Source organism: Hibiscus syriacus, unplaced genomic scaffold, assembly GCF_006381635.1.
Source record: "Hibiscus syriacus cultivar Baekdansim isolate YM2019G1 unplaced genomic scaffold, ASM638163v2 tig00112411_pilon, whole genome shotgun sequence".
NCBI lineage: Eukaryota > Viridiplantae > Streptophyta > Magnoliopsida > Malvales > Malvaceae > Hibiscus > Hibiscus syriacus.
In genome coordinates, this window is record NW_024063326.1 from 108,988 (window position 1) to 238,125 (window position 129,138).

The 129,138-nt window shown below is 34.5% G+C and overlaps 9 protein-coding genes and 7 pseudogenes across 10 annotated transcripts; 4 read left to right on the forward strand and 12 right to left on the reverse strand.

The window, feature by feature from the left end:
- Positions 1-909: 909 nt before the first annotated feature.
- On the forward strand, positions 910-2,942 carry LOC120179309 (pre-mRNA-splicing factor syf2-like). Its single transcript, XM_039184937.1, has 6 exons — positions 910-996; positions 1,380-1,521; positions 1,714-1,829; positions 1,946-2,186; positions 2,468-2,604; positions 2,700-2,942. The coding sequence occupies exons 2-6, from the start codon at positions 1,401-1,403 to the stop codon at positions 2,925-2,927; spliced, it is 843 nt and encodes a 280-aa protein (XP_039040868.1). The 5' UTR covers positions 910-996; positions 1,380-1,400; the 3' UTR covers positions 2,928-2,942.
- A 4,670-nt stretch (positions 2,943-7,612) lies between these two features.
- On the reverse strand, positions 7,613-8,710 carry LOC120179310 (SKP1-like protein 1B). Its single transcript, XM_039184938.1, has 2 exons — positions 8,306-8,710; positions 7,613-7,787 (listed from the first exon to the last, which is right to left on the reverse strand). Exons 1-2 carry the CDS (start codon positions 8,597-8,599, stop codon positions 7,614-7,616), a joined length of 468 nt encoding a protein of 155 aa, XP_039040869.1. The 5' UTR covers positions 8,600-8,710; the 3' UTR covers position 7,613.
- A 1,427-nt stretch (positions 8,711-10,137) lies between these two features.
- On the reverse strand, positions 10,138-12,827 carry LOC120179269 (glycerate dehydrogenase). The gene is made up of 12 exons (XM_039184909.1): positions 12,670-12,827; positions 12,360-12,584; positions 11,941-12,062; positions 11,744-11,825; positions 11,383-11,455; positions 11,212-11,303; positions 11,039-11,113; positions 10,851-10,958; positions 10,679-10,756; positions 10,555-10,599; positions 10,303-10,417; positions 10,138-10,204 (listed from the first exon to the last, which is right to left on the reverse strand). Exons 1-12 carry the CDS (start codon positions 12,790-12,792, stop codon positions 10,182-10,184), a joined length of 1,161 nt encoding a protein of 386 aa, XP_039040840.1. The 5' UTR covers positions 12,793-12,827; the 3' UTR covers positions 10,138-10,181.
- A 14,876-nt stretch (positions 12,828-27,703) lies between these two features.
- Positions 27,704-30,276, forward strand: LOC120179343. Its single transcript, XM_039184966.1, has 2 exons — positions 27,704-28,116; positions 29,188-30,276. The coding sequence occupies exons 1-2, from the start codon at positions 27,799-27,801 to the stop codon at positions 30,025-30,027; spliced, it is 1,158 nt and encodes a 385-aa protein (XP_039040897.1). The 5' UTR covers positions 27,704-27,798; the 3' UTR covers positions 30,028-30,276.
- Positions 30,277-30,394: 118 nt separating this feature from the next.
- Positions 30,395-45,800, reverse strand: LOC120179262 (probable CDP-diacylglycerol--inositol 3-phosphatidyltransferase 2). Its single transcript, XM_039184899.1, has 12 exons — positions 45,522-45,800; positions 45,301-45,385; positions 45,160-45,209; positions 44,890-44,929; positions 44,694-44,738; positions 44,541-44,606; positions 44,336-44,450; positions 44,192-44,248; positions 43,998-44,096; positions 43,765-43,901; positions 39,794-39,795; positions 30,395-30,685 (listed from the first exon to the last, which is right to left on the reverse strand). Exons 1-10 carry the CDS (start codon positions 45,592-45,594, stop codon positions 43,842-43,844), a joined length of 690 nt encoding a protein of 229 aa, XP_039040830.1. The 5' UTR covers positions 45,595-45,800; the 3' UTR covers positions 30,395-30,685; positions 39,794-39,795; positions 43,765-43,841.
- A 716-nt stretch (positions 45,801-46,516) lies between these two features.
- On the reverse strand, positions 46,517-47,603 carry LOC120179258. The gene is made up of 3 exons (XM_039184894.1): positions 47,218-47,603; positions 46,823-47,135; positions 46,517-46,779 (listed from the first exon to the last, which is right to left on the reverse strand). The coding sequence occupies exons 1-3, from the start codon at positions 47,464-47,466 to the stop codon at positions 46,634-46,636; spliced, it is 708 nt and encodes a 235-aa protein (XP_039040825.1). The 5' UTR covers positions 47,467-47,603; the 3' UTR covers positions 46,517-46,633.
- A 9,782-nt stretch (positions 47,604-57,385) lies between these two features.
- LOC120179260 (heavy metal-associated isoprenylated plant protein 26-like) lies at positions 57,386-58,263 on the forward strand. Its single transcript, XM_039184896.1, has 2 exons — positions 57,386-57,528; positions 57,823-58,263. The coding sequence occupies exons 1-2, from the start codon at positions 57,445-57,447 to the stop codon at positions 58,204-58,206; spliced, it is 468 nt and encodes a 155-aa protein (XP_039040827.1). The 5' UTR covers positions 57,386-57,444; the 3' UTR covers positions 58,207-58,263.
- A 3,787-nt stretch (positions 58,264-62,050) lies between these two features.
- Positions 62,051-64,201, reverse strand: LOC120179257 (basic leucine zipper 19-like). 2 transcript variants are annotated; one of them, XM_039184892.1, is made up of 3 exons: positions 64,100-64,201; positions 63,022-63,859; positions 62,051-62,305 (listed from the first exon to the last, which is right to left on the reverse strand). In XM_039184892.1, the coding sequence occupies exons 2-3, from the start codon at positions 63,800-63,802 to the stop codon at positions 62,280-62,282; spliced, it is 807 nt and encodes a 268-aa protein (XP_039040823.1). In that variant the 5' UTR covers positions 63,803-63,859; positions 64,100-64,201; the 3' UTR covers positions 62,051-62,279. The 2 variants fall into 2 exon arrangements, with proteins under 2 accessions (XP_039040823.1, XP_039040824.1); XM_039184893.1 differs by having other exon boundaries at positions 62,054-62,293.
- A 1,209-nt stretch (positions 64,202-65,410) lies between these two features.
- Positions 65,411-68,100, reverse strand: LOC120179357 (annotated as a pseudogene).
- Positions 68,101-70,026: 1,926 nt separating this feature from the next.
- LOC120179261 (ubiquitin-conjugating enzyme E2 28-like) lies at positions 70,027-70,975 on the reverse strand. The gene is made up of 3 exons (XM_039184897.1): positions 70,670-70,975; positions 70,455-70,582; positions 70,027-70,363 (listed from the first exon to the last, which is right to left on the reverse strand). Exons 1-3 carry the CDS (start codon positions 70,737-70,739, stop codon positions 70,115-70,117), a joined length of 447 nt encoding a protein of 148 aa, XP_039040828.1. The 5' UTR covers positions 70,740-70,975; the 3' UTR covers positions 70,027-70,114.
- A 754-nt stretch (positions 70,976-71,729) lies between these two features.
- Positions 71,730-74,744, reverse strand: LOC120179259 (annotated as a pseudogene).
- A 6,289-nt stretch (positions 74,745-81,033) lies between these two features.
- On the reverse strand, positions 81,034-86,376 carry LOC120179358 (annotated as a pseudogene).
- A 1,241-nt stretch (positions 86,377-87,617) lies between these two features.
- On the forward strand, positions 87,618-90,758 carry LOC120179359 (annotated as a pseudogene).
- Positions 90,759-94,352: 3,594 nt separating this feature from the next.
- LOC120179332 lies at positions 94,353-95,895 on the reverse strand (annotated as a pseudogene).
- Positions 95,896-96,282: 387 nt separating this feature from the next.
- On the reverse strand, positions 96,283-103,469 carry LOC120179331 (annotated as a pseudogene).
- Positions 103,470-106,224: 2,755 nt separating this feature from the next.
- On the reverse strand, positions 106,225-117,628 carry LOC120179333 (annotated as a pseudogene).
- Between the last annotated feature and the right edge of the window lie 11,510 nt (positions 117,629-129,138).

Here is a 129,138-nt window from a genome sequence, read left to right on the forward strand (position 1 = left end):
AATAGCGTAAGAGTTTATTAGCAGTGATGAAATATTTGAAGATATCAAATATTTCGATCGATCTTTTAAAGATATTAAATGATTTACACAACTTTAATTTAACGCTATAACATTTATCTTAGTGATCCATGATTACATATGAATAATCATTTTCCGCTATTACACTCTTTTTCAGAAATTGCATAGAAACATTTGTTTTGTTTTCTGACAAATTCTATATATTTTTCTCTTTATTGATGCTCATATACTTCCGATTGTTACCTTTATCTTCCCATCTATTTCTAGAAAGACGTATGACGTTTTTTGAGTTTTAGATGTGAAGATACCTGCAATAACTTTTCATATCAACTATTAAGCCAAATAAAACTGAGAAAGAGATGAAAACAGACATGTAAAACTTCATATTGCACTATAATATAACTTGTTTTGAAGCTTTCAACGATCGTCTCCACTCTCTAGTGAACACTAGGGTTTGGGAAAAAAAAGGGGGAAATGAATATAGGTGCGAGGTGTCTCACAGGTTAACATATTGGATTTAATCTCCAAATAAAATTGGATTAATTAATGAGTTGGTCATCAGAATATCAGATTAATTAATATTTTTAAGATACTTACAAATTGGTCACCAAAATTGATTTAAGAATATTGGGTTAAACATAAATGAATGAACATAAACGAACATAATCGAACGAACATAAACGAACATAATCGAACGAACATAACCGAACGTTCACGAACGTAAATGAACGAACGAGACCTATGTTCATGTTCGTTCATTTAATTAAACGAACAAAAAATCTTGTTCATGTTCGTTCATTTAATAAATAAACGCACATAAACGAACTTCCTGCCGCACGATTCATGAACGGTTCGCTGAACGTTCAGTTCATTTACAGGCCTAACAATAAATTTACAAAATTTCAAAAGCATTGATCCAAACAAAACCCTAGCCGAAGAGGAAAAAGTTAAAAGCGATTTCAGGAATTTCTTAATCAGGTTCGTCTCTCGCTCTTCAAAATATTTTTTTTGTGTTTTCGAAATTTCCCTGCTTCGCGTTCTCTAGGGTTTATTGGGGTTTAGTTAAGTTAAATTCTAAGAAATCACGATGGATGAAAGTTCCATGTTATTCGAATTAGTACAATTATATAATCGAATGAAGGGACAAAGTTGACGCTTTTGGACGTTAATTTTTTTTAATCAATTTCAATTGCTTCTTAATTTTTGTAATCAACAATTGCAAGCTTTTCATCAATGGAAACCATGTGTATATTCTTGTTGTAAGAATGAATTTAGTAGTATATTAGGTTTTGTTTTTTTTTTATTGAATCTAATTTAATTGGAATCGGGATTTTTCTTAATTTCCTAAGTTTATTTTTCAGATAAAATCTAGAGAAAATAAAATGGATGAGCGAGGAGTGCACCCAGATTGTATCAATGCATCGAATCCATTTCATGAATGTGTTGAATATTGCTTTCGGAAGATTGCTGAAGCCAAGGCGAGAAAGGATAAATCAGAGACAGGTTTAAATGTCGTGCTTGTAACCCCTAACTTAATGGTTTAGCGTACCCTGCCTTTTCCTTGACAACTCGTTAGACTGTTTAGCTTTAATAGTTCAATTGCACTGTATGTTTTGATAGAAACTCTGTAACATGAGCGTGGCCAGCCTGATTCACCTGCTGCTTATCAAGAAGATGTGCAACGTAGTGTTACAGAACCAGAAGAGAACCCTGATGATGATGGTGATGACGCTGTCGAGGAGAACTTTGATGTAGACATTACAAATCTTATAGGCAGACAGAAAAAACTATTCGAGTTGAGGCTAAAGACGGTTAGTTTGATTGATCTTTCAAAACAAAAACTGATATGTTTTGTCATCTATTTATCTTGACATCAAGTTTCGTTAAAAGTAATCACTGATAATTAGTTATGACTATCTGCTTCCAGAATGAGGCAAGAAAAGCTAATCAAACTGCAATGGTGGCTGAAAAGAAAAGAATGGAAGCTCCTCCGGAATCTAGAGGAATTTCTAAACAAAAATGGCTGGACGAAAGGAAGAAAAAGATAGGAAAACTTCTAGATGCTAATGGTTTGGATTTGCAAAAGGCATATATGCTAGATACCCAAGAAGCAGCTGAGGCAAAATATAAGAAATGGGAAAAGGATCCTGCCCCATTTGGTTGGGATGGTATGATTCAAACTACTACTTGTCATGTTTACTTTTTTCTTCCATTAATCTGGTTCTTTCCTCCTGCTTATGCATGCATATCCCAACTTGTAATATTGTAGGCCAATAAAACTTGTCCACTGCATTCTCATCCATCTTTTGACTCTAACCTTGTTTGAATTTCAAAGTTGCATATATTTGGCAAAAGAAAAGATCATATACGGTTATACCTTCCATAGAATAGAGAATCTTACCATGTCAAAGAGCTGAATCTATGTTTTTTTCATGGAGGGACTTAACAGTCTTCAATCAGAAGACGTTGTATAACGCATACAAAAAGCGGACAAAGAACATTGATATTGACCTGGAAGAATATAACAAAATGAAAGAAACAGATCCAGAGTTCTATCGTGAAGCTTCAAGCCTCCAATATGGAAAGGTATGATCTTAAGAAGTAGAGGAAAATGTTGCTTGTTTATTTGGTACTTCCTGGCCCATGTTTTTTATGTACTATGCATTGCTTTTGGTGAGCAGGCACCTAAGCTTTCAGAAGATAAGATTGACAAGGTGGTGAAGGAACTGAAGGACGGGGACGATAAGCGCAAGTCATTTAGCCGGAGGAGGAAGCTTCATGAAGAGAAGGATATTGATTCAATCAATGATCGCAATGAGCATTTCAACAAGAAGATTGAACGAGCGTTTGGAAAATACACACTGGAAATAAAAAATAATCTCGAACGAGGAACTGCATTGCCTGATTAAGGTATATTGTTCGTTGCTATGCTTTTCTTCCAGTTGAGCAAGCGTTAAGCCTGACTTTTGCTTGCGCTCACAAATCCATAAATATATTTGGAATGTATTTTTCAAGGATATCCAACCTATCTTTATGGTTTGACTGGATTATACCTTCTCCAGTGCTGTTTTAGGTATACCTGCCTGCAAATGTATCTGATATTCATCTTTCGATTGTCGATTATTAACCTTTATTTCTCACTGGCTTGATTATTAACCTTTATTTCTCACTGGCTTGCTTGCCTTCATAGATCTGTATGACTGTATGTATGGGCTGTATTTCATAGATCTTCAACTCGGCCTTATGGTTAGACTTCACATTGTGAGGGGCTATAGGTATCTGATTAATATTAGGGGTGAGTATTTGATCGAGTCGAGTCAGAAAACTTTGAGTTATTCAAATTGACGAGTTCTATTTTATAACTCAAACTTTATTTGAAAATTTTCAAAGTTGAGTTGTTTGAGTTTCTGTTTAAATTTAATTATAAATATTTATAATGTTATGCTACTATTTGATTTCAATTTAAACAATTTTTATAATCGTATATGATATACATATATATTTCTTCATATTTTTTATGTGATACATATATCATGCAGAGTTGGAGTACTCAATTCGAACTTTAAAATTAATCCATTAATTACTAAATTTTTTAAGTTATTCAAGTTTTATTTTATAATTCAATTTGAATTTGAATTTTTTTAGTTGAGTGAAGTTGAGTTGAATTTTTTCGAATTAAGTAAAAAAATGATTTTTTTTAATCAAGTTTTGTTCACGTCTAACTAGGACTTGATGATTATGTTTGTCATCATCCCCAATTCCCTATTCATGTTGAAACTGTGGCTCATAGTTGGAGGGTAACTTGACTTTGTCTGGAGTTTTATGAAACAAGAGAAAATAATTTAAATTATAATGAAAATATAATTCAGGAAAAATGCAAATGTCATTCAATATTTATCAGAATTTGATTTATTCAAATTTTTAGTGTTAATATAATAACAAAACTGTTTTAATATTACTAAGAAATAGATTAAAAGAATATTGTTTACTTTTATAGACTTAAATCATTGTCATTATATATTTTTATATTAGTGTTGAAAATTTTTATTTTTTTCTTATAAATAATAATATTTTATTTGTCTTTTATTCGAATTGTTTAATGGACTTTTTGACTATTTCTTTATATGATTATTTTTAATTTTAAGCGACTAGTTTGTATACTTTTATGAAGAAAAATTTCTCCTCAGCTTCATATCAATAGTGCTGACAGATATACTTTTACGAAGAAAAAATCTATCATGATTCGAAATGATGATTGTGTGTGTTTAAGATATATATATATATATATTCTCCAATAAAGTGAAGTAATGATTCGTTGGATGATAAATAAAGATTTAGAATATAACTATGATTTGAAAACACCTTTAATGTACAATAAAGATAATACAATTTTAATATAGAAATTTAAGGGGGTGTGAAGAAAAATAAAATTAAAATATATTTTAATTTTTTAAATAATAATTTTTGGTAATATTCGTATCTCTATTTGAATCTAGACGGAATATTAATGAGACGTAGATTGAGAGAATCAGTCTAACATATTACTTTGATAATAGTTCAGAATACTTCGACAAACTGTCGTAAAAGTGATCTAACCATATAAAACTGTCGACCTTTCATGATCAAAAGGTACAGCATGATGAATATAATATAAAACGTCAAACTATCGTAACAATAAATGAAATTGAATCCTAAAAGCAAATGAATAATCGTGGCAGAGATGCGGACAAAAATAAACACATCAATAATATACAAAAAGAAAAACCAAAATGAAGAAGAATTTTATTTACATCTATAGCAAAAGAAAATTAAGCAAACAAGAAATAACATACGACGATATTAAATCGTCGCTTAAAATGATACTTTAAAAAAATCACTCTAGAAAGAAAACTATTTTTTATAGAAGTCGTTAATTTTATTACAAATATAAAATATACAAGTTACAATGAATTGACCACAACCGTAAACTAAACACATAATAAGAACATTTTTCAATAATCAATAACACAAGAAAAATAATCACTTAAGACCACACAAAAACCATATAACGAAAATGTTAAAAAAACGTAACTAAATAAACTCTAACAAAAGGTAGATACGAATATATTTGACTGTATCGATAAATGAATCACAAAAGAGGATCAAGCTATTGAAAAATCATTGACAAATCGCAAATCAGAGTCAAGCGACGTGAAAAACTATCACCGAATGTAAATAGTGTATACAAATCCAATATGATAGTCAAAAGCAAGGAAGATCAACGTGATAACAAATAAACGTCATCTTGATCAGTTGTGACAATGTCACATCTAACTTGAGAAAAATGATAAACGAAAACGATTATCAAACAAATGAAAACATGTTATAAATACATAAGAAAATGTGTTATAAAGACAGAGTTATTAAAAATTAAAAAAAAACAAATATATGATATAATAAAATAAATTAAAAAAAAGATAAATAACGACAGTCAATGATCAATACTATGACTGATATTGCCGTCGATCACAAAGATAAATAAGAAATTAGAAGGGACGATTAAAGAAGGAAAACTAGTTTTTCTTAATTTCGCAATAAAGTTTAACACATCATTAACTAATTATATTTTGCTATTTTAAAGTGTTCTGTTTAACATTACTTAATAAAACTCATTTTAAGGTAATGTTAAACCCACCATGGAACCTTCTGTTTGGCAAATATGGAAATGCCACAATGAATTGATTGTTCGTAACACATATTCCTCATCCGATGCTATTTCTCAACGTGGTCCAATCGCTTCCATGGATGCCCACCTATTGCTCACCCCAGGCCCCAACTGTTCCTTCCTATCTCCAATGGCACAAGCCCTCATTAGGCTGTGCTATCGTCTTAATACTGATGCATCAATCGACCCTTGCACCATTTCAGGCACCACTGGCGGGGTTATTAGAGACATCGAAGGTTATCCGTGTTTGAGGTTGTGGGTATCTCATCAGTTGAGTTTCCATTCTCCTACATTTCTGTGAACGAGATTGGGCTACCGATATCACTTGGATACCCCGCGAATACAACATGGTCACTGATCGTATAGCCACCAAATCCTATTGCATCCTAAATCTTGTCTATCGATTTATCACCGCCTGACATCCAAGAACTTCTAACTCAGGGCATTACTGGCCCCCTTATTGTTTAATCCCATGGCTCAGGCCTCTTCTTGATTAAAAAAAAAAGTATCGTTGAACCGAACCTCAATGTGATTTTGTCTCGAGTAAAAATTAATTGATTTTCCTTGTAATGGGTAACGTAACTTTCGAGCAAGGAGTAAGTTTTTCATTTTATTCCCCTACCTTTATATTTATTTGTTCGGAATTCCCTTAATTCACACACATAAAAGGAAAAACGCACTCTAAAACTGAATAAATTTGAAAACGCTGTGTTATTTGATTCTCTGTGTTTGTTCATCGAAGGAGCTTAAGAGAGTTATTGGGGGAGTGATATCCGATGTACGCAGAGAGGAAAACTTGTTATTGGCCCCAGGATGTTTATATTTTAGTTTCGACCCACTTAAACAACTTTAAGCTAACAACTTTAAGCTAACAACTTTGAATCAAAGGTATCAGTAACAGCATGAGATAAAAATGATGTGAAGAGGGAAAGAAAGTTGTTGCATGTGAGAATTGCAGGAAGGTTTAAGGGGAAGAGACAGTAATAGCCAAAGGGAAATATAAGGACAAATACAAGAGAAAGTTGCTGCAAAAGGAGAAATTCAACAAAGTTGAAAGCTCGTTGAAAGTTAAATACAATGAGGAACCAGACAAGTGGGAAGAACATAGAAAGTTGCTCAACAAAAAGTATGCATGTAAGGGTGTAAATAATCCAAGCTTAAACAAACAAACAAAAAAAACTATAGTTGTGTTTATTTATTTATTTTAGGAGGTGTTCATGTTCAGTTCATGTTAGTTTAAATTTTTTATATCGTGTTCATATTCATTTGTTTATTTTTGAAGGTGTTTATATTCAGTTCATTTAATATTCGCCAATATGTTCATTTAAAGTTCGCAAACATAGTCATTTAACGTACAAAAACATATTTATATGTTGCACCATTAGTCCTTAATTTCCTTAGGCTTAACAATTTTGAACTCTAAAGTTCAATGTGTTCAATTTAGTCTCTATTTTTACCAATATTTAAAATGTAAATAAATAAAAAGGCGAATCAGATCAACAAATTTATAAACAAGTCAACAAACCAACTTGTTCGTGAACATACACGAACCAAACGCTCTATTCATTTAGATTCCTATATGCATGCATGCAATTATCGAGAAAGATAAATGTATGCATGCATCGCATATAAATTCTCCCAATAAAAGCACTAAAGAAAATCAAACACAACAAAAGAATAACTGGGCAAATAATGAAATTCAAATTAAATTATGATTATAGATTGTGGAAAGGCTCATATCAAAACCTCTAACAAGTAGAAGGCACTAATGCATACAAGAAAATAACCCAATGACAGCCAATGTTCCCCAACTTGAAAAACCTACTGATAACCCCCAAAAGAAGCATCAGAAACTATTGTAATATCAACATTTAATTTAAAAACTTCCCAATTATTCAAAAGCCCACTGGTTCTCCCTCCTAACCTCCTCCTCTTCCTCAGGGGTGAAATCGTTTTTGATGTTGAAGGTCTTGCGAATCTCCTCCGGCGTCTTCCCCTTTATCATGTCAGCCACAGTTTGGCAGGTCAAGTCCAACAAGCTCTTGATATTCAGATAGTTCGCAGCCTGCAAATCCCAATATCAAAATATTAAAAGGTTTAGTACAAGGATAGAAAGTAAACCCAAAAAATAAGAAAGTATTTATCAAGATCAACAAGCCATTGTTATACGAACGTGGATCTTCTGGTACAAAGAACAAAAATTAAAACGCAAATAGCTACTTAAGTGAAACTTAACTCTATTGGGTAGTCTGCGTTTTTACAACTTATATTACATAATTCTAAATAAAAAATAAATAAATTTTGAAGCTTTTGAATGATTTGTTTTACTGGATAAGATTATAATACAGGAATAAACCATATGTTAATGAAATCTTTAGCCTTTCTGAATTCGATTGTTAGTGTTCCCTAATTGGATCGTGAGAATCAATTCGAAAATCGCTAGAGAAATCATGATTTCTGGTAATAGAGCAATAAATAGGACAATTAAACCCAACAGCCCTAAAATTAACAGCAATGTGAATACCGAATGCATTATTTAGGCATCAACAAGAACAAGAGAAAGTGAAAAGAGGTGAAACTAACCAAGATGAGGTCAAAGAGGGTATTTTGGTCAACCCCGACAAAATCGGCATCCCAAGCCTTGATTTCATCCTCGGTATTCTTTTCCTTGGTGGCGGCATCCACGTGCTTCTTGCAGTACTCAAGGACCTTAGACAAGATCTTGCTGGTGACGTTGGGGATGGGGATCTCGTTGCCAGCGCAGTCGTCCTCGATCATGTGCTTGATCGTCTGCGACTCAACCGCCACCGCTTCCTCCACCTCGAAGGCCTCGCCGTCGGAGCTCCTCAACATTATCTTCTTTGATGTCGACGCCATTATTTCTCCTAAAGTTTCCTTCACTGGCGGTGATAGAAACCCTAACCGAATAGAAGGCGGAGAGAAAACAAATTACAGAGACAGCCGAAAAACCTAATTAGAACAATGATTTAACTACGATTGAAAGTGTGGGTATTTATAGAAGGACTCGTGGTGCTGTACGGTGTCGTTTCGGAGATCAATTTGAAAAGGGTTCCGATGTTTCTGTTCGTTTCGGATTTTATTCAAGTGTTTAACTTAAAGTAAGATAATCTTAAAATTCCCTTTTAAAAAGCAAATTGAATAATTAGGCATTAACATCCAGATGTGGAGCAGCATGGATCAAGTATTAAAAGAGTATCCAAAAAAAAAGGAGAAAATATACAGTATATTACACCCGAATCAATAAATAATCAATAATTGAATTCAAATTAAAATCAAATTTATAATAAAACATAATTTACTTTTCAAAAAATATTTTATTATAAAAAAACATCTTTTTAGTTTCATTTCACCCCTTTTCACTCTCTCTCTCCTCTCGTAAATTTAGTAACTTTCTCTATTCTAAAATTCTTTGAATCTTGATCAGTATTGATCTCTACTTATTATCATTATTGGTTTTTCTTGAAGTTTAAAATTTTTCAATAATCTATTTTAAGCTTTTTAATTTTAAATGCAACATATGTACTGATTCTAATCTATTTTAATCTATTTTAAATGCAATATTTTTTAGTAACTTTCTCTATTTTAATCTATTTTAAATGAAATATTTTTTTTGCGAATTAAAATAAAATTACATTATATCCATCAACAGTAAGAGATCTATTTATTATTGAGACCGTCAAAAATAACCTCCAGTTATCAAAAGTCATCATACTGAAAAAAATCTTTTTTTTCTTTATTCTTTATTTTTTCTTTTTGGAATTTTGATTCTTTTTCTAACTCTCTTCTGATTTGTTTTATATTTTTTTTTTAATTTAGGTTTCAAATGTTGATGTTGGATTGGATAAAATTTTCATCTTCATTTTCCGGGTTAATGGTTCAAGGCGGTTGAGACTCCTACGAAATTAGACTGAGTCGAATGTTGAATGAAAATATAATTTTTTTAAATCAAATCAGGATGATTAAACATGATCCTACTCGACCCTTGCCTATCTCTAAAAATAATAAATATATAAGATCATATTTGTTACGACTAACGTGAATAATACAGCACATTGATTAATTTTAAATTAACTCTATCAATAATAAGTCAACATTCCTTTAGAGGAGTGATTAAATTTTGAAGTAAAAGTTGATTTAAATTCGATATTGATCTGAAACCGAAATATTTAAAAAGTTGCGTATAGAATTTAAAGCTGTATAATGGACAGAGATCGATTGATCCATGAGTGCAAATTCATTTGGCCGACGAAATTATAGAACTGTTCTTTTAAACATGCAAGACAGCAAACTGTACGTCCATAAAAGAGTACCTTTCACAGGCAACACGTGCACGGTAATTGCAGTAGTCATTCTAACATGAACTAAACTTAGTGTAAACCCGTACGTCATGTTTATAGAAGACTCTACTCGGACCGCGACTGGGGTCAACCGTTGGTGCTCATAGCTTCGAAACCGGTAAACCTGAGGCAAAAAAACATGATTGATCGATGGAGATGAAGTAATAGACTCATCACCAGCAATGCTTGGAGAGTGATAATGTTTGAAAAATGGATAATTACCTAATGCTTTCGTATTGACGATGCTTGGACATGCTGCAGGAGGTGGAGCGTTCTCATTCAAGAACGGTTCGACTTGGTTCGGATTACCCCAAACTGGATATCCTTTGATCTTGCCCTGTAATGCGGATAGAGGAAGTGTGCAATGCTTAGAACGGCAGTTATCGCAGATCAGATTCTAATATTTTAGATCCTTTTTCCGAATGAAATGATAATCATATCCGAACTTGAATAAAATGAGGAGCAAGTTATTACCAAGACGTTTAGAGCAGCCAACGTTGCCATTCCCTCACGAGTCCACTGCATAAGCAAGCAGAAAAAGAAATTTACAATCCGATAAGCAACTCCAACCCGATATGTGAATCCTGGCAAACATTACCTTCGAAGCAGAAGCAATGTGTGGCACGACGACAGCGTTCTTCATCTCAGCAAGCCCGGGTTTCATGAAAGGTTCATCCTAATGCAACACCATTAATGAACAATTTATGTACTAACCTGAGGGTGGTTTTCATGTGGTAGGTTGATTTGAGATTCAAAAGTTTGAAGCTCACCTCAAAGACATCGAGACCAACTCGGAACATAGGATTTTGCTTCAGATGTTCAACAAGAGCTACTTCATCTACCACCGGGCCCCTACTACAGTTTACAAGGATTGCTTCCTGCAAAAATATAATCCAATTCATAGTTCCTTCAGAAAAAACATATTTTTAAAGTTAAGGACAGAGAAACTCTTAACCACCTTCTTCATTGTTGCAAGACTTTCTTTGTTAATCAAATGGTAGGTTGTTTTATCCAAGACCGGGTGAAGACTTATCTACAAAAGGAACCAATAGCAACCCCTCTTAATTTGCAGCAAAATTGAAACCTGAATTTGGAGACAACATTTAAAGTTCTAAGCTATGATATGCCTACCACATCTGCCTCCCGAAGCACCTCATCCATACTTGATGCTCTTTTCCAGTAAACAGGTTGCTCTCCATTGCTTTTCAAGAACTCGCCATAAGCTGCAATGAGGAAAAATATAAGCATCATAACATAAGAATCGAAAACTCAGCAGCTGGAGCAAAATGTTCCAAGGCATACCTGTGACAAACTTCTCTAGCCGCGTTGCTTGGTAAAGATCATAGTAAATCAAGTTCATTTTGAACCCTTCAACCTATTATAAGATAGGAAAACAAAATGACTCCCATTAATGCAGAAAAGTAAGACCAAAAGTATACGATGACATGAAAAAGACGCTCTTCATAACACTAAATATTATGTCGTACGTTGCTTAGGAGCTAGTATTTTTCAAAACATCAAAACCTGCTTCAAAAACCACACTGACCCCAATAATCATTTCAATCTATACTTGAGGCTACTAAGATCAATGTGTGTTCCAACAATTTTAGATGAATCATCTATTCTAATCGTCTGGTTCATAATTTAGTTAGTAAGAGATTACCATCATTCTGGCATATGCAGATCCGATACGACCAGCTCCAATTACACCAACTGTCTGTCCTTTAAGCAAGTTTCCCACGAACCTGCAAGAGAAATAAGTGGAATTGGACAAGCAAATGTAAATGACGTTTCGATTTGATCACATATGCTATAGACATTAAATAAAATCGAAATATAAGGTATATATAGTGGAAATACAGATGAGGAAGCCATCCATCATATAAGCCGGCCCTCATGAACTCATCGGCTTCAACGATTCTTCTAGCAGCTGCCAAAGAAAGAGAAGCTGCTAGCTCTGCGGTTGTTTCTGTGAGTACCCCCTGCACCAAGTTAACAATAACATTAGCACAAAATTTGTACCCCAAAATTACTGAACAAACTTTGTAATTATTCTCCACGTGGTAAAAAGCTTCCATTAATGTTAAGAACAAGATAGGTGGATTAGCAAAATTACTGGAAGTTTATTTATTGTTTTAGCATTACAGTGCACACTACAGTCTCTGTCTCTATGACATATAATCGAACAGATTACCCTTAGCACTTATCAATGTTATGAAAACATACCCAAATATGATTAAACAAGCCTATTGAAAATCAGAATACAAAAGTGAACTTACAGGGGTATTGCCAACAGCAACACCACACTTGTTGGCAGCATTAACATCAACATTGTTGTAACCAACAGCCATGTTACTAAAAGCTTTGCCTCCGGCTCTGCTTAAGGCCGCGAATAAAGTGTCTCCCCAGTCTTCTGTTAACTGTCCAATCACCCCATCACACTTATTGCCAATCAAAGCAATGATATCCTCAACAGACAAGATTGTTTTCTTCTCCGTGCATATCTGAAAAAGGTTCATTAAGAATAGAGAAACAAGAAAGATTTCACAACGAAAACAGAGGATTTAGAGAAGAGAAGTGTATAAGTACTTCGACCCGGCAATCCTGTTCGATCAAGAGGTTGATCCATCGAGTTCCAGGCATGGGTTTTGTGCTGATGACTCTGTATTTCCCATTAGGATTCCACACTTCAATCGAAACTGGCTTTGCCATTGAAAAACAGTGTGTAACTATTGTGTGAACAAAAAGCAGAGCAGGAAACTGAGTTTTTTAAATACTATAAGTTCTTGCTTTTTATAGCGACGGTTCGGTGTGGTGAGGAGCGCTGGTTAAAATGGTCCGCAATTGGATCATTGGTGAAATCGAGAGATTTGTTGAGTCTGAATCGTTGACGTTGGGTGATAATCATGAAGATCAAGATAAGGTTGTTGTTTTGTGGAACATGTGATTTTGATCCTTTTGGATATACTGATGGATTGGTTGAAGGCTACGGTGAGTTTGGGATGATGCTTTGGTTTTGTGGTATAAGTTCATTGCTGACATGTCATTTGCTCAGGGATGACACGTAGGAGAAGCCTTTATCCATTCTCACAAATGACGGAAATAGCCTTTAATTTAGTTCTTACACATTTCAATATTAAATTTATATAAAATAATAAATTTAATTTTTAAGAATAACATTTCTTTTTCAGTTTAATTTTTATTTTTTAACTAAATGAATATTAAATATTGTAAAATTTAGGATTAGAGTCATTTGAATTGCGTGAAGAATAGTTTGATGCACGATCATTAGTTGTCTGTGTGATGATATTGGTGCACTGGCCAGCTTAATCCGATTAATGGTCAGTTAATTAAGCTTGCAACTTCGATTATTTGGACTCCTTTTTTTTATAATGTTGTCGGGTCTTAATAGTTAGTTGTTGTGTTAGATAATTAAAGGGTTTAAATTATGATTATGATTATAAATGAATAAAAGATTTGTTGAACCAATATTTGATTTAAATATAATATGAATTGTTGAATAATTTATCTTGTTAAAATTTTTATTTTACGATAATATGAAAATTTATCATAAAATGTTTTCAAGTGATTTTTAATTGTAAAAAATAATCCTAAATGATCCTGAGTTATTGTATTATTTATAAATATCTTTTAAAGCTAAAAAATATTCGATTTTATCAAAAACCACTCAGTCTCGAAATCAATAGTCCAGTACTGGTATCAACATTCCAGAATATATTTTCGGTATCATTATCAAGATCTTGTTTCGATGCCGAGGTGTGTGTATGGATACTCACTAAACGGTATCGATACCGAAGGCTCCAATGGCTATATTTTTTAACATTTGGATGCATGATGTCGATATATGTTACTAGGTATCAATACCAAAATTGCAGGTGACCGTTTAATGCTCAAAATTAATGGTTTCAATGTATTTTATCAACCGCCAACGGCCACAAACGACTATAAATGTATTAGATGACATAAAAGGAACCAAGAATCAAATGAAAATCAACAAGAAACAATATTGAAAGATCATACTAACATCAAAAGAATTTTAGCGTTTATTTTGTCATGTTCTCTGTAACACACTTGTTGAACTCATTGTCTATATTGTTCAAGCTTGATTTGGGTGAGAGTTAGATTATGCAAGCATATTTATGTAGTGAGGTTTTCTCTTTTATTTGCTTCATTTGTAATTACTCTTTAGGAGAGAGTATAATTCAAGGTTTTGGAATATAAATCTTGAAGTGTTTGTAAGGTTACACATTGTCCTTAAAAGTAAACAAATCTAGTGTATTTGAGAAATTCTTAGTGTGAATGTTAAGTTAGTGGATGTAGACTTAGTTTAGAAGTCGAACAGCTCTAAATTATTGTACTGATCCTTTATTTTTCGGTTGCTTCCACACCAAAATTTTAAAAGTCAATTCATCTCCCTATTAACGTATTTCGGGTGACCAAAAAAGCTAACAGTATAGATAATAATTTGATTTTTGTTTATTTATATATATGATTTTGATTTATTTGTGCTTATTTATCAATTTAAAGAAAATGAATATGCACAATTTTTTTATTATTAAACGAGTTTTTTTGATAAATTTTAAATCTAATCATATCTAGAGGGGAGGGGGAGAAGATTCTAGAGGAAGAAATGAGAGTGCTCTTTGTAAGTCTCAAACTCATTATTTAAGAGAATATAAGGGAACAAAGATAAGTAACTTAACCAACCGATTAAATGTACATACCCTTAACAAGTTAAACGTGAATTAGACATTTTCAATTTATTTAAAAAAAGTTTAAAGTTTTCTTTGCCCCTTAAAAATATATTATTTTTATTGATTTGTCTCTTAAATTTTTAAGATATTTTGTCTCTTAACTTCAAAACTTATCTTCATTTTCACGTTTTTCTTAATTTCGTCAGAAAAAAAATGTTAATTTTTTTTAATATGTTTTGTACCTTAACTTCAAAACTTATCTTTATTCTCACATTTTTTTTTTAATTTCGTAAGAAACAAATGGAACAATCAGAATGTATCATGCAGAAATTTTGACTAGTTAACTTTAATAAAAAAGATTGATGGTACGTTAAGTCTTTTAAATTTTAGTTTTATTCAATTTAGTTTTTAGAAATTTTATTTAATACGAAATTGACACTTCTAATAAAATTAATTTTATAATAATATAATATAATATATAATTAATTTTATTTTAAATGTATATTAATAATAATTTCAAAATAGATTAAATATAATTCATTTTAACATAAATATTATTTTTTCACATTATATAGTAGTTTTTGTGTTGGGCTTTGTAGCTGGGTATTGAATTTATCTCCGAAGAGATCCAGGTTTAATTTCCTTTAACTTGTACATTTATTTTACAATTTCCCTCCAATAGACGGATGATATGTACATATTTTTATTAGAAGAAATTAAGTAATTAACATATTAAATAAAATTATTATAAATAATATTATATTAAATTATAAAGATTAAAAATATTTAATGATCAATTTCTCATTAAATAAATCTTTTAGGGATTAGATTAAATAAAATATAAAAGTTTTAGTATGACACTTATCAATTTTTTTAAAATTGTTCAGTTAAAATTATCATGTGTCGTATTTTAATAAATCAATTATTTTAATAAAATTGTTCAGTTTTAGTACAATGGTATTGCATTTGTTTCTTAAGAATTTTCTCTAAAAAGATAGTATTCGCGCGGACGTGTCGAAGACACGTATTGTAACATCCCAAAATACGGGTTAGTGACTAAATCATAAAACTTCAGAGTTTGGTGATTTAAGTGGGATATTTGTATAGTCCGATGATTTGTTCAGAAATATTTCCTGAAAGTTTTTATTATCCAAAGAATTAAATGGCAAAATGGTTATTTAACCATTAAATGATTAATTTGTGTTATGTGGAGGATATATATGGGGAAAGGGGTAAGAAGAATATATCTTCTTCTCCTCTTTTTCTTCCAAACGAGAGAAAGCCATAGCAAATGTAAGGGTTTTCTGATTTGTTGGTTATTTGTTAAATTAAAGGTTAGGTTTTGATCATTAGATGATAACTAAGCTTAAGGAAAGCTTAAGTGTCTTATAATCAAAAGATGAAGTTATAAGAGATTTAAGAAAATGAGTTTTTATATGAAATCTTGAAATAGAGTTGATAAGTTGAATTTGAAGTTGGCTTGTCATCATGCTAATTAAGGAATATGAAGTGTTAGAATTGTATTCAGAACATATTGAAATTTGAGTATGATTCTTGAATTTCATATGAAGAATAGGATTTTGAAGTTATAGATGATTTTTATGGATATAAGTTGGTTTAAGTAATGGTAGTTGAGTTTAATGACATGATAGGGGTTTAAAATAGAAGAATTAAGTGAAATTTGATGATTTTCGGGCTTAAAATACAATTTGGGCATAGGGAACCGATACCCTATGAAGGGGAATCGATTCCCCTTCTAGAACGATAAAATTTCCAGTATGTCCAGGGGGTATCGATTCCCCCTGGGGGGTATCGGTTCTCCCCTAAAGGAAAAATGAAATTGGGTTCAAGAATCTTACTTAAGTTGTTAACATCAAGTTTAAGGTTTAGGCTTCTGATAGTTGTTTTGAAATGTTATATTTATAGATATTGAGCCTAAACCAAGTTCCGGAATAATCAAAGGATTATAATCGAATCAAAGCAGGCTAAGGTGAGTGCAATTTTAATTGTATTATATTATTGAACATTGGCTTGCGATGAGTAGTGATGAGTTACTATGGTAAAAAGTGACTCTTAAATGTTAATTGATTTGTGATTCTTATATATGCATGAATACATGAAATGGGTATAGGTTATTATATAGTATATGATATGCATAGACATAAGAGCATGAAACATAAGATATATGATATGATATACATGATTATATGCATATGTGATATATGCTATGAGACATGATCAATGTGAAATGAGATAAGTTATGTGAATATATGAAATGATATATGAATATGCAATACATGATACATGTGATATGATATGAAATACATGGTTACACATACATGTGGTATGTGACAGAAAAGAAAGAACAAGTGATGAGAAAAGTATTCATCGTAAATGCCCATAGTATATGAAACGAGAGCTATAGGTATAGTTGGCATGCCAAGAGTCGAGGGTATTGTAGTCTTTCGAGACGTAGTCCTTCGGGACGTAGTGGTCCTATGGGACATATATAGCAGTCATTCGGGACGAATACTGAACAAATGTTCGGTGCCCATGAGGAATTTATACGAGCTGTGGTGACAGCATTGGTGCACAACCTCAAATATACTCACATACCTCTATTCAATAATATACATGGGCAACAACAACGACAATTGAAATATAAATTAAAGTGAAAGTGATTCATAAAGGTAAGTTTCATGTGTGCATGACTTGGTATATATGTCATAGGAAAATATCCATGCATATTGAAATATCATGATCAAATGGTAAGAAGCATATCATGAAACTATTGTTACATGTTTATTTATTGCCTCACTAAGTCTATGACTTAGCGTGTAAGTGATTTACACGTAGGTACCAAGAAACGTGAAGAGCAAGAATAGAAGTGGCAAGGATAGTATTTTTACTAGAAGATCAGATCAGAAGTAATCGACAAAGTATGTATTTTGTTGTGTATAGAGTGTTGGCATGTAATAAGTCGTTAATTATGAGCACTCTGATCGAGTTTGTATTTTGTAGTCTCTTCTATGTAAATTAAAGTATTTTGTTTTAAATAAAGTTTTAAATTTCCCGGGAATTTTCTTTAAGTGTCAAGGTTTTAAAAGTCAATGTGATACCTCGGACTCGTATTCGGGTCGGGTACGGGTTGGGGTGTTACAGTTAATGGCATCAGAGCTAAGGTTTAGTCGATTCTCGGCATAAACCGGAGTCTAGAGTGTTTTATAAGGTATACATGCCAACAAAATAGTGAAAACTTCTGATCTGATGGAATAAATAAGTATGTTGTTTTGCTAATAGAACGATATGTTTATTCTCAATAGATGTCCGAACATGATAGTTATAGAAGTCAAGCGGGAGATGATCGGCCCGCTGAGAGCAGTAATTCACCTGCCCTAGCCAGGCAAGGTGAAGAACAGACACCTTCTGGAGTGCCTGTGAATGATCAAGATGTATTCTTTAAAACTTTAGACGCGGTATTGACGCGTTTTCAACCTCCTGTTACTTCAACTACAAAAATGAATGTTGCAAAATAGTTGAAGGGTTTAGGAGCTCCAGAGTTTAAAGGGTAAGCTGATGAAGGTCCTGTTACTGTGGACCTTTGGCTTAATGATGTGAAAATCATGCTTGAGGGACTTCATTGTTTCGATGCTGACAAGTTGGATGGAGTCGTCTCCTTGTTTCAAGGGAAAGCGAGAATTTGGTGGACCAACGTTACATTGAGAATGTCTGATGATCAAGTAACTTGGTATTTATTTTTAGAAGAATTAAAACATAAGTACATCGGAGATCAATTTGTTCGACAAATAAAGCAAGAGTTCATGAATCTGAAACAATGGAATCGCACTGTATATGAGTACGAGTGTGAATTCAATAAGTTGAGTCGCTTTGCTGCCGAGCTTGTTCCTACTGAGAAGGATGCTTGTGAGTGGTTCGTAGAGGGGTTACGTCCTCGGTTGAAGGAGATGTTGATTGTATTGAATCTATCCTCATTTCAAGAGATAGTCAATCGTGCCAAAGCTTTGGAAAGAGCTCAGAATGAGAGATTTGAAAATTCAATGACTCAAACAGTCAAGAGAACGGGTACTTCTTTGAGTTCCACACCGTCAAAAAGAGGTAGAGATGCTGGTTCTCGACCTCAAGCTAGATCGGAGTTAGTGGTATCCTCAGCTAGAGGATTAAATCCGATGAGAGGAAGACAAACTTAGTCAGCAGGATCTGGAACTGGGAGATTTAACCAGAGTCAAGACAGACAATGCCTACATTGTGGAAAAAATCATTCTGGGATATGTAGAAGGATTTCTGGAGCTTGCTTTAGATGTGGGGGAGACCGGACATTTTGTTCGGGATTGTCCTAGAGTAGTCGATGAATCTGCATAGCCAGAGAGGTCTATTTCTTCATGCCAAAGGGGAAGAGGTAGAGGCAGAGGAAGAAATCAGTCAGAGTCCTCTGCTCAACAAGAGATACGTTCCACTGCTCGAGTGTATAATCTCATGACCAATGAAGATCGGGATGATCCATAAATTATAACAGGTACCTTTCTGCTGTTTGATAAACATATTATGGTATTGATCGATCCGGGGTCTACATATTCATACATTACTAGTAAGTTAGTGAGAGAATTGAGCATTCCGTTAGAAGCTACTAGTAATGAAATGATAGTGACGAATCCATTAGGACACAGTGCTCGGGTAAATATGGTGAGTCGAGGGTGTCCCATACGAATTCAGGGAATTGAATTCCCTGCTAATTTGATGAAATTACCTTTTGAAGAATTTGAAGTGATTATGGGAATGGATTGGTTATATCGTTATTATGCTAATGTCGATTGTAGATTGAAAAGAGTAACGTTGAGAAGTCCAAAAGAGGTAGAAATCGTGGTGTTTAGTGAAGGGTGGAATCCATTGGCGAATGTGATCTCAGTGATGACGGCAAAGAAGTTACTGTTACAAGGATGTCAAGGGTTCATTGCTAGTGTATTGGATGTAAGAGCCAAAGACAAAGAGATGGAAGAAATTCCTATCGTTAAAGAGTTCTCTGATATATTCCCTGCAGAATTTCCAGGTTTACCTCCGGACAGAGAGGTAGAATTTCAGATTGAGATAATGCCGGGAACAGCGCCCATTGCAATGGCGCCATACAGAATGGCTCCAAAAGAGTTGCAAGAGTTAAAGATTCAATTACAAGAATTGCTGGACAAAGGTTTTATTAGACCAAGTGTATCACCTTGGGGAGCTCCAGTTTTGTTTGTTAAGAAGAATGATGGTTCAATGCGTCTCTGCATTGACTACAGGCAACTCAATAAAGTGACTATCAAGAATAAATATCCACTTCCTCGAATCGATGACTTATTTGATCAATTAAAGGGAGCTTCAGTGTTCTCAAAAATCGATCTACGTTCGGGTTATCATCAATTAAAGATTCAAGAGAAAGATGTTCCAAAGACGGCGTTTAGAACAAGATATGGTCACTATGAGCTTATTGTAATGCCGTTTGGAGTTACGAATGCACCAGCTGCTTTCATGGATTTAATGAATAGAATTTTTCAATCCTATTTGGATCAGTTCGTAGTGGTTTTCATTGATGATATTTTAATATATTCAAAGTCAGAGGAAGAGCATAGTTCTCATTTGAGGACTGTCTTGCAGAATATACGAGATAAGAAGGTTTATGCTAAATTCTCTAAATGTGAATTCTGGTTGAATGAAGTGACATTTTTTGGACATGTAATTTCTGCAGAAGGAGTTCGAGTGGATCCTCAAAAGATTAAAGCTATTCTGGAGTGGGAAGTTCCAAGGAATGTGTCAGAAGTCCGAAGTTTTCTGAGGTTAGCTGGTTATTATCGAAGGTTTGTTAAAAACTTTTCAATAATAACATTACCCCTAACTAAGCTGTTGAGAAAGAAAGTAAAATTTACTTGGACTCAAGAATGCCAAGAGAGTTTTGAAAAGTTAAAGAAGATTTTGACAGAAGCTCCAATATTAGTTCAACCTGAGTCTGGCAAGGATTTTGTAGTGTATAGTGATGCGTCTCATAATGGCTTGGGATGTGTGTTAATGCAAGAAGGCAATGTGGTGGCCTATGATTCACGACAATTAAAGTCGCATGAGAAGAATTATCCGACACAGGATCTGGAGATGGCTGCAATAGTGTTTGTTCTTAAGATCTGGCGTCACTACTTGTATACAGATCACAAGAGTTTAAAGTACTTGATGGCCCAGAAAGAGTTGAACTTAAGACAGAGAATATGGGTAGAATTTCTCAAGGATTATGATGTTGTGGTTGATTTTCATCCCGAAAAAGTAAACGTGGTAGCGGATGCCTTAAGTCGAAAGACGTTTGCAGCCTTACGAACTATGGATGCTAAACTATCATTAGGCGGAGATGGTGCAATTTGTACGGAATTAACTATCAAACCATCATGGTTAGATTGAATTAAAGAATTGCAAGCCAAAGATGAAAAGTGTTCAAAGAAGTTGCAGCAAATAAAGAATGGAGAATATACAGATTATGAGATGAAAACTAATGGGAACCTATATTATCAATGGAGGCTAGTGATTCCAGATGTTAATGAATTAAAGAATGATTTATTAATGGAAGCTCACTGTAGTCCATTAACGATGCATCCAGGAGAAAACAAAATGTATATGGATCTCAAGAGTCGATATTGGTGGCCGGGAATGAAGAAAGACATTACGGAATTTGTATCAAAATGTTTGATTTGTCAGCAAGTTAAAGTTGAGCATCAGGTTCCGTCGGGACTGTTACAATCAATTTCAATTCCTCAATGTAAATGGGAGAATGTAACAATGGATTTTGTGACGGGGTTGCCTTTAACTCCGAACAAAAGAGATTCAATATGGGTGATTGTAGACAGGTTGACTAAGTCAGCTCATTTTATTCCGGTACGAACTGATTTCTCTATGGATAAATATGTTGAGTTGTATATCAGAGAGATTATATGGTTACATGGTGTACCTGTTTCCATAGTTTCTGATCGGGATCCTAGATTCACGTCACGATCTTGGAAGTCTTTACATGGATCATTGGGCACAAGACTGAATTTTAGCACATCGTTTCATCCTCAGGCAGATGGTCAGTCTGAGCGAACTATCCAAATTCTGGAGGATACGTTAAGAGCTTGTGTTATTGAATTTAAAGGATCGTGGGAAAAATATTTGCCACTTGCTGAATTTGCATACAACAATAGTTATCAGTCAAGCATCAAAATGGCTCCCTATGAAGCTTTATATGGGAGAAGATATCGTACACCCTTGAATTGGTATGAACTTAAGGATAGAGAAGTTATTGGTCCTGAGTTGATTCAGGAAATAGAAGAGAAAGTCCAAGTAATTCAGAATAACCTGAAAGCTACAGCTGATAGACATAAATCATATGCTGATTTAAAAATGAAAGAAATTGAGTTTCAAATCGGAGATAAAGTGTTCTTGAAAGTGTCTCCGTGGAAGAAAGTATTGAGATTTGGACGTAAAGGAAAATTGAGTCCTCGGTTTATTGGACCATATGAAATTGTTAAGAGAGTAGGACCAGTGGCATATCAATTAGCTTTGCCACCTGAAATGGAGAAAATTCACAACGTCTTTCAGGTCTCCATGCTTAGGAAATATCGATCCGATCCATCTCATATAGTGACTACCGAAGAGATCGAGGTTCAATCAGATTTGACTTATGAGGAAGAACTTGTTCAAATATTGGCTCACGAAGTCAAGCAATTAAGGAACAAGACTATTCCATTAGTCAAAGTGCTGTGGAGAAATCACAAGGTGGAAGAAGCGACGTGGGAACGTGAAGAATACATGAAGATTCAATATCCCTATCTCTTTGTACAATGAAAATTTGAGGACGATTTTTTTTAAGGGGGAGAGATTTGTAACATCCCAAAATACGGGTTAGTGACTAAATCATAAAACTTCAGAGTTTGGTGATTTAAGTGGGATATTTTTATTGTTCGATGATTTGTTCGAAAATTTTTCCTGAAAGTTTTTAGTAATTATCCAAAGAATTAAAGGGCAAAATGGCCATTTAACCATTAAATGATTAATTTGTGTTATGTGGAGGATATATATGGGGGAAAGGGGTAAGAAGAATATATCTTCTTCTCCTCTTTTTCTTCCAAACGAGAGAAAGCCATAGCAAAGGTAAGGGTTCTCTGATTTGTTGGTTATTTGTTAAATTAAAGGTTAGGTTTTTATCATTAGATGATAACTAAGCTTAAGGAAAGCTTAAGTTGTCTTATAATCAAAAGATGAAGAAGTTATAAGAGATTTAAGAAAATGAGTTTTTATATGAAATCTTGAAATAGAGTTGATAAGTTGAATTTGAAGTTGGCGTGTCATCATGCTAATTAAGGAATATGAAGTGTTAGAATTGTATTCAGAACATATTGAAATTTGAGTATGATTCTTGAATTTCATATGAAGAATAGGATTTTGAAGTTATAGATGATTTTTATGGATATAAGTTGGTTTAAGTAATGGTAGTTGAGTTTAATGACATGATAGGGGTTTAAAATAGAAGAATTAAGTGAAAATTGATGATTTTCGGGCTTAAAATACAATTTATGGGCATAGGGAACCGATACCCTATGAAGGGGAATCGATTCCCCTTATAGAACGAGAAAATTTCCAGTATGTCCAGGGGGTATCGATTCCCCCTGGGGGGGAGTATCGATTCCCCCTAAAGGAAAAATGAAATTGGGTTCAAGAATCTGACTTAAGTTGTTAACATCAAGTTTAAGGTTTAGGCTTCTGATAGTTATTTTGAAATGTTATATTTATGTAGATATTGAGCCTAAACAAGTTCCGGAATAATCAAAGGATTATAATCGAATCAAAGCAAGGCTAAGGTGAGTGCAATTTTAATTGTACTGATATTATTGAACATTGGCTTGCGATGAGCTAGTGATGGAGTTACTATGGTAAAAAGTGACTCTTAAAATGTTAATTGATTTGTGATTCTTATATATGCATGAATACATGAAATGGGTATATGTTATTATATATGTTATATGATATGCATAGACATAAGAGCATGAAACATAAGATATATGATATGATATACATGATTATATGCATATGTGATATATGCTATGAGACATGATCAATGTGAAATGAGATAAGTTATGTGAATATATGAAATGATATATGAATATGCAATACATGATACATGTGATATGATATGAAATACATGGTTACACATACATGTGGTATGTGACAGAAAAGAAAGAACAAGTGATGAGAAAAGTATTCATCGTAAATGCCCATAGTATATGAAACGAGAGCTATAGGTATAGTTGGCATGCCAAGAGTCGAGGGTATTGTAGTCCTTCGGGACGTAGTGGTCCTACGGGACATATATAACAGTCATTCGGGACGAATACTGAACAAATGTTCGGTGCCCCATGAGGGAATTTATACGAGCTGTGGTGACAACATTGGTGCACAACCTCAATATACTCATATACCTCTATTCTCAATAATATACATGGGCAACAACGACAATTGAAATATAAATTAAAGTGAAAGTGATGCATAAAGGTAAGTTTCATGTGTGCATGACTTGGTTATATATGTCATAGGAAATATATCCATGCATATTGAAATATCATGATCAAATGGTAAGAATGCATATTCATGAAACTATTGTTACATGTTTATTTATTGCCTCACTAAGTCTATGACTTAGCGTGTAAGTGATTTACACGTCGGTACCAAGAAACGTGAAGAGCAAGAATAGAAGTGGCAAGGATAGTATTTTTACTAGAAGATCAGATCAGAAGTAATCGACAAAGTATGTATTTTGTTGTGTATAGAGTGTTGGCATGTAATAAGTCGTTAATTATGAGCACTCTGATCGAGTTTGTATTTTGTAGTCTCTTCTATGTAAATTAAAGTATTTTGTTTTAAATAAAGTTTTAAATTTCCCGGGAATTTTCTTTAAGTGTCAAGGTTTTAAAAGTCAATGTGACACATCGGACTCGTATTCGGGTCGGGTACGGGTTGGGGTGTTACACGTATTACCATTACCATTACCAATACCATTACCAATACCAATACCACGACCACGACCACGAGACGAGACGAGACGGACAACGGCGGCGCGCGAGAGTCTCCCTTGTTCTCTATCACTCAACAAGGAAGTGTGAAAGCCAAGCCTTAAATACCATTCTCAATAGTGTTTCCAATAATATGTGGGATTGAGCATTACCAACACTTGTTCCCAATATTATGTGGGATTGAGCCTTAAATAGTGATATTATTTTGTAATGTTTTGCTTAAAATTGCAATAATCGTGATTGATTGTAGATTGACTTTTAATTATGACATATTTAATCGTATAATACTAATGCAATTGGTTGCTGATTCAGTTGTTTTAAGGTGCATGATTGTTAATTGTTTCCTGAATAATCACATTGTATTGGAGACAAGTGTTGGTAATGCTCAATCCCACATAGTATTGGAAACACTATTGGGAATGGTATTTAAGGCTTGACTTTCCTACTTCCTTGTTGAGTGATAGAGAACAAGGGGGACTCTCGCACGCCGCCGCCGCCGCCGCCATTCATCTCGTCTCGTCTCGTGGTCGTGATCGTGGTCGTGGTAATCGAAGTTCGCATTGTGATAGTCGAAGTTCGCATTGTGATAGTCAAAGTTTACATTGTGATAGTCGAAGTTCGCGTTGCGAATCTGGAAACTGATTTGCGATACCGGAGATCGCGTTGCGAATTATCGATCGCATTGCGATTTAGTTGGTCATTTTGGCAAATCCAAAAAAAGTTGATTAAAATCGTATATTATAAGACATTTTTTGTCAATGAGGTTATTTTCTCTTATATAAAACACGTTACTAAATCATTTAAAGTTTATTTATTATTTTGACTATCCAAAGCAACAACTTGCACGCGTGCGCAGTGCGTGCGCGAGGAGTGCCTGCGTGAGGCCGGAGAAGAGCCGTAGGTGGATCTACACGTGGCCCTTAAGATGTCCACAACGTGGACTTCATATAGTGGAACAGATTAGCGCTTTTGCTTTATAAAAAGAAGGGTAAACTATACAAATAGGCACTGATGTTTGGATAAGTTACTTTTTTTCCACTCGGATTTCAAAATTAATAATTTGATAATTAATATTACTAATTTATAATAAATTAAGCATTTACTGTCAATAATTGTCATTGAATAATAATATACTGACGTGGTGATTAAATCAACTGACGTGACTCCATTTAGTCATCCGGGTCAGTCATTTTGACCTATCAATAAACCCAATAACTCCATTTGTTAAAAAAAAAAGGGACTCGGTCTACACGAGCCACCCTTGTTTGCAGAAACCATAAAACAAAAACTTGTGTACAAACGAAGGGTGGGTAACCATCCTGTTCTTTCAGGCATTAAACAAACATCTCAACTGCTAAGGTAGAAGCTGGTGGAAATGCAGGATTAATCAACAGTGAGGGAATTTGGAGTTTTGATTTTTCAATGGAAATTTTGCTGCTCGGACTGTGGCCAAAACCCTTGCTGTTCATCGACTCCATTGAACATGTTGCAGAAGCTCTCTTCTTGAACCACTTGGTCGAGTTTTAGGCATTGGAGGTCTGGTCTTGATGAGCCTTGGAGAAGCTGAGTCATGCTTGTTGGCTTTGGGAAAAGTTGTTAGCCTCTCATCAACGGTAACGACTGTTTCTTTTAAAATGTTAATAGAAAATATAAACTTATTTAAAAATCAATGATCATTTATATAATTTACCTTAAAAATATTTTTTTATTAGTGTAAGATGATTATAAGATTATATTTATTCAAATTCTATTTTAATTATTGATAACATACATCTTATAAACATATTATTTAAATTTAAAATCTTTAAGATAAACAATATTTATTTTTATCTATTACATCATTTAACTAATTCAATACCTACCTATTATGATATGACAATGATGAAGTGATGTCCATATCCGTTGAATATGTTCAAAATCTGGGCAGCCGACTAATGTTTAACAAACGCTGCCAACTTCACCCACTTTATCAACAACCTCATTCATATTACACAAATTTCTGGTTAAGCAAACCTGTCGTGGACACAAATTAGGCCACGGAATGGGATTAGAGAGAAGAGGGCAGTCAAAATCATGGATAATGGCACCAATGCATCATAAAATAATCAACTCAATGGGCACTAAGACTAGTTATAATTTGCACAAATACATATTCGTTTTTGTTGGCAAAAATGTTAAGATAAGGTATTGAAAAAAATATGTATTGTGATTGTTTTTTATTTTTTTCAATTAGAAAAGAAATTATAGTGTTTGAAGAAGGCAATTCACGATATGACATTTTTTTAAAAGACGGATAGATGATACGACATATTTTAGTCTCCGTACATGATCCAACAAGAATGTGAACACAGATGATTTATAGAACCGTTTTCTTCGAAATCATCTTGTAATTCCGTTGTTATTTTTAAAGGTCATGTGTTCGAGCACTAACGACTGGAATGGTGATTAAACATTCATTGTCAAATGGTTGAGAGTACTTAAAATATATACTACTTTATAATCACCTTTAGTAGCGACAACCATTCCTTTTAACCACTTAAATAAATTAGTTAATGCTTTGTTAGTTATTGTTATTATTAATTTTAGGATATCTTTTACTTAATATTTTGTTATTAATTTAATTACAAAATTAATTTTTTAAACGCATACTTATAATACAATTACAATTATAAATATAATATACAATCATATATTTTTTTTTATCAAAAATAATAATTTAAAATAAAATAAAGGTAGATAATTTTTAATAATATTTATCCCACTGAATCATTGGATTAAATTTGAAAATAGTAATAAGGCAGGGTTTAGAACTAAATATAATTCACATTTCCAATTTTCTGCCTTCCAAAACTTTATCTTCAACAATTTCTCAACTCTCTCTGCTAAAATCTTCACCTTTTTATAGCCTTAAACTTTACAGGGAAGCCATGGAAAGGCTTCTGTACTCTTCTTCTCCGACCCCCTTGGAGATCTCTCGAAAGCCCTCTCCTTTTCTCTCTCGGCTCGCCAGATTCGACTCTCCTAAACCCAGTTTCGTTCCATCACTCACTCGGCCACAACTCAGGCGAATCATCTCAATTTCTTGCAAAGCCGATAACAGCCCATCTCATATTTCTTACCCTCAATCCAATCCGAGCAATGAATTGTCTTCACTCGGTCCTCCGCGAGTCGACTCAGAAAATGGGTTAACACCCACTTTCAATTTTCTCAAGGTTATTGCAATTAAAGCTTCTGCACAAAGAAAGGTATGGTGTCTATACAAGTTTTTAATAAAATTTTTGCAATTGATTTTTCCTCATGTGTTTATCGATGAAAGAAAAGATGTGAAATATTTGAGGAATTTTCAGAGGTTTTTTGATCAACAATATCTACTTCAATTCAGCCTATGGATTCAGAAATTTGTGTTTAGTTATAATATTGAAGTTTTTTGCTTTAAATTCAAAGTTCGACTTGGTCAATACTTGATTACGGATTTCTAGTTATAGGGTTAAGAGATTGTATCAGAAAGTAAACTATCATATGGGGAGTTTGGTGTTCAATGGTTACAAAGATGGACTCTTTTTGAAGAAGAATGATTGAGAGTGATTACATGGCTAGCGGTAAATGTAATTTAGCTGAGTTGCATATCAATATCTGTTCCATGTGAATTTTCCTCTGTTACTGTACTCTTTTGGTGCATTATTTTCATTTGTGGTGCTTAACTAAGCAAATTTTTTTTTTTGAAAACCCTAAACAGGGAACTGGGTATTGAGTTTCTATTACCACAATTTTTTTTGGTAAATTATGCACACATTTGCAAATTTAGACCAATCATTTAAATAGATTAGAAGATTGGAGTGGAACTAGCTTTCGCAAGAGTCCAACTGTTTTTGCATCTTGTTAAATGAATTAGATCTTGTCAAACTTCATGATAAGCCAAAGAAGAGTTCTACTTTGCTCATGAACAGTGGTATATGGAAGCCAGAAAAAGAAAACACATCCATTTTATTTGTGTAGAGCTAATCATACCATGATCAACTCCGTCTAAAATTTTATTGCTGTTAGTGTTACAACTACTGGTATCGCTGGTGATTGAATGTGGAATCCTTAATCAGTAGTAGAACTGAGAGAACTCATGCATTTGGAAATATTGATTCATCCACCATTGCTGACTAGCGTGATACTAGACGTGGATAATGGATAGATGTAATTTAATCTGTACATCCCTGTTAAAACAGGCATCCCATGGCAGTGGGATACTTTTGTTATGCATTTTGTCACGTTCAGCATATCATTTTTCAGTTTATTAGGTATTAAGTTCTCTGAAATCTTTTCAGGCAATCACAGCTGGGACGTTTCTAGCACTCTCTGCCATTATCATGTTCTTAATCCAACCAATTTTTGCACCAGCAGCTTTTGCAACCTTTCAAACTGGTGCTAAAGCCAGTGGAACTGCAGCTGCTGCAGTGGGGGGAAGAGTATTACGTGTTGAATTACTTAGTAGCGCGGTGTCTGGTTTCTTTGCCGGTTGCTTACACACCCTATCGGGGCCTGACCACCTTGCTGCTTTGGCTCCACTATCAATTGGCCGAACTCGAATGGAAAGCGCTGTTGTTGGAGCTCTATGGGGTTGTGGCCACGATGCCGGTCAGGTTATTTTTGGTTTATTGTTTCTACTTCTAAAGGATCGTCTCCACATTGAAATTATCCGGACTTGGGGTACAAGAGTAGTGGGCTTAACATTGCTTGTTATTGGGGCTATGGGTATAAAAGAGGCTTCAGAAGTTCCTACTCCTTGTGTTGCCTTAGAAAATGGTGAGTGTGATGTTAGCGTTTACGAGGCACTTGAAAACCCTACAGTCGGGAAGAAAAAGATTGGTTTTGCTACATTTGCCACTGGGATTGTTCACGGATTGCAGCCAGATGCACTAATGATGGTTTTGCCGGCACTTGCTTTGCCATCTCGCCTGGATGGTGCTGCATTCCTTATTATGTTCTTGCTCGGAACTGTGGTAGCAATGGGAAGCTATACAGTGTTTATAGGCTCATGCAGTCAAGCATTAAAGGATAGGGTCCCAAGAATTACAGAAAAACTTACATGGGCTTCTTCTCTTGTAGCCATTGCTCTGGGAGTAGCCATTATCGTAAGCCAATTTTTCGGATTTAGTCTCTATTGATCTACCTGACCCTACATCAAGATATTCACTCCAGCTTCTTTAGCACTTAATGAAGACGTTAGAAAGGATATTCGGATTTATTTTCAGCAATATTTCATCCGAGCAGCATCTTTGCTCCAATTACCATTTTGTTGCTTCCTTGTGAGACTGTTTCGAAACACTCTTCTATTACTATGGTTAGAGTATCATGCTTGTTAAGCCATAAGTTATACATTTCTTGCTTGAATGGTCAATGCATTTACATCAAAACAGTGGAACACCCTAGCAAGATGGTAAAAAGCACTTACGCGCACATGTCATGAGATCCACAACATCGTATAATTGCAGTTCAGCAATTTTTATAATCAAAACACTATACATATTCATATTCGAACACAGCTAAATTTAAAATTAAATCACTTGGACTTCAGTTTCAGAAAGCTGAATCTACATCTCAAGTCTCAACCCAAAATAAACCCCAAAAAAAAAAAGAGGTGTATGATGCAACACTTTTCAGCCATAGATCCACGTTTAATACTCTGTCAACACAAACCTGATGACTTTGGCATAAGCAGGCAAGCCATGTGATTTGGTTGCATCGATGATTTCTTAAAACAGGAGAAGTGGGGATGCCTTGTCATCCTGAATTTTTATTTATTTGGAATGAGAGACACCAGTGCTACCATCTGTCATAACCATTTTTTGTAAAATAATTATTTAATATTATTTTTAAAAACAATTATGACTTTAATTTTGAAAAATTTAGTGATTTTGGAATTGATTTGAATAAAATAGAAAAGAGTCGCCATCGACCTTTAGGTTAAGTGGGTCGAATACCTAAAAATATCTTTTAAAAATAATTTTAAGAAAAATAGTTTTTTTTTAAAGACAAAGATGGTCTGCGTTTACCAAAGATTCAATTTAATGGATTCGGGAGTCGGTTACGTGTGGGGAAGGGTAAACACCCCCACAGCGCCCAAAATTGGTACTGTGTCACTTACGCATTGTCGTAATGGTGGAAATTACGAATCGAATATAAAATTAAAATATGATCCATTTATTGAAATATAATTAATTTGCTTGGAATCAATTAATTAGAGAAAATTCTTTAATTCGAAAAGAAATCTCGAAATTAGTAATCTTCCGTCGGGAAAACTATTTCGACTATTTCTTATCCGTAAAAAAATATTCTCTCTTTGACAAAACACGAATTGAATATATATATAAAATTGATGTTTACATACAACAAAATAAATTGATTAACAAAAAAAAATGAATCGAATATAAAATGTAGAACGAAGATTGATAATTTACATGAAATGAAATAAATTATTATTCAGAGACCTTTGCAATGTTTAAAATGGAATGAATTAATAATTAGCAAAATACAATTAATTTATTTCAAGTCCTTATTTGGTTCGAATGTCGTATTGGATTGCAATACTTCGACCAAGCAATACTTCGATCAAACAATGCTTTCCACACCCATTCTACAAATCATTGTTCTTGAAATTTTCCGAGCAACAAGTTAACATATAACATAAAATAATTAGAATATATATATTGAAATATTTATAAGATGCACGTATACCTAATAAATATAAAGGATAAAATATTTGCAAAATATTATAATCAAGTATGTAATAAAACATTAACTAACGGGTCCTTTATGAAATAAATAAATAAATAAATGAGATCAAACTAAATTTACATCATATACATGGATATAAATAGATATAAGGTCAAAATTTGTAAAATACATACATGCATGCAAATATAATATCATAGATACAAACAATAAACGAAAAATATAAACAAACGCAAGCAATCTACAAGAGAATACAAAACCATATTTAGAGATAATCAAATTGTAGTGCACCGGATTAATTAAGATTAAAGTAAAACTAAGGATAGGACCAAACCACAAAAATAAAGTAATAAAAGTCTAGATGTGTAATAAACCCATAAACATAGATGTTTCAGAATCAACATATAATGACTTAAAATAAAATAAAAATTAAACCTATAGGATTTAAGTCTTTATATTCTAAACTTTATTCAAGGACCAAAATGAGTGTTATATAAACATTGAAGCAGAAGTCAAAAACACCATAAATAATAAACACAAACAAACATGGACTAGAATGTGAACTTGCATGAATGCTATGACCGCATTCAAATATTCTCATAATAATTGCAGTTACAAATGGGGATTAAAATAAAATAAAACAAAAATATAAGACAAAATCCGAAAGATTAGCAAAAATGCATAATAACTAGACAGGGACGAAAATGAAACATTTACGAATATAAAAACCAGAGTCGAACATTAGCAAAAAATAAATAAATAAATAAATAATATAACACATAATAAGGACTAAAATAGAAATATGAAACATGAGAGCTTGAAATTAAAATAGAATGCATTTCCATTAATGGCCAAAATAACAAATTACAGATGAGGAAGGACCTAGATTGTAGTTACCCCGCAAGCTAAAATACACATAAGGCCCCCTGTGAAACTACGTCGTTTCACTAATGATGTATAAGGCCCAAAATCGGGCTTGCTTACCCATTCATCCCCATTTCTCATTTCTTATCAAAATAGAGAGGAGAGAGAGATTCAAAAATCTCTTAAACTCCTCTCATCGGAGAGAGGGACCCGGCTGAGCTTGCGGTAGCAAGCAGCGACGCACGACTGCTGGCACGGCGGCCGGAGGGACCAGATGGTCCCAAAAGCATCTCCTCACCTTCCTTTACCCGAAACCTAAACCATTTTCATCTAAAAACCACCTAACAACCCTAGATCTAAGATTATACCTCTCGAAAGCTTTGAACTCCGGCGACCACTTGGCTTTTCGGCACTCCTCCGATGAAGGTATTATCCTCTCCTACTCCTCTTTTTTTTCTTCTCGGTTGTGGTTCGAATGGATCTCGGTTCTTTTTTTTTTCTTGGGTTCTTTTCTTTCTTTTATTGATGCATGTGTTGATATCTTCTAACTGATGGATGGTTGAGTTCGTAGGGAATGATATCCCTATACTCATGCTGTCATCTCTTGGATTTAATTAGATTTGCTTGGATTTTTTCTAATTTTTAATTGATTTCTCTGCTATCTCACTGTTGAGGGTCACTGTGGATGATGGATGGACTGGAGAGATTGGCAGTGGCTCGAGAAATCACCAGCGGCGGCTCACTCGGCTCGGGAGTGACCGGTGAAGACCACGCAAGGCTGGGGAAGCTAAATAGCCAGAGGCGGCTGGCTGGCTGGCTGATGAGTTAGGGTTAAAACCCTAATGTGTTTAGGGTTTTCCCAAACGGGCCACATCGGGTTAGGTCACAGTCCAGTGGGTAGAGTCCAGGTCTAATGATTGGATTAGCATATTGGGCTTTGGTGTTGGGCTCCGGAATCTTTGTACTGGGCCTGGAAACATAATGTAATATGTAAATAAAATAATAATAATAATGCTAATAATAATAATTAAAATAACGACAATAATAATATATAAAAAAGACCCGGACAAAAACGGGTGTCTACAGCTGCCCCTCTTTGCACATTCTTGTGTTAACAAGAATAGGGAAAAGACGACAATACAACACGTTTTTGTCTGGTTCTCTTTCTTTTTCCTATAAATTGGATATGCATGTTGGTGGGGATGACACTGCTCATACGTGAGGAAGAGTTCGGGTCATCTAAGGGTGACACGATTCCTACATGATGAGGAAATATGGTCGAGGGATGACACTTTCTCATACGTGATGAAGAGTTCTTGGCCATCTTTAGGAAGGGTGATAACTCGGTTCCTACACGATGAGGACGGCTGGTTATCTAGGGGTGACACGGCTCCTACGCGATGAGGAGATCTGGTCGGGGGATGACACGACTCATACGTGATGAAGAGTTCTGGCCATCTTTAGGAAGGGCGATAACATGGTTCCTACGTGATGAGGACGTCTAGTTATCTAGGGGTGACACGGCTCCTACGCGATGAGGAGATCTGGTCGGGGGATGACACGACTCATACGTGATGAAGAGTTCTGGCCATCTTTAGGAAGGGCGATAACATGGTTCCTACGTGATGAGGACGTCTAGTTATCTAGGGGTGACACGATTCCTACGTGATGAGGACGGCTGGCCATCTTTAGGAGTTATGATTTCAAGAGAAACCGATTCAAAGATTTGTTTCAAAAGAAACAGACTCAAAGATTTGTTTCAAGAAAAACAAGCTCAAAGATAATGTGTTTCAAAAGCAACTGTCTCGAAAGAGACAAAATTCGTTTCAAATGAAACAACTCAAAAGATGACGTTTAAAGGGAATTGTCTCAAGCGAGACAAAATTTGTTTTTAAGGGAGACGTTCTCAAATATCGGTGTTTCATGGGAAACTGTCTCAAATGAGACAAAATTCATTTCAAGGGAAACGATCTCAAAGATGTTTGTTTTGTTTCAAGGGAAACAAATTCAATGATGGTAAATTTTGTTTTCGAAAGAAACAAACTCAAAGATTTTTCTCAAAGAAACTGTCTCGAGAGAAACAAAATTTTTTTCCAAAGAAAGAGATTCAATGATTTTTTTTAAGACATTGTCATAAGAGACAAAACTTTGTTTTTCAGAAAATTGTATCTTAGTGAGACAAAATTTTGTTTCCAAAGAAACAGACTCAGATTTTTCTTCAAAAGAAACTGTTTTAAGGGATAAAACCTTGTTTCCAGAGAAACAAACTCAAAGATGATCTTGTTTTAAGAGAAAATGTTTCAAGAGACAAAATTCGTTTGAAGGGAAACGATTCAAAGATGTCATTGAAAGGAAACTGTCTCATGCGAGACAAAATTTGTTTTAATAGAAACGATCTCAAAGGTGGGTATTTTCAAAAGAAGTTGTCTAAACGATCTCAAAGGTGGGTATTTTCAAAAGAAGTTGTCTCGAGAGACAAAATTTTGTTTCAAAGGAAACAAACTCAAAGATTTTTTTCAAAAGAAATTGTTTTTAAGAGATAAAATTTTGTTTTAAAAGAAACAGACTCAAAGATGGATCACATCTTAAGTGAAACCAAATTTGTTTCAAATGAAACAATCTCAAAAGTTAGTTTTTCATTAGAAACTGTCTCAAGAGAGACAACATTTGTTTTTAAAGAAATAGACTCAAAAATGATTTTGTTAAGAGAAACAAACTCAAAGATTTTCAAAATGAACATATTCAAAGATTTACTTCAAGAGAAACTGTCTCAAGAGATACAAAATTCATTTTAAGAGAAACAGATTCAAAGATTTTTTCCAAAAGAAATTATCTTAAGAGAGACAAAATTTTGTTTCCAAAGAAACAGACTCAAAGATTTTTGTTTCAAAAGAAATTATCTTAAGAGAGACAAAATTTTGTTTCCAAAGAAACCAACTCAAAGATTTTTTTACAAAATTGTCTCAAGAGAGACAAAACTTTGTTTCAGACTCAAAGATTTTTCACGAAATTGTCTCAAGAGAGACAAAACTTTGTTTCAAAATAAATAGACTCAAAGATTTTTGTTTCAAACGAAACAACTCAAAAATTTTTATTTAAAAGGAACAAACTCCAAGATTTTTATTCAAAAGGAACAAACTCAAAGATTTTTTCAAGAGGAACAAACTCAAAGATTTTTTCAAGAGGAACAAACTCAAAGATTTTTTCCTCAAAAGAAATTGTCTTTAAGAGATAAAAAATTGTTTTAAAAGATTCAAATATTGTCGATTTTGTTTATATGGAAATAATCTCAAAGGTGTTTTCAAAAGTGTTTATTTTGTTTCAAATGAAACAATTTCAGGATTTGTTAAAAGGGGAAATGTCTCGTGCGAGACAAATCAGCTTTGAAAATCTCAAGTGATATTAATTTTGCTTTAAGTACAACAACCTTGAAATTTGTATTATGAGAGAAAATGATGTCTCAAGCGAGACGAAATTTGCTTTAAGATATAGTCTCAAATGAGACAAAATTTGTTTTTAGAGAAATTGTCTCAAGCGAGACAAAGTTTGTTTTTGAGAAAACGATCTCAAGTGAGATCAACTTTGTTTAATGTGAAACAAATTCGAAATTTGGATCTCAAAGGGAAAAGGTCTCAAGCGAGACAAAATTTGTTTTGAAAGAAACAACAATCTAAGGTGAGATTAATTTTGTTTTTAGTGAATCAAATTCAAAATTTGTATCTCAAAGGAAAAATGTCTCAAGCGAGACGCAATTTGTTTTAAAATTCTCAAAATTTGTGGAAAAATGTCTCAAGCGAGACATAATTTGTTTTAAAGAGAAAGTTGTCTCAAGCGAGACAAAATAAAATTTGTTTTTAAGAAAACTATCTCTAATGAGACGACACTTTATTTATTTTTATTTTAAAGAAAATAATCTCAATAGCTCAAAGTTTGTCTATTGATTCCTGCATGTTGAGGAAACGTCTTCAGAAGATCTGATTGTTGACTTCAGGAAGCCAAATATGTGGATTGCATTGTTCTTTCAAGTTGAAAACATCTGGTTATTTCCGAGCTCTTATTTCCTGAAAAGATCATAATGATGCATTTTTGACTAACTATCTTGGATGTTATGATAGATATCAATATGAAATTTATTTGATTTTTTTTTTTGAATTTGTCCTCAAGTGAGGAGAAAAATGTCTTTAATACACATGATGAAAATGTTTGATACAAATTTTATGTATCATGTATGTATGTGTATGTATGTATGTATGTATGTATGTATGTGTATACTTTTCTCGATCTAGAAGGAGAATGATCGCGAGAGCAGTCTTCACTCTATCATTGATTCAACTTGTCCGTATTTCCACCAATGTGTACTCTTACAAACCTTGACCTGAGACCATTTGTTTATTCCATCAAATTTTGCCCTAAAATTTAGCTTCTCTTGCCCCAGCTTCGATCTTGAGCTTCAGATAGATATTTTTTTGAATTCCAAGATACGCTTCCAGAGAGATTATCTTGTTTGAAAATGTTTTTCTTCTTCTTTTATTTTCAAAAGTCTGAAAATATCAATAGTTTTGAAAAATGTTTAATCAAAAGTTTTGAAAATATTGCTCCTTTCAAGGTTTCACAATTGACAAATCATAAAACAAGAGTTCATTGGATATCAAAGAATTAATTACTCTTTTAATCCTTCAGTAAATTATAGCTATTTGACAAGTGTCAAGATCAATGCTATCTTTGAGAGATGGTTAAGTAAGGAAGGATAAAAAAGTCTCAAGTGGTTAATTTTGGTCAAAAGTATAGTGTTCTCATTTATTTGATGTTCTCTGATCTGATGGAGTAGCTTCTGTACTCAGTTATTGGAAGTGTTCTCTGACTCCCAACTCTCATGTTCTCATTCATGTTGTGTGATGCCTCATCAAGGGATTTGAGCAATCGTCTCCTATGTAATAATCTTCATATTCGAGCCGCCCTTTCAGGTTTTCAACTCGAATCCTCCTTTGGTTTCAAGACGTTACTCAGAATTTTACGTCTTTAACCCCCCTTTGTTATTTTTCTCTATCATGCATTAAAGATTTTAGAAAATCTTTATAAGTAAAATATTAATCCTGATAGGCGGGATGAAATATGAGGATAGTCTCTTCCGCTAAGAAATCCATGTATGATTAGAAGGGACTTGTAAGGCATGTAATGTAGGTCATGGTTCAGGGTTATGAAAGAAAGGGATAAAAGGCCCAAACATGTGTTTTAAGGGTATTTGAACCAAGGATCAATTAACTCTGATGCCTTCGATCTTGTTTTGCTCAATTTGAATATACTCGCATGTCTTTCTCTTGATGTTTTATGATCTTCGAGTCAAGTGATTCTAGAGTGATTGTGTTTGATTAATCTCACGGTTTGAAGCTCAATGCGTCATTTGAGTTAGGAGACTCTTTGTCTGTGTTCTTTGTCCTCTTTTTGTTCTTTGCTTTTTCTTTGATTTTTGCTTTGATTTTTCTCTTTGCTCTTTGTTTTTTTTTCTTTGGTTTGATCTTTGCACTCTACGTCTGGTTCACCTTTCGGTATCTCATTTGGATCAATTTTCTTCACTCAGATTTCCTTCACATTGCCCCCCAGTGTGGAGGGTGATCCTTGGTTAGGGTTGAATCAAAAGAAAATATCATTCAGGCTCAAAGGGGACACAAGGGATATATTTTCTCCTGTTGTGAAGGGATAAAAAAAAAGTCGTTCATCATCTCATACATAGAAGTCCTTGCAGAACAGGTATCCCCAAGGGATAAATTTTCAAGATTAATTTTTATTTAAATGAAAACAGTAATTAATGGATGATAGAATTATTTTGAATGAATTCTATTTTTTTCTTCGCTTATTGCTCTCAACATGTCTCAATTGCTCATGCTCGTCTTCAGAAAATTGATGTGAGATGCCCCACGTCTTGTTGTAAGAGGGTTCATGTTCAAGTAAACATCTTGTACTCAATGTCTTCAGGTTTTATTGGTAGAAAAATCTCGGTTTTACATCTAAGAAGACGAAGGTGCAACTTTATTGGCTCAAAGAAAGGTAAGGATATGACTTTTTGTGTCTCAAAAAGATAAAGACAATGTTTCAAGGTCTCAAAAAGAATGAATGTCAAAAATTGGTTCTTTTGGTAGTGATCATGAATTATTAAGGGTAAAGAATCAAGAGATTTTATTTTTGGTTTAGATGGGATAAGATAGGTCCAATCTTGCCATATGTCAAAAATCTATAATTCTTGAAGAATTAAGAGAATATGTAATTCATTTGATATTCAAAGAACTCAAGATTAAAATTCGTTCCATTATTCAACCTTAAAAAGTAGTATAAATTCAAGTATTAAGATTAAAAATATTTAAGCAAATATAAAAGATATAACAAAACGAGTTCAAACAAAACACTCTCAGTTCAAGTGTTAAATGCAATGCCCCAATTTTCTTCGATTGTACATGCCCTGAATTCATCAAGTTCTGGATCTTGATCTTCAGTGTCTTACAATTCTCAGCGGAATGACTGAAGCTTTCTATGTTGTAGTTGTACCCGAGATCAACATCATGGACCTCCAGGAACGGGGACTCTTTTCTCATATCATCTTGGAAGGCTCAATCCTACAACCAGCCGAACAAGCTCTCGTCGTAATGGTTTCAACTTCTTACTTCTATTCTCAATGTGGTTAGAACCACTTCATCGAATACTCCACAGATTAATTCCATGTTTTTAATAATGATGAAATGCAGATGAAAAATACAAAGATGCAAATGCAGATGCAAAAATGTTGATCCCAACGATGAATATCTTAGAATAATTTCCACCAGAGATGAAAGCTTTCACATCACAAGACAATCTACTTTACAGACATGCCTTCGCTTAGATGCTGAGTCTGAAATAGATCGCTGCTTCGTCTCAGATCTTCGTCCTTGAAAATAATGCCCCTCAATGATATGTAATCTGACACCATTAATGACCCGGCGTTGCTGAAGTCAGTGCGTCGCTCCTTGATGGATAGCGATGAAATAATTGTAGATGAGAATCTACTGTTGGATTACTCTTTGGCTCAATGGATCATCGTTTTAGTCTCGAATGTTGCACAATCTTTGAGCTCACTGCTTCGTTTTGTCTCTTCGTATTTGAAACTGATGCCCCTAAAGCATTCTGTAATCTGACACCATTAATGTCTCTACAGTGCTGAAGTCTGTATGCCACTCCTTGATTGTTAGTGATAGAATGATTGTAGATGAAAATCTACTGCTGGATCACTCCTCGGATCAATGGATTATCATATCAATCTCGAATGATGCACGATCTTTGAGCAAGTCTCATTCTTGTACTCTGAACTTCTTTAAGCCCTCGGTGCATGTCTGTGTATGCGACTGCTTGATTGAAAATTTTTATCTCTTCTTGTGAAGATTTTCTCATGGATATCCCCTTGCGGATCAACATTTTCATATTATAGCATGACGATGCAATGCAATGCAAAGAAGGATGAAAAATGACAAACAAAATAAATAAGTTAAGGTGTAAAAACAAAAGAGAAAAACGAGTTAGTACATGTAAAATAATTTATACGGATAAAAATGTTATTCAGAGATGAATATAACACCTACCCCGTCATGATATCTACCCAAACATGCTTTCAATTAAATAACAATCCTACCCGGACATGCTATCTACCCAAAATGATCTATTTTCAAGAAATTGGCCCTAACCGCATGGTATCTAGTTCGCATGCTTTATTCGGGAAAAAAATATATTCTACAAATTTAAAAGGTTAAGGTTTAGAGTCGTTCCTCCTTCGTGTACACCTATTTTGGGTACCTACTGACGGACAAAGGTTCGGTATGACTATACCTAGGGTGATCGTTCGACGGTTCACTATATGTTTGGTTTCGGCTCTAACGGAAAAAAGGGACTCGAATTGTCCTTGATGTCGGTGCCCCTTTGGGCTGCCAAACCCTCGATCCTCACCCATTATAGGTTTCAAGCGGAACGAGTTCAATTCGAGGGGATTCACTGCCTTATACCCATGCGAGGAATAAATTCCTACGAAGGTATAAGGTATGTATCCCATGGGTTATTTGCTAAAACTCATACGAAGAATAAATTCTTACGAGAGTAAAGCATTCACCCTGACTAATTTGGATCGAAGCTCGTGTCTAGAGCTTATGTTATGCAAATGCGAGTGATGTGTGTGAGGAGGAGCGTACCTACCTTCGACATAAAAGGAAAACGAAACAAGGAAAAAAACTTGATAAAACCTTGACGAATCTGAAAACAGAGATTAAATTATTAGTATGACAGATAAAAATGAAGCAATTAAAAACTTCAATAAACGGATCATAAGTTAACTATGTACTCAAACTTATAATTTCCACTAAGACGACAATGTGTAAGCGACCTACAGCTTAACTCTCTAAAAAAATGGTCCCCAACAGAGTCGCCAAGCTGTCATAACCATTTTTTGTAAAACAATTATTTAATATTATTTTTAAAAACAATTATGACTTTAATTTTGGAAAATTTGGTGATTTTGGAATTGATTTGAATAAAATAGAAAAGAGTCGCCATCGACCTTTAGGTTAGGTGGGTCGAATACCTAAAAATATCTTTTAAAAACAATTTTAAGAAAAATAGTTTTTTTTTAAAAGACAAAGATGGTCTGCGTTTACCAAAGATTCAATTTAATGGATTCGGGAGTCAGTTACGTGTGGGGAAGGGTAAACACCCCCACAGCGCCCAAAATTGGTACTGTGTCACTTACGCATTGTCGTAATGGTGGAAATTACGAATCGAATATAAAATTAAAATATGATCCATTTATTGAAATATAATTAATTTGCTTGGAATCAATTAATTAGAGAAAATTCTTTAATTCGAAAAGAAATCTCGAAATTAGTAATCTTCCGTCGGAAAAACTATTTCGACTATTTCTTATCCGTAAAAAATATTCTCTCTTTGACAAAACACGAATTGAATATATATATATAAAATTGATGTTTACATACAACAAAATAAATTGATTAACAAAAAAAAAATGAATCGAATATAAAATGTAGAACGAAGATTGATAATTTACATGAAATGAAATAAATTATTATTCAGAGACCTTTGCAATGTTTAAAATGGAATGAATTAATAATTAGCAAAATACAATTAATTTATTTCAAGTCCTTATTTGGTTCGAATGTCGTATTGGATTGCAATACTTCGACCAAGCAATACTTCGATCAAGCAATGCTTTCCACGCCCATTCTACAAATCATTGTTCTTGAAATTTTCCGAGCAACAAGTTAACATATAACATAAAATAATTAGAATATATATATTGAAATATTTATAAGATGCACGTATACCTAATAAATATAAAGGATAAAATATTTGCAAAATATTATAATCAAGTATGTAATAAAACATTAACTAACGGGTCCTTTATGAAATAAATAAATAAATAAATAAATAAATAAATAAATAAATGAGATCAAACTAAATTTACATCATATACATGGATATAAATAGATATAAGGTCAAAATTTGTAAAATACATACATGCATGCAAATATAATATCATAGATACAAACAATAAACGAAAAATATAAACAAACGCAAGCAATCTACAAGAGAATACAAAACCATATTTAGAGATAATCAAATTGTAGTGCACCTGATTAATTAAGATTAAAGTAAAACTAAGGATAGGACCAAACCACAAAAATAAAGTAATAAAAGTCTAGATGTGTAATAAACCCATAAACATAGATGTTTCAGAATCAACATATAATGACTTAAAATAAAATAAAATTAAACCTATAGGATTTAAGTCTTTATATTCTAAACTTTATTCAAGGACCAAAATGAGTGTTATATAAACATTGAAGCAGAAGTCAAAAACACCATAAATAATAAACACAAACAAACATGGACTAGAATGTGAACTTGCATGAATGCTATGACCGCATTCAAATATTCTCATAATAATTGCAGTTACAAATGGGGATTAAAATAAAATAAAACAAAAATATAAGACAAAATCGGAAAGATTAGCAAAAATGCATAATAACTAGACAGGGACGAAAATGAAACATTTACGAATATAAAAACCAGAGTCGAACATTAGCAATAAATAAATAAATAATATAACACATAATAAGGACTAAAATAGAAATATGAAACATGAGAGCTTGAAATTAAAATAGAATGCATTTCCATTAATGGCCAAAATAACAAATTACAGATGAGGAAGGACCTAGATTGTAGTTACCCCGCAAGCTAAAATACACATAAGGTCCCCTGTGAAACTACGTCGTTTCACTAATGATGTATAAGGCCCAAAATCGGGCTTGCTTACCCATTCATCCCCATTTCTCATTTCTTATCAAAATAGAGAGGAGAGAGAGATTCAAAAATCTCTTAAACTCCTCTCATCGGAGAGAGGGACCCGGCTGAGCTTGCGTTAGCAAGCAGCGACGCACGACTGCTGGCACGGCGGCCGGAGGGACCAGATGGTCCCAAAAGCATCTCCTCACCTTCCTTTACCCGAAACCTAAACCATTTTCATCTAAAAACCACCTAACAACCCTAGATCTAAGATTATACCTCTCGAAAGCTTTGAACTCCGGCGACCACTTGGCTTTCCGGCACTCCTCCGATGAAGGTATTATCCTCTCCTACTCCTCTTTTTTTTCTTCTCGGTTGTGGTTCGAATGGATCTCGGTTCTTTTTTTTTTCTTGGGTTCTTTTCTTTCTTTTATTGATGCATGTGTTGATATCTTCTAACTGATGGATGGTTGAGTTCGTAGGGAATGATATCCCTATACTCATGCTGTCATCTCTTGGATTTAATTAGATTTGCTTGGATTTTTTCTAATTTTTAATTGATTTCTCTACTATCTCACTGTTGAGGGTCACTGTGGATGATGGATGGACTGGAGAGATTGGCAGTGGCTCGAGAAATCACCAGCGGCGGCTCACTCGGCTCGGGAGTGACCGGTGAAGACCACGCAAGGCTGGGGAAGCTAAATAGCCAGAGGCGGCTGGCTGGCTGGCTGATGAGTTAGGGTTAAAACCCTAATGTGTTTAGGGTTTTCCCAAACGGGCCACATCGGGTTAGGTCACAGTCCAGTGGGTAGAGTCCAGGTCTAATGATTGGATTAGCATATTGGGCTTTGGTGTTGGGCTCCGGAATCTTTGTACTGGGCCTGGAAACAAAATGTAATATGTAAATAAAATAATAATAATAATGCTAATAATAATAATTAAAATAACGATAATAATAATATATAAAAAAGACCCGGACAAAAACGGGTGTCTACACCATCTATACCTTAATGTCACAGATTTACGCACTTGATGCCAGGAACAAAACTCTGCTCTTGGAAACTCGAATTGGCTATGGCTTCTGCTTTTTTTCAGTGTCGTAAAGCACACATGCATCTGCTGCTGACTTCATCTGAAACACCAAATAAACTCTACTAAGATCCAGATCATACCCTATCTTATATAAATTGATGCAAGTTCGATTAAGTTATAAGACATATATGGCTACCTTTATAATATTGATGATCTGCTTGATTGAGCATCCAAATAAGCTTATACCAACAAGAACAGAAAGAGGTGAACCCTCTTTCAGGGTAAACACTACAACCTGAAATGAGAAAAATTAAGCAATAAGAAATCAAAATGCAAAGGAATCCGCCCTTCAAATGGGAAAGAAAGCATTACACGATAAACCAGACTTACATCCATCAAATCTTCCGTATGGTTCTTCGAAATAAGAAATAATGCTATGTAAAGAACCTGTAAACTCGAGATAACTTGATCAATATACAAGTACCAAAAGCAAGACTATGCAGAAGACGGGATGGGTTATATATTTATAATTACCTCGCAAGCCACACAACAATAACCCATAAACATCCGGTTCCCATAGTAAAGCTTGAAAAGCCAATAGGAGCTGTCTTTCACGTCTTTATGACTAGCCTTACCCTCTAGAAGTGAGCTGCAATATAAATATGAAGAGTTCACGACAAAAAACATAGCCGAGTAAAAAAAATGGAATGAAAGATGTATTTCAAGGGAAAAGAGCAACCTGTACATCTGCAGCCAGTGACTAGCAATATCTAGGGCTAGCAAAGACAAGAAAACCAAGCTAGGCCTGCAAGGAAATGTGACAGATATGGCATAACACAAGTATATCAGCTTGGCAATATAAATACAAATGGATGAATGGAATAAAACTCACCTATACACTTGGGAAAGTATAACCAGTAGACAAGCAGTGCTAATCCTGAATTACAGAACCGAGTGAGAAGAATCACTATGTAGACAACCACGTAATTCAAAATTTCTACGGCATTATTCATTGAGAAAAAAGAGAAAAATACGTGAAGGTATCCTAAAAACTTAATGTCTATCACTGATAGAGAGAGGTTGTGTACCTATCTGTTACCATGTCCAGAACAGCTCCAAATGTCGATGCTGAGCCAAGAAGAATGAAGAAAAAAATAAATAAGATTTTGTATCTTAGCGAGCCACTTCAACGTGGCATGCCTTCCTTTTAGCATCCCACAAAGAATGACAATTGAAGTAATTAAGTTCCTCAATATGCTATATTTGATCCTAAATATAGAAAGCATACATGCCACTTTCACATTATTGCTTGGACTACTTTCATAACTTTTAAAGATAAAAATGAGTACAAGTTATACCTTGGTCGAATTTACGAGCACACCAACCATCCACAGCATCACAAACAAAGCTGCAATTCCAAATTTAATCATATTCAAGTCTACCAATTCTATAACTTCTCAAAAGCAGACAAAGCTTGGTATGTTAGATACAATTCTCACCTTAGAAAATAGAGAGCAGAAAAAAGCCTTTTGCTGGAAAAGCATATAGCAAAAGCATAGCAATTCAAGATAATTCTTATATAACCTAAAACCATAAAACGAAAACACTTTAAAAAGTTCAAACTTGAAACAACTCAAGATTGAATTGGCCATGCATAGCCACAAACAGCTTTTAAACTCAAAATCCATTAAGCATTCAAAAGTTGAGAAGAGAAACTAACCAATAATATTAGGAATGTAGAGGTAAACAGGCAGTTGGCTTGGTTTAGGCTTAGGTTTATACTTGTTGGCCATTAGAATTTATCTGTAAGAATCAAACCTGCAAGAAAAACAATGGGTTAAAAGAAATTGAGAGTAATGATTAGCTTAAATATGAAGAAATTGGATCTGGGTACGACCTGGAGGAGCAAATAGTTGAAGTTTTTTGAGTCAAGTGCGGATTTTTATTGAAGAAAAATACGAATCTGAGAACTGTGAAAGCCCTTACCTTTGCAGCAAAAGATTTGAACTGATTCCTTGCTTAAATATTTAGTTTTTGTTTAATCACAACTGGGAAACAATAATCTTTAAGATTGGTTGCAGAATAACGAAAATATGGTTCTTTCAGAGTAAATTACCCAAATAATCCTTCATCTATTCTTTGATTATTTGTTATAAACATCTTCTATAATTAGATAACGAGAGATTCCAGCAAATATAGCAATTAATTATTGTAAAGTTGGAATACAATTTTATTCCAATCTCAAATAGTATAGATTGTATAAATTAAGCGTAAATAGAAGTTTTAATACTCTAATTTAATCTTTATGTTTAATTTCCAATTTGAACAAATTTCAATTCCAACCAATAAACTTAACCCATGTACAAATTGAACCAAGAACAATTCGAGGTATTTGATTGGACCAAGATACTGTTCATGTATCAAATTGAAGCCTGAAGTAATGTTAAGGTATCTAAATGTATATTTACCCCAATATAATTGTGAAGTAAGGCACCATAACAAGGTTTGATGAACAAATAAATAAACAAGCGAATAGAATGAAGATTCATCCCCTTGGACATGATAGATTTCCAGAATTTTTTTGTTAATCAGGCCTCCATTTCTTACTGCGAATTGTCAATAAATCCCTGGAAAAATCTGGCTTTACAATCTCAGGAATCAAAGTAAATTGAAAATAATCTCATAAAAGAAAATTCATGTAAATGTATGCTCAGTTCATTTCTCTATTTTTGCTTGTTTAATTACATGGGTTACTTTTGCTCATCCTTCATCACCATCAGACTTTGTTTTTGGATTTTCCAGGAATTTGGTTTTTCTAGGAAACCAATGCCTCTATGCTACCTTTCTTGGCTGTTCTACAAACGGGGCAACAATCAAGAAAAACTGCGCATTCCTTGCACGAACAGAGGTGCCTGCACGGAAGGAACAAAACGCACGAACCTCGATAATAGCAGCATTTGCAAACCATTCTTCTTTCTCCGTTGTCATCGGCGACGACCGCCGGTAAAACCATCGCTTCTTTCTGCTCCTCTTCGCATTCGCAGCAAGACTCTGCATCGTCGACCCGGCTACAGGCTTGCTCTCGTAGCTGTTCGATCCGGTTATTCAAATAGAAAACCATCGCTTCGTTCTCGTGCGCCACTCTTTGCCACACCTCGCTATCCATCTCGACTCTCTTCAACAGATTTTGCAGCTCATTTGCTTTATTCGTCGCCTTCGCAATCTCCTCGTCTTTTTCTCTGAGTAAAACACAAACCCTCGATTCCATCTTCTTCACCAATACCTCAAATTGTTGGTTCCTTTGCTCTTGCAGCAACAATCTCAGCCTCTCATTCTGAAAAAAAGGAACCCAATTGAACAAAAGGCAAGACCTTCAGAAAGAAAGATCGATAGTTTATTTATCATTTTCTGCTAACCTGTGATTTGATGAACTGATCAATCTCGTTTTGGCTAAACATCCTGGATTCAAGATTCTGATTTCTTTGCTGCTGGTTTCGAATATACTGAAACTGCTGTTGTTCTTGTTGCAGTTGGTTTAAGTGATATAACTGTTGAACACTTAAACCGTATTGATTGAAACCGCAGCCATTGTTGTCGATCAAATCCAAAGAACCGCACAATGGAAAGCCGATGTTATCAGAATACAACTGCGCCTGTACAGCCATTTTTCTCCTTTATTTGTTCTTCAACCACAGAAACAAAAACGAACAACTTTTTTCTTTTAATCCACAAATCTCTTCGTTCTGACCATGAACCAGAAGCGAAAACTCAAAAGGGTTTGTTGCAGTTCAGATCAAAGAAACTCCTAAACTCCCCAATGGACATATGAAAACAAAAATGATGGCAGAGGGTGTTGGTGTGTATTTATAAGAGAGTGAGGGGGGTTGTGTGTGTATATATATATAGATATATATATTGAAGAAAATAATGGGATTTGATTTGGATAATAATTAAGTACTGGTAGAAGACTGGAAAAGGAAAGACGGAGCGCATAGGATGCCATTTTCTGCCATATTTTTCTCTAACAATGATGGCCGATGCCACGTATGGGACGTGCTAAGCATCGACGTACACATGCAGATTTTGTGACTACACCTACTGACTCAGAGATTTAGACCGGATTCGTTTATTTATTATATATTTTCTATAATTATAATTTTTAATAATCTGAACTAATTATAATATAATATTTATTTATAATTTTTTAATTATATATTTTATAAATATAATTATTCAATTCAAAAACAAAATTTTATTTTAATATTAAGGTCATTCAATATAATTAATTTCATCAAGTATACGATATTATAGAATATAAGTGCATTTTCGTTTATGATAATAAGCTTATGATAACAGTTTTCGTTTTTCAATATTTATTAAAGTAGAATAAAATAATTAATTTTTATAGATTCGTTAAGTAAATGGGGATCGTATAATTATATTATAGGATTGATTTTTGATTCTATAATTAAATTCAGTACATATCTTTAAAAAAAATATAGTAGTATATATTTCGTATACACGCGGAAAATAAATGCTGTTGGGTCAGTTATGGACTCTATTAAACACTGAACTGAAACTTAATTATCTCAAAAATCAAAATAAACTTGACAATGTGTTTAATAATTAAATTAGAATTAGGCGTGAGCGGGGTTTAGATTTTTTTAATTATTTATTAAAAATGCTGTTTAATTAAATTTTATAAACTAATATTTACATGAATATTTTAAAAATATATTAATATTTATCCAAATAGTCACTTCTGATTTTTAACATTTCATTTTAAGCTAAATAAATTTATATTTTGTAAGATTAATATTTTGTTAACTAACGATTTTTAATTTTTCATTTTAATATCCATTAACACTTTAAGCTAAATAAATTATTTGAAAATGTATCCAAATAGTCTCTTTAAATACTGAAGTTGATCAATTCATACCGTGTCTATTATAATTAAATATAAACGATAAGATGTAACTCAATTTAATTTTATATTTTATTTCAAAACAAATAGAAAGTATAAAATTAAGTTAGCAGTTAATATAATATAATAGGTTTTGATTGAGTAGAAATTTGATTTGGAAAAGAGAATCTGAAACTGGACATGAACGGCAGAGGAGAAATTGTTCATGAAAATGTAGAAAGAAAAATGGATTGATTGGCATCGAGAATCTACAAACTTTTATCCCCCCCCCCCCAACATCATCTGTCACTCTTTGTCTCTGCTACTCCACCACATGCACCAATGGTGATCCCAAATCACGGAAAATTTGTCCAATGCAAGCAAGATTCTCAAGAGAAAACTCCATGAAGAAAAAATGAGAGAAAACCTTGGTTAAACATACACAGTTCCCAAGGCCAAACGCAAGCACTGTTACATTTACATATATACATAATTGAATACTGGGTGTCAGCTGAGGCGAAATCTTTAATATGAAAGCGTTATTTCCGTCTGCATTCGTAAAACAATGGTGACTGCTGATACCAATGGAGAGTGTAAAGAGGGTGGCCCCTCCATGTGAAAACACCGTGGGAATCACAAGATCGACCCTTTAAACCACAGGTTCTTAGCTTGCTAACTTCATTGACCATAAGACAAGACGGAATCCTTTTTTTTCTTCTTCTTTCTTTTTGGGTGTTTTGCAAAAATCCAAACCCTTATTCTCGTGTCTGGTGCCTGCAGCTTCCCAACTGCTACTTCTCTTTGTTTTTCATATTTGCTTAATCAGTGGTTATAACGATCCATGATTAATACACACTTCTTTGGTTTAGGGTTTTCAACACGTTAAAATATAAATATATTTCAAGCCTGTCCTTTTGAGGTTAAGTTTTGAATGCAATGTATTAATTGAGCTTTCTTTTCTTGGAAGCTGGGGCTTGTTTGTTTCTATGTAGGGATGTTTATTTCACCCAAATCTTGCGAGTGTTGATTTAATTCGTCTTTATTAAATCAATTTTTATTTAAAAAATTTAGATTTAGATTGGGTCAAGCTTTTTTTAAGGATGTGTTCGGATAGGATTTAGGTTTATAGTGAAAAATTTTCTATTCAATTTTACAATAATATCACTTTTTTTCTTTTTCAATTAGATTTTTATTTTACCTAATAAAAATAATTATATATATATATATATATATATATATATATATATATATGTAAATGTAGTTAAGTTAGATCAGGTGTGGGTTTTAACCTATAATATAAGATTGGGTTTCAAATCAAGTGGGAATCTCTTAAATATTAATCAAGTCGAATGCAAATGGAAGACTTTAGTTCTTAAAATTGAAATCGAGTGACAAAAAATCTGATCCGATCCAATTCGATCCGTTATCATCCCTATTTCTAGGTGCCTTACTACACGCGACCCAATTCCCCCTTTAATTATGGCTTGGTTGATTAAATTTCCATTACCATTAATTAGCTTATGTAGCACATGAATCGGTGAATGATTCAGAAAGTTGTTTTATTAATGGGTAGACTTTGAAAGAGACGAGACGGTGAGTCGAGGACTTGTTGGTTTAGACCATCGAGTGCTGCACCGAGCTGAGTCCCATCCCTTGCTGCGACCAACCAATGCATTTAAAAGTCGTATCTTATGAATGAGTTAGACTTTCAATATCACTTCATTTGCCCACAATTTGAGAAAAAAAGGCTAATTAGACCATTCACTTCAAAAAAAAAGTCCTTTTGAGGACCACAACACTCCCTACCGACTCTCTCATGAAATTTTGGGAAACAAATAAATGAATCAAACCAAAAGAATGGTTGGTTTTGTAAGATATGATATCAATAACTCTTTGAATTTATTCATACCAGCATGATTCATGCATGAACCGAAGATATGATGGTAACGTTTAAACAATGGACACACATCACCACCCAATTTACATACTATAAACATCAAGACATTTGTTCGTACGTGTATATATATATACAGAGATGGATCAAGGGAGGTTGGAGACAGTCGCTCTCATTAAAAATTTTAAATTATCATATATTTCAGATATTTTTTTTTATATTTTCTATTGATAATTATTTTTGTTCCAAGAATTTTATAATTTCGATTCTCACTAAAATTTTAGAATTTCATCCCTTCTAGCTTGAAATCCTATATCCGTACATGTGTATGTGTGTATGTATATGTATGTATGTATATATATATATATATATATATATATATATATATATATATGTATGTAAGTATGTAAGTAAGTATGTATGTATGTATATATATATATGTATGTAAGTATGAAAGTATGTATGTATGTATGTATGTATGTATGTATGTATGTATGTATGTATGAATGAGGATGTTAATGGTGATTTTGGTTATGGTCTAGTGTTCACACTTCACAGCAAAACCTGTTGTATTTGTTGCTTTATTTGTCTGTGTTTGTGCAGCAACCATACATGCAGGGTTGGGGCTAAAAAGTTTGAGGTTCTATGCAAATTCTTAAAAAAATGTCTTTTTCCTAAAGTGAGTTAGACAAAAAAATAATAAGATAAGCTATACAGTTGTAGCATAGTACTAATTATTGGTATTTCTCATATCTTCCTTCGAACAAAACTTTTTGGGCTCCTTTTTGATAGTTTAATCATCTACGGTAATATCAATAACCTCATTGTGAACTTTTTAGGCTCCTGCTATTCCGGGGCTCTGTTCCGTCGCGCACAATGTGCATGCCTAACCCCACCTCTGCATACATGCAAGCTTCCAACAATTAACAATATTATATATAACTAATGTTACATGTGAAATCTTATGAAATTGCACTGAAAACATATATATTTAGGCTATATATATATATATATAATAATTGTGAAGACTGGATCCACAATGTACGCATTTGCAGGAGGAGATACATTATTGGAAGGCTATTCTTGGATATTTCGACTAAAAATGCAACCAATATATAATTATATGAAGTTCGAGTCTTGTAAATAAAAAAATATCTTATCGAAAAAGAATATTAAAAGATGTTGCAGTTGCAGATGGTTTGTTTCAACCTTCTTTTTTGTGGGGTGGCCATGTTGCACATCTCATGAAGGCAATAAATAAATGAGTGGTGGGCACCTTCACGTTTGATATCTTGAAATGTCCATCTTCATCGTCATAAGGGAAAGAGTAGGTTAATGTGACCCATGCAAGATGTCAGGTAAGTTTCACATTTTCCTGCATTGGAAACCCACACACGCAAGTCATGTGTATACTCCCATGCAGAGGTGGACTCGGACAAAAATTCAAGAATTGCAAGAGGTTAAGGGGTGACACTATTGAAGAGTGACACTTGTATTAGGGGTGACATTTATGAAGAGATTGCTTGGGATATCCCGGACACCATGGAGGTTCGCCTGCTCCCATGACCGTCTGGTCCTTTTTCAATGCCGCTCTCATAAAATAAAATTTATGAGCGATTCTCGTGCAACTTTGACTGCATATACGTGGATGACTCGTTCTCAATGGACCATAACCTTCATCTCTTTGGTTTGGTTTTTCATTACAGCAAACCAAAGATCTGCTTTTTTTTTTTTTGGTTTCTAGATTTGACTTATTCTAGGTTTCCAGGAAACTCACTTCCCACCATAACACAACACTACAGCATTGACCCTTCGTTTTGTTTTGTGTGGTCAGGAGAAAGAGAGGGTCATTGCTTTCTCTTTTTTGACGTTTGAAAATCAAACAACGAATCCCACTTACATACATTAAAGTCGTGCATATCCCTATCTAGGTTTGTTTTTAACTTTAGGAGACATATATGAACAGATTTTAGGATAAGTAGAAATTATTCATAAAAAAATATTTAGGAGATATATTGTACACCAAAGCAAGTATTTTGTTTACGAAAATTCCATGAAATATTTGTTAATCATATTCAATTAGTAATAAGTTTACTTATAAGTAGATTTTTTCAAACTATTTGAATTAAGTATTTATACTTCTCACATTTACTTGTAAAATAAGTATTTAAATTAAAACTTTTTATTGATTTTAGGTATTTAATATTTTTATTAAAATAAATGTAATATTTTAGTCTAAAACAATCATTATCTTTTATTTATGAGTTATTAAAGTCTTGGAAATATGGGTTACAAAGGGAATACTATATTCAAAAGAACCAACTACTTTGATCAGTCAACCTAGTGCTAGAATCATATGAATCTGTGTAGCGGTATTTCTACGAAGATGGGGGGCCTTATTCTACTGCTTAATGAGTGGCTGCGGATTTCACGGCACCTGTCGGAACCGTCTTTCGGTTGGGTCCCGGAATCGGGCTTCGACTTAGGAAAATGTGGATTGGAGTCGCCACCGATCATTTATTTAAAAATAAATGGGTTGATCGGATACCCTATTTCTTACCTGATCTGCGTCTTACCAGAGATGTGTCGGATTCGGGAGTCGGTTACAGTCAAGGAAGGGCTAGCACCCTTGAACTGCCCTTTCGGTACTGTGTAATTTCCAGTTGTCTTTGATTAAGAAAATTGAAAGTTAAATTAAAAGGTAAAATATTGATCCAAATTGCTTACCACTGATTGTTTGAAGTTCTCTCAAAAAGCCAAGGAAAGGGTTAGGTAATGAAAGTAGTAAAAATAGAAAAATAAGGCGAACAAACGAAATAATATAAAAACAATGTATACAAAAAGGAAAGAGTGAAATATGACTAAATACAAAATAAGATATGCAGAAGAGAAAAACAAACGAAAATACAAATAAAGAAAAAGAAGAAAATATAATAAAACATAAATGGATAAAAAATTACACAGAGTAAAATAAAATACGAAACAATGAAAAAAAGGAAAAAAAAAATATGCGTAATATATAAATAAAAATAACAGTTATAATAGTAAAAATAGTAATGAAATAATAATGATGAAAATAATAAATAAAATATATATACATATATATGTAAAATATAAAAAATACATGAAAGATATATAAAAATAAAAGGTAAAAAAAAAAGTAATACTTATACGAATATAATAATAAAAATATAATATAATAGCATAAATAAATAAATAATAATAATAGTAAAAAGTAAAAGGGAGAAATAAATAAAATAAAAGTGGAATAAATAATTAATGAATGAAACGAGAAATATATATATTAAAGTATTAAAAAGGAAAAATATCAATAATAGGTAAACGAATATATATATATATGTATATACATAAATACAAAAAAAAAATATTAATAGAAATATAATTATAAGATAAAATGAGTAAGGTTGGTAAATAATAAAAAAATACACATATAACGTATAAAATTATCAGATGTAGTAGCTAGATAAAGAAGTGACCAAAAAGTTAATTAAAATAATATATATGTATTAACACTAAGTATATAGATGAAATATATAGAAAATACGTATATATATATATAATCACAAAAAAAAATAGTAATAATAGAAATAATAAGGATAATATAAAGAATAATAATAATAATAAAAATAAAAATGGTAAAAGAGTATAAAAAGAAATAAAATATATACATATATATACGTATAATAATAATAACAATAATAATATATATATATATATAATAAAGCGTAATATATAAAAAGATTTAAAGAAATACGAATTGAATTCATCAGGGACCAAATTGAAAGTAAAACGAATTGAGTGGTCGAATTAGAATATCATTGGAGTTTGAAAACCGGATTTGGGGATCAAAATAACAGACTTTTAAAATAGGAGGGACTAAAAGCGGGTTTACCCTAATTTAAGGCAAAACACGCGAATTTGATATAAACCTGGATCAAACGTTTTTTAGGTTTCATTTTTCCTTCTTCTCTCGCCGCAACCTTCCCTCTTTCTCTGGTTTTCATCTGTGTTCTTCATAATGAAGAACACAGTCGCCCCAAACCCAGAAATACGATGGCACCGCCTCACCGACCGCCTCTGATCGGCGCCGGCTGCCAGTCATCGGCGGCAAAACCCAAAAAAACTTTACTTTTTTTCAAAAGCTTTTCAAATTCCCTCTTCAAAAACCGAAAGATTTTTTTTTAAAAAATAGGCCTACCGGGGTGTAGATCTTGAAAACAAGTCTCGAAAAAAACCCATATGGTCCTCGGCCGTTCGTCTTTTTGGTCGTTTCCGAGCGAAAACCCCAGCAACAATCAACATGCAACGACGAAACACAAACCAAGGTAAAAAAACGATACCTTTTTATTATCTTTTTCAAAAATATTGACAAGTGCTTGAACCCTCTTGGCTATTGTGTGTGAGTAGTTGTTACACAGTGATCTCGTGTGTGAATCCAGTGTCCGATCTCCTCCACAACGAGTTTGATTACCCTTATTTATACTGGAAAAAACCTATTTTTAGCTTACATATTTGAGTCCTAATGGAATTCTAATACTGGGTTCTTGTTTTCCAAATGTGCACGTTGTTGGTGTATTGCCGAGAAGCACGGAGGAGAGGCGTGAATGGTGAAGACTCGTGAGGTGTGGGGACTTGATGGCTCGGTTCTGGAAACGGCGCTGACACGAGGGATGAGCATGCGGCGCTAGGGTTCCTGGAAACCCTAGGAAGCTGATCTGCACGTGGGTTTGAGCCTGGGGCTGACTTGGGCTATTGTTGGATGGGTTGCGCGTTTGGGTCACAGCTGTTGGGCTCCATTTGATGTATCGGGCCTGACATAGAAACAAAACAAATGTAAATTTGTTAGTTTACTAAAACAATAATATTTATACAATATATAATATATATATAACATATAAATATGTGTGATTTAAAAAAGTGTGTCTACAGGACCCAACACATCCCACCGTCCCGATACGGGGAGCGTCCGCCCCGCAATGGGAGGTCGGCATTTGTCCCCTTGCTGTCACGCACACGCTAACACCACCGGTGATTTGCAGCCTTTCGTTTCTCCCCATGGTCGGGGCAATAATGTACAAATCAAAACGAAGTTGAAAGAAAACATTGAAATTTTAAAACAAAGGGTTGGAATATGAAAAGGAATTGTATTGTTTTCTGAGGGGCGCATTATTGATTTAATTTAAAATTTCGTTTGAAATTTGATAATGAACAGATAAAAAATATTAAATCTAAAAAATGTCCATTTAATATATGAACTGCCTTCGAATTTTAATATTCAAACTCCAAAACTAATTTGTTTATTAAATTATAAATATAATATATAATTTATATTTATATACAAATTAAATCTATAATAATATATAAAATTATGGGGTAAATATTAAAAACATGTTAAAAGGTACATTTTTCAGGAAAAAGTTTAAAAAATAAATTTGTTAATTATTAACTTAAAAATAGTACTGAAATGCTTAGAATATAGTTCGATTAAATATTTATAAATATAAATGTATTTATATAAAATCCAGGACTTATATTTTGAACAGGATTAAACATGAAAGTGCATAAAATATGTTGTTACCATTTATAAGCTTGTTCTAAACACGACCCGACCCATAAATACTTATAATTGATAGTATATATAATGTCACAAATGGTTATGATATCTGGAAAGACCCTATATTACAAGCTGAGGAGCAAATTAATCCCTATTCTATATAGGGAGGGACTAATTTAGTTATATATTTATTATGAAGCAAATTGATAAAACTGTAAATTTTTGCATTAAAATTCATGGGCTATTGGATCCAACAGACAAAACCCGACACTTTTTCCCTTCATAAAATGGGTCTTAAATTGGGCCCTTAGTACTCGAAGATACTTTTGAGTTTGGAATGACCCAATTTATCCCCCAACTAAAAATATGTGGGCTGGATTGAAATAAAGTAAACTCAATGGGACCCATTTGTATAATTCATAAACACAGTTGGCGTGGGACAACAACCCAATCCCCGAGCGCGTGGACTCCTCCTTTGATTCCCCTAGTCGCGGAAAACAACAAACGAACTGGACCCACCCTCGGTCACATCTGTGTCCGAAGTCCGTGTGCGTTATTTGCTTCCCCAAACGTTCGTCCCCATTTTGGATAACCGTTAACCAAGTAAAAAATGAATGGGGTAAACTAATCATTTAGTCCATCAATTAATTATGTAATTCCGTTATAGTCACTTAATTGTTCTTTTAATGTCATGTTTAAACTTATGTTTTGATTATTTTTTGTTTAAAAAATAAATAAAACTACTAATATGATAATTTTTTTTATTTTTTCAATGACAAAATTATATCATTAGTATAACAATTAATTTTTAATGATATATGATTAAAACGAAATAAAAATGTAAGTTTATATATGATTTAAAAAAATAGTTATGTGATAAAAACGGGATCATAGAAATAATTGGGGTGAGTAAATGTGTTGTTTACCCAAATAAAAAAGTTATACACGTGTCGCAAACCTAGGGAGCCACGAAAAAAATCCAACGACATAGATTTCCACAAAGAAACGACTCTCTGTAAGTGAAAAACCTTGCTTTAAAGCGGGGAAATTCCTTGTATTCCCTCATCTGCATCACTCTCACTCATTCACTCTCGACACAGCGAAAAACCCTTTTAATTTTCAAAAGGATATTTTGGTTGGAGATCTTTGTAAATACTCTACTGTTTGGTTGTTCGTTATTCGTTTCATCTTTGTGTTTTGTTGTTACTCAAATTATCAAACAGAGTAAAAGGTGTTCATTTTAGTGAGATCAGACGAGAGAGAACAAAAACATGGGTGTTCTGGATCATGCTTCTGATCTTTTCGACTGTTCTCATGGCCGTTCCAAGCTCAAGAAGAAACGTAAGCAGTTGCAGGTATATAAGCTGTCTTTTTGTCAGTAAATCAAGAAATCCGCTGTTTCTGTTGTGTTTTTAAGTTTTTTATCCTTCCCATATGATTAGATTTAACTGGTTTGCGTTGGGTTTTGGATCGGATCTACCCATGTTTTTGATGGGTTTTCTTTGTTGATGATCTAAGCGACAAAACACCATAGATACGTTTGTGGTTATCCATTTTTGTCATGTTCCGACAAGCGGTGCACTGTTGTCAGCGCTCAGAAAGCGTCGCTAAAAACATATGAAACCGACTGTAACGATTTTGTTTCTCAGACGGTGGAGATGAAGGTGAAAATGGACTGCGAAGGATGCGAGCGCAAAGTGAAGAAATCAGTGGAAGGGATGAAAGGCGTGACGCAGGTGGACGTGGATCGCAAGGCCAGCAAGCTGACGGTGGTCGGATACGTGGAGCCATCGAAGCTGGTGGCACGCGTGGCGCACCGGACGGGGAAGAAGGTGGAGCTGTGGCCGTATGTGCCGTATGACGTGGTGGCTCACCCTTACGCACAAGGGGTATACGACAAGAAGGCACCGGCCGGGTACGTTCGCAACGCACAGGATTCGCAGGGGACGTATCTCGCACGTGCTAGCTCCACTGAAGTTAGATACACCACAGCTTTTAGCGACGAAAACCCTGCTGCTTGTTCTGTTATGTGATTTAAAAAGAGAAGACATTTTGTTGTAGTGAATTGATTTGGATTTGGTTGTACATTTGTTATCGTTGGATAATCTTTGTTTTTATCGACTTAGTTATTTGGGAATCGTTAGGTTTTTTTTTTAAGTATCCAAGTACCATATGCAGATTGTGCAATCAAAACACATAAATTATTTTAAATGTTCTTTAATCATTATTAAACCCTTCTCGCACCAACTTGAAAGGAAGATGATCACATGCTTTAAGAAAAAATCAATATACTCAACTTACACGATTATTTTCCTTGATATTCTTTTTTATGTTAAAAATTGTTAATATTTGCAATTCATATCTTGTTCGATCGGATCTAAAAAGTTTTTGATACAATTAATTTAGTGAAAAAATAAATTGAAAAATATTTATAATGAATGTAAAGGCTCTTTTAGTTCCAAGGTTGAGATCCACCATTAATCCCACTCATCACCGTTGTATAGTACCATTATATATATATAGGATCTTGTTACACAATGTTTTAGTTTTACACAAATTTATGACCGTTAGATGAGTGAAAATAAATGACTGAGATTAACACTAAGAAATGATAAGATATTCACGGAAAAAAAATAAGGAATCAATCTCAACCATATAATTTCACTCATCCAATGATCATATATCTATGTAAAATTAATAAAGGCTTTTACATTATGTAAGTAGATCCTGATATTATAGATATATGTATATATATAAGTAAAACTAGGAACCACTCGAGAAAAACAAAACAATTTAGTTATTTTAGATGTTTAGTAACTTGGCATTTTGAGTATGGAAAACTCTTGAATAGTAGTATGTAAAATAAAATGAGTTCCGATAAGGTTTTGTCGATAATTTTAAAATGTGACTGGATATCTTTTCAGCTAAACAAATAAAAAGAACGTAATGATAAAAGTATCGATACAAGAAAAATGGGACGGCTTACATAGCAATCAGGGAAGATGATTGAGTCACTGTGGAAGAAGTTTGATAGCATTTGAGTATATGTACGTACTGACCTTGAAACTTAAATGTTATTCTATAATTATTTATTTTATTAATAATGACTAACTTGGAATTTTATTTGTATTTATTTTGTACAAAAAAATTATGTTATTACTATAATGTTGATAATGCTCAATCCCACATAGTATTGAAAATAATATTTGGAATATGTATTTATGGTTTGAATTTCCCACTTCCTTGTTGAGTGAAAGAGAACAAGTGGGACTCTCGCGCACCGCCACCACCGCCGTCCATCTCGGCTCGGCTCGTGGTAATGGTAATGATAATGGTAATAGTAATACGTGTCTTCGACACGTCCGCGCGGATACTATCTTTTTAGAGAAAATTCTTGAGGAATTTCTTTTTTTTTTTGGATAAATCAAAATTTTATATCCAAAAGAGCAGGAAACTGCTTCAAAAAATAAAGCATGTTCTTACAAGAATACCACTACTTACAAGCAAAACAACAAAACAAAACATCAGTAATCAATACCCCATTGCATACAAAGTGTGCTATTGACATAGTCATTCCTATTAATTTCCCTACCCCTAAGCTGAATAGCAACAGAATCTTTAATAGCAAGGAGTAAGACTGCAAACTTCTTGAGCATCTTTGGTAAATTCTTTTGTTCCTCTCCTCCCAAATAATATATGTAATGGTGGTCCAAGCTAACTTCATGATAGTGGTTAGTAAAGATTTACCTTTCCAGGAAGCTGTAGCCCACGAAATGTGAGTACCCCATGAACAATATCCTCTGCAAATGCCATTGAAACTCAAAACAACGTTCCATACCAAACTGGCCATAGTACAGTGTAGAAACAAGTGATCTCTAGTTTCCATCAAGTCATGACAAAACACACAAATACCATCAATATTGAAACCCATTCGAATCAACCTGTCTTTAGTTGGTAGTCTATCGAGGAATGCCATCCAAGTAATAATATTATACTTTGGAATGTGAAGAGGAAACCAAATCAATTTATGCCAAGTGACCTTGTTCTCTTTGTTGCGAATAAGGTTCCAAATATCCTTGATTGATTGAGCACGAGAAACAAGAATAGGGGCATCTTGAGGCCTAAATTAAATCAAAACGTTAAGATGTATCTGGACTGATTTTCAGCTTTGTACAGAGGAGACAAGCTGTTAATATCAGGAGTTACAGGAGTTATTTGATTTAATTCCAGGGGTTACATGATATAATTTCGAGAGTTATAACAGCTGAATAATGATGCAATGAACCTGGACTATTTTTGAGTCAGATTCATCTAGACGTTTTAGCTGTTACAAAAGAATAGATTTAATCCTGAAATTTTATAGACGATTTTAACTCTATTTCTAGCATATAAATATATGGTTATATTCAACTTCTCAACTCACTCTCAACATTCAAAATTCACTCTCTAAAATGACTGTCCCTTTTTTCCTTATGTATGGGGTAAGGGGGAGGTAAGACAGTCCACTCCGATTTCGGGTGTACGAAATTCGGAGCGATCGTGTTAACTTCGGGGGACGGTCCACCTACTGCAACGATTACACACATCGGGGCGAATTCGTTTCTAAGACAGTTGTTATACCACGACACGGTTTACGAATCTATTCCTTTTAATTACTGTTTATATTTCTAGTCAGTGCTAACGGTATAGTTTTATAGTATATTTTACCAACATATATATGAATCAAAATTAGTTGATAATCAATAGATGTAAATGGAGAGGATGAAGGGTGGTATCCTCGTCGGAGTGAACAGTTTGTTAGATGAGGATTAGACTTATACACGTGTAAGAGGCAAATGCAACCTTTTCGTACGACGAGGTATCAAACACACCGGAGTTGCATGTTTCAAACACGCAAGACATGGATGGCGGCGAGCCCCACAATGCGGATAAAAAAGTGATTATGTGGAAGAAAATTAGTGATTAAGAAACAAACTTCCAAGTGACACAAATATCAAAAAGCTAATAAAAATGGTTGGTGACAAGTGGGGTTTAATTTCCCACCGCCCAACTCATATTAAATGAACCTTGTGGGAACACCAAAACCAAAGGCTGTTTCCCTGTATGAATATGATCCATGTAATATTCTGAATCCCACTTTCACTTCAAACATCTTTCTCTGAAATCGCCAGCAACCTAATCTTCTTGACGCAATAAACACAACAAAAAGTCAACATTTGAAACTCAGGATCTAAGAATGCTTGAATTGCCCAACTTCAAGAATTCAATTTTTGTTTTTCAAACTTCAAACCCACATCTATCTTCCTACTTTCGTTCCAACCGTACCATTAGCAAGGTGGATAAGGGTTAATCTCAGGGGTCAGTTATCACTTACAGACCATAAATTTTGATTAAAAGACGGCCGCTTCGCTCTCGAGTAGGCACCCCCAGCTTTCCTAAAAGGAATGTTTTATATGGAAAAGGGAAACTTCTTGTGCTTGGTCAATGCCATGCAAAACCGGAATAGGAATGGCCGAAACCAATGCAAGCTAATTTGTAGCTTCCTATGTGAATCACAAGGTATGACTGCAAGGAGTGGAACTTGTAACTCTCTTGATAAGGGCTCATACTATCGAAACATCGGAGTTATTCCACCTCTTATTCTGTCGTTCAGCAATAACAGAGTTCATATACCTTAAAACATAAAACTACAACTTCAAAATAAGCAAAACACTACAGTCAAGCATTTATAAATTAGTAAGAGAGACTACAGAGCATAGCACAGCATCATTGATAGTAATTCCCGATGAATATCGTACATTGTGGGTAAGAAGATGGGATAAGGCATTTTATTGAGCCGAGTTTTAACTTGTTAAGAAACCAGACCGTCTGTCACTACTCATAAATGCTACATGCTATAAAAATCCAGAAGTTTCAGCTTCCCAAGTTTGTTGGCTTTAGACCATAAACTAAAAACACCCAAAATCCACCTCTAATAACCCATAAGCAGGGTTGAAAAAGAAAAAAAATAAAATAAAAAAAGCAATGCAACCTGACTGAAGAAGGTTATGCATCCAAAGAGAACTGCTTGTTAGAACACAAATATGTACCCTCTTCCGCACGATCATCAACCTGTCGTAGCTGGATGAACGCCTCGCAATAACATAAACATCAGTATCACAGCCACAACACATGCAAAAGCTGAGTGTTACACGTTGTATGCAGCTGTATTCAGTTTTGAAACAATCAACTATGGATCATAGTATTTCGAAAATTGCAAAAACAAGTGGCCTCTCTATAAGTATGGTTAATACACCTAAGGACTTGGACAGGTTAGACATTCAACGACAAATATGCTGTTTTTCTCTATACTATAAACATAGCCATAGTATGAGAGAGAGCAAAACCATAAACATAGAGAAAATTTTAGTTTTTAACAATTTATGTGGTTAAAAAACAACAACTAAATATTCAAAAAATGTTTCACCACTGATGCTGGTCCTTATTTCTCATGTAAACTTCAATAACAAATACGAGTTATTAATTAGAATTACTGGATGGTTGACATACTTAGAACAATCATGAACACTTATAATTGTAGCTAGCAATAAAAGGAATGATTTCATCAAAGACACAAGAAAAACTACTTATAGCAGTAGCAGACCTAATAAAGTAAAAGAAGCACACACTGCGCAAAAATGACTGTAGAATTGGAAGTTCAAGTAAGAAACGAGTGAATCAAATAACCATAGCCAACATACTAGTTAAAATTGACAATAAAATATAGGTAAACCAAATCAGGAATTCATGTTCCGGCATCCAACATAAATTATGTGGAGAAATTAAGATAAAGACTCCAAAATTTATACCTTTCCTCCTTTTTGTGCTAGAAGAATTGCCATTTGACCCTGCAATTCTAACCCCACCAGTAGGAAGCTCATTTGCTCCAGAGTTTTGATTCGTCAAGCACTGAATTTTGTCAAAGCCGCAACCATTAAATCCTTGTCCATTCAGCGCTGCAGCTTCTCCTGTTTTATCTTCGCCTCCAGGATTGAGGCAATACATCTGATCGTTGCATTGCACATTGCAGGGATTAGTCACATAAGCACCACCAGGCACACTCATCATGTTAACATTAGTTGCTGGTTTCTGATAAGGAAACGATCCAATCTCCCCTTCGATTCTTCCTCGAATATCAACAAGCAAACACTTTAGCCTTGCGACCTCAGCCTCCAATGCAGCCTGACCTTGTAATCTCTTCATCAGTTGCTGGTTTACTGCTCTCAATCTCACAACCTCGTCCTCCAAAGAGGCAGCTCGTGCCTTAACCTTCTCCCTATACTTCCTAACAGCTTCTCGATTACCTAATGGGCGTTTCTTAGATTTCTTCTCCTTAGACTCGGCGGTATCATCAACAGCAGCCTTATCTTCACTAGGGGCAGGCACGATTTTGGTGTGAAAATGAAAACAGGTGTGCGTATGAGAGTTATCGGGGCCGGGTGGGTTGCAAGTGTGTGTATGGGTACAGGCATGGGAATCATTGAGTAATTCATCAAAAAAACTGTCCATCGTGCAACTGCTAGGAATATCACCTATGTTATTGCCAGAAAACACTTCTTGGTTCGAAAAATCAAGCTCCCCGTCGTCCATCACAATAGAAATCCCACTTAAATCTAGTGAAGAAGAGATCAATTCACGATGTTGAACCTGACCCAATTAATAAACTGCGTTCAATTAGCAAGTAGCAATACCAAAGAAGCAAATTAAGGTATTTAAATGTTCCAACAATTCCCACAAATGCTTATACATACAACCAAATTAAAGCAATTTTATTCAGTGACGACCCAACATTTTCTCAAAGAAATAATTGCAATATACGAAAACAAAAAGTTTCCAATGGAAACGAATCAGACAATGATCAACCGAGAAAAGGAAGAAGAGTCTTACTCGGGAAAAAGACCTCAGCAAGTGGAACAACCTGAGACGACCCGAACAAGTCTATACAATTTAAGGTTCAACAGGGAATCAAAAGTACATAGATTCGGAAAAACAGCATCGTTATCATATATTCGAAGAACAGATTTGCTGGAAAAATAAGCGGTGGCTGTTTGTTTCAGGGGGGAGGGGGTGAGAATAAAAAGCGTATGAAGAGATTCTTTATATTATTATTTTTAAATATGGCTGAAAAGGTCAGTGAAAATGGTAGATTTTAGATTTTGAAGATTCCCAAAATGGACGTTCCATAAACAAAGTGAAAAACCAGCCGCTTTGCTCTTTGTTGCAAAGATTCCGAGCTACTTCAGCGGCTTCACTGTAAATTCAAGAAAAAAATATCATAAACTATCACAAAATAATTTTTGGCTACTGTAATTTTAAGGGTTAATTATCGAATTAATCACTTTACTTTTATATTTGTATATTTTTGTCCACTAAACTAAAAAATTACATTTTGATCATTTATCGATTTATTAAATTTTGATCATTCTCGTTATCGATTATTATATTTTGGTTACTGAATTGTTACTTATGTTAGTTTGATAACGTGAAAATTAGTCAAAAAAGAGTTACTTTTTAATTTGACCCCTACATTCTAGATAAAAAGACCTTAAATTTTAGATGAAATATCATTTGACCTCTAGACTTTAGACAAAATATTAATTTAATCTCTAAATTTGACTAAATCTCTTGTCGTCGAGTGCTACTCACTGTTGTTACCGTCGGTTGCCATCAATCTTTAATGGTTGTTGAACCCTAAAATTTATAATTCGCTTTTTTCTTGGTCTAATAAACGCAAGTTTTTCATTGTATATATAACCATTAATAATTGATCTTTTAATTAACTAATTCGAATCATAAATTATAAAATTTTATTACGAAACCACACATTACGAAAATTTAAAGCTTACCTTACTAAAAGGACGCACTTATCTTTTTAAACCAACTAATAATTGATATTACTCAATTTCATTTTAATATGTTAATGTGTTTTCTAAAACTATCCTATGATTTTATTTATTTTTAGCGTATTAAAATTCATATTTTTTTTTATAAAAAATTATAATATTTATCTTCGATGACTACTTTTGATGATTCCAATTTTGTATAACGATTGATATCTAATTTGATTTTGACCGATTTATATTTATCTATATTTGATTTACGAACCAATTAATTTTAATCTGATACAACAAAAGCTTAATATAAATCCATTCATTTTTTATTTAGCATCTACTTGAAGATGCCAACTTAAAATGGAATCTAATTGAAGGTAGATGATCGGCTATATTTTTCTTTCAAATAATCTTCCGTGGAACAGTTACTGCTTTGCTCCATGCAACTACTAAACGATGTAGAATCATGATCAACATCAAGCATTGCAACATTTAAATGCAACTCGGGACTCGAATTCGGATAAACTTCATCGTCATTATGGTGCTCTTGGCTTTCTGCCTTCTCATTCTCCGTCGCTCTCCATGTTTCAACTGCCTTTTCCCCTCTTAAGAGCTCAAGTATCTGCACACAATTAAGGATCAATGCAAAATGTAAATGCAATTTAACCCGGATTGTTACTTAAGAGATCTTGTACGAAGGCTAGATTACCTGGCTCATCTTAGGACGAAATCCAGCTGACCGTGTGACGCAAAGTGTTGCTGCTCGAACCATCCGTCGCGTTTGAGTCTCGTTGATATTTCCATTCAAATTGGGATCCAATATTTCTTCAACATCTCCGCTCTCAATTAATGGCATTGCCTGCAATTTTTCAAGTTCTTGATATCATATTTGATCATAGATGCAGATGTGTAATGAACATTTTGTTTTAGAGAAGACTCTTACCCACATGACCAAGCTTTGCTGGCCTTTCAGATTATCAAAGTTTACGTCTTTTTCCCAATAACAACTCGAGTAGAACAACTCCGAAAGCATAGACGTCGATCTTGTCACTAAGTTTTCCATAGATGAAATATTCAGGAGCTAAATATCCGAATGTTCCGACGACATCAGCTTGAATTAGAAATGATGAATCAGCTGGTCCCCATATTGCTAACCCAAAGTCAGATAACTGTCATTTCAGGGGGAGAAAAAGAACCACGACCATGTGATCGTTCGTGACATATTTCATTTTCGAATAACATGTCATTTAAATTACCTTTGGTTCGAATCCATCTGAAAGAAGAATATTTGAAGACTTGACATCTCTATGGATAACAGGTAGAGAAAGATCATTATGCAGGTAATTTAGGCCTTCTGCGATCCTGACTGCAACGTTATATCGGAGTTCCCACGACAAGGCATGTTTTGCTTTGTTGTTCCCTACAATGTAGTGTTTTAGGACAACTTTTATCAAGCAAAGTGAAAAAAAAAGACAGATGTCATTGAAGCTGTAGTGTTGTACCGTGCCGAATTTCTTCTAAGCTTCCCTTAGATGAGAAATCATAGACAGATATTAGATCATGGTATGTAATGCAGACGCCGATTAGAGGCATGATGTGTTTATGCTTTAGTGATGAGATTATTTCGATCTCGTTCGCGAAATCCTTGCACGCCACTTTCAATGACTTCAGAATCTTGACGGCCACTGCTTTACCATCAAGAAGGATCCCTTTAAAAACATGGTTGCTCCCTCCTTTTCCGATCAAGTTCTCTGCTACGAAACAGAATCTTAGAAAACAAGTAATAAAGAACACATCATTGGTTGCAAGGCAAGTATGGGATAAAAACCTGTGGAGAATTTATCACATGCATCTTTTAGAATTCCATAACTAAACCATCGACAATCCGATGAATTTGATTTCAGGAGTATATCCAAGAATTTCTGCAACTCATGTTGCATAGATTAACAGGTCACATTCCCATCATTTTCATCTTCTATTTCACTCAGCTCTATTTCCTTGATTGTTGAACATCGAGGAGTACGATCATGAGGGGATCGACTTGGCAAGTTCATCACCCATTTGACAACCGACATGCTCCTCGCATGCTTTGATTGCGGTGTTTCCGAACTAGCCCTCAGGAGGAGGGGCCAACCGGGTTTATAGTTCAATCTTTGAATAACAGTCGATAATGTAAATCGTCGAATCTTCACTACTGGTTCTTGATCCATCTTTGGAGCTTTGAATCGCTTCGAAACCGGATATCTCAGACCCTACTTCAGAATCACCATAATGTGATTGAAATTCTCTAACACCGGTGTTTTCAGATAGACAAAGACTTGATCTCGGATCACCTTTAAGACCTGACATTCTTATTCCTAGGACAGGTAAAACCAGACCTGGTAGTTCACTATTGTTCTTGACCCTTTCGAAAACAAGTCTTCCATTGTCGATGGCCAGAACATCGGTACTCGCCGGCAACCGCTTCGCACAATATCTAACCGTGGAAGTCCGACCCCTATGTTCTTTTGAGTAACGAGACTAAGAATCATACCAAGTTAAACAAACCAAAAAGATTGCTTCTTTTAACCGCTACATACCCAAGAGCACTCATCTTGTTTACACCCACAACTAAAGCAACAGCAGCATAGTTCACCGATTCTCAATCAAAACTTTTCGTATCGAACTTCCTTTACAAATCTGGCCTTTAAGATCAACCTGAAATCCAAATATGATAATTCAGGTATGTTTTTTTTTCATTCTTTTTAACTGAAAATTCGTTAAAATGCCCGAGTTAAGTAACCTTCTTTATAGAACACAGGCCTTCATATACTTCTAAATAACGCTCTAACAACTTCTGCCCCAAAGCATTTTCTACATTGAAACTTCAAATTAGAACACAAATTGTACAAACATCAAAGAACACTGTAAAAGCAATGAAAAATCCCTTCCTGAACTGGGAGAAACATGAACTGCTACAACACAGTCACCAGGCTCTGCAACTTTTACAATAGCCCAACTAAGCAAATCCCTGCTTTGATTATTAAATCGAATCCCCACCAACACATTCTTCTTTTGACCTCAACCCATATTTTCTTCTCTTATTGCTTGGTTACTACATCAAACCACCATCTCCATGTTCATAAAAGCTTAATAATAATAATAATAATCTAAAAATACCCCAAACAACACTGGGCACTTAACAAGTTAACCCTTTGAGATTATAAATGATAACCCATTACCAAATTTGCATTTGAAAACGCAGACTCAGAGAAAAAAAGAGGAAACCCAGATCGAAGTGATAGGGTAAGCTGTTAGCTAAACTGCTTCTTAGACTAAACAAATCTACAAGACAATTGAATTCAGTACCTATACGTATTAGTATTATTTTTTATCCAATTGTTTTTCTAAAATTATTGCCACCAAAGAGCAATCAATTATAGAACAATTTGAATACTGTCGAGTATATAAAATGTAGATCAATTATAGAACAATCAAAACAGAGGGAAAACAGGGACTCCATTTTTTCCCCAATAAAGTAGATAAATATTTGAACTCGTTAAAGGAACCGGCAAATTTCGCGCGAAACCCATGATCGCAGGTCGTTTTGGGGGGAGAAATGAAATAACAGACACCGGCTATTGCGGGTAGACGAACACTGCCCCTTTGCCTTAGGATTCATGTTTTCTATGTAATTTTGATTTATATCTTTTAATTCTAAAAAAAAATCATGTTACAATTTATGCACGATACTAATTTGATAATAATTAAAATTTCAAAACAAAAACTAAACACATAAATATTAAAATGATTTCTTCAATTAATATATGTTTTTTTCTAAAATAAATGTATTTTTATTTTATGATAGGGACAAACCTATAAAATTTCAGAAATAGATAAATTACTAAAATTTATGAGGTAAAAAATAGATTTTTAATAAAATATATATAGGAAAAAATCAAATATATAGTAATATTAAATTTTCAGGAGACGACTGTCTCTACCCATCTCCATCTTAAATTAAGATAGACATGCTTTCACAATTATAAAATTATTATAGATAATTTTAAACATTTAATTTTTTTAAAATTCTCGAGATTTTGGCAAATCTCAAATATTTTTTTTGAAATTGTTAATCAATTTATTTATTAAATTAGGTCATTAAACGAAAATCTCATTCTAACAACAATTATAATTAATGGTCTTATGCTACCGTCCTAACCTAATGATGGTTCCTTCATCTTTTTTCTTTTATGCTTTGAATTGATAGACAACGCTACGCATTACGGGGAAAGAAAGTGACTTTACAATCCTATGCACGGAATTAATATTTGAGTAGTATTGAGTTTGATTTGATTTGAAAATTATAAAATTGAACTTAATTCGATTTGAAAAATCACAAGTTTAAAATTATCAAGTACGACTGGAACTCGAAATAAAAAATTGAAGTTCGACACGAGTTTGAAAAAACTTGAATTCAAAATATCTTCAAAATTAACCCGATTGAAGCTCAAACTTAAACCTTAAAAATACATAAAAAGACTTATATTGTATTTTTAAAAAAAACAATATATAAATGTTAATATTAGTAATAATTTAATTTAAAAAATCTAAAATTTTAACATATTATTTTTTCCGAGTTGCTCGTAAGTTTTTCGAATCGGATATCAAGTAGCTCGGTTCACTTCGTTAAGAATTCAAGTCGAGTTTGAACTCAAATCATATCTATTCGATTCGAGAGTTGACCGAACTTTAACCGAGTCGATCTCAATAACTCACAATCAATCTATCTCTTTTACTACCAATAGAAAGTAGACCACCAAAGGAATGAACTAGAAAATAAGACTAATATAAAATAATCAATTTTTATTATAAAGACCATTCATTTAATTCGGTTTATTACATTGACAATGTCAAAATTCGACCTATAGATGATATTTAAGAATCATCTATTATATAAGTATTTTGATAAGCATATAACAACACCTAAATGAATAATATAAAAAACTCAGAAATGACTTTGCGTTTTATTCTAACCAAAGAGGCTCTCATGTTATATTATCACAACTTGGTTTCATTAATGGCACCTACTTCACCCCATGGCATATTTCTGAGTCCAGCTCCGAGCTGTTGATTCATACTTGAACTTGTCGGTTTTGAACATCCGAGCAATCTCTGGTACCAGTGGATCATCCGGGTTTGGGTCCGTTAGCAGTGAACATATAGACAATAAAACCTTAGATATGGTGAGTGCAGGACTCCATTGTTCTTTGAGTATGTCTAAGCAGATATTGCCATTGCTGTTTACGTTTGGGTGGAAAACCTTGGTCCTGAAGGCAACCTGGATAATAGCCCCGGATTGGATCATCGAAAGTTGATAACTCGGACTTGTTCGATTCGGATATGTTACGAGTATTAGAAATCGATAGTACCTTGGGAGGTTTAAAAGGATAATCAGGAGGGAAATGGATGGTCACAAGGAAAACACCACCAGCATATGGACTATCATTTGGACCCATGATGGTTGCTTGCCAATGGAACATGTTCTCACCCACAGGGCCTGCACAAGCAGCACAACTAGTAATTTATCATGCAAACAAAGAATGGAAAACTCACAGATATCGGATTTCATTTTTATAATTCTAACCTGCGCTGCACGACGCCGGTGGATCCCTCTGCAAGTCCTTCAGCTCCTTCAGTATCCTTTTCGAGGCCATTACAAAATGAGAACTCGAGACAGGGAGAACGAGAACTCTAATGGAGGACAAATGCTTCTTCGGGGAACTTCAGAAGAGGGAAGATAGCTTATTTAATGGAGGAATTGCAAGGTGCTGGGAAAGAGAAATGTGAAAAACAGGTCCACCAATTCTTCCCATATTGATCAAAGTGGGCACAGTATATATTCCATAAGAAAAAAAAGGTGGTATTCTATGGGCGTGGGAGTTGATAGTGACCCTCCGATGCTCAAGTCCACAAACAATGAACGGATAAGATAGTGTTGGTATCTCGTGTATATTTACATTTGACGTTGTTCAATATAAAGATGCCATGTCTAATTCATCCTTCTCTCTCTGTAAAGAGAATCATTTGGTTCCAAATTCTTTTAAACTTTCTCAGAAACTGATTAATCATCACTTCAATTCATGTATCTATGCTTATAATTTGACATTTTTTTTCTGGAAGAAAGTCGACATCTCAACGCGTTCGACACTATATTTTTAGCATGATTACATGAAGTTCATGAACCAACTAGACTAAACCGGTGGGTCTCAAACCGAACGGACAATGAAAGTAATCAGGTAAACAAAAGCAGTCGATGATTAAACCGAAAACCACATGTATATTAGAAGCTCCTTATAAAAAGTACTGAGATCAGATTACATTACAAAGATGACATAGAAACAATCTGGTGGTTCTTACATATAGTTCATCTCCAATGTTTCAGTTAATAGCATATGTAAAACCCAAATTCAAGACATAAAGGGCAATTAACATACAAATTCAAAAGACAATCCCAGGAGGAAATGAAAAAGAAAGGGTACATATTTAGATGATTATATAAAGTTCCCTAGTTCTGTTAGTTCAGACTACATACCAAAAGGAGGCTATTTTCTCAAGGTGAGAAGATAATCGACATGGTGAGAGACTAAAGATTTTTATGTGCCTAAATGGGTCACAGTATCCACCCCGGCATCCATAACTGTTTCCATAGCGTGATCACAATATGGAGCAGGCCTTTTGTGACTTTCTCTTCTTTTTCTTCTTCTGCTTCGGTGGCTGGAGAACCACTTTGATGGCTGCATCGAAGACCGCTTTCACGTTCTTTTTTTTCCCCAAGTAATTAACATAAATCACTCCCGTGACTCAAAACAAATAATTACACAGATTGAAATGAACAATATTATGTACCTGCTGTGTCTTTGAACTACACTCAATGTAAACAGGCGCTCCAATTAGCTTTCTCAATTCCTCCCCCTTTCAAAAGGTAAAGAAAAGTCAAAATTAGGATTCATATTATCAAGTATCAACCAAAATGGCATTCATGAACAAATAGGTGCACGATGAGACAACGAATACCTGGGCTGTGGTGATGGGCACTGCACCAGGGTGATCAATGAAGAACTGCTTATCTTCCCGAAGATCTGCATAAAGAAATGTAAGAGCTGTTAACAAATCATAGGCTGACAAATTTTAAGGCAAATTTAGCAGTTGTTGATGCCGTATCTACTTAGAAAATTGTTCCACAAGACATTTCCCAGAATATTAGGGAACATTGAAACAAGAATGAGTTACAGGTTGTAAAATGGATTGCTTCCTTGACCCCTAAAAACATAAACTTCCATTAGCAGTTTCTTCATTCCTTTGTTATTCATCCGCCATGGGATTTGTATTTTTTCCCTTCCAAAATTTAGAATGATTCGTTCCTCCATGATTAAGATTCAAACACAGTTTAACTAGCTCAAATGGTGAGACAGGCTCATACAAAAATAAAACTGGGGTAAAATTTCAATGAAAGAAAATAGAGTAGGCCCCAGTTTAGAAAATTTGGGCTTATTTTCTTTCCATTTGCTTCAAACTTCTTCCTCTAAGATGACAAATATTATATTCGGTTCATATTACTCTTCTTATAGGTTTGCTTCACATCAACTTTCATATAATTCCGAAGACTAGCTTAAAACCAGTAATAGTGGTCCCAAACAGATTTTTCAGCCATGAAACTTCAGTTTCAATCTTGCTTGGTCCCTGAGTTGGTAAGGGGTGGGGCTTGGGAGGACATAAGAGCATCTAGAATATTCCACAAGCTTCTAATATATCGGAAAAGATTACATTTGATGACTCATTAGGAGAAATAATCTAGTTCTGCAGGACTAAGCTAGTAATATCCAAACTTATCCTATTAAAAGCATTCCTTATAATGCATAAAAAACAAAATAATTTGAGGCAAAGTCAGAATGGACATACTGGTTTCAAGTTTTTGAAACCATATTATGTGGAGGATGAGACTAACATCAACTATATAGAAAAAAGAAGACAAGAGGAAGGTTTGGGCAAGGACAGAAGTAATGAACCGTAAAAGATCTAATTGTTTGTTTTTTAAACAAAAACTGAAAGAAAATTGCCATAGTTATAAAAGTAGGGTAGATTTATCAAGAAAAATCTTGCAACCAAAACACTATTAATGAAAAGAAGTGCTAGAATGGGCTCATTTTATGAGGCGCAGGTAAATACACTACTTCAGCCTTACCTGTAACATATTACAGGGAAAGAAAAATTATTGCATTAAGAGCTGACTGAAAGGAACAGTTCAAGCAATCTGAAAGTATCAAAAATTAAAAAATGGAGTAGAATCTAACCAAGCTTAGTCCCAACAAGTATAATTGGAACACCAGGTGCATAATGCTCAACTCTGGGATCCACTGAGAGTTCGAAAAGAAGAGAATGCATTAGCAGGTCAAGCAATCGGAAGTATCGTATTAAAAACCCCGTGAAAAGCCTCTAATAAATAATAATCTACTTTCTTAGCAACATTTTCGTAGCTGGCTTTGCTAATGAGAGAGAATGCCAACAAGAAGACATCAGCTCCACGATAGCTCAAAGGTCTTAATCTATTGTAATCTTCCTGGCCTGTTCCATGACCAAAAAAATTAACGATATAATCAATCTACCACAATAAGGAGAATTTATGGAATTGAAACTTACCAGCAGTATCCCACAATCCCAGATTAACAGTGTTCCCATCCACGACCACGTTTGCACTAAAGTTGTCAAAGACAGTCGGCACATAATCCTGTTTCAAACATCACAGAGGATGTGGGGAAAATGTTATCATCAACATCTCCAAAAGTCATCTTAAAATAATTGAAATGAAAACCTAAGATAATAAGCATCTTTTTCCTAGATTATGAATGATCAAAACACAAATAGGCCAAATAGTAAGGTAAACTGCAAAGGCCATAAAAATTCTGCAAATTTCTGAAACAACAAACCCTAAGAAATTGCTCACTTGAACACAATTTATGAAGAATGATTCAATTATTGAGTAAGATATTCTGTTCCGAATTCAAGATTCCAAATATAAGTATAACCAAAAGGTAAACAAAATAAACAAATACCCAATAAAGAAATTGACCACAAGAAACCAGTGTAGTTTATGCCTGGTGGCCAAGGAAGTCGGAGAAACAAAAAAGATGGAAGCCTCCATGAAAATCAAAGTAAAGGGCCTACGACTTTCTTTCGATTCCCCATATTTTCTCAGGGACCAAACAAAAAAAAAGGGTTGGTTTATATTTTATTTTTGAACTTACAGTTGGGAAGGTATTGCTGGTGTAGGAGATGAGCATGCAAGTCTTGCCGACGGCACCGTCACCAACGGTGACGCATTTGATGAACCTCGAAGCACTCATCTTGCGCCACGCGAAACCGTAAAAGGTGAAGTGATTTCAGAGCTGTTCCTCTCCTTTCGCTCCTCGACTATAGCTTTCTTTAATTATTGTCCAAAACAGTAGAAAAAATCAAAGAAAAATCTAGTTATTGTTGTTGAGGGACAACATTTTTTTCATTGTGGGTGTTTTTTTCTGGGTTTATGTTGGTTCTGGAAGAAGGAAATGAAGAAGAAGAAGGTGGAGTTCTAAGTGAAACTGGAAGACATCAAAGACATAGTCTGAAAGGAAGAGAGATAATAATTAGGGGAAGAGAGAGGAAAGACAGATCTTTGACAGCTATCATCTTACATTTACAACTTGAATATTTCCATAAACAAAAATACTATTTTTTAATTTCTTTTCCCAAAAAACTGAGAGGCTTATTTATTTCAATGGCATATATTGAAGGGGTTTTTTTATATAAATTCAATTGAAAATTTGAGATTAAATCAATAAAATATATGCTTATCAATTATCTATTTGTAGTAACTATAAATTTTCCTTTTTATTATATTGGAATTTTAAATTATATTTTTATAATATTATTATGAGATTTAAATTAATAATTCTCAATTATTAAAAGGCTTAATATAAAAATTAGTAATCAAACTATATTTTTTCTCATTTTAGTATTTAAATTATTTTTGGATAAATTCAGATTTTAATTATACTTTTAAATATATGAACCGCCATGACGTTAAATTCCATACTTAAATGACATTGTCATATTTTTTAGAATTTTAAAATTTTTATCTAAAATAAAACTTATTAAAAAACCACAACCCTGATTCTTCTCAGTCGTCGACAGCCACCAGCGCCGAACACCTACCCCTAATCGTCGGACCACTAATGTTTGTCATCATTTGTTGTCGCTTCCGTATCATCTGCATCATTTCAAGTTTTTCTATGGACGAGGTGTGGAAGTGGGACGAAGCTTATTCAAATACCCAGAATCGAAGGTGAGAGAGAGTGACACAGTGAACATGTCTGCAACAGGAGGTGGGGAAGCTGGTGGCGGACGAGCGGAGGAGGATAAGAAGCCGACAGATGCTGCTCATATTAACCTCAGAAGGCTAGGATGGAAACGAAATGCTCTTCAGGATTAACCAAGGAGCTCAACTGAGGAAACTGATGAATGACTGCAATAGGCACGCATTCCATTCGAACTCCATTGCTTCTGTTCGATGGCGAAGGCTTCGAGGGGAGCAGACTCCCGATGAGCTCGAGAGAAGGATGGAGATGAAATCGATGCGATGTTGCACTAGACTAGAGGTGGATGAGAAAGCTCTTAACTATACCAATGTAGAGGAGCAGAAGACTTGCTGTATAGTAGGTATATATTATGTATGTAAACGAAAACGACGATTGTGGAGGATATTTAGAACAATTGGTTTGTAAACTTGATTTCTATGAACTATGGATAATCTGGCTTTTCTTTAAAAAAAAAAACCCAGAAACACATACAAGATTCCAGAATACGAAATCAAAGATGAGAAACTACGAACAAAAAATCATTATCCAGATTAAACAAGTTGATTGAACTTTTCTTAATTCATTGCAATTCAATATCAATCTTCTCACTCCATCATTACAATGAAGAGGTCTAGTCTGCTAAAGCTATGCACGAAACTTGGAAAAGTCAATCCCAAAGGTTTAAGCCCCAAATTTCGAGTGGTATTGCGGCGATTTGGTCGACCGTTTGCCTCCCATTTGCCTTTGGTCTTTGATCATTTGAAAAAAGAACGCCGGAGAGAGAGAGAAGGGGGAGGGGATGACGCGGGCTGGGGGAGGTTTTTTAATAATATTTTATTTATTAGAAAATAAAATTTTTAAAATTCTATAAATGTGACACTTATACTTAACGATAGAATTTAACAACAGTGATAATTCAGACACTTAAAAGTGTAACGTTAGAAACGTTAGACACTTGTATTAATAAAAAAAAAAGTTTAGACAACTAATGTGAAAAAATATAAATAAAACACGTAATTTTTTTATTAAGCCTTATTAAAATTATTGTGTATCTATTTGATTGTAAATTTAAAATTGTATAGAAATTCAAACCGTATGCCTTATTTATTTTTTGAATAATTTAAAATAATTATAAGATAATATATGATCATAATATTTTTAATATATTGACAATGATATAATACACATATACCCCTACATACAATTATTTTAATTTATTTATTTTATTATTAAAGTCACCCGATGATTCCTTAAATCTTATATTCAACCTTTATGAACGTGATAGGTGCCATTAAGTATAATAAATTAAAAAGGAAATTCATATGAAATTAAGAAAGTGCTGGGTTTTATATCAAAATTTAAATTAATAAAATTATTGTTTTAAAAAAAAAGGGAAAAAGTGATTTTTGATATTAAATTTAGAAATAAATATCAATTACAATGAAAATAATATTTTTATTGGTACATCAATTTAATAAAATTATTATGAAAAAGAATCCATAAAAAAGTATACAAGTGATTTGGGACATTTATGTCTTATTTGAAGAAATTTAGTGCTGATCAAGACCTAAATAAATATCAAGAAAATGGGGGCAACATGCCTAACATGTGAACCGTAGAGCTCATTTGTTTTATTCTGAATTATTATTATTATTCCCAACTTTTAATTAATTTTATAATTTAATGGTAATAATAATAAATCCATAGAGGTGGATTAGATTGGAAGATTTAATGATTATTTGCCTTTCTTTTTCACAAAAGTCAAACGAAAACCATGTATTTTAAATTAATGCTTGAATAAATTATTGTTATTTATATACCAGATCCTCCGCCCACTCCTTTACATTTCATCCCCAGAAAAATACAATCAATTAAATTATATCGTATTTTTATTTTTATTTGAAATAAAGTCACAAACAAATGAGGTGTGAATTAATATATTAAATATTTTCCACATCGATATAATGTTTGGAGAACATGGAGCCGTGACATGAATTAATTAATGTGTGTTTAAGCATATACTATAACATAATTTACTCTCAATTTGACAAAAAATAATTAAAGAATTAACTACTCTATATATTTTCTAAATCAATATTATGTTGGAGAACATGGAACGGTGGCATGGGTTGAGATAATTGATTAATTTGTGTTTAAGCATATACTATAATATTATTTAATCTCAATTTGTAAAAAAAAAGTTAATTAAAGAATGAAAAGTTTGTGTATACATATTTTTTCTTGCTACTTGGTTAAATTGTGATTCTGATTTCTCTACTATACTTGAAATTGGAATTTAATCTTACATTTTAATATTGTATAATTCAACTTTTTTAGAAAATTATTAATTAATCAAATAATTATATAGGTTAAATGTTGTTGATTAAAATGAAAAAAAAATTCTCTCAACTTAGCATGTTGTTTTTAGAAAGATAATTATAATGCTAATATTAGAGGTGAGTAAAAAATATTATATAAGCATAAAATTAAACTCTATCTAATATTTGAATGATTAATGGTTCTTAGATTTAAAATAATTATTTTATATCCCGAATAGCGAAAATAAATTTAAAATATTATATAGCACTGTTAATTATTTTTACTTACTTGAAAATTAGTTTTTACAAATATTTGTGAAAATATACATTGAAACTTTACAACTAATGAAAAAATCATAAAAAATATTTTGTTAAAAAAAATCGAACTAAGTCGATAGGAATAAAATGACTAATTCAAAAAAAAAAAAAATCCAACAAAATCGAATTGATTTCACCCCTAACTAACATGATTTTTTTAATAATTTAGAGTGATTATAAGATATTATATGTTCAATTTTTTAGCTTATTATAACGCACGTAAATCTTATCGAAGTAACTTGTCGAACTATATCTATAAAGGAAACATTTCTTTTTACCACAAATCCGCTCGATGGATTCTTTGACTAACATGAATTTTATTGCGTTGGAATGGTGTTTTTTTAAGAAATTATACATCAACGTTTTAATTAGAATTTTTAATGGTATCGACTATTTGGAGTAACTAATGAAATGATAATAGTAGGTGATTAAAATATGTGAAATCAATGCATAGGGTTCAAATCTCAAATCTGAGCATAATAACAGCATAAAAACAATAATTTAACCCCTTGATATTTTAACATGAGTCGGTCAAATACAAACTCTATTGCTTGTGCCATCAGCAAGTTGTGTAAATTGTTTTCTTCAAAGTAACTTTGGACTTTCACTCTCACAGGCCAAATCACAAACAGGTGGGCGACAGCTTCACTTGTTCACGAAGCAAAGCTCAAAAAGGGAATCAAAAACCTCGGGAGTTAGAGATTAAAAGAGGGAATCTTGGGCTTCAAGAAAAAAACAATTGCGATTCACCCAAAAATGGGGTAATCCCAAATTTTGATCAAAACGAAAGAAATGTGATGCGACTGTCTTTGTTGCAGGCAAAAGATTATGTTTCTTCGATTGCTCATGACGCAATAGCCATCGCAATCTAATGGAGAACCCCAAGTAAGGTTGATTCGTTAATGGTGGTTGTTAAGTTGGTTAAAAGGGGCACCTAATCAACTACAACATTGAAGCATCAACTACGACATCTCAACAAAATTATGGCTGCATCATCATCATCGTTCATTATTGTTATTATTCAGTGTTTTTGGCCAATGGTTTAAGAAGGTGGCACGCTTGTTAGTTGCTTCAAGGGCCACGATAGGACCCCAATACTTTAAATTTGTTTCCTCACGTTCAAAAACTTAGTTATAAGTAGTGATGAGTATTTGACTTGAACCCACTGAATTTAGACTCAATCCAACTTGACGAGTTAATTTTTTTTGTTGAAAATCTAGGTTTGAGCCGGGTTAGATTTTTTAAAATGATGAAGTTGGATCTAGTTCAAATACAAGATGAAAAAATTTGAGTTAGTATGACATAATATAATTATCTCTGATATGTTTAGACATAATTACAATAAATACCTCTATATATAATTTTGTTTTAATTAAGTTTTCATTTTAACTAATAAAAATGATATATATTTGGATTTGGTTGGATATGGTCGAGTCCCAGTTTCAAGTCGGGTGGTGTTCTCTTAAGCTCAGGTCAAGTCGAGTGCAAATGGAGGACTTAAATTTCAAATCAAATTCAATTGGACCAAAAACTCGACTCTATCCGACCCATGACTATCCCTGATTATAAGGGTCAATGGCACTAAATGCCTCGAATTATAAACTAACAATACGATTTAATAGTTAATCCTAAATTGTCCTGTATGCTTTAAATATTTTAGTTCGGATTAACATAAACGTATTTAAAACACACGGATCAAATTCGAAACATGTTATACTAATGCACTTATCAACAAATTAGATGTAAGGACTAATGGATGTATAGTGCAATTAATGATAGAAAAAGAAATGAAAATTGGATATAAAATCCAAAATCAAAGCAAACACACCTCAGCATAAATGCTTACCAAACACCATCGGGCCCTCCCCTCCATAGGTCAATTAGTTATTCTTCTTGTTGTCTAAATGCACAGCAGCACAGCTAAGAAGTAGGTAAAATTCATCACCAAGCATTCTATTTTATGTATATTTGATCACTCGTTAAAAAACAATAATACTAACATAACATTTTTTCAATGCCGACAAGACATTAACTTATGATGTCATGTTAATATCACCATTATCGTGACCAAATAAAAACATAAGATAACATTAAATATGATTTTAAAAAAAACAATAGTTAGGTGATTAAAACAAAAAATAATAGATAGGTGACCAAATATGAAGTCAACCCCAAAAAATATTTATAGAATGTTTAAATCAAGGGAGTTGTAGCAGGGATACTTAGTGGACAAACTGTAATTGTGTTTTTTTTAAATGATTCCAAATCATTTAAGTATAGAATTAGGCCAACTAACATATAATTAATATATAGAGAGAGAAGCGTTAAAATTCTCAAAGCACATGGGCCATTCACCACCAACCATGTGCATGGATAACCAATGCCTCCTACTATTTTTCTCCCTATTGTATCCTATTAAATCCTATTCAATTCAACATCATTGTATCTGGCACTCCAGAGAGCCGTGCCCCCTACTTTGTTTCCTCCCAATTAGCCCTGCAAATCCAATCAATTCCTTACACATAATCATCGTTCTTAGGTTGGTTGGTCAATCATTTTTTCCCCACAATACCCCATTATGATGTCCTTTTCCCCCTTTAATTACCCTGAAGTTTGTGCTTAGTTTACCATGTACCTGGATTTGGGATCACATAATAATTTGTTCAAGGAAATGAATATGACTTATATGTATCCAACTTACGCCTACATAGTTTCAGCCCAAAATATCACAAGTTAAAACAGTTGTTGGAACTCAAAACAGGAATTAGCCTGCATAGTCAACTATGCAACCTACTATGGAGTTATGGAGTACTTAAATCAATATATAGGTTAATCGGTTTCACATCGCTGAGTCCGACTGAATTCCAGAGTTTGCTCCTGCTCTACTTTCCTTCTTTTGAATCCTGATGTTTGTTTCTTTGAAGAGATGTGTCTTGTTTTATGGTAGATGCTTTCCTGAGGAGTGATTAATGGATCTTTAAATTAAAAGAAAAGGACAAAAGTTACGAATCACCGACAATGACAAAAGTTTTATGATTACCTCTTCTCTGAGCCCGCCATTTTAGATGCTCCATTTGGTAATTGGAACCCATTTCCCCTGCATTTACAACATAATTATCAATGACGGGATTGCATAGATATGCAAGTGGCTTGAGCAGATGGTTTATAAATCAAAACCTGTAACTGCATTAAGAAATCTTATGCCTTGGGAGTGTCTATTTGTTGTCACTTTATCTCCATTGCTGCTCATTCAAGTACATTTCAAATTGATCAGTTGATTCTCTTCTTGCTATATCTCTAAATGGGTTTCTAGTTGCAGAAGAGATAATTTGATGCTATCAGTTGCGCACCTTAGTGCCGGTTTGAGTGCTTCCACAGACAGTAGTTTAACCGGCTTAGAGGGTTTTTTCAAGTCTGTTCTGTCAGATAGAGGATCAACCATGTATATCCCTTCTGATCTAGGAGGATTTCTAAATGCTGTTCTCAAGTTCTGCAAGAGGAATATATGTCACTCATGAAAATTAGAAAAGTAATCGGTTGAACCATTTAATTTGACAACAGAAGGACACAAAACAAAAAGGATCATTGATTACCTACCCTCCCATTAACTCAGTTAGCTTAGTAGAATATTCTTCTGATGCTTCTACATTACAACAGAAAAGAGTTATCTAGGGATGATTACATCCTACTCCAGTGTGGTTGGTAAACGAGACAAAGATAAAAGCATGTCGTGCCTACCGATTGTGATATTGGCAGTAAGCACCCTGAAGTCTGAAAAAACATAACATTACTCAGTAACATTACTACCCTCCCATTAACTCAGTTAGCTTAGTAGAATATTCTTCTGATTTCTACATTACATAACAGAAAAGAGTTATCTAGGGATGAATTACATCCTACTCCAGTGTGGTTGGTAAAACGAGACAAAGATAAAAGCAATGTCGTGCCTACCGATTTGTGATATTGGCAGTAAGCACCCTGAAGTCTGAAAAACATAACACATTAAAAGTAGATTTAGAAAGAGATACACTACATAGACAAAACATACAAAGAAGACTGGATAGCATGGTGCCTCATATGCAAATGGTTAGAAAGTTGTTTAACAGGCCTCATGATAAACATAAGATGCCAAATTGCATTGGATGAACGAACATAAGAATGAAACTTCATGATGTCGCATCTAATTTTGTATCAAAGATTCTCAAAAGTTGTTTTCTTCTTGCTTTAATAATTCATCAATCCACACTGCAAACATTCAGCACATTACCATGCAGTACAAACAAAACTCCAAACAAGGTAAAACTTAATATCGCAAGCATAAGTGGAGAGAGAGACCACAATCATTCATTCAGAAAGCCTACTATCATCTTTATGAGAAGCTAGTTGCTCTTACATCACCATCATTCAATTACGTATACCATTTATAGTACGAAAAGATGGTTCTCCCGGTCCCATTTCTAACCAGGTAAGTATATGAGATCCATTGAGAAAAGACGGTCAATATATCAAAAGTCTCAAGTAGGGTTGTAAATGAGACGAGACAGATCGGTAGTTACTCGAGATCGACTCGATCAAAGCTCGATAAATACTCGGATCAAATAAACTCAACTCAAGCTCGAATTCTTAACGAGCTGCTTGATACTCGACTCAAAAATTCGTGAGCAGCTCGAAATATAATATATTAACATTTTATTTTTTAAAAAATAAATTATTAATAATATTAATATTTATGTATTAAGATTCAGGTTCGAGTTTGAAGCTTCAATCTAATTAAATTTAAGATTTTTTTTCATTCCAGTCTTTTCAAGCTGCTCACAAATTACAATTCAAGATTTCGAGTTCGAGTCGAGCTTAGGGGAGTAAACGAACCGAGTCGAGCTCAAGTATTGGTGAGCTCGACGAAACTTTAAACGTAAACTCGAAAACTCGTGAGCTAAAATTTATAAAGCTCAGTTCAAACTCGAAATTATTATTAAAACTCGACTCAAACTTGGAAAGACTCGAACTAAAAAAATTTCAAAAGTTCAATTAGAGCTTGAAATTGAAACTCGATTTTGAACTCGATTCAAACTCGACGAGTTAATTTTCATTTGTTGAAACCCCCCCTTTATACACCCTTTTTACCCCCTTATTCCTCCAAGAACCACCGATGTGGGATATGAACTACTTTCAAACAGCAACAGCAATGGGATTGTCCAAATTCACACCCCACCTTCAACTCCGATCCCCATCTCCAGATCTGAGGCAAACCCTTACCCAACAACCTTTGTGCAAGCTGACACGACTACTTTCAAACAGGTTGTCCAAATGCTCACTGGTTCATCGGAGAGACTGCTAAACAAGCTTCATCGAAGCCTCCAACACAGGAACATCAACATCATCATCAAGATCAAGGGATACCACCATCAAGATAGTCTTTTCCCATACCTCCCATGAAAAAAAACTCACCCAAAAAACAAAATTTCAAGCTTTAAGAGAGGAGGAACAGTAACCAGAAGAACAACCTCATGATGTCAACACTTTCCTGCCTTCAGTGTTGCAAACAATGGCGGCGGCGGTGCTTATTATTCGCCGAGATCTTGTCTCCGAGCTTGCTTGACTTCCCAAAGCTAGCTCTTAGCTCTGTTACACCATTAAATGAGGACCCTTACAACAAGTCTTCGCCTTCTTTAGGGAATTCATCTGACGAAGACAAAGCAATAGCTGAGAAAGGCTTTTACTTGCATCCATCGCCCAAGTCAACTCCTAGAGACCCCGAGCCTCAGCTCTTGCCACTCTTCCCGGTTACTTCCCCCAGAGTTTCAGGCTCTTCTTAAGGATTCAAAGAAGAAAAATGATTATGTTAGTTTGAGAGTGATTTGTCAAGAAAAAAATGAAGTTTATGAGGATCTTTCTTCAATTGTATGATTTGATCTCGCTTTGATTATGGTAATGCTCTTCCTTTTCACCATCTTCTTTCTCCGTTTATTCTTGAATTTTCACCTGCTACTTCAAACCACAACAATTACTACTAATCCTTTGTGTTTTGCAATGAACATGGCATTTTCCTTTAGTTTTGGTCTGATTTGTGGTTGTGGCATTGTGTTCCATGGTTTATTGTAATCTTTGCAGCTCTTTCAGCTAATACCATGAGTCCAAGTAAAATTTACTCACTGTAGGGTTTCACAGACATTATAGTTGTTGTAGGAACACTAAAGTGGATCTAGCAGTGTTCTGTGGTTGCAAACGTAGAGCTTGCCTGTTAGGTATTGAAGGAAAAGTTGAATAAGAGGTTGAGTACGATAGGCCACCGCCGGCCACACCGTATCTGAAAAGCTGGTGAGAGTCCATACTATGAGTTTGGCATCAGCTTTCCAAGGCAATGATGAGTTTGGCATCAGCTTTCCAGCAATTACCGTATCTCAGGAAATTTAGTTAAATTTAGGTTTCATATTATTTTTTGGTAAATTAAGTTATAGTCCCTAAACTTGAGCACCCTTTTGTAAATCCATAATTTAATTCTTTATTTGTATGTTGAATTTTAAGCTTATTTAAATTTAGTCATTAGTTTAATATATATTGCATGTTTAATAAATTTATAGTTTGGTATGTTATATTTTAATTTTTGTATTTCAATCATATTTATTTAAATTTTCTTATTTGTTTTAAATGATCAGGTGTCATTTATGTTATTTTCCATATTATTTTAGCTTAAACCGAATAGGATCAATTACATATAAAACCCTATAGTTTATGCGCATTTTGTATTTAAGTCATTGGTTTAATTTCAATTTGTAAGTTTAATTTTACATTACGTGAATTTAATTATCATTCTAAAGTTAATATATTTAGCTTAAATTAGTCCTCACATTTAGATTTATCTTAATTTAGTCACTGTTTAGGATTGTTTTCTTTAATTAGTTGTATATTTATTTGCATGTTGATATGTTTATATATAAGTATGCAATTGATTATTTAGGAGTCACATAACATCATTTTGCATAATTTGTATGTTACCTTCATGTACATAACTTAACCCCTATCACATAATTGGATTTAGGTTTAAGGTTTAAGGTTTATTGTAAAGATATTATTAATCAACTTGATATCGATTTATGAGGTAAATATAGTTTAGGGTTTAGGATTTATAATTTAGGGTTTTAGGGTTCATTACAATGACATTAATTAAAATTTGAGGGTAGTTATATTATAGAATTTTTAATATTTTTTAAAATTTTATAATATAAATAGTGTATTTTTAATAATAATTTTAAAAATCTAAAATTATAATATAACATTTTTTCGAGCTGCTCACGAGTTTTTCGAGTATCGTTTTCGACGGCGCCTTGATCGAGTCGATCTCAGTAGCTCGCGATCTGTCTCGTCTCATTTACAGCACTAGTTAAGCTTAAAATTTTAAGCTCGCGAGTTTTCGAGTCAAGTTGAGCTCAGCAATACTCGAGCTCGACTCGTCTAGTTTACACCCCTAGTCTCAAGGAATAATGTAGCATACTTGTTTACGATGAATGTGCAAGCCATTCCATCCTTTCTTTTTCCCTTGCAAACTCCATAGTCATTGAAGTACCAATCTTTAGCATTTGATTGGATGCAGTAGCATTCAAGGAAAATCCCAATCCCTACAAAATGATACGGAAGGTAATACTTTCTTCACGAAGAGTACCCAACATAAGCCATCAAACATGAAAAGTTGATACCTTGGGGTCTTTGCGAACACTGAAACTGAACAATGCAAAAACTGTTCCAACCTGCTCTTTACAATTCCGCTCATAAGCATCACCAAACAAGAAAATAGAAACATAAAGAGTGTCTTTCAAGTAATCTACCTCATGAAGTTTATGTATAGCTATGTTTTCATTCAGGCCTTTGCAAGTAATAAAAGCAATTTACAAGAAAAAGTAAATTACATACTTTATAGTAGATAGTCGAACGAAACGAATATCAGACAAACGCTCACTAAGCTCCACAAGACTGACAATTGCTTCCTAATAAACAGAAGAAAAGATAACAGTCAGGGCTTTTCTATCTGGCACTTAGCTCATGATTTTCCTCCCATAATCGGAATAGTCACCCGAATCTATGCCAGTTGGAACTTGGCTTTACCTTATAAGCAAACCTGAAAACTTCTCGAATATCATGTGAACACTGTGGCTTCGACTTGGCATGTCTACCAACTGGTTTGGGCTCATAATCAAGGCAATACTCGACAAAATTCTTAAAAACAGACAAGTCTGATTTCCCTCTCTGCCTTGGCGATCCATCATCTGATAAGTACCCTATAAATTTAGCCCAAACAACCTTGTGAGAATAAACCGAGGGATACCCATTATCAGATTCGAATCAAAACAAAAAATAACCAAAACCCATATGTAAAACAGCAAACAAAATGCATACGCAGAGAGGGAGAAGCCCAAATAAAAAGATACCCAGAAGGCTTTTCAATGAGCGAACCCGGAAAAAGCCAAAGAAACCATTAGAGAAGATATGGGAAAATGCTCACCTGGAAATGAGAATGAGATTTGAAGGGGAAGAAGGAGGCGTTTCAAAACCCTTTCTTGGAGGGAGAGAAGGAGATCGATCGTCTTCATGGCTTGTCATTGGTAGTGTTGTAAAAGTAAAATGGATTTAGACTACAAAAAACAACGTTGAAGCTCTCTGTTATCAGATTAAATGAGAAAAGGAGGGTTTTCATACGTAAAGTGGGGGAGACTAAAAGATGTTTTGGAGGGAACAAAACAAGTTCGCGGCTCCGCCGAACTTCTAACTAGCCCAATCCAAAATTCATCCACTATTCTCTTTTAGCACATAATTTTTATTATTTTTTAAATCATACATAAATTTTTATTTTAGTTATTTGATATTAAAAAAATTAACAATGACGCTGACATTCACCTTAAGTTAATGTCACAATATCGTTGAAAAAGTAAAAAAAAAAATATCATGTCAGCAATTCTATTTATTTTTTAATGTACGGGTGACTAAAATATAACAAAGACGAATTATATAATATTGAAAAAAAATAATTGAATGAGTAAAACATAACACAAAAATAAATGAGTGACTAAATACATAGTTTACTCTATATTTTAATACTTGAACTTCTCCCATTTAAATTTAATTCACAGATAATTTGATATCTAAATCTCTTTGTTTAATCTAATTAGGTTTTAAAGAAAGGAAACAAATTTTCCTTTCATTTTTGGTTTAGGGTTTATGATTCTACAAGTAATGAACCAATAAGATGTAGTCAACGGGGTTTATGATTCTACAAATAATTGACATTATATTTTGGGTTTAGGAAATATTAGAATGGATTCTGGGACAAAAGGCATAAAAATCAATATGTATAGATAATTTAATTGGATGATTGATATAATAGAAAAGCAAAGTGTATTGAATTCATCGACTCTGCCAAAATTCCAAAAAAAATAGCAGTTTTTTTCTCGAGAAAAAGTCGCAAACCAGTAGTGTTCAAAGGGTAAAAACTCAATATAAAGACTGACATTATGTTCGTTGTTAGATGTGCTCCTCTTTCATGCCAAAGAGGCTCCTAATAACTACAATGGTGAAGCCCGCCATATACTGTCGACGTTCTTTCTGTCGACACTGCTGGTCGCTTATTGCGCCGCAGATGCCGGAAGTACCGAGGCAGAGGAAGAAGAGGAAAACAAGGCAGAAGTCCGGTGACGTATGACGCAAGGTCCGTGATCGTCAATGGTAAAAGAGTGCTTCTGTTTTCGGGAGCTATTCATTACCCCGAAGCACCCCCGATATGTGGCCGGACCTGATTCAGAAGGCTAAGCATGGAGGCATCAACACGATCGAGACATATGTATTCTGGAACGGACGAACCGGTTCAGGGTCAGTTCAACTTTGAGGGACAATATGACTTGGTGAAGTTCATCAAGCTGATTCATCAGAATAATAGTATGCAGTCCTTAGGTTGGGACCCTTTGTCCAGGCTGAATGGAACAACGGGTAATGATGATTCAAAGTTTTTAATCTTTCTCAAATTCTTTTTCAATGTTATTGAAATGAATCTTCTTTTCTCAAACTAGAGGATTACCATATTGGCTAAGAGAGGTCCCGAATTATATTCCGATCCGACAATGAACCGTACAAGGTAATGATCCTTTTCCAAGTGTATATGATAAGATTACAAGATTTCGTATATGACAATAATTCGAACTTGTGCAGGAACACATGCAAAAGTTCATCACCCTGATTGTCAAGAAGATGAGGGAGGAGAAGTTTTGCTCCACAAGGAGGGCCTATTGTCTTAGCACAGATCGAGAACGAATACAACACTATTCAGCTAGCATATAGAGAAAAAGGCGAAAGCTACATTAAGTGGGCTGCGAAATTGGCGCTCGGCTTAGATGTCGACGTCCCATGGATCATGTGCAAGCAGATGGATGCCCCAGATCCCATTGTAAGTTATATATGTATAATTGATAAAAACAAAATGGAGAAAAAAAAAGTAGTAATATGCATACTTGGTTCTTCAGATCAATACATGCAATGGAAGACACTGTGGAGATACTTTCCCTGGTCCGAAAATCCGAACAAGCCCGCATTGTGGACCGAGAACTGGACTGCACAGTGAGTAGTATTTATACGAATATGTTGGTTTATATTGGCTAATGATGTGTCTATCTCTTGATTCAGGTTCAGAGTATTCGGGGATCCACCATCCCAAAGATCAGCTGAAGATTTGGCATACTCGGTTGCTCGCTTCTTCTCTAAAAAATGGAAGCATGGTTAACTATATGTACTATGGTGGCACAAACTTCGGCAGAACGAGCTCTTCGTTTACATCGACTCGTTACTATGACGAAGCCCCTCTTGATGATATGGTAGGATTAAGATCCGATGATCTATGTATTGAAGTCATCTTTGCAGCTAAGTCTTACATGTTCTTACTGTAGTCTTTTGAGGGAACCAAAGTGGGGTCATCTCAAGGATGTTCACAAGGCCTTGAATTTATGCAAGAGGGCTCTGCTTTGGGGGGTTCCTACTGTTGAAAAGTTGAGTGCACATCTAGAGGTAAGCATACATTCATGTAGATTAATCGTATTGATTTTCAGTCAGGGAAATCGATACCGGTGTAATGTCAAATGCAGGCTATAGTGTGGCAACAACCTGGAGCTCAAGCGTGTGCAGCTTTCTTGGCTAACAACAACACTCAGCAGACACAAACAATGAATTTCAAGGGCCAGCAATATCGGTTGCCACCTCGTTCCATTAGTATCCTCCCGATTGCAGGACCGTGGTGTTCAACACTAACCAGGTACACTCAATTCTTCTTCAAGTTCCAAACATTTTTATTTACTTGCACTGTAAGTAACTTATCTTTCTTTCTTAACACAGATCACAGCTCAGCATAACACGAGAAATTTCGTGATATCGGAAATTGCTAACAAGAACTTTAACTGGGAGATGTACAGGGAAGTCCCTCCAACTGAAACTGCAATGCAATCCCCGGGGCCAATGGAGCATTGGATATTGAGCAAAGACAACCGATTACGTATGGTTCATAACTAAACGCGGCCTGGAGGGAAGTGACTTGCCGTTGAAGAAAACAAGTTCTCCCGACTTTACGAGTTGCAAGCGAGGGCCATGGAGTCCATGCCTTTGTCAATGGTGAATACATTGGCACTGACCACGGAAGCAAAGTGGAGAAGAATTTTGTTTTCCAGAAACCTGCACCTTTCAAGGAAGGGACAAACCATGTCGCGCTCTTGAGTTCGTAGGGGACTTCCGATAGCGGAGCCTACATGGAACGTAGATACTCCGTCCACGTTCGGTCACCATCCTCGGTCTCAACACTGGTACACTCGACTTAACCGAAAATGGTTGGAGCCATCAGGTTGGAGTTAGCGGAGAAAAGAAAGAAAATATATACAGAAGAAGGCTCCAAGACTGTTACGTGGACCAAGCCTGACCAAGGAGGAGCCATTACATGGTACAAGGGACATTTTGATGCACCAGAAGGAAACAATCCGGTTGCCATTACGATGAATGGTATGGGGAAAGGTTTTGTGTGGATCAATGGCAACAACATTGGCAGATATTGGATGTCTTATCTCTCTCCTCTAAAACAGCCGACTCAATCCGAGTACCTAAACCCTAAACTCTAAATCTTAACTGTATACGAATCGGTAAAGACACTAAGATTGTTATAATCTCAGTACCATATCCCACGATCATTCATGAAGCCAAAGGACAACCTGATTGTCATCTTCGAGGAAGAACAAGGTAGCCCTAAAGAGGTCTACATATCAGCTAACAGGGACTTAACCTGCAGTGTCGTGTCCGAACTCCATCCGCCATCACCGAGGTTGTTCGAGAACAAAGGCGGCGTCATCCGACCTGGTGAACGACTTGAAACCCAAGGCTGAGCTGAAATGTCTGGACCAGAAGGTGATCTCGAGAGTTGAGTTTGCCAGCTTCGGCGACCCTTTCGGAAGTTGTGCAGCCTTCGTTCAAGGAAACTGCACCGCTCCAGCAACCAAGCAAGTCGTTGAGAAGCTCTGCATGGGGAAACCACATGCAAATCCGGTGGAGGCGGCAGAATTCGGTGACATGACCGGTGCATGTCCTCCTAATACACCCAAGATTTTGGCTGTCCAGTTATTTGTGGTAAATAAAAGGCTAGGCAGTGTATAGCGAGAGGGCTTGAATGGAAAAGCTTGAGTTTTTTTTTTCATTTTCTTGAGCTAGGATCAGCCAATGTTAGTGCTCTCAATAACCTTATATTGCAGTATTTAAGAAAAGATTAATTAAGTTTTTTTATAATTAGATTCAATTGCAAATGAAAAAAGTTAATGAGATTTAAATTTTAAAACAAGTGTACTAAATCACGTAGAATCGCATCCTCAATAATAAAATCATCTATATTATGTTTCTAATTATTAAGTATTTTGTTTTAATGAATTAAATAAAATATATAAAGTTGCCATATTGTTCTTAATTCTAAAACCATTAATATAAGAAAATTAAAATATAAACTAAATAATTGATTAAGATATATAAATCCGTATAATAATATTCAACAATTAATATTACATATACTTCAAATATATTACAAAATAATAAATATTCGAAATTAAATACTATTTTCTACAAATATATGAATTAAAAAAGGGAAAAGTTAAATATCCACAATATTTATACGCTATCGTTGCCATCCATTTAAGCTATAAAATATCCAAATATAAAATACTCTCGCAGTCGCAAGTTTTAATTTAGAGTGAACTACGGTATTTTACTCACTGTACCTCAAAAAAATATTACAGTATTTTTAGTTAATATTTTGAATTTTGAATACAATTACTTTAATCTTAAAAATATGTAAGAACTATTTTATTCATAAATTTTAAAATATATTGTACACATTTTTATCACTAGCATATTTAATTGAAATTTGAAAAGTGACATCCTATTTATTAAAATATTGAAGGGCTGAGTTTGATACGACCAACGGCTTGCAGATGAGGGACCTCTAGTGTCAAGCCTCAACCGACGCCTGTAGCTACTATGATCGATCGTCTTGGTTAATGGGATATTCCGGGTTGGAGATAAAAAAAAAACACGAGAGCTTTCTTTGTAAAATCTATCTTTAAATTATCAGATATATAAGAAAATAACCAGAAAGATAGACGTTGAAAAACCATTTGATGCATGAAGGTTCCAAAACACATTAAAGTCTGTATGATTGGTGTTGAATGAAGAATCTCAACGACTTTTGAAAGGACTCGTCGACGGATCATATAACGGATGTAACAATAGTGAAGAAACATATTACACGTCCTGAAATTCAGATCGGCTAGATGAGATCGGGCGAGCATGGTTAAACAGAATAAATAGGATGTTTTGTGTTAGAAAGATTGATTGTCGGTTAATCTTCGCAATCATGAAGATTTCGCTACAAATGGACGACAATGGTATGCACTTAGCCGTCTCTTCCACGAAAAATACTATTCTAAGAAGCCAATGAATGTCAACAACATTACCAGATGGTAGAGAATATCTACGTGAGAAATACATGCGTATGGCAAAAACCACAAGTAGTTACTAATATTTTTAAAAATTATTAATAAATATACTTTAAGTAAATAATAATATTATTTTTTATGAAATTAACAATATTTCATTTTATTGAAAAATTTATTATATAAGACGAGAATAAAAATATAATTGAATATATGTTATAATAATTTTAAAAACATTTATTAAAAGTATTATTAAATATATTTTAATAGTTACTAATATTTTCATTAATATTAAATATATAAAACAAATTTTCATTAACATCCCGTCTGTGGATAGGGGATCCTTTCTGAGAGAGCTTGGTGTTGTTGAAGCATCGGAGCCGGGATGTTATCTTGGTCTCCCGTTGGTTGTGGGGAAAGGTAAAAGGGCAGCGTTTAATTTTATTAAAGATAGAACGGAAAAAAGAATCCAGGGATGGACGAAGAGATTGCTGTCTTTTGGAGGGCGGGAGGTCTTTATTAAGTCGGTGGTGCAGGCTCTTCCGGCGTATGCTATGTCTTGCTACTTGATTCCGGATGGGGTTCTGGAGGACATCAAATCACAAGCTAGATCCTTTTGGTGGTCGGGTAAACAGAATACTAGAGGATGGGCTATGGTGACTTGGGATAGAATTTGCAAGGCCAAAAAATTTGGAGGGATGGGGTTTAGGGATCTTCATATGTTTAATGTGGCGTTATTAGGGAACCAGATTTGGAGATTTATTCATGATGAGAATTCGTTGGCTTTTAAGGTGATTAAAGCTAAATACTTCCCTAATACCTCATTTTTTGAGGCAAGGCTGGGGTCTAATTTTTCATATGCTTGGGCTAGTCTCATGAAGGCTAAAGAGGATCTTAAGGATGGGTTTTTTTGGAGAGTGGGTATTGATAGTGGAATCAGGATGTTTGAAGAAAACTGGGGTGATGATTGCGCTATTGAATGGGGAGAAAGATATGTGGATAATGCTGCGAGTCCGGTTCGGGTTGCGGAGTTCATGGTTCCCGGGTGTGCTAGGTGGGATGAGGATAAGGTTGTTGGAGTGCTTCGAACGGCGGATGCAGATAAAGTGCTAAAGACGCTAATTGCTCCTGTTAGAGAGGATCGGTTACTGTGGAAACATCATGGTTCTGGTTTCTATTCTGCTAAATCGGGTTACAATTGGTTGATGATTCGTTCTAGCCCGACCTTGGTGGTGGACGGCATTTGGAACAGAATTGCAAGAGCTCGGGTCCTTCCAAAAATCAGAATCTTTGGATGGCGTATTTGCCATGATGCCATCCCTGTGGGAGCTAAATTGGTTCAAGCGAGTATTGGTAATGGGGTCTGTCCGTTGTGTCTCTTAGAGCTGGAAACTGTTTTGCATGCCATTAAAGATTGTCCCAAAGTTAGGTCGGTCCTGGAGATTTCGGGACTTTCTCAGGGGATTGTTGAATGGATCGGTTCCTCTCCTCTCTCCTGGCTGACCTTTGCTCATTCCAAATTGGTTAATGAAGGGTTTGATCTTTTTCTTACTTTACTTTGGAATATTTGGAATCGAAGAAATGATTTGGTTCATAATGGGGAATTGCAATCTGATTGGAATGTTGTTGTTTGTTCTTCGAATTTGGTTGAGGAGTTTCGTAAAGTAAAGAAGGTGGATGTCATTGATAGGGATGAGGTTCGTTTTAGCCGTTTTAGGAGATGGATTAAGCCGGGGCAGGAGGAAATTAAAGTTAATGTTGATGGGGCTTTTTGCAAGGAGAATAGAAAGGCGTCTATTGGGGTTGTGGCCAGGGATTCTCAGGGAATGGTGATTGCGGGTCTTGCAAAGATGATTAATCCTCCGAGTTCGGCTGAGTCTGCTGAAGTTGCTGCCTTTACTGAGGGTATTAAGTTGGCGATTGAGAATGGGTGGAATAGAGTTATTATTGAAGGTGATGCTATTTCGATTGTCAATAGATTGGCCAACAAGAGAACAGGGAAGATTCAGGACTTTTCAACGATTGGATTGCTGCTCAATGAAGCTAGGCTTTTATTGTCGAGGGCTCCTACTTTTAAAGTTCATTATGTTAGTAGGGAAGCTAATCGTGTTGCTCACACCCTTGCGCATTGGGCTTTATCGAACACCAATCCAATTTGGTTCTATTTTGATGAACCCGAATGTATTAAGCAAGTTGTAATTGATGATGCCATTGGAATATAATATTTCACTTCAAAAAAAAAAAAAAAAAAAAAAAAAAACGTAAGTCAAATTTCAAAAAAAATATAAAGAAAATTATGTTAACTAGAAAAATGAATTACATTCATCAAGATGTTTTCCAACGGAAAAATGACGAAAATGAAACAAACACATCCTAATACGCCACTTCAAAGCATCAAAAATGATAGGCAGTGAGAAAGGTAGACCCACATTCTGGGTTCAGAAATATACTACACTTGGGTTGCTAAAACTGGGGATCACGATAAATCAAAAGATCCTTGCCCTTCATTGATTGCATAAAGCAATTTCTTGTACATAATTTCCTGTTTGGACAGCAGCAGTCATCGATGAGGAAATAAGATCATGTGCGTGAATATATACATAAAATGGTACACGAGGATAACCGTTAATAATACCTTGGTTATGGAGGAAGCTTCAAGTAATTAGCGCAAGTCATGACGCTGGGCAAGTCATCATCTGCTGATTCTGAAGTTCCACTTCTTGGAAGTAGCAGCAACTGCAGAAGAGGAATGCTGCAAGCCAGATTTCAGACAAATAGATTAGTACCACAAACATAAACCAAACAATAACCCAGCTAAATGTACACCTGAATGAAGCATTTACTGTTAAGATAACAATATTCATCAAGATCCATGTTACTCGAACTTGGAGGCGTCAATGCGACAACGAGTTTGCAATAATTTTGTTTTTCAAGTAGTTTACATTTGGAAGATTATACCTACGTATCCATTATCTAATATGTCAAAGCTCAGGTGCCAACATGGGTAATCTCCCTTTAGGGGCAACTTCAAATATTAAAAATAGTTCCTTGAGCGCTTAAATGTTGGCGTAAACAAATAATATGTAAAGTTCCTATCAGCCGGGCTTTGATCTTAATTTTCCGGATGTGATGTCACATGTCGACAACAATGTAGAAGAGAAGAAACATAGATATTGAAGTTCCAATGTAATGCAAGTTACCTTTCTAACAATTGTAAGCTTGGATTCAGCACTGCCAGACCACCAGGTGGAAGTCTAGGAGCACCGGTAACAAATTGGCGAATGCCCGCTGCTGCTCTGGTGTAAATTCTCCATAATTTTAACTGCAAAATCACAAAACCAAAAATTCTCAGGGATAAATATAGAATTCAAGATACTTGAAGTGTTATGAAAAACATACATTAAGAATGGCAGGGCTCTTTGCAGTATATCCATGATCAAATTATGTGATCAACAAGTGTCTCAGCCTGCAGTATTTTAAGTTACATCAAAATCAAATAGAAAACCAGTTCTAAGAAATTAGCAATATTATCACATTAAGTGTCAAATTACCTCCCACAGCTCTCTACGACGCACAGCAATAGTCCAACTCTTGTGGGGTAAATATTTGCAATGATGAAATATCAAAAACCTGCTTGTTATAAAGATATTAACATTGCAATGAATCTCTAAACTCCTCATATGCAGATAATTAACAAAGAAATCCAAAATAAATCAAGCTGTGATCAGTCAAGAAAACTCAGAACAAAGAAACTGTACCTGATTAATCCAGCCCGAAATGCTTCCATTTGCCGAATAATTCCACCCTTGACATTGCCAAGGATATGTAGTCTTCTAAGTTATTGATATCCATGATGCATTTACAGGATGTTGGAATTGTCTACTGAAAAGGAATAGAATTAAGTTAAAGACGTACAATTCATCCCCCAGGTTTCAGTATATAATCTGGATAGCCTGGAATTGTAAAATCCAAAAAGAGATCTTCTTGGGGCCCCACGGGCGTATCGGCAATTGCAGCACTCTTTTCACCACCTGTTGATTCCAAGTACTGCTTTCGACAAACAAGGAAATGCAATTCTTGCAAATTTTCCCAAACTCGGCGTCAATAGAGAGAATATCATACAAATCAGGCTCTGCAATATATATTAAGAGATAATTGACATAATAGTAGAAATGTTATAGGCATACAAATATACAACCTAAGTTAAATATGATTCAAGTGTTTACAAGTTACAACAATGCAATCAGCTTACTTGACCAAGCACAAGTTTATAAAATGGTGTTGATAGAGGCAGGTCTAAAAGTCGTCCATCCTGAAGAGCTTTAGCCATCACGCGTCCAAGTAGCCGGAAATATTCAATTACTTTAGAAAACTGGCTCAGAAGCATCAGCATTTGGGGGCCAAGCGAGGGAACAACCCCCAGAGGAGCTTGGATTACATCTAACCATAGTAAGAGAATCAGCAGTTTTTTCATTTTTCTCTTCATCTCCATCAACTATCATTGTTGACTTATCCAATGTAGAATTAGACCCATTCCAAGACCAACCTTTTGCAAATCATGACTTAGTAGTGTATAGAACTCTAAGGTTGGACCCAATCCAGTGCCAACTTCTCCAAAATATTCAACTTCAACATGGCTTTTGGCTAGAATTCTCCATTACTTTTGCAGCAGAATCCAAAATGCGGTTTCGTGAGACACGAACTTTCTGCCGCTGTAATCTCCCAAACCTCACCTCTCTTTCATTAGTTGATCCATGGCATCAGCACCTGCTGCTGCTGCAGATGATATAATGCACGAGACAACCCAAAGACAGTTGAATAGACTGCCTTCGTGTCTCAAAAGGATATAAAAAGGGGCACGACTTGTCAACTGATAACACCAGGAAGGAAGGCTTCCACTGCATAGAGCAAGGGCATCCTATTTGTCTAGCAAGTTTTGGAGTGAGCTTACATTAATAAATTCTTGTAAGGAAGTCTAAAACTGGGGGTACTCACTCATTCAGATTTAAATTTTTCCTTCAGCAAAATTGGTCAGAAGCTATCTGAGCTCTCAAACGAGGCGCAAGTTGATTCAACCCCCCAACACATACAATGTCAGGATAGTATAAGGATTAGATTTTTCAAGATCACAAGGAAGATCCCCTTGCAAGATGCTGTCTAACAGTGACATCCTTGAGTTTGGGGATCTTGGAATCGGGAGAACAAGATTTAGCAGACTTAGGCGCTGAAGCAGAAGCAGAACCAGAATCTGAACCCCAAACTAATGTTCGGTCAGGTTGGCTCTCTGCCCTCTGTATGTTATGTGTAGATACCCTCCACATCCCTCTTCCATCACTAGATGTGAAAGCATTACCACTATATCTGTCATCATCATCCTCCAACACAAGCTGCCTTTGAATGGCCTGATAGATGGTCAACTGCCGGTTCAGCTGCTTACTACCACAGTAAAAATTAACTTTGGAGCTCATTAGAACTGCCAAATGGTGGTCGTCCTTGTCGATCTCTACCTCCCCTAATACCTCTACCATTGGCAGATCCAACAGCAGCAGCTCTGCTGCTAGATCCAGAAGCAGCATTAGTTTGGTTATCACTTGCGGCTGGAACAGGTGTGCCATCTTCAGTTGAATCACTCAATTTAACATCAAGCACTTTATCTGGCATGCAGATAGGAAGAGAATCATCTCTGAGCACCTGGAAAAAATGATGGTTCCATCAAACAATGGTAAGATCAAATGAAGTTTATAATCAAAAGGAAATGGCTTCCCATTTCAAGAGGCACAATATGCTTACATCTTCATGATCATCATCTTCATCATCAGAAATACCATCATCTTCAATCACCAAAGCATCATCAATCTCCACAGGAGACATTTCCAATTCTTCATCCTACCAAAAAAAGCACATGACCATTTTCAAACAGGGGGTTGAGGTTCATAGTTACATAAACATAAGACGAGAGAAATACAACATAAAAAAGGAATTAACAATGATCATCAATTAACTAAATTGGCATCTAAACTTATAAAATCCAAATAAGTCAATCACATCATACTTCCATATCTAATAATAATCACACATACCTCAGAAGTGGAGTCACCATTCGCAGGTTTAATTAGAGAATCTTTACCGAGAGCAGCCCTTCTACGAGCATCATTTCTTGTTTGAGGTCCTCTAGACTCCTCTTTAGCAGGCTTCAAAACAGCCTTACCCTTTCCCTTTGATGAACTTGTGCTTTTCTCCTGTGATGTTTCCTTTCTGGCAACATCTATATTAAACAGATGATCTGGACCTTGAAGAACGACGAGTGGCTGCAGGAGGAGTTGAGTAGATGGTGAAGAAGCAACAGCCCCACTAGGTGATTTCCCAGACTCAGAATTTCCTACAGACGCAGAGGGTTTCTGAGCAGTATCACTTCGTTGAATACGCGGCCAAAGAAATTCTTCCACAGCTGCTAGGCTTGCTAATGGGTCAATCAACACAATATTCGAAGAATAATCACGGAGAGACTTCTCCATGGGCTCGACAGAGCCGCAACTTAAAAGGCTGAGATAATGCACTTAATCCAGAAGAGAGGCGTGCACCCCACCAGAAGTCCTTGATGAATGGCTGAGAACTACAGGGAAACGCTCTACAGACGATAAAGCATTTTGAAGCTTCTGAACCAGGACAGACATTGGAGCAATACTTCCTTGATCAACACTTGAAGGAAGTGCAACAGCAATAAATGATTTTAATCTTTTAAGGGCTTGGTGTCGAAGCTTAGGCAGGTTTGCATCTGAAATCTTCTCCTGGGAGGAGTACCCACAAGAAAAATAGTTTAACAAGGCCGCAACAACACCACTACCAATAAACTCAAATGTGGATACCCCATCCCCTTGCTCAGTTCTGCTAGCATCTCAGAAATCACATCAATCAAATACTCTTCTTTGCTAGAGAAGTCAGCCAAACGAGACCCTAAAGCTTTGGATTTTCCTTTTGCCTTAGTCTTTGATCATCAACACCAGCATTTAATTTCATGCAAAGACTTTTTAAGTGTATAAGATCATCCGTTACACCACCTTCAACAGCTCCAGGATCAGGGGGGAAATATTTATCTTTAAATGTTTTAGCACATGCACTTACAGCAGTACGAAGATTGGAATTGGCTGTAGGAATTTCAACTGTACTAGGAGGAGAACCAATATTTAAAGATGCCTGATTCTTGGACTCCTCCACAGAACCTCCTTCAGGTTTAGAGTTACCACCGCGTCGTCTGTAACGCCTGGAACGTGATGACGTTCCAGATGCAGAATCATTACCTTTCTCAGGCGGAGATAAGGCAGGAGTGGCATTTTGATTACCAATTAAGACGAGCTGGTCCACGGCATGAACCACGCCCTCTCTGACAAACATTTTGGAGAAGGTTCCAGGAAGTTTGTCCATGAGGATCTCAGCTATTTGGAGGGAAGGAACCAAAACATGTGGATCTTTCCATGCTAAAACACCAGCCAGGAAGCTACAACATGAAACAAACAGTAAGTTCCCATAATCAAACATGCACAAATATGTAAATTGCTATCTTTTACTTAAGATGGACACCTTGATATGTTTGTCACACTCAATAAATTCTGAATCATCTCCGCACTGCTGAAGTACATTAGTTTTCCAATAACTGAGAGACATTTATGGCGAACAGGACTATTGACGCTGGAACCATAGATCTAACGGACAAAAAAAAGGACCATAAATACCAGGAAAAACAAGAGAAAATCATGGTAAAGACAAGGGATTAGTAAAAATAATCAAGAGATAACCAAGGAACGGCCCTCAGAAAGAAAACTTACCTGTATGAGAACAGGAAGGAGATCCACTCCAAACTGCTGAAGAAGTTCGGGTTGATCTCTCAACAATTTCTCTCGGCCTGAAACTTCAGAAGCATTTTCATCAGTATTTTCTTGCTTGTTAGAGCTGCTTGCAGAAGACTTCATCACAATAGATCCTTTGACAAATATACTAGAGCTGACAGGGATGGAAATGGTTCCTTGTGGCAACGGAGGAAGAAGTTCATTTGCCAAATTGACAATTTCAAAAATCTACACAAGAAAATAAGAAACTTATATACCAGGGGCAAACACAGGAATCTTATGTTTGCATAAACTATTACATGACCATAAAAAAGATGGGCATAATATGCATAAGCTATTACAAACTTACTAAGTCCGCACAGTAATATAAAACCCAAAAAATATGCAATATATTCAAAACAAGAAACTTATATACCAGGGGCAAACCCAGGAATCTTATGTTTGCCAGGGCAAAGAAAAAAATTGTGTTAAAGTGAGTTTAACTGAACCACTTATTTCTGGGAGAATCCAAAGTGCAATCTTTTTCCATTTATTTAAGGTCTAAAAAGGACTAAATTAAATATTTCATGTTTACGAGGGGGTTAAAACTGCAACTGCACTGTTTGTTAACCAGGGGACCAAGGCCCTGCCTGCTTTAGATGGCCATGCCCCTGATTCAGACCAACAAATAAATAAATAACTAACATTAAGACTCATAACAGATCTAAAACATACCATGTGTATTAAAGGTTACACCAATTTTCAAAGCAATGCTGGTATTACATCAATTTACTATTTTAATTGTTTTGTAATAGCCTTAACTAACCATATTATAAATAGATTTATAAAGTGTACTAATTTATATGGTCATTTTAGATGTTCCAATTCCTCAAAATTTGACCACACAATCATAACTTTCTGACTCCACCCATGGTCACATGTATGAAGTTACATACAAACAACCAGCAATAAGAGCTACCATCATTTCAGCTTGAATTAATAACAGTTCAAAAATAAGTAAATTTCACCCACAATAAAAAATCACTGACATGCAAGGTTTACATAAACAGGTTCTGAAACCAAGAGTTGGTATTTAGTGAGTTACTGTATACATCCACCCCAGCTTGTTTCAATATATTGCACACGTCACACATCACATGTTCACAGGTAAACAACTAAGCAATGAGCCAATGACAACTACCATGTTTTCAGCTTGAATTAAATTTGTTACCTGCTCTGCTGGTCTGCTTAATGCTGCTGGAACAGATGAGTTATTAGAAACGCCAGAACCTGATAGTATATCTTTAAGTATGCCACTGATCCCAAGCAGAAGTAAAGTTTTTGCTCCTAAAGGAGACCCACTTGCACATGTTGAAAGCAGTCGAATTAAACCCTAAATTCAAAAAACTCAAACATCATGTCGTTGCACATAAAATGCATTGGCATATAGATAACAAAAGGACCAACAGTAATTCACCGTATATGTCGGCGTGCTCAAAGATGCCTGCCCACCTCCAGAAGTACTTGTAGAAATGAGAGATGCAGCCTGAGTAACCAGTCCATGATTGCATAGCTCATCTAATTATCCGGGAAGATGCAAAGGCATCAGCAATGCGAGTCAAACAAACAGAAGCATGCTCCAGCACCTACAAACATAATAATGTGTACAAGATGAAAAAGGAACACAATTTACAACAACAAAAAAATCGTCAAATATGTATGTTCAAGTAACCTTTGAATCATGGTACTGCAAAAGATTTGTTAATAGAGGTACAGCTTCCATGACATAATCAGATGCATCTGAAGGGAGTTTCTTGCACATATTTGCGGCAGTAGATAGTGCCACTCTCTGGAACATAGGATTAAACATAAGAAACAGATCAATCAGATTCAAAATTGCCAGAAATTCATCTTTAGAAATTAACAGTCAAAACTTCCCAAAATTAATTACCTGAACCCCAGTGGAGAAGAAATCCAAGTACGAAAGCACAGCCATGAGAGCACCAGCTCGTAAACAGGCGGTTGGGTGCTCCTGAGATATCTTCTTCAAAGCTTGAAGAGACTGTTTCCAGCATTTCGACCAGAAAGATAAGAATGCAGACTAAAGCAAATCTACAATATTCAACTTTCTAATTCGAGTCTACAGCTATGAACAATGTACTAAACTCTTTTTTATTAGAACACCAGACAACAGATAATTTTTAATAGTTAGTTAGAAACAAGCCAATTTTACATGACACAGGCCCTCAAAGAAATGCTTAAACATCTCAAATTTATCTCCATTCATGCCATTTGGACCGAATTTCTAGTAGAATTAGTTTGTCACACTCTAGTTTACAATGAAATACAAGATAGCATTCACTAAAGGAAGCTCAAGTTAAATCACAAAAAACATTCTCATTTTCTAACAATCAAATAAAAACCAACCTGTTCAGCCAAGTCCATATACTCTATAGTGAGCAACCTAGCACAAAAACACGACACTGCACCGTAATGCACCACAGCAGCACATGAGGAAGGCAAAACATCACATAAATGAGTCAGTGCCCTTGCTGCAAGAAGCATGATATCAGGATTACTCTCGTGATTAAGCAACCCAACGAGCACGGGAACAAATGAATCCACAGAAAATGTGGTCAAGGACTCCTCAGTCCCTATTGAAAGCATCTCACACAGCTGTGTCAACGCCTCCACTTGCTTCCCTTCCTCTCCCTCAGCACGCAACCCGGATAGAATCTTCTTCAACCTCCCGCTTTGATGAGATGAAGATGCAGAACCCATGCCCGATGACGGCAGCAAATCATCAAGCCCAGCACCAAGCTTTCTCAACAAGCCTTGTAACGCACTGCTCGCTGACGTCAGATTCTGGTGCAAAATACCTACACCTCCTTCGCTATCATTATCATCGTCATCGCCTCCGGAGGTATCCATAATTAAACCTAAATTTCTCTCAGGGTCGTTAGAATTGTTATTGTATATATTATCCCTATCTCTATCCCTGTCACGGACACTTGGATCATGTTCCTTCTCTTTGCCCCTATCGGAGGCGAAATTCGGACTGTCACTTGTTGTGGTCTGATTAGCTTTGCTGGAACGGCGATCGCGGCGGGAACCAGAAGAAGAATCGGTGGTTGTGGAGTCCATTAAAGTAGCGGCAGCGCGGGAAGTGGGAGAGCGAGTCGTGGCGGTAGTTGCAGCGGTAGAAGAGGAAGAAAGACGTGCGCGCTTGTGAGAACGAGTGGTTGGTCCAGAGGGAGAAGATGAAGGGGCAGCTGAGGAGGCCTCCGCCCGCTTCCGGCTCCGAGTTTCCATACAAAGGGGACCACCGCCCCTGGGTTAATCGGAAGGTCACCGCAAAAAGATCAGACGATTCCTGATCCGATTGCTCCCTGCATCTAAAGAAAACCTAATTCGAAACCCTAGAAATCAAATTAAAGGAATTCACAATTCGGATACAAGTGAGCACCTGTAATAAACGATCAGGGAAACGAGGCGTTAATCTTAGTAAAGAAATTCGATTTCGATGATCAATTGGAGGTGAATTTGAGAGGGGGAGGTTAAAGGCAGAAACCTGAAACCCTGAAGTGATGAAGGAATAAAGAGGCGGAGCCTTTTTAGATATTTATTTTTATTTATATATATATATATATATCAATGTGCATTAGTAAAAAAATATTGTGATTAAAATAATATTTTAATATTTTTTTTTGGTAAAAAGGAATATAATAGCTTCCACGATGGTGAATTCTTCATCGCTTGGACCGTCTTTATCGGGTTACAAATTTATTCGCTTAATTTTGGTAATTTTTATTTTTTTTGGTTCATTAAAAATTAATTATTAACTCGTAAAAAGTTAATATCATATAAAAATTAAAAATTATTTAAAAGAATATTGATACAACTTTAAAAATAATCAACAACACAATCTAAACTTTTGGATTCTATTATTAAAATTTGATATTATATAATTGGTTATAAAATGACCATCTATTAACTTTAATTTATTTAAATTATAATATTAATAATTAAATTATTAATCTTCCTTTATATATCAAATATCTCTTAATATGTTAACATTATTTAGCCTTTAATTAACAAGGCTTATAACACCGGAAACTAACTTGATTAAAAGAATTAAAAATTATATATATATATTGAATTTGAAATTCCAACCATTTATTAGATGTAAACAAAATCAGCTGGACATCAATAACCGGAAACCAAAGCACCTTTATAATAAAACTAAATTAAAGTTTATACTAAATGAATAGATGTTGGTTTTTCAGACTTCCCGCACGCAACAGATAAAACTGGAGAGAATCGCTCATCTGCGAGAAAAGAACCAATGCATAAATAGATCCTAGCAACTCGCCACGCATCATGGCAACATCTTTATCGAGAGGGATCTAACCAACGACGATCATTTGATGCTTGTGACTCCACTCTCCAAGGAACTTACTCTACCCAAAACAGATTAGTCAAACCCAACGACTTCTCAATAGCTAGGATATAGGTTGACATGTTTACACTTCTTGGAATGAATCGGTACGTACACGAACGGAAACTTTCTGCTCTGCCTTTTGCTTCCATGATTAGAGCACTAACGACGGATGAATCTTCCTATGTTGCTTTTAATTTTTCAATGATGATTTTGGAATCACCTTCGACGACAATCTCGAAGAAACCCAGATCTGCTGCTAATGAAATTGCATGTACAGTTGATGTGCTTCAACCATGAAAACAGAGGTAATCCTGGAAACACTCCTCCTACTAGCTCCCATTATTAATTCATAGTTGTCTCTGATTATTGCACCTGTCCATACATGTTGATTTTGCGCAAAACTAGTGTTAAAGTTTACTTTCACCATTCGGGACATAATATATACCTGCCTTTTAGTACACTTCGGTTCCAACATAAAATATAATATATATCTGCTTTTTAAAACGTGTACCTATTAAATTTATCATTCTAGTTTTATTATTAATTTTAAATTTTCTTTTTTAAAAGGTACAATTTTAATCATTTACATTATTAATTTATAACTTTTTGTCACAAAATTGTTAAATATAAGTAGTTTGATGACATAATATATTGACAAAAGAATTAATTTTTAATTCGACTCTGAATAAAATATTAATCTAATCCTTAAATATTTTAAATAAAATACCAATTGAACCCTAATATTTTAAATAAAATATTAATAATTCTTTTACAATATTTTCTCATCTCTCTTTCGGGGAGGGTCTAACCCTATTCCTTGAAATTTTTCATTTTATTATTATTATATTTTCCCAAATTATTTTTTCAATGTTCTTATTAAAATGAATCTTCTTCTCTCAAATCAGAAGATTACCATATTAGTTCAGAGATCCCCACCATTGTATTCCGATTATAACTGACCTTACATGGTCATGATCCTTTTCCATATGTCTATATGATGAGATTGCAAGATTTCCTATCTGGCGGAAATTTGAACTTGTTCGCTCCACAAGGAGAGCCTATTGTTTTGGCACAAATCGAGAACGAATACAATACTATTCAGCTAGCATACAGAGAATAAGGCTAAAGCTACGTTAAGCAGGCTACGAAAATGGCGCTTGGCTTGGATGCCGACATCCCATGGATCATGTGCAAGCAGACGGATGCCCTAGACTCCATTACAAGTCTCATATATATATATACTTAAAGTAGTAATATCATCTAGTAAGTTAATAAAATTAATATATTTTTAATTTCATATTTATATCAATCATCATCGTCCTTTTATTATCTTATATTAATATCATTAACACTTGCACATTCTTACTCGATTAATCGAAATATAAGAATTTTAAATCATTAGAAAGCATCATAAATCATTTTGAACCCATCATACTCACCCTCACCTCGAGTTCCTATAAGGTCATAAGACCATAAAAATGCAAATAAAACTAGCTATTATCTGACCGTATAGGAACGGCCAAGGACCTCTCCATTGCCATCCAAATAATTGTTGACTAATATCGTTAATTTTACGTCCCGATAATTATACACCAAAGAAACACAACTTTAGACTGAAACATTATGTACTGTAAAAGCAGAAATTGGAAGACACAAAATAAAAAGGCGAGTTCTAAGGGTCATCATTTATTTACTTTACTTGAATCATTTACGCCGATGCAACGATATATATGTAAATAAATTATCAAACCAACAAAAAGAAACATGAACATCCTATTTATTTACAAAAGTTTCAGCAAATCTGCCTGCTGCATCAAATTCTCCATTCCTTTCCCGGTCCATTCGTCTGACAAAAAAATATTCATTACCACAACTGAAAAAAAAATACATTTAATAAAGAAAATCGAACTCGGTTAATTACCCAGAATTTGGAATGGCTGTGGATGCAAATTTAAGATCCACCATTGATGTAGAAGCCGAGCTTTGCCAATGCCACTAATTGTATGGAACAGGTGAAGAGAGAAGACATTATTGTTTGAGCACAATTAATACGTTACTTCAAAACATCAAAAATGATAGGCAGCAGGTGAGAAAAGTAGACCCACATTGTGGTTGTTCGGAAATATACTACACTTGGGTTGCTAAAACCGGGGATCACGATAAATCAAAAGATCCTTGCCCTTCATTGATTGCATAAAGCAATTTCTTGTACATAATTTCCTGTTGACAGCAGCAGTCGTCGATGAGGAAATAAGATCATGTGCGTATGAATACATACATAAAATGGTACACGAGGATAACCGTTAATAATACATTGGTTGAATATGGAGGAAGCTTCAAGTAATTAGCGCAAGTCATGACGCTGGGCAAGTCATCATCTGCTGATTCTGAAGTTCCACTTCCATTGGAAGTAGCAGCAACTGCAGAAGAGGAATGCTGCAAACCAGATTTCAGACAAATAGATTAGTACCACAAACATAAACCAAACAAGAACCCAGCTAAATGTACACCTGAATGAAGCATTTACTGTTAAGACAATAACAATATTCATCAAGATCCATGTTACTCGAACTTGGAGGCGTCAATGCGACAACGAGTTTGCAATAATTTTGTTTTTCAAGTAGTTTACATTTGGAAGATTATACCTACGAATCCAGTATCTAATATGTCAAAGCTCAGGTGCCAAACATGGGTAATCTCCCTTTAGGGGCAACTTCAAAATATTGAAGCTAGTTCCTTGAGCGCTTAAAATGTTGGCATAAACAAATTAATATGTAAAGCTCCTATCAGCCGGACTTTGATCTTAATTTTCAAAGCTGGATGTGATGTCATATGTTGACAACAATGTAGAAGAGAAGAAACACAGATATTGAAGTTCCAATGTAATGCCAGTTACCTTTCTAACAATTGTAAGCTTTGGATTCAGCACTGCCAGACCACCAGGTGGAAGTCTAGGCGCACCGGTAACAAATTGGACGAATGCCCGCTGCTGCTCTGGTGTAAATTCTCCCATAATTTCAAGAAACTGCAAAACACAAAACCAAAAATTCTCATGAATAGAATATAAATTTCAAGATACTAGAATAAGTGTTGTGAAACAAACATACATTAAGAATAGCAGGGCTCTTTGCAGTATATCCATGATCAAATTTTATGTGATCAGCAAGTGTCTCAGCCTGCAGTAATTTAAGTTACATCAAAATCAAAATAGAAAACCAGTTCTAACCAAAGAAATTAGCAATATCACATCATTAAGTGTCAAATTACCTCCCACAGCTCTCTATGACCGCACAGCAAATAGTCCAACTCTTGTGGAGTAAATATTTGCAATGATGCAATATCAAAAACCTGCTTGTTATATAACATAGCAATGTATCTCAGAAACAGCTCCTCATATGCAGATAATTAACAAAGAAATTCAAAATAAATCAAGTTGTGATCAGCCAAGAAAACTCAGAACAAAGAAAGCAACTGTACCTGATTAAATCCAGCCCGAAATGCTTCCATTTGCCGAATAATTCCACCCTTAACAGTTGAATCAACCACCAAGGATATGTAGTCTTCTAAGTTATTGATATCCACCTGATGCATTTAACAGGATGTTGGAATTGTTTAATGAAAAAGGAATTAGCAAAAGGAATGGAATTAAAAGTTAAAGACATACAGTTCCATCCCCAGGATTCAGTATATAATCTGGAAGTGTAAAATCCAAACAGAGATCTTCTATTGGGGCCCCACGGAAGCGTATATTGGCAACTGCAGCACTATTTTCACCACCTGTTGATTCCAAGTATTGCTTTCGACAAACAAGGAAATGCAATTCTTGCAAAATCTTCCCAGACTCTGCATCAATAGACAGAATATCATACAAATCAAGCTCCTGCACTATTATATAAAAAGTAAGAGATAATTGACACAATAGTAGAAATGTTATAGGCATACAATGATACAAATATACAATCTAAGCTTTATTAAGATTCAAGTTGTTCTACAAGTTAAAAGAATGCAATCTGCTTACCTGACCAAGCACTAGTTTATAAAATGGTGTTGATAGAGGCAGGTCTAAAAGTCGTCCATCTTGAAGAGCTTTAGCCATCACGCGTCCAAGTAGACGGAAATATTCAATTACTTTAAAAAACTGGCTTCCTTCAGAAGCATCGGCATTTGGTGGCCAAGGTCGAGGAAACAACCCCAGAGGTGATTGGATTACATTTCCCCCAATAGTAACAGAATCAGCAGTTTTTTCATTTTTCTCTTCATCTCCGTCAATTACCATTGTTGACTTATCCCATGTAGAATTAGACCTCCACATTCCAAGACCAACCTTTTGCAAATCATGACTTAATAGTGTATAGAACTCCAAGGTTGGACCCAATCCAGTGCCAACTTCTCCAAAATATTCAACTTCAAGCACAGCTTTTTGGCTAGAATACATCTCCATTACTTTTGCAGCAGAATCCAAAATGCGGTTTCGAGAGACACGAACTTTATGCCGCTGTAATCTCCCAACCCTCACCTCTCTTTCATTAGTTGATCCATGGCCATCAGCACCCTGCTGCTGCTGCATACGATATAATGCACGAGACAACCCAAAGGCAGTTGAATAGAAGTACTACCTTCGAGTCTCGAAAGGAAATAAAAAGGGGCATGCCTTTGTCAACAGATAACACCAGGAAGGAAGGCTTCCACTGCATAGAGCAAGGGCATCCTGTATTTGTCGAGCAAGTTTTGGAGTGAGCTTACCATTAATAAATTCCTCATAAGGAACTCTAAAACTGGGGGCACTCAACTCATCCAGATTAAAAAAAATTCCTTCAGCAAAATTGTCAGAAGATATCTGAGCTCTCAAACGAGGTGCCAGCTGATTCAACCCCTCCAACACATACAACAGTGTCAGGTAGTATAAGTAGGATTAGATCTTTCAAGATCACAAGGAAGTTCCCCTTGCAAGATGCTATCTAACAGTGACATCCTCTGAGTTTGGGGATCAGAATTGGTATCGGGAGAACAAGATTTAGCAGCCTTAGGTACTGTAGCAGAACCTGAACCCCCTACTGATGTTCGGTCAGGTTGGGTTTCTGCCCTCTGATATGTTATTGTGTAGATACCACTCCACATCCCTCTTCCATCACTAGATGTGAAATCACTACCACCATCTCTCTCATCATCATCCTCGTCCAACACAAGCTGTCTTTGAATGGCCTGATAGATGGTCAACTGCCTGTTCAGCTGCTTACTACCAACAGTAAAAATTAACTTTGGAGGCTCATTTGAACTGCCAAATGGAGGTCGTCCTTGTCGATCTCTACCTCCCCTAATAACTCTACCATTAGCAGATCCAAACCCAGCAATGGCAGCAGCAGCAAACGACATTGCAACCCTTGAGCCATAACCACTCCTAAAATCAGCAGAGTCTGAACCACTAATAGCTGCAGCTCTGCTGCTAGATCCAGAAGCAGCATTAGTTTGGTTATCACTTACGGCTGGCACGGGTGTGCCATCTTCAGCTGAATCACTCAATTTAACATCATGTACTTTATCTGGCATGCAGACGGGAAGAGAATCATCTCTGAGCACCTGGAAAAGAATGAGAGTCCATCAAACAATGGTAAAGATCAAATGACGCTTATAATCAACAGGAAATGGCTTCCCATTTCAAGAGGCATAATATGACTTGCATCTTCATCATCAGAAATACCATCCTCTTCAATCACCAAAGCATCATCAATCTCCACAGGAGACATATCCAATTCTTCATCCTACCAAAAGAACCAGCAGCACATGACTATTTTTGTAACACCCCCAACCCGTACCCGACCCGGATATGAGTCAGAGATATTACATTGACTTTTAAAACACAACTCTTAACCAATAATAGCAAAATATTTGAACTTATATTAAGAAAATACGATAATATACATATTGTAATATAAGTTTACCAAAATATTCAAAGCATACACAACTTAACCCTTTAATTACATGCCAACTGCCATTTACATAACAAAATGACCTACTGATTAAGTTGCTTCTGATCTGGTGGTTGCAGAAGTAATGCTGTCAAGCAGCTTCACCTGTCTCGTCTACTTTCTCGAATCCTACGTGTGAAACACTCACACGCTAAGTCATCGACTTAGTGAGGCAATGTAATAATAATAACAAGGCAATGTAATGAAAATGTCATAATGATATGAAATGAGATGAAAGCTTATACTTAATCAAGGTAGTTTACATCACCATTATCCTTACATGTAAGCATATTACTTTAACATTCATGAATTTGTATTAATGAGTTTATTGGCCCATGATATTATATTGAGAACCTAAGGTATCTGAGTATTGTGAGGTTGTGCACTATGTTGTCACCACAGCTCGTATAAATGCACCGAAGTGCCGCGTAGAATTGCACCGTAGTGCCATATAATAATGTCCATAAGGACCACATAGAATTCCTTAAGAATCATATACATATGCTAGGGATCACATATGTGTCTCACCAGACTTCACACATGTTCCAAAGAATATATATATATCCCGAAGGACCGCGTAGAATTTTGTCCCGAAGGACCGCGTAGACCCTCTACCCTTGGCATGCCAACTATACCTATAGTTTTCATCTACATAACATGGGCTTTTACATTTCACGTAGTCTATATCGCGTAGACATGTAAATTCTTACCTTTTCACATAGCTCATAACTTTTCCCGCATATTCATGTCATATAATGCATTTTATATGAACTCATGTCATGTCTCATAATACAGAATATGCTCATGTACCAAGATATAAAATCTAGACTTATCACAAGTCTAGAATTGAGTATATTTCTATAATTATGCTATGCATATGCACTTACCTATATTTCTTTGCCTTTTCCTCGATCGATCCTACTTGTAGATTGTTCCAGAACTCGTGTAGGCTCAGTATCTACATAAACATAATTTTCAAGATGATTATCAGATGTCTCTGTCTTGAAATTAATCTTTAATAGCTTACCAATTTAAGGAATTAATAGTTTAGTCTTTCTTTTTTTTATATATATATGGGGGAATCGGTTCCCCCTGGGGGTATCGATTCCCCTCTAGCATTTTGGAAATTCATATTCGTTGAGGGGGTATCGATTCCCCTTGAATGGGTACCGATACCCCTAGCCCAGAAATCCTATTTTGAGCTCGAAAATCATCTCATTTCAGCTCAAACATTCATATTTCACTCCCTTTAATACTCTTAGCTTTCATACACTTACTTAAACTAATTATTATCCATTCAATACCTCTAAAACTAAAAAAACTAATCATCCATATAGAATTTAAGAATCTTACTCAAATTCCAACTTGTTCTAATTTTAATTCTATCACCTCATACTTCTTAATTAGCTTGATGACAAGTCAAATCCAGCTTCTAATTCTTATTATGACCTTTAATCTAAGATTTCATTCAATGGCTCTCAGCCTTTAATCTCCCTTAACTTGCAATTCTTTGAGTTCTAGGATCCTTGTTTCTCTCCATCATATTTCCTACATCTTCATTAACCAAACCCATGCTTAACTCATAAGAATTAATCCAAAAGAAGACAACTCACCTTTGCTTGCAAGCTTCACGGTTGGAGAAGGAAGAGAAGAAGAGAAAAGTCTGGAATGTTTATCTCAAATGCCCACGTGATTTATAAAATCACCCTAAGGAATATTTAATTATTTCACTTACTAAATTACTCTTTTGCCCTCTTAATTCTCCTTCTTTATAATTCAATCCTACACCAAATAACTCAAATAGGTCATTGAACTCTTCCATCATTTTACTTAAATCACCAAATGTTGAAACTTTGCAAATTAATCACTAACCCGGCATGGAGGATGTTACAATTTTCAAACAAGGAGTGGAGTTCATAGTTACATACAAACATAAGACGAGAGAAATACGACATAAAAAAGGGTTGTTAACAAATGATCATCAATTTAAACTAAATTTGGCATGTAAGCTTATAAAATACAAATAACTCGATCACATCATACTTCAATATCTAATAATCAAAACACATACCTCAGAACTGGAGTCACCATTTTCAGGTTTAATTGGAGAATCTCTATCGAGAGCAGCCCTTCTACGAGGAGCATTTCTTGTTTGAGGTCCTCTAAACTCCTCTTCAGGAGGCTTCAAAACAGCCTTACCTTTGCCCTTTGATGAACTTGTGCTTTTCTCCTGTGATGATTCCTTTTTGGCAACATCTCCTATATTAACAGATGATCTGGACCTTGAAGAATGACGACGAGTGGCTGAAGCAGGAGTTGAGGTAGACGGTGAAGAAGCACCAGCCCCACTAGGTGTGTTCCCAGAGTCGGAATTTCCTGCAGATGCAGAGGGTTTTTGAGCAGTGTCACTTCGTTGTATACGTGGCCAAAGAAATTCTTCCAAAGCTGCTAGACTTGCTAATGGGTCAATCAACACAATATTCGAAGAATAATCACGGAGAGACTTCTCTCCTTGTGCTCGACAGAGCCGCAACTTAAAAGGCTGAGAAAATGAACCTAATCCAGAAGAGAGGTGTGCACCCCCACCAGAAGACCTCGATGAATGGCTGAGAACTACAGGGAAATGCTCTACAGACGATAAAGCATTTTGAAGCTTCTGAACCAGGACAGTCATAGGAGCAATACTTCCTTGATCAACACTTGAAGGAAGTGCAACATCAATAAATGATTTTAATCTTTTAAGGGCTTGGTGTCGAAGCTTAGGCAGGTTTGCATCTGAAATCTTCTCCTGGGAGGAGTACCCACAAGAAAAATAGTTTAACAAGGCCGCAACAACACCACTACCAATAAACTCAAATGTGGATACCCCATCCCCCTTGCTCAGTTCTGCTAGCATCTCAGAAATCACATCAATCAAATACTCTTCTTTGCTAGAAGAGAAGTCAGCCAAACGAGACCCTAAAGCTTTGGATTTTCCTTTTGCCTTAGTCTTTTGATCATCAACACCAGCATTTAATTTCATGCAAAGACTTTTTAAGTGTATAAGATCATCCGTTACACCATCTTCAACAGCTCCAGAATCAGGGGGGAAATATTTATCTTTAAATGTTTTAGCACATGCACTTACAGCAGTACGAAGATTGGAATTGGCTGTAGGAATTTCAACTGTACTAGGAGGTAAACCAATATTTAAAGATGCCTGATTCTTGGACTCCTCCACAGAACCTCCTTCAGGTTTAGAGTTACCACTGTGTCGTCTGTAACGCCTGGAACGTGATGACGTTCCAGATTTAGAATCATTATCCTTCTCAGGAGATAAGGCAGGAGTGGCATTTTGATTACCAATTAAGACAAGCTGGTCCACGGCATGAACCACACCCTCTCTAACAAACATTTTGGAGAAGGTTCCAGGAAGTTTTTCCATGAGGATCTCAGCTATTTGGAGGGAAGGAACCAAAACATGTGGATCTTTCCATGATAAAACACCAGCCAGGAAGCTACAACATCAAACAAACAGTAAGTTCCCATAATCAAACATGCAAAAATATGTAAATTGCTATCTTTTACTTAAGATGGACACCTTGATATATTTATCACGCTCAATAAAGTCCGAATCATCTCAGCACTGCTGAAGTACATCAGTTTTCCAATAACTGAGAGACATTTATGGCGAACAGGGCTATTGACGCTGGAACCATAGATCTAATGGACAAAAAAAGGACCATAAATACCAGGAAAAACAAGAGAAAATAATGGTAAAGACAAGGGATTAGTAAAAATAATCAAGAGATAACCAAGGAATGGCTCTCACAAAGAAAACTTACCTGTACGAGAACAGGAAGGAGATCCACTCCAAACTGGTGAAGAAGTTCGGGTTGATCTCTCAACAATTTCTCTCGGAATTACAAACTTACTAAGTCCGCACAATAATATAAAAGCCAAGAAATATGCAATATATTCAAAACAAATAACTTATATACCAGGGGCAAACCCAGGAATCTTATGTTTGCCAGGGCAAAGAAAAAAATTGTGTTAAAGAGACTTAAATTGAACCATTTATTTCTGGGAGGAGCGAAAATGCAATCTTTTTACATTTATTTAAGGTCTAAAAAGGTCTACATTAAATATTTCATGTTTAAGAGGGTATAAACTGCAATTGCACTGTTTAACCAGGAGACCAAGGCCCCTGCCTGCTTTAGATGGCCAAGCGCCTGATTCAGACCAACAAATAAAGAAAAAAGAACTGACAATAAGACTCATATTAACAGATCTAAAACTATTACTTGATACCATGTGTATCAATGGTTACACCAATTTTCAAAGCAATGCTGGTATTAATAAAATATAGCAATTATTCTACACACATGCAGTGGCGGAGCCACGTTACAGAATGTGGATTCAATGGACCTCAAAACATTTTGGAAATTTACTTTATATACATAATAATTTATATAAGTATTCAATTTAGACGCCACACTTAAAAAAATTCTTTACAAAAAATTAATTTATATAACAATGAAGTAGTCTCTCTTCACCCGCTAAACATTTCAAAAGTCCCTAATATTTTTTTTATTTCAGCATTCATCACTTCTATCTTAAATTTCCAACTCTCTTTAGAATTGTTACAAGATAGGTACTCAAGCTCTCCCTAATTTGGTGACAACTCTTCCTTTCTTTTCAAGCTTTATTGATTAACCTCTAGAAAATTAGGATTATGGTTTTGCTTGTGACAATATTAAGCTTTATACATTAGATGATTTTGGGTTTGGCTTCACATGAGATTTCTTAGATATAGATCAGAAAGGGTCGTTGACAATTGTGAAAAAGGTATGAGTTATGAAATTTATGTGATGTACCTATATTTTTATTTACTATTTTAATTGTTTTGTAATAGCCTTTAACCATGTTATACATTTATTTATCAAGTGTACCAATTTATATGGCGTTTTTAGATGTTTTAATTCCTCAAAGTTCGACCCCACAATCAAAACATTCTAACACCTCCCTTGGTCACATGTGCAAAGTTATATACAAACAACCACCAATAAGAGCTATAATCATTTCAGCTTTAATTAAAAGTCAGTTCAATATAAGTAACTTTCATCCACAATAAAAAATCACTGACAAGCAAGGTTTACATAAACCGATTCTGAAACTAAGAGTTGGTATTTAGTTAGTTAGTGTATACTTTCACCACTGCTAGTTTTAATATAAAATTGCACGTCACACATCACATGTTCACAGGTAAACAACTAAGAAATGACAAATACCATGTTTTCAGCTTGAATTAAATTTGTTACCTGCTCTGCCGGTCTGCTTAATGCTGCTGGAACATATGAGTTATTAGAAACGCCAGAACCTGATAGTATATCTTTAAGTATGCCACTGATCCCATGCAGAAGTAAAGTTTTTGCTCCTAAAGGAGACCCACTTGAACATGTTGAAAGCAGTCGAATTAAACCCTAAATTCAAAAAACTCAATCATCATGACATTGCACATAAAATGCATTGGCATAAAGATAAGAAAAGGACCAACAGCAATTCACCGTATATGTCGGCGTGCTCAAAGATGCCTGCCCGCCTCCAGAAGTACTTGTAGAAATGAGAGATGCAGCTTGAGTAACCAGTCCATGATTGCACAGCTCATCTAATTTATCCAGGAAAGATGAAAAGGCATCAGCAATGCGAGTCAAACAAACAGAAGCATGCTCCAGCACCTACAAACATGATAATGTGTACAAGAAGAAAAAGGAACATAATTTACAACAAAAGAATTATCAAATATGTATGTTCAAGTAACCTTTGAATCATGGTACTGCAAAAGATTTGTTAATAGAGGTACAGCTTCCATGACATAATCAGATGCATCTGAAGGGAGTTTCTTGCACATATTTGCAGCAGTAGATAGTGCCACCCGCTGGAACATGGGATTAAACAGAAGAAACAGATTCAAAATTGCCAGAACTTTATAAATTAACAGTCAATAATTCCCAAAATTAAGTACCTGAACCCCAGTGGAGAAGAAATCCAAGTACGAAAGCACAGCCATGAGAGCACCAGCTCGTAAACAGGCGGTTGAGTGCTCCTGAGATAAGAATGCGGACTAAAGCAAATCTACAATATTCAACTTTCTAATTCGAGTCTACAGCTATGAACAATGTAGTAAACTCTTTTTTATTAGAAAACAAGACAACAGATAATTTTTAATAGTTAGTTAGAAACAAGCCAATTTTACATGACACGGACCCTCAGAGAAATGCTTAAACATCTCAAATTTATCTCCATTCATGCCAATTGTTATTGGACCGAATTTCTAGTAGAATTAGTTTTTCACACTCTAGTTTACAATGAAATACAAGATAGCATTCACTAAAGGAAGCTCAAGTTAAATCACAAAAAACATTCTCATTTTCTAATAATCAATTATTTTGAAAGTAATCAAATAAAAACCAACCTGTTCAGCCAAGTCCATATATTCTATAGTGAGCAACCTAGCACAAAAACACGAAACTGCACCGTAATGCACCACAGCAGCACATGAGGAAGGTAAAAACATCACATAAATGAGTCAGTGCCCTTGCTGCAAGAAGCATGATATCAGGATTACTCTCGTGATTAAGCAACCCAACGAGCACGGGAACAAATGAATCCACAGAAAATGTGCTCAAGGACTCCTCAGTCCCTATTGAAAGCATCTCACACAGTTGCGTCAACGCCTCCACTTGCTTCCCTTCCTCTCCGTCAGCACGCAACCCGGACAGAATCTTCTTCAACCTCCCGCTTTGATGAGATAAAGATGCAGAACCCATGCCCGATGACGGCATCAAATCATCAAGCCCAGCACCAAGCTTTCTCAACAAGCCTTGTAACGCACTGCTCGCTGACGTCAGATTCTGGTGCAAAATACCTACACTTCCTTCGCTATCATTATCATCGTCATCGCCTCCGGCGGTATCCATAATTAAACCTAAATTTCTCTCAGGGTCGTTAGAATTGTTATTGTATCTATTATCCCTATCTCTATCCCTGTCACGAACACTTGGATCATGTTCCTTCTCTTTGCCCCTATCGGAGGCGAGATTCGGACTGTTACTTGTTGTGGTCTGATTAGCTTTGCTGGAACGGCAATCGCGGCGGGAACCAGAAGAAGAATCGGTGGTTGTGGAGTCCATTAAAGTAGCGGCAGCGCGGTAAGTGGGAGAGCGAGTCGTGGCGGTAGTTGCAGCGGTAGAAGAGGAAGAAAGACGCTCGCGCTTGTGAGAACGAGTGGTTGGTCCAGAGGGAGAAGATGAAGGGGCAGCTGAGGAGGCCTACGCCCGCTTCCGGCTCCGAGTTTCCATACAAAGGGGACCACCGCCCCTGCGTTAATCGGAAGGTCAACGCAAAAAGATCAGACGATTCCTGATCCGATTGCTCTCTGCATCTAAAGAAACATGGTTTTCAAAACTGGACCGATTAGCGAACCGGTCATGTTACCGGTTTATTGGTTCAATTAATCGAATCAATTTGTTCGGTCGAAAGAATCAGACGATGTCATAATTATTAAAAAATTTAAATAAAAATATCAAAAAATTTTAATAAAAAATAATTTTTTATATCACAAGTCATATTCAAAGCAAATCATAACATATATAAGTTAAAAACTATAAAATCAAATGAAACAAAATGATTCAAATTAACTACAATCAAGCTCGAATTTTAGGCTTCATTTGAACTTCTAAATTTTTTTTGAGTTCAAGCCTTTTTGAGTTCAAATTTCAATATTATATTTCGAGTTTGAGTTGAACTTGATAATTTTTAGCTCGTGAATTTGAGTGGAGTTGAGTTTACTTTTAAAATTTTCAAGTTCGAGTCGATCTCAGCAATATTTGAGTTCGACTTGACTCGTGTAACAAACGACGTCGTTTAGCTTATTATTATTATTTTTAAATAAAATTGGCGGTTTTTTCCGGTTTTCAGTCGGTCCGGTTCGAACGATTCAACGGTTCTGATCGGTTCACTAATAATGGTTCAACCGATGTAAATTGAACCAGATTAGACAATAATTTCCGGTTGAACCAGTTGAATCGATCGGTCCGATTTTCAAAACACTATAAAGAAAACCTAATTCGAAAGCCTAGAAATCAAATTAAAGGAATTCACAATTCGGATAAAAGTGAACACCCCGTGACAAACGATCAGGGAAACGAGGCGTTAAACTTAGTAAATAAATTCGATTTCGATTATCAATTGGGGGTGAAGTTGTGAGGGTGGAGGTTGAAGGCAGAAACCTGAAACCCTGAAGTGAAGATGGAATAAAGAGGCGGAGGCTTTTTAGATATTTATTTTTATATATATATTAATGTGCATTAGTAAAAAAATATTATGATTAAAATAATAATATTTTTGGAAAATGGAATATAATAGCTTCCACGATGGTGAATTCTTCACCGCTTGAACCGTCTTTATCGGGTTGTTTTCCGTATTTTTTTCTTGTTTTCTTTTTGAGCTTAGTCTGATGACTCTATATTCGTCTTACAATTTTATTCGCTTAATTTTGATCATATCATTATTATTGTTATAGATGAAGTCCACAAATGTTTTGATTCTATTATGTTATTTTGTTGAATATTCTAATAATTAAATTAAAAGTTATAGAATAGTTCTTTAACTATAAGATTTTTTTTGAATTTTTTTATTATTAAAAGTTATAAAATAGTCATATATATATATATATATATATATATATATATATATATATATATATATATGTTATAAACTTATTATTTCTCATTAAAAATTAGTGGTCGTCTAAATTAGACGTTAACCTACAGATTGAGATATGATAAAGTTATATTTTAATAATATATACTGACATCGACGTTACTTTTAAGCATTATCTCGACACTATATTTCAAGCACTGTATCAACTGTATAATATAAACATATAGTTGATCCACAAAATTCAATCCAAATGGTTATAAGATCAGATTTTACAATATTTTGGTCAACAAGTTAACGTCTAACTAAAACGGTCACTAATTTTTTAATAGAAAAGACAAGTTTTGAATATGTGAATAGTAGGATGACCATTTGTAACTTTTAATAGTTAAAGATCATTTTATAATTTTTTTAACAGTTGAGGGGCTCAATAAAATAATATCTTTAGTTGGAGACCATTTTTTGTACTTTACCCTATTATTGTTAACTAATAAAAAGATAATATTATCTATAATATATAAAATTTATATCTATTAATATCATGTTTAAAAGTGTAATTGAATTTTGTATTATAAATTAATCAAATTTAATTCTATTATAAATTATTATAATATCATTTAATAATGTTTTTTCTTTTATTTCTATATAATCACTAACTAAAATAAACTAAAATTACTATGTAAATATTAAACGAAACAAATTATTAGTCTAGGATTACTACAAGACATTATTATTAAAAAATTATATAAATTATTTTTATTCGTTAAAAATAAATATTTATAATATAATTTTTTTATTATATTAAAACTAAAATCAAATTTTTATTTATGTCGTCTCACGTTTTTATTATAAAATAAAATTTAGATTTTATAATTATTTTTATTCAGATTCTAATATGATTTTTTATAATTTTTCATTTAATTTATTAGTTGATAAGTTAGATTCAACAGAAACATAAATATCTTTTAAAAAATCAATTGACACCTAATTTTCTTAAATAATATATAATGTTTTATATAAAATTTACACGATTAAACTAATATCGGTGACAAAATGATTGAAAACAAATATTACCAATATTTTCTAATATATATATTATTTTATTTATAACACTTAAAATTTTTGATAAAGTCAATTACTTTTATTAAAAATAAAAAAGGTAAATTACAATAAATGTTTGTAATTACAACAGTAAACTAAACACATAATAAGGGTAGGGACATATCTCTATTGGGCCCTTTAACCCTTGTTAAAAATTTAGTATATTCGATATAATTTTAGTTTAATAGTATTTTGGTTCATATAAAAATAAATATTTAAACTAAAATATATAAGAATTTATTAAATATTTAATCGAGTAGGGGCTGAACTAAAAAATGATAACCTCGTGTTCTCAATTTTTTTGGTTTTGTAACAATTTAAATCATTGTAAGTTTAAATATTAGATAAATTGAGTTTTATCATATGAATTTTGAGTTTTATATATATATAAATCTAAGGTGAATATAAGGTACTATTTGTATAAAGACTCTCAATCATTTGACAATGAACGCTCATACCCTTACATACACAATGCTCAAACTCATGACCTAAAGGATAACAACAATCTCTTAATCACTAAGGTCGCTTGATTCGTACTGTATTTTGAGTATAAATACGTAATAAGTCATTTTTCTTAAATAGTATAATATTCTAACCCTGTCAATATTTAATCCTAAATCTATCCCTGAATAAGGGTATTTTCCTATAATCATTCATACAAAAAAATAGCCACTTAAGAATACATAAAAACTATACATGGAAAATGTTAAAAAAATATAATAAAATAAACTCAAATAAAAGGTAGATACGAACATATGTGATTACATCGGCAAATGAACTACAAAAAGATATCAAACTATTGAAATATCACCAACTAACCGCAAATCAGAGTCAAGTTACGTGAAATAACTATTAACAAACGCATATCGTGTATCCAAACCCAATCTAAGGGTCCAAAACAAGAAAGATCAGCAAGATAACAAATAAGCACCGTCTCCATCAGTCGTGGTGATGTCAAATCAACTATGAGAAAAAGGATAAATGAAAACAACAACCAAACGATAAAAAAATGTATCATAAAGATAAAGGAAGATGTAACATAAATGCAGGAAAAAAACGTATCATAAAAAATTATTAAAAATTTTAAAACAAAAAATAGCAAAGATAAACTATAATAAAAAATTATTTTTTATACTTATTTTAAAAATATTTTACTAATTTGGCATTACACGTGGACATGACATGCTACATCAACATTTTAGTCAACACGATCGTTAGTCAACTAACGATTTTCATCCAATAAGGGAGTATTTCACTAAAAAATGAAACGTTAGGGGTCAAAATACTAAAAAAAATAAGAATAATAATAATTTGTGCAAATGTTAGGGACTTATTTTATTATTATGCCTTCAAAATATACAACTTTTACGTTTAAAAAAGAGATCAATGACCATTCACGTGTAAAAAGAACACGTGAGAGCCCCTTTTTTTTATATTGCAGTACGTGATAGTAATATGAAGAAGGATAAAGTATACAAACAGTCCACCAACTACATTGTGTTATTTTGTTGAGTTATATAACTATTAAAAGTTATAAAATAATCATCTAATTATAGGACGTTGTTTTGTTGAGTCTATTGACTATTAAAAGTTACCGTCTGAGCTGGATGTTAACATGTTAACTGGAATATGATAAAATCATATTTTAATGATGCATACTGACAATGTCATTGCTTTCAAGTATTGACTTGACATCATAATGTTTTAAATATTAGCTCGATAACATAATGTAAATAGAAAGTCTATCCACAAAATATAGCTCAAACAATTTATGATCATATTTTTTTTATATCATATTCATAAGAGAAAAGTTGCAACTTTCAAAATTTATTAATAATGATTAAATTGAAAATTTGTGAAAAGATAAGGACAAATTGTAAAATATGGAAATTTTGCTGGCCAAGTTATGATTTTATAGAAGCTTAAACCCTTGTACCATAATTTACCTAAGGTTATTAAAAATAAAAAAATATGAAAAATAACCTTAGTCATCCATTTTTTATATTTTTATTTTTAAATAAATGAAAAAAATTAAATTAAATAGAACCTCTCCTTTCTTACACGAGTTTTTATAGAAGACAACTCATTTTTCTACTCCATTTTCTTTTTTAATGCACGACATTTTTTGGATAAGTATTGTGTGTCCTTTCACTCTCTATAACATCTTTATATCAATTTTCAAAAAAATAAAAATATGTATCTCAATTTTAATGACGAAATAATTGGATTATAATAATATTTTAATTAAATAACTAAATTATAAACTTTAGAAAAAAAAATGATCTATTCATAATCAAACTATATCAAGTGACCAGGTGTGTTTTCCCTTCTCTCGTGCTCCATCACAAAAACCCCTGCTCTGTTATATCTCATGTTGTTTTTGAAATCCAAAATAATAACTATAAGGGTAAACTATACATTTAGTATCCCAACTATTACTTTTATTATGTTTTGGTCACAAAACTATTTTTTTCTCCAAAATGATATTTAATGTTTCATTTTGGTCACCCCTATTTAAAAAACTTAACAGAATTGTTGACATGCAATCTTTCTCAATGATGACTTGATATTAAATTATGGTGACATGTTAGCATCACCATTAATTATTGAACGGTGGATAATCAAAATGAAATCAAAACGTAATGTTAGGTATGATTTTGAAATAAAAAACAGTTAGGTAGCCAAAACGAAAAAAAAGTGATAGTTTAGACACTAAACACATAATTTACCCTAAAAATCATACTGAGAAAATAAAGTTGAAAATCATCTCTCTCTCTCTCTCTCGCCCTCGCCATTATGTCTCCTCATTGGGAAAGACTAACATAACCAGTTGACAATTGTTATTCTGAAAAGAGAAGAAAGTAAGATTTCAATGGCGATCCCTGTAGTCGACTATTAATATACAATCTATTATATTCGATACATTCCTGAGATGACAAAACTAAAAGACAGGCCTGTAGCATTAAGAAATCACCATGATGTTGCATAAGGAAGTTCTTAAACCAAAATTCTCTAGGAAAACTGAATTGAAAACCTCCTTTGTGGAGTTTAAGGAAAGGGTTTGTGGTGCAGATTCCTCAAAACAGGGCTTATTGTTTAAGTAACAGATTGTCCCTATTATACATTATGTGGTGATATTAACTATAATATAAAACTAAATGCAATTGTGTTAATACAAAATCTTCGACAGTTAAATATTAGGGTGCGTTTGGTTCACGGAATGTAAGATTACCAGTGGGGATGTAAGATTATCAGGGAATAGGATTACAGTGAATGTTGTATTTTGTGTTTGGTTGGTTTAACAGGAATGTAAGATTACCGTGCTTGGTTAAAGGAATAAAATATTATTGGAATGTATATTTGACCAAATTGTCCTTATTATATATTTATTTTTTTAATAAGTTGAAAAATATTTATATATTTTCTTTAAAAAAATTAAATTCATAAAATTTATATATTTTTTTACAAAAATGAAAATATAAAAAGGTTTAATCTAATGCTAAAATTTTATTTTAACCCATAAACTTCATATAAAATTTTAATTATATAATTTTTTTGTAAATCTAAAATAATTTAAGGATAAATTTATAATTTAACCGTCGTAGAATTTTTTTATTCAATGACAGAATAAGGATATTTTTGAAAAAAAAATTAAAGGCATTTTAGTCCAAAACGTCGGTAATTCAATAATACATAAGGAAATGAAGGTAATGACATTCCCGATAATATATCAAAACAATCTACTATTTGTAATATAGGATTACTGGGAATGACATTTCTAGTCAACCAAACGGGGAATGTAGATTTTCCCATTTCCATGGGAATCTCACATTCTTCCACCCAAACACGCCCTAAAGCGTCATATTTAAGAATCCCTGCAAAGTACTGCCGAAGAACCTCCAAGCTGATTGTCTTCTCCATCTTGGTTCGTCTCTTCTCACCCGGTCTTTTACCAGCATAAACGTAACGTCCAACGGAAGAAGCAGAGTCACCACTACCTCCCTCAACGTTAGCTTCGCTTTCATCATTTTGATGAGGCTGCTGAAAATCGGATCTATGGCTTTCGGATCTTGCGAGCAGCTTAGGCTCCTCTTGATTTAATGAGTGCAATTCAGCAGCACTGAGCCCTCTTCATTGCTCCACCAGGGCCTTCCACCAACAACCCATCTGCATTGCACAAGCCATTGGTACTCGTATTATGCTGTTTTGCTCCTGTCGAGAGATAGGTAGTTAACCAGAGCTATGGCTACATGAAGGTGGAGACTTCGAAGCGGCAGCTCCTTGGCTGAACATGCAGTTCTCACGTTGAGGTTCAGATGGCATTGAATGGTTACCGATCTTCAATGACGAGGAAGGGCCATTACCAGAGAGGTTTAGTGAGCTAAGTGCAGGGAAGCTTGAATAGAACGACCAAATTTGAATTGCACCCTCAGTGCCCCGAACTGAATCAATCACAAGTTGTAGTTTTTTCAAAGAGTGGCCCACCTTCTTAATTTTCCGGAAAGGCCATCGAGTGATCCCATGTTGCCTGCATATCCTTTTCAAAGTAGTGGGGCACACTGCAATAAAATGAACTCTGTTAAGCGACTCTCATAGAGACAAATGGAGCAAACTGCTAATGCATCGATGATGAGGGCATGTTCATATATATATATATAGTATGGTGACAGAAATGTCATGGTAAGAATGCAAACGGATAAACCAGACAGAAAACATCATAAAGGTTCTACGGACACTTCGTCTTGAAAACTGACTTTTCAGTATATCGATAAAGAACTCTGGTGCTTGAACTTATATAACACCTTATATCGATATATACTAGGCTAAATCAATCTCTATCTTCAAGCGATACATTGTCGCTGCTGTGCTTGTACTTAAATTGTGATGATTACTTTGATTATTGAAAGTATTAATGCGTGGCGTCTAATCTAATGAAATATTTTCCTACCACCAATACTCTTAGGTGACGTTTGGTTCGTAGACATGTCAGATGAATTTAATTTCACTAATGTAAAATGACAGGATTGTCTTTCTTAGTTTTTTCTTCTTAATTTTAGTTTGTTTTATAAATTACATGTAGTAATTTATTATAAAAATTTAAAAAAAAAATATTGATTGATTATTTATTTCAATAAATTATAAAAATCATGCTAATAAACATTATAAGTTAAAATCATTCTAATTAGGGATGGCCATGGGTCGGGTTGGATCGGTTTTTTGGTCCACCCGACCCGACGTGAGAACAAGGAAACCTCCATCCGAGACCCGACCCGACCGAAATAAAGTTTCACCCGACCCGACCCGAATATATGAATTAGAAACCCGACTTGACTCGGAATAATAAAAAAATTATTTTTATTAAATAAAAACAGTGACTTAATTGGGAAAAAATATATAGAGAGGGGTATTATTGTAATTATTCCTAAATATATAAGGTAAAATTATATATTTTTTTGGGTCGGGTCGGGTATTTTTCACCCTAAACCCGAACCCGACCCGACCAAAATAAAGTTTCACCCGACCCGACCCGAATATATGAATTAGAAATCCGACCGACCCGAAATAATAAAAAAATTATTTTTATTCAATAAAAATAATGACTTAATTGAAAAAAATTATATATAGAAGGGTATTGTTGTAATTATTCCTAAATATATAAGGTAAAATTATATATATTTTCGGGTCGGGTATTTTTCACCCTAAATCCGAACTCGACCCGACCCGAATATCACACTTAAAAAAACCGACCTGACCCGACCAAAATAAAGTTTCACCAGATCCAACCCAAATATATGAATTGGAAACCCGACCCGAAATAATAAAAAAAATATTTTTATTAAATATATGTATAAGTTACCAAAAGATTGATGAGGGTAGTATGGTCAAATTTCAATTCCCCCCAACAAGTGAATTGAATTCCATCATATAATGGATGGAATTCACTTTCACTCATTTAATGGAAAGTTGAACCCATGAGAGAATCTATTGGAAAACTTGAATCAAACATGGGAAAGTGGTGAAATTGAATTCCAATTTCCCTTAATTTCAAGAGATTCATGCCAACCAAACGCCACCTAAGATGATTACTAATACTTAAATAGCCACTAATTCTAACATGGTGTCAACGGTTGCAAAAGAAGAAGAAAAAGGTTGTGTATCTGCTTTTAGAATTCTTCTTTTATGTGTTTCTTTAAATTAGATGGAAGTGATAGAAGTAAATGATTTTAAGGGTACATTTGATTCACGAAATGTAAGATTATCAGTAGAAATGTAAGATTACCAGGGGATGTAAGATTACCAGGGAATGTTGTATTTTGTGTTTGGTTGGCTTAGCAAGAATGTAAGATTACCATGTTCGGTTAAAAGAATAAAAGATTATTGAAATGTATATTTGACCAAATTGTCCTTATTATATATTTGTTTTTTAAAAAGTTAGAAAATATTTATATATTTTCTTTAAAAAATTTAATTTCATAAAATTTATATAATTTTTTTTACAAAATTGAAAATATAAAAAGGTTTAATGAAATGGTGAAATTTTATTTTAATCCCTGAATTTCATATAAAATTTTAATTATAGATTTTTTTTGTAAATCTAAAATGGTCTAAGAATAAATTTGTAATTTAACCTTCTTAGAATTTTTATTATTCAATGACAGAAGAATAATATTTTTGAAAGAAAAAAATGTAAGGATATTTTAGTCTAAAACACCGGTAATCCAACAATATCTAAGAAAATGAAGGTAATGACATTCCCGGTAATATACCCAAAAAAATCCATTATTGGTAATCTTACATTACCAGAAATGGAATTCCCTGGCTAACCAAAAGGGGAATATAGATTCCATTCCCATGAGAATCCCACATTCCCCATCCAAACACCTTTAATAGAATATATTAGGATTGGACTGTCATCATTATCCTGTTTGACAGAAAAGGTCATGTTTTGTAATCACTTAGTACTGTTAGTTGGTTCCAGTAAACATGTTCTTGAAGAATGCTTAGTTTGGATGGAGAATATGTTTCTCTTAACAGATCCAAAGATTATTCATGTGCCTTCTAATAATTCTCTATCTCAACTTGGATCTTGCTCTATAAATCATTATTGATTAACAAATAAATGTCTGGATTGGGATTGTTGACTAAAGGTTCATCACTCCCTTTTTGGAGGTTAGTAGTCTATTCAGTAAAACAAGTCCATAAGTTTGTCGTACAGGATTCATTCAGCAGCAAACTATTACCTAGAAGCCTCTTCTGTACTCGGCAAGTGACTCTAATTAGATTAATTAACAATAGTTATGTTTGATTATATTATCCTATACAAGGAGAGAGTGGCTTGGTACTTATTTCCCTTCGATTTGGTTCATTGACGAATCAATCTTTTGCTTTTGTAAACTGCTATAGGCAAATTCCAAATGTTTCTGTATTTTCTTTCCCTTGGTAATGAGTTGTGGAGAATCGTGATAATCGATTCTTGGACTTAATAGGGTATCAGTGGAAACCAAACTACAATTATTAGTTCAGGGAACAGTTTTAAGTATCATCTTCTACATGTTACCAGCTTACATTGAAATGTGCATATGATCTTATCTTTCTAATTTATGAAGTTGTGGATGCTAATTTTTTTATTTCTTTTTGTGGATCCTGGTGTTAGGTGCACCCCATGCTCATATGAGGACCATCTTTTATTGAATGGGTCTATCTGACAATGATATTGAGGCGTTATCTGACCTTGAACGTTCTTGTCTTTTCCTGGTTTTGTTGGTTATAACTCAATATCAAACTTGTGTTGGCTCTGGTGTTACAGGGAAGGGCTCATCCAGAGAGATCAATTTTTGATGGCCTTTGGACTAATGCACCACTGAAGTTTTGGTAACTCTTACTTTGTGTAAGATAAATCTTGTATTGGCAGACTAATATAGTTCCTAATTACTTGGAATTCATACGAAGCCATTTACTAAGTTGAATCAGAAGGGCAATTGAAGCTTCCAACAGACATAGTTTTGTTGGACGACCCTGAGTTCCGCCAGTACGTAGAGTTCTATGCAAAGGTAAAACTACAACAGTTGATCGTTTTATGATGCCTCCTTGAGACATTTATCTAATACACGTAGGTGTATTTATTTCCTTCTTGTTACTTTGTAATGTTGCTATGTAGTAGCTGCCTGAGTATTTAATATGGTTTTTGTCCTGCTTTGGTAGACCTTGTTCTTGGTAGATCTTGATGTTTCTTATACTGTTCTGTTTGGGCCACTTTTGCACTGGTACAAGTGTCAGAATCTTACCTATATGAAGAGGTTGAACCAATATTTGAGCGGTAATTATTTCATCTTACTGGATTCAACCTTTGCTTCAGATGAGGTTGTGCTGTAATAAAGACCCTCTGCTAACCACTTACCAGCATCTTACTAGCCTGTGCTTCTCAAATTACCAATTTGTTAGGTCTATATGATGTGTTTGCGCGTGATCCTAGGCTAACTTTAGCCAAATTGGGTCAAACACCGGCTAATGCAAATCACTATCAATCGTGGACAGAGACATTTTGCAAAATGCAAATAAATATCTCTTCTGCTATAATTCCCTGGTCTGGTAAGTACCTAACTCCTTGGTTGGTATCTGGTTAAGTTGATTAAAGTGTTTGGTTGGCATCATCACCCAATTCTCGGATAAGATATTATCTTTAATTAAGCTATTATTACCATTAGTTTTCATTGTTTGTTTTTTTATGTCCACGAAGAGCCAGCCAAGGAGGGAACAGAAACTAAAAACAATGACCCCTAGTTCCAACCAGGTCAGCACTGCCTCTGCCCCAGATAACGCCAACCAAATTACATGGAAAAAAAAATTGAGGTGAGGTGTGAATTTGGATATCTGAAACAGACCTTCCACTAAGGTTAAAAGAGTCCCACATGGTGGGGCACCCAAAGGTAGGTAGGTAGGTAGGTATCGTAAGGGTCTTGAGCACTTTTTGGACAGCTCTTCTTCTTCATAAAGTCTTTGTTCAAATTCAATACCTAAGCACATGATATCCACGTTCTGCTGTATGGGAACCACAACCTGATCA

What these genes read in the sequence shown, in the direction of transcription:
- LOC120179309 (XM_039184937.1), top strand. Translation starts at nt 1,401, where the DNA reads ATGGATGAGCGAGGAGTGCACCCAGATTGTATCAATGCATCGAATCCA. An exon ending in AAAGGATAAATCAGAGACAG is followed by an intron (nt 1,522 to 1,713) that starts GTTTAAATGTCG and finishes GTAGTGTTACAG; the next exon opens with AACCAGAAGAGAACCCTGAT. An exon ending in TGCCCCATTTGGTTGGGATG is followed by an intron (nt 2,187 to 2,467) that starts GTATGATTCAAA and finishes GGGACTTAACAG; the next exon opens with TCTTCAATCAGAAGACGTTG.
- LOC120179310 (XM_039184938.1), bottom strand. Translation starts at nt 8,599, where the DNA reads ATGGCGTCGACATCAAAGAAGATAATGTTGAGGAGCTCCGACGGCGAG. An exon ending in CCCTCTTTGACCTCATCTTG is followed by an intron (nt 7,788 to 8,305) that starts GTTAGTTTCACC and finishes TGGGATTTGCAG; the next exon opens with GCTGCGAACTATCTGAATAT.
- LOC120179269 (XM_039184909.1), bottom strand. Translation starts at nt 12,792, where the DNA reads ATGGCAAAGCCAGTTTCGATTGAAGTGTGGAATCCTAATGGGAAATAC. An exon ending in TGCTTCGGGAGGCAGATGTG is followed by an intron (nt 11,114 to 11,211) that starts GTAGGCATATCA and finishes TTCCTTTTGTAG; the next exon opens with ATAAGTCTTCACCCGGTCTT. An exon ending in TGGCTGCTCTAAACGTCTTG is followed by an intron (nt 10,418 to 10,554) that starts GTAATAACTTGC and finishes TCCGCATTACAG; the next exon opens with GGCAAGATCAAAGGATATCC.
- LOC120179343 (XM_039184966.1), top strand. Translation starts at nt 27,799, where the DNA reads ATGGAAAGGCTTCTGTACTCTTCTTCTCCGACCCCCTTGGAGATCTCT. An exon ending in AAGCTTCTGCACAAAGAAAG is followed by an intron (nt 28,117 to 29,187) that starts GTATGGTGTCTA and finishes AAATCTTTTCAG; the next exon opens with GCAATCACAGCTGGGACGTT.
- LOC120179262 (XM_039184899.1), bottom strand. Translation starts at nt 45,594, where the DNA reads ATGGCCAACAAGTATAAACCTAAGCCTAAACCAAGCCAACTGCCTGTT. An exon ending in CTGGACATGGTAACAGATAG is followed by an intron (nt 44,739 to 44,889) that starts GTACACAACCTC and finishes TCTGTAATTCAG; the next exon opens with GATTAGCACTGCTTGTCTAC. An exon ending in AGATCATCAATATTATAAAG is followed by an intron (nt 43,902 to 43,997) that starts GTAGCCATATAT and finishes TTGGTGTTTCAG; the next exon opens with ATGAAGTCAGCAGCAGATGC.
- LOC120179258 (XM_039184894.1), bottom strand. Translation starts at nt 47,466, where the DNA reads ATGGCTGTACAGGCGCAGTTGTATTCTGATAACATCGGCTTTCCATTG. An exon ending in ATCAGTTCATCAAATCACAG is followed by an intron (nt 47,136 to 47,217) that starts GTTAGCAGAAAA and finishes CCTTTTTTTCAG; the next exon opens with AATGAGAGGCTGAGATTGTT. An exon ending in CGAATGCGAAGAGGAGCAGA is followed by an intron (nt 46,780 to 46,822) that starts AAGAAGCGATGG and finishes CGATGACAACGG; the next exon opens with AGAAAGAAGAATGGTTTGCA.
- LOC120179260 (XM_039184896.1), top strand. Translation starts at nt 57,445, where the DNA reads ATGGGTGTTCTGGATCATGCTTCTGATCTTTTCGACTGTTCTCATGGC. An exon ending in AGAAACGTAAGCAGTTGCAG is followed by an intron (nt 57,529 to 57,822) that starts GTATATAAGCTG and finishes TTTGTTTCTCAG; the next exon opens with ACGGTGGAGATGAAGGTGAA.
- LOC120179257 (XM_039184892.1), bottom strand. Translation starts at nt 63,802, where the DNA reads ATGGACGACGGGGAGCTTGATTTTTCGAACCAAGAAGTGTTTTCTGGC. An exon ending in TAGCACAAAAAGGAGGAAAG is followed by an intron (nt 62,306 to 63,021) that starts GTATAAATTTTG and finishes TGTTATTGCGAG; the next exon opens with GCGTTCATCCAGCTACGACA.
- LOC120179261 (XM_039184897.1), bottom strand. Translation starts at nt 70,739, where the DNA reads ATGGCCTCGAAAAGGATACTGAAGGAGCTGAAGGACTTGCAGAGGGAT. An exon ending in ACCGGCGTCGTGCAGCGCAG is followed by an intron (nt 70,583 to 70,669) that starts GTTAGAATTATA and finishes CTGCTTGTGCAG; the next exon opens with GCCCTGTGGGTGAGAACATG. An exon ending in ATCCTTTTAAACCTCCCAAG is followed by an intron (nt 70,364 to 70,454) that starts GTACTATCGATT and finishes GCTATTATCCAG; the next exon opens with GTTGCCTTCAGGACCAAGGT.